The sequence below is a fragment of the Falco peregrinus genome, chromosome 7, assembly GCF_023634155.1.
Source record: "Falco peregrinus isolate bFalPer1 chromosome 7, bFalPer1.pri, whole genome shotgun sequence".
In the NCBI taxonomy this organism is placed as follows: Eukaryota; Metazoa; Chordata; class Aves; order Falconiformes; family Falconidae; genus Falco; species Falco peregrinus.
Window position 1 is genome coordinate 69,960,238 of NC_073727.1, and position 144,179 is coordinate 70,104,416.

Genomic DNA, 144,179 nt, shown 5'->3' on the forward strand with positions numbered 1-144,179 from the left:
TCCAGTTAAAAAAATCCAGTGAAAACCTATGACCAAAGTAAATAAATTTTGAAAACCCCTTCTGAAGGTATTTGATTAATTTTGTCGTTCAGCATTTCAGTATTAACTTCAGAGACCTTGTTGGTCAGACCTTAAACTATCTGTATTTCTGAAATGAAAACAGTATTTAGATGTGTTACTTTGCCAAAAAAAAAAAAAATAAAAAAATTCTTGGTGCAGACATTTCTTTTTATTTGGATCATATCTCAGGGAAACAATAGAAAAAATAAATATGTGGAAACAAAGAGCTCCGAAAACCTCCTAAGCTAGTTTTTCTTTACTCCGTTGTTAATTTACAGGAACATGTATATTAAGAAACACAAAGACCTTTATAAGCAAACAAGCTTTTCTGTCTTATTCTTTTCCTCCTGGAAAAGGTTTATAGACCTACTGTAACACAATTAATAGATACTTTGTTAGACCAAATATAAGACAATGAACACCTAGTTTGTTCTCTGAATGACTGGCAGGTTTTGGAGAACAAAGTTGTGAGAATGCACTAGAAATAAAAATAAAAAGACTAATAATTCTGATATTGAGCTATGCAATTTTTTCACAGGTAATAGATAACAGGGTGAGGAGGGAGTTTATCTAACTGATTTATGAATTAGATTTATTTCAAGAAATGAAACCTAGAATTTTTACATTGCTTAATTTACTAAACTCATTAAAATTCCAATTCTGAATTAGTAGGTTGCAAAAATAATGTTTTAGCTAGCACTATACATTTATTTTGGTACATCATTGCATAATATGGTAAATTACTGTTTTGCTTTAACATTTTACAGAGTGGTTTCATCTTCAGTTCTCCCCTTACATCTTCTTAAGCATATGCATGACTGAGAGACAAACATTAGTTAAATGAGATACACATCAAATCAATGACTTCTCCAACGTCAAAATCCAATAGTTCTGTTAAGACTTCTGCTCATTTGCTTGTTGTGTGTACAATTATTAGTTTCTAACCAATATGGTTTTCTGCTTTAATAGACACTCAGCTTCATATTCCACATGTAATAATACTAGTATCTTACCTTGATCTTACTAGGATCTTACCTTGCTTTTAAAGCTGCTATGTAATACAGTTTCAAAACATTACCAACGTTCAGATGTAATAGACATGGCAGAGGAAAGGCATCTCTGTGGAGTACTTCTTTCATAACCTTACAGTCTATGGCTCTCTTGTATAACAGCGATTTAATGTGATCCATTCCTGAGATTTTTGTGTTCCCTTATGGTCATCTCATCGTTATTGTTCAAATGTTTATTAATAACTCCTCTGACTCTTCTTGTCGCATATCTTAATAACAAAAGCTGTCTGGTTTATAATTGCCTGCAGCCTTTTTTCCCTACTTCTAAAGACAGATATAATGTCTCCCTTTCTCCAATCATAGGTACTTAATTCATTGGCTACTTAGATAGCTCAGACATAGCAGTATTGCACTTAGATATATGCTCAATAAATTAATTTTTTTCATGACCAGATCAACAGATCTGCTTTCTCACTGGAGATTCTTGAATTTTTTGCTAACATATGTAACATAGATACCATTTTCATGAATGTGTCCACTAACTCTTTAAAGATCTTGCTACAGTAAAAAGGCGTTAATGCTGCCCTTAATTTCTTTTAGCTGTATTTTCAGTTTAGTAGCATTTATCTGTTTCTGGGATATTTACTTTTTTGTCTTATTACTGATTTTTCTAAAACCTCTGTTGTACATTCACCAGTCTTACTTTCATCCTGTTCTTAATAAGAACATTTCATTCCTGTCTATATTTCATTCTCTGAACTTGATAACATAATTACTGTTGAGCTTTTCCCAGTTTAATATCTGTAATCATTAAGGAAAAAAGAAAATGAGCATTAATACTTTCTACATTTTACAATATTCCCTTTCCTGTAAAGCACACTGGCTCTATTAGTAGTTAATTGCCTGCATGTCTGAACCTCACAGCACTTACTTTCCTATTTTCAGAAATTTGAGAATAGGTGTATTGTTTTCCTTTCCTGATAGTGAACATGCTCATGTTTTTTTTAACTTTTTTTTTTTAATAAGAAGTAATTTTATTTAAGAAAAAGATTATTGCAGTACAGTCAATATATTTTTTATTGTTTGCTTTTGCCCAGTGACATTTTACTATATTAGGGAGCTATTATTTCATGCACAAAAATATCACTTTGTTCTTACTGTTTCTTTCCTTGTCTTTCCTGAGCTGTCAGTACTCTTACTCTGGAGAGTATAATTTCCATAGGACTTAAAGATCTCTTCCCTTTCATACAACAGTTAAGGAATATGAATCAGAAAATCATGTCTGAGCAGCTGCTACAGAGACAAAAAATGCAAGAAGCTGAAATTTGTGGATCAAAATGGCTAACAATTAAGAACAAACTGGTATTTCCTTCACAGGTCTGGCTATCTATTCTGACAAAAAATGGATGACTGGGAAAGCAGAAAGTAATCTCATCTCCTGGGTCACTGAATGCTGTTTAATGCTAAAACAGCAAGTTTACTACCCAACAGTAAAACCCAAAGAGTAGATATATGGAGAAGCAAGTGCCAAGGGTGTTTGAAAGTCTCAGGTGACAGTGAACAATTCATTAGCTGTAGAGTCCTGTACCCTGACACAGCTGTTCCAGTTCCTGTATCCTGTTCCAGCTGACACAGACTGGAAATACAAAAAGTAGCTAACATGGTAAGAGAAGGTAAAAGTAAATTTGACACAAATAAAAGTCTTAGAAAGATAAATGTTAACAATCCTGCATCTGAGTATAGTTTTCATACAGATTTATGACTTGGTAAAAAAAAAAAAAAAAAAAAAAAAATCAATGTCAAATGGCACTCAAAGTAAAAGAAAATCTATGTGGGCTTATCCAAGAAATTTCCAGTAGATGGAAAACTGATGAAGCTGACATTTAGACATAGGTTGAAAGAAAAGTTTCCAAGATCAAAAAATTTCCATTATCTTTTGAGGATTATGTATAAAATACTTGATATACTTATCATGCATGGTATTGACATCCTATCTTTTGACTCACAGCATAGAGTGTGCCTAGTTACTTTCAACATCATGTTATTTAGAATCTTTGTATGAGTTTTGCTTAATTTTAAAAGTAACAATGTAAAATCTACTCACGATGAAATAGCCTAAAATAACTCTCTCTGTTAAAGTCTGTATTAAAAAATATCTAACTCTGTCAATGTTTACAGCATGATCCTTAAAAAAAGAAAATAAAATTAACTTGAAAATCACAAAAAAACCACTACTGCATCATTTTTAGCCTTTGCAAAAAATCTACTAACAGCACAAGTAAACATTACTGCATGTAACTGCTAAAATATATACTGACAGATTTTTAAGCAATATTAATAATCTGTACATGACCATTGCCAACAATTAATCTTTAAAAGCAGCAAAGTAACTTACAGTTGCGTGGAGGACAAACACTGAGTAAAAATTACTGTGGATGACGTTAGATATCAGCATGTACAACTATAACATATTGAGTGGGATAATTTCCTAAGTGAAGTCTCTGTTTCACTGTGTTTAACGGTGGCTGTCAACTCTTAACAGCCTTCTTTAGTAGAATTTCCTCATTTCACAACAGGAAAATATTCTGCATATACCTAACTGATACAAATACAACTTTATTCATTTCTGTTGTTAACTACTTAGTAGGTATAGAGAGACATGGTGTCAACCAAAGATAGGACAGGATGAAAAGTAAAAAGATCAAGATGAAAAGTAAAAATCTGTTGTTCTTGTCCATTTAATAGAATCATAGTATGGTTTGGGTTGGAAGGGACCTTAAATTTCATCTAGTTCCAACCCCCAGGTAGGTTCCAGCAAGGCCGTGTTGCTCAAAGCCCCATCCAGCCTGGCCTGGAACACTTCCAGGGGTGGGCCATCCACAGTTTCTCTGGCCAGCCTGTGCCAGTGCCTCACCACCCTCACATTTATTTTAGTAGAGAGCAAAAGACATAACAGTAACAAGAATTAGCAGCAGATACACGGATTAAGTCAATAAAACAGTTCAAAGACAACACTGATTTATTTCATAGTTACTGAAAATGTGAAAATATTATTAAGTTAAAATAAATGAGAATCAGTTGCTACTATTGATTTCTGATATGAGTATAAATTTTTGAAACCTCTGTCTGTTTACAAGCTTTGCTAGTTCCTGCATAGTGGAACTAGAAGCCAGAGAAGCCAAAGATAGCCTGTCAGTGAAATTTAACTCAGCTAGAGAAATGCAAAACATGAATGAATGCTACTAATCCACAGAGGTAAAAAATATTATTCTGTTACACATCAGCCGAAGTATATGGTTCAAAGTATATGGAAGATGCATTTAATGATAAATGAAAAGCCACTCAAGAATTTGTACTGTGTCTTAATTTCTAGAAGGACAAGAAAGGCTTCATTACTACTATATTTCGTCCTTTCCAGAAGCAGGATTTCAAACCTTTGCACTGAATCTTAACTGAAATCCCTCTAGTTTTTTTTATTTTGACACATACAAAAAGGTTCATTTTTTTTTTTTTTTTCATTTCTGAGATAGAATTTGTTTGCATTTACATCTGAAATGCTTTATTCTGAAAGATGGTATTTAGAGTCATAAAATTGTCTGTATGGATTCTTCCATTAGTCTTTCAAAAAAAGTGCAAATATTAGATCTTCTGTAAGGACATTTTATGCATGTGTTACTTACATGTGTACAGATGAACATGTTTATATGCTATGACTTGAAGAAGTCAAGAAAAAGTAAGAGTAATGTAATAGGTGTATGAAGATTCATTGCAGCTAATATTATAAAAAAAGATATCCTTTTATGGGCCCATCAGAAAGGCCAAGAGGTCAGTTATATTTTTTTCCAGAATTCAGCTGTGAATTGTTTTTGAAAATGAAGTTATTAAACAGTTTAGTAGGAATCCTGCTAGTGATAGCCTTCTTATTAAAGACAAGGAACTTGCATGAAATGAAATGGAGTTCAACATTTTTGGCTGGAAATCAGTGGCTGCATACTTTATAAACAGCTGGAAGACTTCTTTAGTATGTATCAACTTCAATGTTATTGCAAAGGTAGCAACTTCACATAAGTTATAAATATAGCCAGTCAGTGTTAACACCGAGTGGAACAATTCAAACCAACAGAGAATAAGATCATAGAATTCCCTGTAAAAGGAGACCATATATGAAATATAGAAATATATATTATTATAATATAATGAAAATAAGAATATCCGCTATTCCATACATATATATTTAATTAATATATATATATAAACTAATATATAGACTAAATACAATACTCTGTATAACATAAAAGAACTTTCTGACATTGTAAAAATTGCAAGTACCAACACTACAGCAACTGGAGGCTTATTTTTTTTAGCAAGGGGAGTTCTCTGTATTATTAGTTTACTACTTCCCAAATTCTGTTAGCTTTTATAAAGTAATACATAGCAAGAATGAGAGTTACATCACGTTTAAAATAGTGGATCTCATTATATGGTCATGTCCTTTCACAAGCTGATATAATTGGAATTCACCCAATATTTTAACAATCTTATGTTGTGTATTTGGGGTCCTCACTAAAGTCTGCTATAAACTTGTTTACATTTCTAAGAATCTGATTTCTTCAGGGGGCCATAAATAGTGATTTTTGTTATTGCTTTGGGAGGTGTGTGTGCAGAGCTTTCATCCTTAAGTATTTACGATTGTGATGCTGTTATTGAGGACAAATTTCACAATGCTGACTGGAACAACAATTTTACATTTAGTTTGTGCAGAAGATTTATTCAGTATTAGATATAGCAGGAAGGAAGCCAGTCAAATCAAAATCAAAAGATTGCTTTAAAAAGACAACTGGATGCATTTGTCTGAGAAGGAAAGTGACTAGTGGTTTTCCTTTTCTTTCAATCTGATTTTTTCTTCAACAAACAAAAGAAGGGAAAACCAAATTACATGTGATACAGTTCATGAAGGACTGTATCCCATGGGAGGGACCCCACACTGGAGCAGGGGAACAGCATGAGGAAAGAGCAGCATAGAAGAGGCATTATGAACTGACCACAACCACCATTCCCCATCCCCCTGAGCCACTCTGCAGGGGGAGGAGGTAGAAAAATCAGGAATGAAGGACTGAAGTTGAGCTTGGGGAAAAGTGGGGAGTAGGGGGAAAGTACTTTTAGTTTTGTCTTTGTTTCTTGCTATCCTATTCAGTTATTAATTGGAAATAAATGAAACTCATCTTCCCCAAGTTGAGTCTGTTTTGCTCATGATCTTAATTGATAAGTGATCTCCATGGTTTGATCTCAGCCCAAGAGATTTTCCTCCATCTTCTTGAGGAGAGAGAGTGAGAGAGTACCTGGGTTAGCCAACCAAGGTTAACTGCTCACAGCTCCCCTTGGTTCCTCCAGCAGCCAACTCAGCCCTGCTGATCTCCCTGGTACCCAGCCAAGTTTATGGCCTCCCAAGTACTTGGCTCACAAAGCTCTTATTCTACTCACTGGTGAGCCTGACTTGCTCCCAGTGATTGCCCACACCGATCTACACAACTACAGCATATGCATGCTCTACTGAGTGTATAAGTAGACACTTAAAACTACTCAGGTTTCAGTAGATCTATGCAAGGACTTTAGTGATCTAAGGGAATTCATGCATCAGATTCAATTATATAAGATATTTTTGAGGTGACACTAATAACATTCTTAGTATTATGCATTTTGTGTATTTTTAATCAGTATTTGTCTTTTTTATTTTTATCAGTTAGTTTACCATGACTCCATTTAGGCAGCATTATAATCCTTATTTCCCTCTAAAAAATAAACTTGCTGATAGATTTGGAGAGGTGTACAAAATATTACAGCCTAACTCCCTGATGGTTGCTGAAAGAATAAAATTGTAGGGGGTTTTATTCTGTATGATCTATAACATATCTATATGTTTTTAAAAGTTATAATAGTTTAATATGCTAATTGCAGTTATATTATTTCAATAAAATTATTTTCATCAGCAGAACAACATTGAACGAGAAATAGCTTGTTATAAAATGCATAAATATGGTTGTTAAAATATGAACTCCCTAACAAAAAGCATTACAACTTTTCTTTTCCCTATAGCATTTGACTGCTTTAGAACTTACCTTTTAAAATAACTTCAACATTTCTGACCTGGATTTAGAAGTCAGATAATGGTGATTAGAAGTCACAGTTACATAATGCTCTATCCAGAAATCTTAAAACATTCAACAGCCTTACAAACCAATTTACCAGTTCTTAAGAAATCTTAAGAAATACAGTGTTTGCCTCTTGAAATATGTGCAATGGGCTTTTTATGTATTTTCCATAACTTCCATATCAAATGCAATCGGTTTAAAAGTGTTAAGATTAAGGTTCTTGATAGCCATATTCAACTATATTGAATTAGCTGCAGAGATTCTTGAACTTAACCCTTAAAAATGAGAAAAAGCTTAATGTTACCCACACTCCAGTAACAAGGAAATACTTGAATCAGAAAACTGGTACATGTGATATATGGTACAAATACTTTACAAATAAATATTACATATCACTCATAGTTATCCTAAGCTCAGCTTCTTTGAGTATCTTGTTTCTGCACATAGAACCTTAATCTGAACTGACTAGCTTGCACTGTGATAAATGACTCTGACTAGAATTTGTTTAATAATCTTATGATGCTATGCAGCCTTGAAGTAAATACAAAGTATTGATCTCACAGTTGCAAATGCAAAGAAATAAAACAAAATAAACAGCTTCCTGTTTTCACTCACATAAGCAAATGCAATGAACCTTGCATAAAGAATATGAAAAAAGGTTGACATTGCATAACCACCACATCTTCACATCTCACTTCAGCCTAGATCTAGAAATTTTCCTCCAGTTTCTCTAAACAGTGATGATTTAATCCACGAATAAAATCATAAAAATAAATTAATGAAAAAAATAATGAGTGTTCCATTATTTCAGTCTAAGTCAAACATTTGGAATCATTTTGATTTTCTTAAGAGCTCTTCCTTTGGGACTAACCATTATATTAATCAGAATATTAGTGAAATTGATGATGTGAGAAACATTGACACTTAAGAACAAATCTGGAAAGATAGAAAACCTGGCAGAGAAAATTTTCAGTAAGAATATTTAGCAAATTTCTACATGGCTTTAAATATCTGTGGTCAGTCTATGTACAGCTGTTTTTTTCATCTTGGCTAGTACTAGCATGTCTAGAACTACCAAAAAAATGAGCAGTTGGGCTCTACCTGGACTTTCAAACCTGTACTTCAAGCTTATAAAAGGCCCTTCCCAAATTTTATGCTGTCAGATGTCAGAGATGTCTTTTTAATGCCCTTTTTCTTACATGTCTTCAACTTTTAAATTTTTGGTTTGGTTTGTTGGTGTTTTGGGGTTTTTTTGTGTTACAGTACAGGTGTATGAATGAAAGTCAGGGCAATTTATCTCTGTCACATTAGCTTCACTCTCCATAATATTATTCACATTGAAGCTGTCTTTTGTTTCTATGTCTTTTAAAAGCTATTCACCTGATTCTGCATTGCATGGCATTTTGAGTAGTCATTTATATCTGTGCAATGTGAATGCAAACTGAATATAATTTGATTAGGTTCTGATTAAAGCATTGTTTTGTTCAGAACTCCCTAAAGAAAGAGCCCAACTGTGAATTATCATGACAATCATCTTTATGAGAAGGGTAGAAAAGGTGAATGAACTTGTAATGGGATTATCATAATGTCCTGTTTTTTAAACATTTTTCTCAAAATCTCAGTTTCAAATGGTTTTAGCCATCTGATTTCCATTAAAGTCAGTTGGAGTCATGTGGCTTAAATACCACATGGCACTATGCAATGCAGGGGAAATAATTATGGGTAGTATAATTGCATAAGACTAAACTCATATTGCTTCCAGAAGATGTCCCAGCTGTGTTATCTGTGTAGATTTCTGTGCATTTAAAATCTGAGTTGTCCCTGGTATGACACAAATTTAAAATAGCAAGTTTTTGAAACACTTTTATAGCAAGTGTGGACAGTTTTTTGACGCTGGAAGGCTAGTAGTTACAGAGGAAGTCTAATAAAACTACAATAAACAGGTACACTAGAATGCCTGGTTTCCTAATTAAGTGATAATAGTACTATTGTGCTATTTTATGGGGTTATAATCCTGTTCCCATACTGAGGCTGAAGGATGAACACTTTTTTCCAAGACTGGAACTACATTATTGACTCATAAAACAGTGCAGCGGCACATTGTGGGTATGATGTTACTAGCATTAGTGCTACTGTAGCCTTTTGTACTTTTTAACTGTTTAGACAGTCTAATAAAAATCTGATTAGAGTTATGTGCTGTTTATGAATACATAGGGTGAGATGATACTGAGCTTGGAACTGGATAAGTAAGTAAAACCACAGATTGCATGAAACAGTTCTGCCAATTACTACTTTGCAAATATATTCATACCACTTCGAAAGGAAAGTAAAAAACATGCGAGTAATAATGCTGGTTTTCTGTTTGCATACAACTGTGGGACTATTGACTTACACTATGCCTTTAGTCAACTCAGTGAAGTAAACTGCATAATGCAGAAAATGCTGCCTTAAGGTTGACCTACAAACATCTATATTTTGCATTACTTGTGTGAATAGCCATAATGAATCAATGTAGCTACTCAGATATGTAAATTTACCTACATATATTAGAAGATTCAGGGTCAGAATCATAATTCCTTCCAGTCTTACTTTCCACATTTTGGTATTAGAAAGTAAGAATAAGCCTTTCTCATTACTAATGTAAACCAAAAAGCATATATGTGGAAGGCAGCCACTGGCTGCAGATTATCCACTGAAGCAGGGGAGTTGCCTAGCTAACGGTCAATGGACAAAGCACACCACATATGTGGAATGATGCAACACACATTGTCTGACAGCTGTAGGCAGGCTAAACTTCATTCTTAGTTCAAGACTTTTCTAGTTCCTTATTTAGAATCTGACAAAACTCTCATTCCTTTCTATGCTAGAAAGCTTAATTGCTATATCTGATATGTGCTGACACCTTCATTGCTACCCTTTCAATCAGATGCTTTCATTTGTCCAGTGGAATGTCTTTGGCAATTAAGTGTCCTAGAAATTTCCAGTTTCTTCTCTAGCTACTTTTTGAAAAGTGATGAATACCTAACTGGTTGAAGACGAATGGTAAAAATCTATCCCAAGCTACAGTGAAATATAAATTAAAACTCAATGGAACACAAAATGAGTAGTACAATCCAGTAAATGAAGCTGGAAATGAAACTAGGGAGACACACGTTCTGTTCTTTGTTTGGGTGTGACTTTGTCCAGTTACAATGTGGTTCAACTAATAAATCAACGAACCAAGTCACCTTACATTTTTAAATATCTCATTCCTGGGATTCCAACTGTCCCTGAAGTATGGCTTTCATCCTTTCAGAAGACTATACATGATGATGAATGAAATAAATTTTGTGTATTTGTTAAACAGATTTATGTGTTTGCACAGAGTAGAGGCACTATTAAAAACTAAGTAACTTTAATCAATTTTGTTTAATATTTTAGGTGTTAGAACTACTAGCAATGATCTTCCTACAGTTTAACTCAAGAGCACATTGGCTGCCTATTGCAGTATTGCAGTCCTGTTTTTAACCAAATTTTCAACACCAGTCTTAATGTTAAAACAATTTGTTTGTTTTTCTTTCTAATACCACATTTTTTCTTCCAAAACACAGAAATATCCAAATAGTGCTAAAGGGAAAAATGAAAAAAAGAGAAAGGAAAAAAAATGGTTAGAAATTCTATAACTAAAAATAATCCCCACTATTTAACTTATGATTATATTGTAAAATTTATAATTTAAAATGAAAAAAAGTTTTGAAAGATGAGGATACAAGACACCTTTGTAATCATCACATGAAGTGCAGAGCAGGACCTTTATTCTACCGCTACAAAGAAACTGGAATGGATGCTTGGCTACCATATTTATCAGATAGTGAAAGCATCTTGCTCAACATGCCATTTTCTCACGGATATGCTTAGCTATATATTATTCAATTATCAGAGTATATGCAAAAATATATAATCAGTGACTGTCTCATCTTTTTACAGAGTTTACCTCATTACTTCCTTTTTCTGCTTTACAGACTTTATTGCGAAATGAATTATTACAATTTAGTACTCCAATCAATTTAGAATTTGAAAATTTGATGCTTGTTGATGTTAAAAATCAGTATGTGCTAATATACTTTGCATTGTGTAAGGTAGCAATGCCATTTTGACTTTGGCAAAATGGCTAACATTAAAAGTTGCTTAGAACAAGTTGCTTTGAAGAATGTATTGTTTTCTTCAATAGTTCTAGTGTTCAAACGATGGAGGTTCAAAAGATTATAGTATTTTACAGGACAGCACTTAAAAAATTCTCTCACTGCTGCCAGTATGAATATTAACCGTCAGTACCTCATTTACCAGAAGAAAACCAGTAAGTTCCTGAACTTAAATATGTATCTTCTGCATATTGTCCTATTCCAGAAATATTTCACTACAGAAAAGATTTCAGTCTAAAAATTATTGAAGGAAAAGCTTCATTTTAGGACTTTTTTCAATATTTCGATTTAGTGGAGAAAAATTAGACAATGATTTGACCAACTAGCATATCTTTGTTGTATGTCTGCCACAGAAATGTCTCATTGTCTGAGAACAATGACAAATCTGTGAGTCTCCCAATTTTATTTTTTTTTCTTGTGTATGACCTGCACTGCTCTCCTGAGCTCCTATTTTACATTCTTCAGTTTTATTCCCATGACCAACTTAATCAAATTGCATGTACGGTATAAAATTTGCTTAGAAGTGGAGCTATGCTACTGCTGTGGAAGCCTTTTTTTTTTTTTTTTTCAGCAAACACAAAATGCTGCAGTTATTCATTTGTGTTACTGCTGACACAATAGACGTTGTCTCTTTCCACGTTCAACTACATACAACAAGCTGACAGTGTAATATTTCAGTATTTGTGAAGGCAATAGAATGCTTTGCCTTTTATATTACTGCATAACTATTAAATAATTAATCCTATACCGTCCCTGTAAGGTTGATAAGTATTATCCCTCTCTTCTAGATGAGGCAGTAAACACCAAAGACTAAATTCTATTTACATCAGCAGAGGGTTATTAAGGATTTTCTAGAACATTACAAAGTTAAAGAGCCTCTAGCTCCTAATTCTGTGGCCAGTCCAATGGTCTAAACTATCTAATAATAAACACATTTTAGTGCTTCTCTTACAGAACCACAGATCATCCCCAAATGTAATGGATACAAAAGGGTATAATTTATCCACTACATCTGATGTTCTCCAGGAGGCTATAAAGACATGAACTGCAGAATAATTTCCTCCCTTGCAGTTATATTTTCTAGTTCCTTCCTTTTGCCACTAAAAGAAAAAGCAATGCAGCCTCAAGTCCATTTATTATTTAAGAAAAGTGAGAAGCTATTTTAATCTCATTCTGGTGAATCTTTTTTAGGATCTATCATTCAATTACTTTTGTGTTATGCAGCATTTGCCTATGGTAAGATGTAATACATGCAGCTTGGCACAGAGTAAATGCAGGAAAACAATAGAAATCTTAGTATTTTCACGTTATTAAAAAATCAGCACTGCAAGCTGAATGCTAGCTGCTAAACATACCATAAAAGCCAATAAGACAATAATAGGTAGGAGCAGGGTGATGCAGATCTGTAGAAATCTGATTCAACATGTAATGATTTTAATGAGTCATCATTCTAATAGAACACTGACTAAAAAGAAGCTGAACTATCCTCTTCTTCACCATGTACTTCCAGAATATTTCTATTCCCTTGCTACCTCTAGCAAACACTTCTTGCTAGAAAATCTGACTCTACTAGCAAATCAAACAAAGCAGAGTACTAAGGCCAGCTGACACAGGGCTTTCAGGTAAATTCTTAGCCTCCTAAATAAAGGGGCCACACAGAAACTCCTTACTGGGAATTGTCTCTGGCCTAGAATTATTTGGGAGATTTCTAATCGGCAGAGATCAAAAGATGCCAGAGTCAATTCTGAACAGTTTTAGAATAATCAGTTGAAGCCCAGCACCCAACAATGTACCCAATAACTTTAACCTACTGGCATAAACACAGCCAAAGAAACTAGTGACAGATGTCACCATGCTGTCAGATAAGATTCTGTCCTCATTTTCAGCTTAACTGCAGGAATAAATGTAAGATGAGACAGGAAGATCTCCAGTTGAAAGATGTTACAGCAGGTGGTGAATGGTTTCGCATCCCTGAATGTTTGCTGTGCATCAAGTTAACAAAGTGTCTTATTATCATAAAACAAAACCACTGATAATTACTCAGGTGATTACTAGGTTTTGGGTGCCATTTTCTTACATTTACTGACCACTATTATATCTTAAGTTTTGAACATAAGAGTGGGTGTTTCATCCCACATCACTCTTGATGTTTACAGCCATAATATCCATACTGGTCATCTAGACTCCCTGGAGAAAAAAAAAAAAAAAAAAAAAAAAAAAAAAAAAAAAAAAAAAAAAAAAGGGCGGGGGAGAGGAAAAAACAAACAACAAAAAGCAATTTTTAGACTACAAGTCATTTTGTCCTCCAGTGACTGCTAAAATCAGGCAATATCAGCCATGCCTGGAAGTGCCTGTTTGTCTCCAATGACTATAGAGAAGGTCTTTATAGGATAATTAGACTGTTGTAGATATCTAAAGGTAAGTGAAATTATTTTGCTCAAGGAGTCTAGGCTGCTAGACATGATTAGCAGAGTACTTTGGACATTAAAGGGCATTGCTCTGACAGGGAAATGAGTTAACTCCTTCCCCTACCCCTTCCTTTACAGTTGTTGGTTTTTTTTTTCTTTTTTTTTAAAAAGAAGTATTTGGCTCATGCTTTCAAGAATTGCAACCAGACTCATTTTCAATAAAACATTGTAGCAAGATATTTGCAGACTTAAGACAATTTATTTGTCCAGTTTATAAAGCTACTAAAAGTAGCCATGCCTTTCAGCAGAGTGCTTTCATCAGGGTTTTCTGCTTTACCCAGTGTTAACAGTCAATCTAGCAAATGATATTACCTTTCCTTGGTTTGTCTCATATACATTAACACTTGTACTATGGAATCTGTTTTGTTTGATTTTCCCATTATCAGATGTTATATTTCCTTACAATTATTTCTGAGAATTTTTTAACTTCGAGATTTTGATTTATTGTCAATACAAGTGTGCATATTCTGTAGATAATAAGGGAAAAGTCAGTCCATTGAAGCACATAAAATATTCTAGTGTGCAGGAAACCATGCTGAGATTCACAAACAGCAAATTTACTTTTGGACTTTAGGCAAGTCAGCTGATCTACCCTGCAGGGGAAAGTAGGGGGAAAAATAAATTCAGTACCTTGAGGTACTCAGGGTAAAAATCTTTGTAAGTGTATTCATGATTATTAATTGAAAGACCATTTTCCAAATAATCTTAGTCACCTAGATAAACATTTTGAGGGTTACAGTAGATGACCCTTAAAGATCCCTTCCAACCCAAACTATTCTATTATTCTGTGATGTGGAGTCCACATCATCAGTTACGGCATTCTGCAGGGCACCCAGAAAATTGGAAAATGGAATTTACTGGAGCATACCCCAGATCCTTTTCTGCTATGTGGATTGATCAGTTATGGAACAAAACCAAAATCACATCGGTTGATCTACTGTGAGACTGGGATCAGGAGCAAGGACTGAGGGCAGACTATGACCAGCCAGAAGATTATGTCTACATTCCATTTTCTGGTACAGTTTAAATGTAACTGCTTACTAGGGAATGAATATTTCTTACAGTTCAGGTACATGATTGAGTTGCTCATACTTGAGGTGTTACCCCATGTGAACATAGCCATTGTGACAGTGTGTGAACTCACCTCACGGCAAATTGTCATGGTTTAACCCCAGCTGGCAACCAAGCACCACACATCCTCTTGCTTACTCCCCCTCACTCAGGGGGATGGGGAGGAGAATCAGAAATGAATGTAAAACTCAAGGTTTGAGATAAGAACAGTTTGCTAGGTAAAGCGAAAGCTGTGCACACAAGCAAAGCAAAGCAAAGAATTCATTCACCACTTCCCATGGGCAGGCAGGTGTTCGGCCATCTCCAGTCAAGCAGGGCTCTGTCATGTGTAATGGTTACTTGGGAAGACAAATGCCATAATGCCAAATGTCCCCACCTTCCTCCTTCTTCCCCCAGTTTATATTCTCAGCATGATGTCATATGGTATGGAATACCTCTTTGGCCAGTTTGGGTCACCTGTCTTGGTTGTGTCCCCTCCCCATTCCTGTGCTCCTCCAGCCCTCTTGTTGGCAGGGCCTGAGAAACTGAGAAGTCCTTTACTCAGTATAAACATTCCCAAGCAACAACCAAACCCATCCATGTGCTACCAACATTGTTCTCACACCAAACCCAAACCACAGCACTGCACCAGCTACTAAGAAGAAAATTAACTCTATCCCAGATGAAACCAGGACAGAAATATAGGTGCAAAATGAAGTTCTTCAGTCTCAGTAAAATGTTTTAACCAGCTTTTTTTCTATGGGCTTCTGCAGTTAGGAAGATACACACGGTTAAGTTACTGAAGCTGTATGGATACACAATAAATTTTTAAACTGCAGTAACTGTGTTGCACATCTATGGCTCCAGACACTTAATTGCAAGAGAGATAATCTTTACTGCTTTGTAAATTGGGAGATGAGATCCTGAGTATAGGCTTCCACAAAATGAATATATTTACAGGATTTGATTTTAGAAAGTACTGGATCCCTCATCATGGAAAAAAAAAAAAACAAACACAAAACCAACAAAACAACACAGACACACACAAAGTATTGCTTAATACATATAAGGAAGAGCTCTATGGCATGGATAGTACATATATTTATATTCTACAAACTTGTCCATAAGTTACTTTGATCTAGCTTACAGTGGACATCAATTACCATTTTAGGAAATATTTATCATGCATGCTGTACCCCATATATAAATAATTTTTTAATGTTGCTCACCAAATCATGACCAAAATACTAGGAAGGATATCAACATATAGAGTATCTGAGGGAAGAAGCTAGTATTATGAAGTTAATGCAAGAAGACAAAAAACAAATGCAACTTTGACTGAAGCACTAAGTGAAGAACTAATAGGTAGGAGGGAGGACACCCCTTCAGATCTGGTACATTTTAAAGACTTAATATAACAACCATTACTTGAATTACAGTGGGTTGGGATTCAGACTACAAATATGCAGGCTAAAAGGCTGAAGTCTCATTCTTTTTAACACCAATCTAGTCATTACAGTCAATGGAACCCAGGGAGAGATTCAGTTTACCTTAAAGTAGATACTCTTATACCTGGGGAACTGAATCCTGCTGCAGGCATTCTTCTATTTATTGATCAGATTTTCATGGTGGAAATACACTTAGTTCCACTGTAAACATCCCAAAAGAACCTATCAGTCTCATGAACTCCACCCTGTCATGCAGAGAGGCAACATTTACACCAAGATCCCATCCAGATCAAGGCACTTACTAATACTCATTCTGGCCCAATTCTTCCCTAGACTCCTGCTGTGCATTCATAGGATGTCAAGGGATGTTAAGGGATGGCACACACTCAACGTACAGGACTGTGGGACATCCCAGAGAAGACACCTGTCCCGAAGTCTGCTACAACTGCAGGACTGAAAAGCTTCTGCTTCATCTAAAGAAAAGACAGTGATGAAGTAGGAGGGTCAATAATGGGACCAAGTCACCACAGAATTTCTACAGATATACTTAATCTCATATCTGGGAAAAAAGAATACAGTCTTGTTCCCCCTTTGCCCCAAGGTTGCTGGCTACTGAAACAGGCAGTGCTGCAGACACAGGCAGGCTGTAATGTAGTAGTCCTGATGCAACCCTCAGCACAGGAAAACACCACAACTACGGAGAAAAAATATAAAGCTGAAGTATTGGTAGATAGAAATAAATTGTTGAATGGTTTAATTAAAATCTGTAGAGTTACTTCATATTTAACCGCTGGATGGCAATGACTTACGTTCACTTTGTCCTGATCCATTCTTTAATTTAGAAATTTCTTCATGAGGACTCTGAAAGTTAACTGAAAATACTAGGCAACTATTTTTAACAATGAAAGACTTCTCAAACGTGTGCACAAGAGTAGTGTCAAGATCCAATTTGAATAGAATTTACATGATCTTTCAGATCTTTGAGGTTTTGTTTCCATGTTTGCTCCAAAACTATATGAATAACAGGGCTCCCCTCCCCACCCCCCCACCCCCATTTATTATCACAATCCAAACAGCATAAAGCAGGGTTGAGAAGCTTCAAAAATGTTTAAAGAAAATAGTATCAACAAGGACCAGATCAATAGCTACAACCATTTAAAAACAACCTCACTTAACAATTTTTGCTTATTAATGACATTTTAAGAAGGAAAGATAAATTACTGGTAAAATACTGAATTATATATTTAAATATAAGTAAATTAAAAATGTGTTTTCATATAACTTAGTAATTTTACTGATTTTATTTATCTATTATCCTTTAACTCTATATTTTTTCCAGTTCTAGTAATTTCTTCTGAAAATAAGGTTTAGTTCTAGAAAAGTCACAGATGAGCCATACCTTAATCATTATTTGTGCTATATTATTCAATTTTCTGATTGCTCTGATGGTTTAACCCAGCCAGCAGCTAAGCACCACACAACCACTCCATCAATTCCCCACGGTGGGATGGGGGAAAAGAATCAGAAGGTGTAAAAGTGAAAAATCTCTTGGATCAAGATAAGAACAGTTTAACAATTGAATAACAATAATGATAACATCAACAACAATAATTGCAATGAGAAGGAAAATAACAAAGACAGACCAGAAAAATCCCAAGACAGACAAATGATGCAAATGAAAACAATTGCTTGCCACCAACCAACTGATGCTCAGCCAGTCCCCAAGTAGCGTCGCCCCTCCACCAACCTCCCCCCTAGTTTTATTGCTGAGCATGATGTCAAATGGTATGGAATATTCTTTTGGTCCATTGGGGTCTTCCATCCTGGCTGTGCCCCCTCTCTAGGTATTTATACACCCCCCACCCTACTTGCTGGTGGGGTGGGGTGTGAAGCAGCAAAGGCCTTGACTCTGTGTTAGCGCTGCTCAGTGATAAAGGAACATCCATGTGTTATTAACACTGTTTTCAGCACAAATCTAAAACAGCCCCATATTAGCTAATGCAAAGAAAATTAACTCTATTGCAATGAAAACAAGCACACTTACTTAGGAGCTGGTATTTGGAACAATAGAAGGAGGGGTAATCCTGGGGACAAAAAAAGAAACTTCAAAATGCTTGGAAGGTGTTAAGTTTATGCCTGCTTAGGAAATAGAGGTGGTGTGAATATTGCCTCAGTCATAAAGCTTGTGAAACTGAGAAACAGCATATTTCTTTTGGTCAGACAAGGACAATTCCATCATAGGTTTCCACTATTTCTATTTTTAAATTACAAGGTGATGAAAACTTGTGCAGATATATTAAATTAATTCATAAAAAAACATCAGCCAAATGGTTTAATCACAGGGAAAAGTCCCAGACTTCAGGCTCATCGCACCATCTGTCTAAAAGTTTCATTTTTTTGTTACAATTTTTTAAAGGCTATTTATAGGTAAGTAAAAATATCTGGCATCTTGAAGGGATTCTGCATAATTATTAGTAATCCATTTGTGGGTTTAATCACTTTTTGATCAAACACATGGCCTAGGACTGGCCAGACGGTGTTAAATCAAAAACATTTTAAAAAGGAGGGAGGTGGTCGTTTGGCCAAACAGGAATGGATGACAGAGGAATGGATGAAAGAGGATTGGGTTTGGCTGAGCCCTAATGCAGACTTCAATTCAAATTATTCTGTGTCTTTGTGTTTATATGCACAGAGTCACAGGCAACATCTCAAGCTTCTCTGTAGTTACAGAATTAAGAAGAGAGGTAGTGATCTGTAACTAATAGAAACGTTAAGGGGAAAAGCTTGTTTCTCAAATTGTCTCTTTCTTGGGACTAGAGAGTGCTTCAGATGGAGCTGCAAGAAGGTTCTTCTTGAGCTGCAGTCCTCTGGATTACTTTCAGAGTCTAGGGTTTTTTTGTTGGTTTTTTTTTTTTCTTTTTAATTGCCCAAACATTGTTTTTAATCCAACATGGATTAGTCCAGAGCTTCATTTAACCCAGTGTCCTTTCCTTGTTGTGGTCAGCAACAGTTGTTTAAGAAATATCAAAACTAGAAAACTGCCTGATGACACTTCCCAGGAACATTTTCTCGCTGTTGAACTTTCTGTGGTTCAGGTTCACCCAAGTATTGAAATTCATTATCACAGATTTACTTTGAACTCAACATCAGGTTTTGGTAATGATTTAGGAATGGGCCAAGACACATCAGTGTTTTTATTGTAATAATGTAGATTAATTAGATATTAAGAAGGACATAGATATCACACACCACAAGTCTAAGTCACTCAGTAGGTATTCTGAGTTCCAGCACATGTGGAAATCACTAGATCACTGTCTTAGATTCAGTAATATGAATCCTAATCTCTGCTCCTCACAGTGAGCACTCACTAAATGGTATCTTCTTCTTCTGAACTCATACGTGTCCTCAACTCCTGTAGAAGTTCAACTCATAAACAATGGATAAATAAATTAATAAAAATATTTCAGAAAAAAGTGATCTTCATGATAAGAGAATCCTCTACAACAAAATATGAGGTTTTCTATTAGGAAACTAAACCATCAATATTGTAGTAAATTAGCCTTTTCTTATAACACAGAACATGCAAACTCTGTTGTTCCTGATATTGTGACTTTTTAAAAATAGTAAATAAGAGTGGGAGAATAAGAAAAAAAAGAAAAGGTACATTTTTCCCTAGAAGTAATTTTAAAATGTTTCTGTGTTTGTTAATGTATCATTAAAAAAAAAAAAGCCTTTTTTTCTAGTGATCTAATTAGTAAATTACGTAATTGTTGTTTCTCTTATATAAACAGTATAAGGCAGAAGATTTCTATATAAAACCAAAAAGATGAGTAAATCAAAAGCAAGACATATTAAGATCATTCTTATATTAAGTATTTGACATATCCCTATCAAAAAAATAGAATTCTAAATAATTTCATTTAAGCTTTTCAAGGTTATCAAAAGTGAAAATAATCAATGTCATGCATGATAAATAGGACATCCTTAAATTTGTATGGTGACCTTCTAAAATCAAGGAGAATGGTAAACTGAACAAAAGAAATCATAGAATCAAAGAATGATTTGGGTTGGAAGGGACTTTAAAGATCATCTAGTTCTAACCCCCTGCCATGGGCAGGGACACATTCCACTAGACCAGGTCGCTCAAAGCCCCATCCAACCTGGCCTTGAACACTTCCAGGGATGGTGCAGCCACAGCTTCTTTGGGCAACCTGTTCCAGTGCATCACAACCCTCACAGTACAGAATTTCTTCCTAATATCCAATCTAAATTTACCCTTTTTCAATTTAAAACCACTCTTCCTTGTCCTATCACTCCATGCCCTTGTAAAAAGTCCTCCAGCTTTCATTTAGGCCCCTTTTGGGTGCTGGAAGGCTGTCTTCATAAGACAGGTGCTCTATCCCTCTGATCATCTTCACGGGCCTCCTCTGGATTGTCCTTTTCATGCCGGGGGGCCCAGAACTGAACACAGTACTACAGGTGGGGTCTCATAAGAGTAAAGTAGAGGGGGAGAGCCACCTCCCTTGACCTGCTGATCATGCTTCTTTTGATGCAGCCCAGGATTTTGTTGAGTATCTGGGCTGCAAGCACACATTGTCATGTCATGTTTAGCTTCTCGTCCACCATGTCCTGCTTTCAGCTGGGATAGAGTTAATTTTCTTCTTAGTGGCTGGTAAAGTACTGTGTTTTGGATTTAGTATGGGAATAATGTTGACTACACACTGATGTTTTAGTTGTTATTGAGTAGGGCTTACTCTAAATCTAGGACTCAAGCCAGGAGGGAGAATAGCCAGGACAGCTGACCTGAACTAACCAAAGATCATCATGCTGAGTATATGAACTGGGGGGACTTGGCTGGGGCCTGTGGGTTGCTGCTTGGGGACTGGATGGGCACTAGTCAGTGAGTGGCGAGCAGTTGTATTGTCCATCACTGGATTTTTGGATTTTTTTTTTTTTTTTGCCTTAGATTTTATTAATCTCTCTCCCTCTCCTCTTTATTTCAAATATTATTGTTGATATTATTTTTTTTTAACTTGGTTTCAATTATTAAACTGTTCTTATCTCAGCCCATGGGTTTTACCTTTTTCCCACCAGTGGGGAGTGAGCAAGCAGCTGCGTGGTACTGAGTTGCTGGCTGGGGTTAAACCACGGCACACCAACACCCTGAAGTCTTTCTTCTCAGGGCTGCTCTCACATATTATTAGCATTGAAAATGAGAGTAGTCACTTGAAGTACTGGTATATTTTTACTTAACATTTTAACTGGTGTGTCCCTCATCTCAGCAGTAATTATTTTAATTCAAGAGAATTGTGGGGTTCTGGAGGGACAAAGTAGGGGTATTTGTATTGTTGTTGTTGCACAAAGAATATGAAAGACATATAAATGGGGGAAAAATATTTACTGATTAGAAATCAATTAAAAGCAGGAAATAGGCATAGAAAAAATTGTAATGTGATTACAGTGTTACACATGCTATCACTTATGATCTTGTTTTTCTGTGTTTCCAGTTCCATATGTGGAGACAAAACATTCTAAAGTACCAACATTGTCAATAAGCCAGAAGTCAACAAAGTCAGTCAATAAAGCTATATTATTAGCATCAAAGGAGTCTGAATCCCTGGGATATGAACATTTTGAGATGTTTTGATGTGTGAGGAGAATGTTTTCAGTCACGGAACATTAGTAATAGAAAGGATATTAGCCAGCAATCCATAGTTTGAATGCTAACATGCTTTAGCTCTGAACCACACATACAAACTCCTACTTAAAAATGAATATAGTTATACTTAACAATGAAGTACATTCACTCACAGCCTTGTTGAAATGTGGAAATAAATTTACTAAACTTGCCTGTGCTGGATGAGGGAATTAATACAAATAACAAGACACACAGAGAGATTTAGAGAAAGAAGTATTTTGTTACTGAAAAGGTTAGATGCTCTAGGAAATTAAAAAACAAATAACTCTGAATTCCACTTCTCTAAATAATTAAAGATTAAATTATTTTGTATTTTAAACATTATTTCTAAGTTTCTTAAAATATACATATATTTTAGTATTTAAACATATTTTGTTAGTTAGTTATTATATATAAAAAACATAGTTCCAATTCATTAAATACATTCCTTCCTACCAAGAAAAATACTCTGAGAATGTAAAATTATTAATAAACCATATTTTCACAAGATTTTCATTTTTGTTTATCATTTGTATTTATATGAATATGAAACCCCCTGGGTTTAGTTTTGAATGTAATTACAATCTAGACTAAACTAAATGTTTTGCAGAGTGATCAGTTCTTTCTTTAAAGGTGTACTATAAGGAACTATATTTTTTTATTCCCCATAAATTACAATTAGAGTTCATAATTCCACTATGATTAGCCTTTGATTACCACAGTGCTTTGTGAATAACAAAATAATGACTTCACTTAATTGGTAATAGAAAACCATAGATAAAAGCATCACTTTTTTAAACATGCAAAATATGTAGAATAATAAATTAAAAAACAAATCATGCTTTATATGCCCTTTTACTTTCACTCAGTAAAGTTTGAATATGCTTTCATTTGCATCAAAATTCCCTTCTGGAAAAAAAGTCTAGTTACATTTGACCCTAATCACTGTCACAAAGTTTATGTGGAACTGTACTTTATGTCTTAATATCATTGGCAATATGATTTCAAATTCATCTATAAAAATTATCAACACACTTTTCATTTAGTTATGAACATTCTGTTTAGAGGATTGTTAGAGGGAACTCTTGCTACTGTACCTGCTAGTGCTACTTTAGCTGTAAACTCCACAGAAATCAACAAGTTTCACAGAGACAGACAAAGCTACATGGACCGTTGTGAACAGACAGGTATTCCACATCTTTGGGATTTCTGGTGTTCAGTGCAAGACATCCTTTCTTTCTCCATAATAATAATAATAATGGTTATCCAGCTATTTAAAGGCTGTTTTTGTGATTGTCTTAAGAACAAAACTTGGTTTTCGAAGAACATACATACAAGCGGTCATTCTCTAAACCAGATTGCATAAAATCAAAGAACCATAGAACAGTTTGGGTTAGAAGGGATCTTCAAAGATCATCTAGCCCATTCTCCTGCCATGGACAAGGACATCTTTTACTAAGTCAGGTGTGCAAAGTCCCATCCAGCCTGACTTTGAACAGTGCCAATGATGGGACACCCACAGCTTCTCTGGGCAACCTTTTCCAGTGTCTCATTATCCTCATCATAATTTTTTTTTCCTTCTTACGCCCAATCTAAACCTACCCTTTTTCAGTTTAAAATCATTGCTCCTTGTTCTGCCACTACAGGCCTTGGCAAAAAGCCTCTCTCAATCTTTTTTTTAAGCCCCCTTTAAGTATTGAGAGGCCACAATAAGGTCTCCCTGGAGCCTTATCTTCTTCGGGCTGAACACCACCAACTCTCCCAGCCTGTCTTCATAAGACAGGTGCTCCATCAGCAGTCTGAGCACTTTTGTGCCCCTCCTCTCTACCCACTCTTACAGGTCCATGCCCTTCTTGCACTGGGAGACCCAGAGCTGGATGCAATACTCCAGATGAGGTCTTAGGAGAGTGGAGAGGGAGAACCACCTCCCCTGACCTACTGTCCACACTTATTTTTATGCAGCCCAGGGCTTTCTGGGCTGCAAGCACACATTTCCAGCTCACGTCTAATTTTTTCATCCTTTAGTGTCTCCAAGTGCTTCCTTGCAGAGCTCCACGGGCTGCAGGTGGATATTTGCTCCACCGTTAACCTTCATAGTCTGCAGGGGGACAGCCTGCCTCATCATAGGCTTCACTACAGGCTGAAAGGTGCCTTCACTCTCGATCCTGAGGTAACTCCTCCCCCTTCTTCCTCACTGACCTTGGTGTCTGCAGAGTTGTTGCACTCACATATTCTCACTCCTCTGTTCAGCTGCAGTTTGCTCTGCAGTATTTTTCCCCCTTCTTAAATATGTTATCACAGAGATGTTACCTCTGTCACAGATGGTCTCAGCCTTGGCTGGCCTGCTGTTAAGATAGGAGGTACTTGGTTTCCCCAGTCCCTGCCTGATGTTCAGGAACCTGAGAGATCTGGGAAGAGTGATTACCAGTAAAAACAGAGGTAAAAAAAAAAAATAAAATGTTAAGTGCTTCAGCCTTCTCTATGTTGGTTCTTACTCATCTCCATGTCTGTTGTCACTAGTTGTCCTGTTGTGTGTCTCAGGAAGGGTACACGTTATTTAATCATTCTTTCTGACCAATGTAGATGCCTTTATTATTCTTGAATTTTCTCTTCAAATTCAGCTCCAACTATGCCTTAGTTTTCCTGATGTCATCCCTAAACATATGGGCAACACCTACTTATTCTTCCTATGATACATGGCCCTGGTTCCACTGTCTATGCATTTTCTTCCTACAGTTCGACCAGGAGGTGCTTCCTCAGCCATGCTGGTCTCCTGCCTGCCTTGCCTGATTTCTTACATGATAATCAAGAGCTCGTGTGCTCTAAGAAAGATTTCCTTAAAGAACTGCCAGCTCTGTTCAGGTCCTTTAACCCTGAGACTCCCACCCACAAATTCCCTTCAGAACTGGAAGTTTGTTGTAAAATTCAGGGTCTTGACTCTCCTCTTCCCCTGGCCCAAATCCCTTGAGATCATGAACTCCAGCAGGGCATGATCACTATAACCCAGGCTGCCAGCAGTCTTGACATCTCTAATTAGTTTATCTGTGTTGGTAAGCTACAGGTCCAGTAAAACTTCTCTGGTTGGGTTTTCTATCACCTGGATTAAGAAATTATCGTTGACATACTCCAGAAATCTTCTGGACTGCTTATAACTTGTTGTTCTGCTTTTCCATTAGATGTCAGGGTGATTAATGTCCCCCAGCAGGTTCAGATTCTGTAAGAATGATGCTTCTTGTAGCTGAAGTAAGAATGCTTCATCAGCATCCTCCTCTTGATCAGGTAGCCTGAAGTAAATACCAGCCACAAAGTTTCCTTTGTTGGCTTGGCCTCTGATTTTCACCCATAAGCGCTCCACCTGTTCGTCACTATTTTTTGAAGACAACTGATTGCGATCAATCCATCCATTTACCCACACAGAAGGCAACATCTCCTCCTTTCCTTCCTTGCCTGTCCCTTCTGCACAGTTTTTATAACCATTGATTGCAGCACTCCAGGTTTCAGTGGAAGTGATTAGATCATAGCTTCCTAGCTGCACAGTAGCTTCCAGATATTTGTGTTGGTTACCCGTTCTGTGTGCATTGGTATAGAGTCACTTCCATTAGGCTATTGACTGTGTCGCATTTTAAGAGGAACATTCACTAACTCCTTTGAGGCATTTCAGAGCTGTTCCCTGTTGGTTCCTACTACACCAGAAGCCCCTGGCTCTTCTCTGTTACTCAGAACTCCATCCCCTTCCCTGGTAAGCGTAGTTTGAAGCTCCCCTTATAAATCTGTTCTGCTTGTTGGTGACCACCCTCTTGCTCTACTTGGTCGTGTGAATCCTATCCATTCCCAAAAGACTCAGCTTCTCAAAGGCAGATCCATGACTGTAGAAGCCAAAACCTTAAGTATGGCATCAGTCATGCAGCCAGGCATTTACCTGTTTGATTAATCTCCTCTTTCCTGAACCCCTTCCTCTGACTGAGAGGATAGAAAAGGCTACCAGATATGCTTCAGATCCCTTTGACACTGGTCTGAGGGAAATGCAAGGGGGGTTTTTTGATGGTTTTAGGTTGGCTTGTTGCTTATCATTAGACCCTACATGGAATAACAGGAGTGGACAATAATCTGTAGCATTCACCAGGCTGTGATCTCCTGGTGGGCAGAAAACTTCTCTAGAAAACTTGTATGGATGGCAAAGCCTCTCAATTTAATGCACTGCCATTTATTTCTATAGAGAAATTTATCTATGTGGTACTTGATATGGCCTGACAACTACAGAAACTAAAATGACATATCTGGGAACAGATATTAGTTGTCTGCCATACTTTAGAAGTACTTCTGTTTTACGTACATAAATGTTCTGTATTGCAACACAGTCACGAAACTCATCAAATATTTGGATGTTCCGTCGCCCAACTGGAGGTGAAGTGGTGCTGTCCGTGGTGCTGACGGGCTCCTGCCAAGAATCCTGCACGGAGTCTGGCATAAACTGTCAAGAGGCTGAGCTTAACCTGTAACATTTAAAAAATAAATTGATCAAGGTGTAGAGAGGTTTTCTTAAAAGAGATGACTAAAGAGACGTTTGTTTATTTTCCTTAATAAAATGAAAGGTAAGAAGTGATAGAATTACTTTTTGTAATTACCACAGTGGAAAAGAGGGAAAAACTACTCAAGAAAATGAACAATATTGTTATGGAAAGAAATTATAGCCATAAATAAAGTTGGTATGAGAATTAGAGGTTCATAAATACAAGACTAACAAATTCTAGAATAACATAACAAAAGGAATGTTTTTTGTGTATGTAGAAGCACTTTAATTGCTTTCAGTAAGATCTAATATTTTACTATTAGATCTGTTGTCACTTTCCATTTCATGTTAAAAATTACATGTCCTTCCTTCTTCAGTTGTTTTTTTGTTTTTTGTTTTTTTTTTTTACACTTAGGCCCTTTACTGCCCCCTTATTCCTCCTCCTTCTCCAACTGTCTTATTTACACATCCTTACTTAATCACACCAGCTAACCTTTGTCTTTCCATATATGCACATGCTTATTGTGCAACCAATTGGAAGCTTTTTTTGATTCTATTTTTCTGACCAAGTATATCCTTGTCACAGATCTCTTATTGCCCACTTTACACAGAGTCACCTTATGGTTAGAATTGGAAGAGACCTCTGGAGATCATCTAGTCCAACCCCCTGCTAAAGCAGGGTCACCCAGAGCAGGTTGCACAGGATTGTGTCCAGGCAGGTTTTGAATGTCCCCAGAGAAGGAGACTCCAAAGCCTCTCTGGGCAGCCTGTGCCAGGGCTCTGGCACCCTCAAAGGAAAGATGTTTTTCCTCATATTCAGGTGGAACTTGCTGTGTTGCAGTTTGTGCCCATTGCCCCTTTTCCTGTTGCTGGGCAGCACTGAAAAGAGTCTGCTCCTATCCTCCTGACACATGCCATTAAAATATTTGTAGGCATTGGTAAGATCCCCTCTCAGTCTTCCCCAGGCTAAACAGGCCCAGCTCTCTCAGCCTTCCCTCACAAGGGAGATGCTCCAGTCGCCTCGCCATCCTTGTAGACCTCCGCTGGGCCCCCTCCAGTAGTTCCCTGTCTCTCTTGAACTGGGGAGCCCAGCACTGGACACAGCACCCCAGACGCAGCTTCACCAGGGCAGAGTAGAGGGGCAGGATCACCTCCCTCCACCTGTTGGCCACGTTCCTCCTAATGCACCCCAGGACACCATTGGCCTTCTCGTTCACCAGGGCACACTGCTGGCCCATGGGCACCTTGCTGCCCACCAGCACTGCCAGGCCCTTCCCCGCAGAGCTGCCTCCCAGCAGGCCAGCCCCAGCCTGTACTGGTGCGTGGGGTTATTCCTGCCCAGGGGCAGGACCCTACACTTGCCTTTGCTGAACTCCATGAGGTCCCTCTCCGCCCAGCTCCCCAGCCTGCCCAGGCAGGTCTCACTGAATGGCAGCGCAGCCTGCTGGGGTCTCAGCCACTCCTCCCAGTGCTGTGTCACCAGCAAACATGCTGAGGGTACTTTCTGTCCCTTCATCCATGGCATTGATGAACAAGTTGAAGAGGACTGGACCCAGTACTGACCCCTGGGGAACACAGAGAGTTACAGGCTTCCAGCCAGACTCTGCACCACTGATCACAATCCCCTGAGCTCTGCCACTCAGCCGGTTCTCAGCCCACCCATCTCACCCACACTGCCTGAGCTTACCTATGAGGGTGTTATAGGAGACAGTATTAACAGTCTTCACATTTTTCTTTGTTTCATCTCTACTTTATGCTCATTTTCTCCTTACATACTAACAAGTTCATCCCAGAACAGAAAGTGGAGGTTCAGATTGTGACTGCTTGTGTTAATGCTTTCTGAGACAATTTCATAGGTACTCTAGTTCTTCATTTTACGAGACAGAACGTAGTCACTGCCCTGCTATTTTTCTATTTCTTAACTGAACTCTGTGCTATAGTTCAATATTGTTTTCCTCACTAGCTAGAGAGATGGAAAGAAATTAGTTTTGCCAAAAATATTTACTGGAAGAAAAAAGGGATTAACTGCTACTGTGCAATATTGTTAACATGTCCTTTAAGGGCACCATCCTCAGTGCAAGTACATGTCTTCACTATGTAACTCCTTTGGCTTGCTATATAGTGCTGTAAGGTACCTAAATTTTACATAATGTTATTTTAAAGGCTTTTATGTTATCATATTTATCACTTAACTAAAATCTCTTATTACAATCTGACCTCAAATCCCCAAATTAGTTTATTTTAAATTCTCCTTTTAAATTAATCTTTTACCAAAGATGTCAGGATATGCCTTAAATGAACAGTCATTTAAATGGTTTTATGAATGGTGTTGCAATCAGTTCCTTAGCTGACTAAAATCCTATGTCAGAGATTTTACTGTGTGTGTTGATATGTAAAAAAACTTTCTTGAACTTATTTGATTTCACAAAGAAAATGACAGATAATTTTTTCTTTTCAAAGAGAAATTAATAAAATTTTCTAGTAGAGCCAGAACTAGGTTTCAATATTTCCAGGTACTAACAGATTACAGCCAGATAGTAAATACTTGTAAATTCTAGTTTGGGAGGTGTGCTGTTTCAGTTTCAGGTACAGCTTTCTTTGCCTGTTTATTTTGCAGTTTCTTCTACTAGCATGCACAGAAACACAACATATTAATCTTAATGTGTTCTGTTTATCAGTCTTACTGCCTTTGTTATGATGAAAGGTTCACAGATTCACATACCCTGATGTGATCAGTATGATTGTTCCAGTTTATCTTTAATCTCCTGTTTCATAACTGAAGTTCTTTTGCTGCAGAACTATAAATTAAACCACCGTTACAGTGAAAGATAAAAGAAACAAATCAGTGAAGACTGCCTTCTTGTAAAATCTCCATTCTTAAGCAATAGATAAATGATAAAGATCTTGAATCTACGTACAGAAAACAAGTTGAACATTTGGAATGGATAGTTTGCAGTTATAGTCCAGTGCTGGATATAAAAATACTACCCTTCCTCTGTTTCACACAAATACAGCTATGTTGACACACTGAGACTACAAGTTTGTAAATTCTGAGCTGGGAACAGTAAGTTCTAAACAAGGAAATGTATTTATGTAGCATGTGATTAGACTGTAAACCTTAACATCACAAAATCATTGAGGTTAAGGATGTAGTCAGATTCAGATAGATATTTAGAATGATAAAAATAGTAGAGATTGAAATATTGAATAAAAATGAAAATTTTCACAAATTGAAACATTTTGGAATAAAATTATACTTCCTACTTTAGTTATGGTATTTTCTAATCACAGTAAATGCAGGAAAAAGGAAAAGGATGAGGAAAGAGCTGGCTCACATCTGCTTGTTTAAGGATTCTCACTATAAGGATAACAGTTGTCAGACATTAATGGACTAGCAGCATTTTTGATTTAAAGCAATAGCTATTCCTCTGCTTTGTATTTTATTTGATCACCAGTGGGTTAACTTTTGGTGCATACATCAGTTTTGATTAACATCAGTGGAGGGTTGATACTTTCAGTGTTTCTACAAGCACTGTTGAGGGAATATCAAAAATTCAATTAACACACAACTGACTTTATGTAACTTGCATACACCCAGGCACAGTAATTTCAGACATGGTCCTTGTATTCTGTATTTTAGTTCAGTCACAGGAAAACATGGAATAATAAGTTCCTCACAAGACTTCACTGATGATTGTGGAGTGAGCTAGAAGTCTTTGATTACTATTCACAGAAGACTGAAAGATATGAATATGTATCTAGAGAGAGATGTTAAAGATTAACTCAGTGTTGTATTATCAATGTAATGCACATTAAGGCTAATTCAATAATTTTTTTTTCCTCCATAAATGTAAAGACATTTCCTGTAGGCCATACAGGATAGATTTTACTCAGTTCTGATAATTTTAATTGTGCATGTTTACATTAGAATAAATGCCCTAAAATAGTCTTAACTATGTACCCGTGTTAGAATTTGCCAATCTAACCTCAGACAAAAATCAGTATTGATTACAATTTTTTCAAAGGTTAGAATTTAAGCATCATCTTACAGAATTCTTTAAAATTTGTGACATTTTTTGTTACTTGCAAAAGCTATCAATCTACCTGGAGTATGTTCCAGATGTTACAGAACATGAAAAGTCTGCTTGTAATGTGGTGTTGAGTCTTCCATTCATGTTTTCTGTTCTTCACTGCTCCTATGTGATTGTTTTTTCCTTTTGTTACTTTTTTGATGTTTAGTTTCACCATTTCAAACATGTTATCCAATAATTAGTATTATTGCATAAGACCATAGAACTGGAGAGGTGTAACATAAGAGACTCAGTGTTTCTCTAACGGCTAGCAGATGACCTTGCGGTCTGATTATGTGTAAGCTAATGTAACCTAATTAAGCCCTAGAACAGTATCTTTTAGTAACCTCTAGGTATTGACAAAGTGAACAAGCTGTTGTACCCTCTCCAGTCCTCCATTATTTGATGAGAGAGGTGCTAGGTGATTGCCCTTTGGAACCTGGCAATTTTCTTAGACAGAAGGATGAATCCTGTAATGAATATTCTCAGTGATTTCCAGTGAGAAAGGTCTTCCTAACCTTCCAGGAAGGGACACGTTAATTGTGAAGTGTCAGAAATACTCATCTTAGTGAAAATTATCATTACTAAAGATTATCAATTATAAATATTATCGATTTAAAGAAAACTGATGAGCTGTGTGTGCCAATAATCCTATTTTTACCAGTATTTTCTTCATTAGTGGCAAAAAACTTGATTTGTTTTCTATATTGATACTGCCCAGCAACTCTACATCTGTCATCACAAATCCATATTTGAAAGACTGATAAAAATATTTGGTATATACTTACACTACAGGGTAAAATCAGCACCACCTGGATCATCAAAATGACAACCAAGTTTTTCAGCAACTTCCAAAATTCTGTTTTTAATTTCCTAAGTGATGTATCAACCTTCATTCAGTTGCCTGAATAACAAGATATCAATAGTATGTCAGCTGATAAAATCAATAATGGTATGTCCTTTAATGAAATCCGAGAAGCATCTGTGTTTAAGCAAGTAATCAGTCTAACCAGCATACATTTGCACACAGCTCCATAAGATGTTTGTCTACTGCAGTATTGTTTTCTGATATGCATTGTGAATGCATTACTGAATACATTACTGCATTATTTTGTCAAAATAACTGAGAATCAGCTTGTCATATGTCTAAAGAATCCCATAAAGGGAATTAGAAAAAATGGAGAGAATTTAGAAGGATGTACACCAATCTAACAAGATTGTAAATACATCATTGTGGAATGTGGGCAAACAATTTTATTTTCTTTTGTACGAACATAAATATCCAATAAAATGGAATCTTTGCAATGGATGTAAAATGTCAGGATTAGAGTTTCATCATTTCAATTGTCATCATTCCTCTAGTGACCCAGATATGTCTAAACAGCATCTAAACACAGGACTGAACTGTGGAGTTTCCAAAAAACAATTTTCTTCAAAGCTTCAGAATGAAAATGGTATAAGCACTTTTTAGAACTGTCTATCATGACAAAACTAGATACATAAGAAAGGATATATTTTTAAGAGTGAAAACTGAAGTCTATAAGAAAGAAAACTTTGAAATAACTTTTCTTTTGCTGAAGGAAAGCTGCCATTTTAAAAAGCAATATAAACTGCTTTATGCAATGGATAAAACCAGTAGAAAAAATATCAAACAAAGCTTAATCAATGCTCTGAGTAGTACACTGCCCATGTTCCTAGTGAATTAAAGCTTCTCCTGTTTAGAATAGCCTAATAATCACTTGTGCCTAACTTATGTGCCCCTAATCTGCTGCTGATTCATGAAACATAAATTGAGAATACTGTTTTTCATTACTGTGTCATTATTTGCTTAGGAGCAAGAGTTTTCCTATTTAACCAGATCTTTAGTATATATATTGAATACAGAAAATCCAAAAAATGTCTTTAATTTAGCAGTGCATCATGGCTTAACCCCAGTCAGAAACCAAGTACCACACAGATGCTCGCTTACTCCCCCCTCCTCACCCCAGATGGATTGGGAGAGCTGGAAAGGAATGTAAAATTTGAGGGCTGAGATGAAAGCAATTTAATAATTAAAAATGAATAGGAGAAAAAGCTCAAAACAATAATAATTACAACAATTACAATGAAGGAGGGAGAAGGAGAAAGGAGTGAAATTCAAAGGGAAGGGAGAAAAAACAGGTGATGCTGACCAATGCCCAGCCAGTCCCTGAGCAACAATTGGCAGGCCCTCACCAACTGCCCCCAGTTTATATACTGAGCATGACATTCTATGGTATGGAATATTTCTTTGACCAGTTTGGGTCACCTGTCCTGGCTGCATCCCCTCCCAATTTCCCATGCCCATCCAGCCCTCTCACTGGCAGGCCCAAGAAACTGAAAAGCCCTTGACTCAGGATGAACATCACCCAGCAACAACCAAAACCATCCATGTGCTGTCAGCATTGATCTCACACCACATCCAAAACACAGCACTACAGCAGCTACTAAGAAAAAATTAACTCTGTCCCAGCTGAAATTAGGACACAGAGTTACAAACTGAGAGGATGGAATCAAAACAGATGCTCAGTATGATACACAGATCTTCATTAATTGCACCAGCCTTTATTATTCACCTGTCCTAGTTCTAAGTGTGCTCAGAAGATTATATCAATGTTATAAACACCTGGATATGTATTGACATTATATTTCATTTGCATAGCAATTTCCACAACAACAACTTGATCTTTACTGATCTAATACATATCATAAAATCATAGAATGGTTTAGGTTGGAAGGGACCTTAAAGATCATCAAGTTCTAAGCTCCCTGTCATGAGCGGGGACCTCTTCCACTGGACCAATATGTCTATATATTCTTCCAAACTGCATTTCTGCTTGGTATACCTGTATATAATTAAGGACGAAAGCTGAGAAGACCAAACTCCAGATGTCCCAAAACAAAAGGTGAATAAAAAGAACTTTAATAATTAAAAGGGTTAGAGCTGGGGGTTTTGTTTTGTTTTTGATTTGTTTGCTTTTTTAATCTAAGTCAAATGCTTAATGAACAAAATTCTGTGTTTTCTCTATCTTGTCTAATGATCATGGTAAGTCATATAAACATATGTTTATATTCCAGCTCTGTGTAGATATGGTTTCACCGTAAGAGTCAATTGTCAAATTGAAAATATTGACTGCAAATCGATTAAGGATATGCCTCAGCAATGTGATGAGACCAACAGCTATCACTTTCTAGAAAAAAAATATCAGCTAAAGGCTCACATGTTTTCTATAGCAATGTTATAAGGCATTTAAATTATTGACAAGAGACTAATCAATGTTCATGTACATTAAATCATTCCCTCCAGATATCACTCAAATTTCATATTATCCCAATTCACAATTATTTTAGCTAGTCTCAATAGTGAGGCAGCTCGAATTACTTTTAAAACTTTCACACATTTTCTTCAACTATCTGATGGAAAATGCTCTTAACAGAATCTTAGGTACTGCAAATTTCAGCACAACACAGGATAATCAAAATCCTTTCTATTAATAATGGTATTGCTCAAAACCACATTCTCATTGCACTTCAGTGCAGCCTGTACTGAAATTCACTAATGTTACCCAGAGGTCAACATGTTTTTCATACTAAATCATAATTAAGTTTTATAAAATATTAATACCCAAAGCGTGAGGAAAACATTTATTTTCCATTTAGTGCTTTCAAAAAATTAAGAAATTCTATATAAATTATGAATCTGTATCTCTCAGGAGTTCACTTTGATTTCCAGATAAAAAGACCAGCAAAGGTCTTTCAGCTAATGGGTTAATTTTAAACACACATGGCAGTTTATACAAAAAGAAGAAAAAACGTCAAACACCCCAAACCTTTCACTCACTGTAAAGAATATTTCAAAGTCTACCATGTTTCAGCTAGCATCCTTATCCTTAACAATTTTTTTCCTAGGACAAACATGGTGGGTTGACCCTGGCTAGATGCCAGGTACCCACCAAAACCACTCTATCACTCCCCTCCTCAACTGGACAGGGGAGAAAAAATATTACAGAAAGCTCATGGATTGAGATAAGGACAGGGAGAGATTGCTCACCGGTTACTGTCATGGGCAAAACAGACCCAACTTGGGGAAATTAGTTTAATTGATTACCAGTCAAATCAAAGTAGGGTAACGAGAAATAAACCAAAATCTTAAACCACCTTCCCCTCACCCCTCCTTTGTTCCTGGGCTTAACTTTACTCCTGACTTTCTCCATCTCCTCCCCTCCAGCAGCACAGGGGGATGGGGAATGGGGGTTGCAGTCAGTTCATCACGCGTTGTCTTTGCCGCTCCTTCCTCTGCAGGGGGAGGCTCCTCACACTCTCCCCCTGTTCCAGCGGGGGGTCAGTCCTATGGGAGACAGCCCTCCATGAACTTCTCCAGTGTGGGTCCTGCTCCTTCCCTTGGGCTGCAGTTCTTCACAACCTGCTCCAGCATGGGTTCCTTCCACACTGTGCCATCCATCAGAAGGAAGAGGCTGCTCCAGCGTGAGACTGCCACAGAGTCACAAGTCCTGCCAGCAAACCTGCTCCAGCCTGGGCTCCTCTCTCCATGGGTCCACAGGTCCTGCGAGGACCCTGTTCCAGCATTGGCTTCCTACAGGGTCACGCCCTCCTTCAGGTGCTGGAGCATCCAACTGCTCCAGTCTGGTGTCCTCTAGGGGCTTCAGATGGATATCTGCTCCACCATGGACTGCAGGGGGAACAGCCTGCCTCACCGTGGTCTTCACCACGGGCTGCAGGGGAATCTCTGCTCTGGAGACTGGAGCACCTCCTCCCCTCCTTCACTGACCTTTGTGTATGTAGAGTTGTTGTTCTCACATATTCTCAATCCTTTCTCTGGCTGCAATTGCTGTTGCACAGCAACTTCTTTTCTTTCTTAAATATGCTGTCTCAGAGGTGCTACCACCATCACTGATGGGCTTGGCCTTGGGCAGTGCCAGCCTGTCTTGGATGCAGCTGGCATTGGTTCTATCAGACATAGGGGAAGCTTCTAGCTGGTAACCCTGCTGGTACCAAAAGATTACCAAACACACACAATACATTCTACCACTCACCTCTGCAAATCACATACTAAAGAATTATCATAGAAATCCACTTTCATAACAGAATCTTAATGAAATTCACCAACATCAACAAAATCCCTCACACCAAAATCAAAATAACGTCATTGTAACACCTAACAGAAGTGGACAACTTATGCACAATCCATCCCTTGTCCCTTCACTAGAATCACAAGAGAAATTTTCCATGATCATTCTGCTCTCTAATATTGTTCGGTTCATTTTTTGTCCATTACCTCTCCCAGTTACTATTCCTATCTTGAATTTCTTGTGCCCCATGTTGAATGCCAAAGATGACTCTGGTGGGTTGACCCTAGCTGTGTGCCAGGTGCCCACAAGCCACTTTATCACTCCCCTCCTCAGCAGGGGCAAGAAAATAAAATGGAAGAAACTCATGGGTCAAGATAAAGGCAGTTTAATAGAGGAAAAGGCCATGCATGGAAGCAAAGGAAAACAAAAGATTTGTTCTATTACTACATGATGACCACCTACTTCCCAGGAGGTAGGTGTTCAGTATGTGTAGCAGTTGATCCAGAAGACAGATGTTGTAGTAATGAATGCTCTCCATCCTACTCTTTCTCTTAGCTTTTATTGCTGAGCAGATGTTATATGGTATGGGCCATCCCTTTTGTCAGTTTGAATCAGGTGTCCTGGCTATGTCACCTCCCAGCCCACTGGTCAGGAAAGAATGTTGGAGAGAACTCTGGTGCTGTGAGAGCACTGCTCGGCAGCAGCCACAACACTGGTGTGTTATCACCCCCTTTCCAGCTACCAATACAAAACACAGCACTGTGAGGGCTGCTGTGGGGAAGTTAACTCCATTTCAGGTAGATTTAATACAACAGGATGAAAGTCAGCACAAGTTTTGAAGCTGACACTACAAAATCAGATGTCTCAAATATGTTATTTGCAAAGGCAAAAAGCAGTAAAACAGTGAATTATAAGCATCAGTAAACCAGAAATTGACATGTAATCAATAAATGAAAAATAATCAAATTGTTTCCAGAAGTGGCCCTTGTTAAATCTTTCTTCTTCATATATGATGCATATTTTAATTTCCATTATTTTAGGAAAAAAAACCCTGAAACCACATCAAAACTGTATGAATAAAATCAATATTTCACTGTGACTTCAGTATTGCAAGGCCTACAAGTTTTTCTTCATTTTTCTTTTGTATCATTTCTTATTGCTTTATTTTTATAATCTTGGGCAAATCACACTAACATATAGCTTGAGCTTCCCTGCAAAAATCATTACAATTGTGCTAAAAGTTGCAATAAAAGTTATTATGAATATTACTTAACAAGTGATTTTGTTTAGAAGGAAAAAGATAGATGTGTAGTTTCCTTCCTTTGTGTATTTTCATACACACAAATTTGGTTTTCATTAATAAGTGTCTACCCTGTGAGGCAAAAGGACATTAGCAGTGAGGAAAACTCAATTTCATAAAATCATTGAATCATAGAATGATTGGGGTTGGAAGGGACCTTAAAGATCATCTAGTTCCAATCCCCTGCCATGGGCAGGGACAGCTTCCACTAGACCAGGGGTCCTCAAACTTTTTAAACAGGGGGCCAGCACATGGATGAAGTGGCAGGCAGTCATCTGCAGCTGTTTGGTCGTGCCCCTCCCCCCCCGCCCCCCCAACACCCAGAAGAGGGGGGCAGATTGAGGACCCTGGCTAGCCATACCTGGCCCTCGGGCCGTAGTTTGAGGACCCCTGCACTAGACCAAGCTGCTCAAAGCCCCAGCCAACCTGGCCTTGAACACTGCCAGGGATGGGGCAACCACAGCTTCTCTGGGCAACCTGTGCCACTGCCTCAAAACCTTCACAGTAAAGAATTTCTTCCCAATCTAAACCTACCCTCTTTCAGTTTAAAGCCATTCCCCTTTGTCCTCTCACTCCATGCCCTTGTAAAAGGTCCCTCTCCAGCTTTCTTGTAGGCCCCCTTTATGTACTGGAAGGCTGTTATAGGGCCATCCCAGAGCCATTTCTTCTCCAGGTTAAACAACCCCAACTCTCTCAGCCTGTCTTCACATGAAAGGTGCTCGAGAGGACCTCTTCACGGTCTTCATGGACCACCTATGGATTTACTCCAACTGGTCTGTGTCCTTCTTATGCTGGGGGCCCCAGAGCTGAACACAGTACTGCAGGTGGGGTCTCATGAGAGTGGAGTAGAGGGTGGGAATCATCCCCCTTGACCTCCTGGCCATGCTTCTTTTGATGCAAATCAGAAAGCCAATGGAATCCTGGGCTGCAAGCACACATTGCCATGACACATTGAGCTTCTCATCCACCAGCACTCTCAAGTCCTTCCAACAACAGTTCTGCCAGGCCTATGTTAATTCTCTATACGGCTAATTCAGAAGTCTATGCAGTGTTCCAGATCAACAGCTTTGAAGAGCAGGGACAAATACTTGAATATCCTGAGACAGAGGCAGGCAAGTCTAGCCTCACTTGCTAGCTCAGTATCAGTGCCTGTAGGAGAACTGATAGGGAGCAAGGAGGCAATAGGATCTGTGATGAAAGGTAAGGAGCTATGCAGCTAAACTTCATGAATCATGGATATCACCTTTAAAAATGTTGAGAGTCACCATGGGTAAGATTAAAGTTGGTATGACAACCCAAAGTGAACATAGGCAAACGTAAATTATAGTAAGCTAATTTTAGTATAAGCTAATTGCATGACACTGAGGTTGCTTGAATGCAGACTTTTTAGTGCATACAGCATTCATCTAGGAAGGGAAATGCACCCCCCAAATTGGTTGAAGAAATTTGGATCTGCTTGTGATTCTAAACCATACACTGCCATTTATTTTGGGAAATGTGTAGTCTATTTTTTTCATTGAAGCTGTATACATGGATACAAGAATTTCTGGCCATGAGAAGAGCAAGAAAGATGAAACATAACCAAAAATATGTTCCTATGTAACAATGAACCATTTTGTATGAAAAATTCATTTGGGGTGGGAAGGGATGTGGGTGGAGGGGCACCACAAAGAATCCTCAAGGTCATATCCTATGTCTTTTCTTTCACTGGAATCTTTCTAGAGCTTTGAAGCTATGTTCACATGAAGTAATAAAAAACTGAAGTAATACAATATTATCTTTCTCATAGAATTATTTCTGAGTTAGTTTCATGCAGCTTTAACTCAGGGTTCTCTGCATAGTATTCTGATGTACCTTATTGCTAAAGAATTGGAACCACCTGTTTCTGGGACCTTGCTCCTCCAAGGCTGGGGACTTGGTCTCTTATTGAAGTCTTTCTCACCATTGATCTTTTAACAAGCCCTCTAAGGCTGGCATTCAGTGAAACATTTCTGTTTTACAAATTATATTTGCACACAATATCTATGTCAATCAATGTTTATGAAAGGTTCTTCCTTTGTTAGTATGGAAGAAGTTAAGCTTGCACTCTCCTTAGTGCTGGCAATACTACCTTCCAGTGTAAGTACATTATTATGTTCACCACTGTTACCAACTAATGGCAATAGACCAACCTCACTGTATTTATATGACTACATTTGGTCTCTATGTACAACCCAGAATGTCCAGCTGGGGAAGGAGGCCATAAAACAGAAGAAATCAAATCATAATTGATTGTAATAGAATATTTCAGATTTAGTTTGCATTCTTTGCCATAACAATATGTAAGATAATGTATGGTGATGCAAGTCAAGACAGAATGAAAAAAACATATCACCGTGGATGGGTTCAGACAAAATGGCTCTTTATTGCTTTGTCATATTGCTTATATATCTTAGATAGTATATGTGTCAGATGCTGATAGGCTTTCTCTTTTCTTCTTGCTTGCTATTTGCTGCTGCTGTGTGTGCCTCTATGTTGCAGTTTTAAGTTCCAGGTTTTCACATCCTGTTTACATGCTTGGCATTTTGTGGCTGTCTCAAGGGTACACAACTAATTCTTCAAGGTCAACTAACTCATCTGCAGACACCTACAATAATGACTAATGGTTACACTACCTCAGGATATTTCCTCTCTGATGTTTCATGCTATTTGTTTTAATGATTGGAATTACATTTAGTTTTCAATAAATCCATTTACTGTATTGTCTAGTATTACTTCAACTCAGATTTTTCCATGAGCCCATAGCAATTGAGCATAACTATATTTATCAGTTTTCATTCTCTTTTAGGTTCTGAAAAAAATTGAAACAGGTACCAGAAGCAGCACTGAAAAACATTTATCCCCATAAATTGTCTTCTTTATCAAGTTAAAATAATTCAACTAATATGGTGCTGAAGTTAATATAAGAAATCAGGAAGCATCTCAGTAAAGCTGGACTTCAGTCCCATTTTTTTTTCTCTGCTAAGTATTTCCCTCAAGTGGGTCTTTTTCCACAAGATGCTACAGCTACATGTCTAACTAGAAATAATTACTGAGACAAGAAGATTGCACTGAAAAACTGGGTCAGAAATGAGATGACTGCAAATATAGTCACACTGATTTCTACATGTTGGTTATTTAATTGAAATGCTTTTGGAAAGATTCACAGACAAACTGGAAGAAACTACTTCAGGCAGGGACCAAAACCCCAGCTGTAGAAAAGATGAAAACACCAAGTATCTGCAAGTTAGAAACCTAAGCTGGTGTTGGTTGTGGATATATCCAACCGCCAAATTTGGGCTTAATAAATGATGTATGCAAATAGCCTTCTAAGAACATGCGCATGCATGTCACAGCACTATCAAAACTAGACAGATGCAACAAGGCTTTCACCATCACATACCAGGTTAACTTCAATAAGTAGTTCCCACACTTTGCCACGGCACAGCCACCCATCCCCCACAAGGTTTCAAAAGTTCACCTACTGTCCATGCTGTTTCTCGATTCTCTTCAGGCCAGTTCACCCTGCTTCTTGCTTCTGCTGCATCAGGATTCTCTCTTCATGCAGGGCTCCTCTCCCAACCAGCCTCTCCTAACCCAAGCCCCCTTCTCCTGGGGCCTCTCCTTGTCTCTCCTACATCCAGAGCATTCTCTCCCTCTCTCTCTCTCTCTCTCTCTCTCTCTCTCTCTGCCTTCATTTCTCTATAATTCCTCTACACATACATACACATACAAAGACTTGTAGAGAAGATTTTCTGGGAAAGAGAGGTTTGGATCACTTACAAGAGTGTGGAAAGGAAAATAGCAGGGATTATTTTCATAGGGAGGCAGGAATTGGAAATTTTTCCAGAGTGTAAGGAGAAAAGGACAAAATTCTGCATCTTCTGAAGCCTTAACCTCTCATTTCTTTGTTTGTTATACAAGAGTACATGTATTGTTTGAACCATATACTCTGAAACAGGTGCTTGGCTGAAGGACAAAGAGGTTTCTGCAACAGGATTGAAGAAGATGGAACAAGGACAATATTTAATACCTTCAGGAATTAATTGCTGAATAATTTGCAGTATAAATGATTTCCTGTTATGTTGGTCCTTTGATCTTTCCCTATCCACTACAAATTAAGGCTCAATAAATTTCAGTTTGTAGGAATATGACTACCCTCTGTCATTCATCCTATTTTCCCTCTACTTCCATCCATACAGAAAAAGTAAAATGTGTCTCCAGAGACGTTCACTCTCTGGATGAGTTCTCACCCAATGCCTCTTTGGCCATACCAGCATGTAAGTTTGCTTGGGCACAGAAACATAGAGATGAAGATATATATGATATAAACCAGTTAGCACAGTTACCTAATGTTGGTCTGAAAGCTTCTCAGCTTCAGTGAGTAGAGTTTTATACTGTATTGTGCATTGTGAAACATTTATTACTTCACATCCAAAAGGCACAAAAAGTCAACTTGTGAATTTTAAACAAGTTGTATAAAGTACATACTGAGAATGTGATTTACACACTATCAGGTAGCAAAGAAAATCTGGCTATTAGTACGCAATAACTTCACAGTAAGGATGGAAGTGTATCAGTGTTTACTGAGAAATGGCTGTTATAACCTGTGTTTTTACTGATGCTCCTCACAGTTAAGCAACAGGACATCAAGTACACTGCTAAGTGATGTGTGAAGGGCCACAGCCTGATTGCACTGGCCTCAGTAAATGACTGGGTAATCAATTTCAAATCCCAATGGCTCATGCAGGCATCGTAAGTCAGGAATTGCTGATCTCCTGTATTATACTACAGCCTTAAAGGATATTATCAAATGTAGTTTTGAAAACAGATCATACATGCTTTGCAATGTAAATAACACACTTCTGATTTGACAGAATAACACTTCGTAACTAAACACACCAAGAACTCAATACATAGTATAGAGGTTTACCTTAACATTTTTCCTTCATACGGTAAATAATTCAGTGGTAATGAACCCTCAGAATTTTAGAGCTGCCAATGATTAGAAAATCATTTGGCCTCAATTTGGCAGTAAGGCAAAGCTTTGTGCTGATTTTAAAATTTTAAATTTTAAATTTAATTTTATAAATTTAGAATCACAGAAAATTAAACTACATAGGTCCATTTTTGCTCAGCTTTTGGCAACACATTTATTGAGCATCTGATGCCTAGTAATCACTTTTTAGACTTGGTTTATTTAGGCATATACCAACAAATTCCATATCATAATGCATTAATTAAGGAACCTGCAGCTGTAAAGAATTTAGCAATTTGTGTGTAAGTACTTTTGTGATGGAAGGCTTTGGTAAAAAACAGAAGAGAAAGGGAAAACTAATATTGTATATATTTTGGATTGGAAGTAGCAGATATAACTTACAGAAGCCATAAAACACTCATACTCTATACTTCATGGTCTAGGAATGGTGTGAGTTATTTTCAATTGCTGTATCAATATAAGCAGCAGAACACCTTGGAAATGTGTTAATATCTGTCACTCACCCTTGTTTTATTTAGAGACTGGTCTTAAGCCAGTCCTAAAAATTTATGTCTTTCATAAGACCCATCAGTTTTAACCACCTCTTGCACTGATTCATGTAATGCTTGCTTTCTGCTATTCTTTTAAAGAATAAAATGATTTTGACTTACTCCTTGTTTACTCTGTGTCTTTCCTCAGTGTAATTCCTATACGAATTGCAGATAGGTAAAGCCAGAAAAACATAGTGCAGGACTTAGTTCACCATATTGACTAAATGGACATGTTACATTTGAGAAACCAGAGTAATTCTGATGTAAATTTCTAGACTTGGCACTGGGAATAAGACTGTACAGGCAAGAAGACTATCATATATTCATCTTTCTCACTGAAAAAATCAGGCAAGAAGTATGTTACAGGAATAATACCACTAGCTGCTTGAGACTCCTAAATTCTATGTGGAAAAATAAACCCATCCAGAATGCTAATAGCTTCAAAAATATGGTTTTAGCCACTAAGAATATCAACTTTTTCAATCTAACCACTCCAGCTGAGCTATAGTTGTTCTTAATAAGTCAGTTGTGAAAGTTTTAGGAACCAAATTTATAGCAGAAAACAAAAAAAAAAAAAAAAGAAGGTTATAATAAAAAAATGATGCATCTATTTGTAGATATTTTTTTAAAGTTTTAGTGTCTTACGTTAAGATTTAGAGTGCAATGCTACATAAAAATATCCAGCAAAATGAATTGTCACTTCCTGAGCCCTCCCTACTCCCCTAAGTCAAATTAACTTGATCTTTTGTAACTTTTCTAACACTCAGGAGATGTGGTATCAGACTCAGTTGAGACAGAAGTCTAATTCAGGAAGCTATGCCTGGGTTTTTTTGTTTTGTTTTTTTTTTTAAGTTAGGCCTCAGCTTTGAGAAAAAGCAATAGTTTGTTCATATTTTTCAGATCTGTACGTACTGCTTAAAGAAGCTATATCAACATAAGTAGTGTAATTAAATATGTTCTGATAAGTATTTCTGAAATGGTATCTTTGGAATTAAAATACTAATTAATGTAAAAGTTTACCTTAGAAAAATTTAGCTAAAGTACCAAATTTGATATTTACCTAATATTCTATTTAAACTTTGCAGAAAAAAATAGAATCTGCTACTTATCATTGTACTGTGCTATTTTAAAACTTTAATATTTTCTTACAAAAATGAAGCTGACCCTCTTTAATAAGCTTCTTTTCAAAGTTCAAATAAATCTGTAATATTTTCTCAATTTCTCTGATTCTACTACCTGTGCTTAAGTATGTATGAATATCAAATTCTGTTTATTTTAAATTTATTTTGACACCGAAAAAGCCTCACGTTCTTTATCTTTCCTTATCTTTCTCTTGAAACATGTAAACATCATTAAAATATATTTATGGGTAAGGGTCAAGGGGAAGGCCAACAAGTAGTTGTCCTGGTGGGAGTCTGTTAAAGACCACCCAACCAGGATGAAGAGGCAGGTGAATCATTCTACAAGCAGCTGGGAGAAGTCTCACGATCACCAGCCCTTGTTCTCATGGCGGACTTCAATCTACTGGATAGCCCCTGGAAACATAACACAGCAGAGAGGAAACAATCTAGGAGGTTCCTGCAGTGTGTGGAAGACAGCTTGCTGACACAGCTGGTCAGTGAGCCAGCCAGGGGAGATGCCCTGCTGGACCTGCTGTTTACAAACAGGGAAGGACTGGGGGGTGATGTGGTGGTCAGCAGATGCCTTGGGCATAGCGATCATGAGATGACAGAGTTTTCGACTCTTAGAGAAGTAAGGAGCAGATCAGCAGAACTGCTACCTTGGACTTCCAGAGGACTGACTGGGCCTGTTTAAGAGCCTGGTAGATGGAGTCCCTTGAGGGGGGATACTTCTGAAGGGCCAAAGGGGCCAGGAAGGCCAGGCATTCTTCAGGAAAGAAGTCTTAAAGTCACAGAACAGGCTGTCCCCATGTGCGGAAGGATGAGCCAGTGGGGGAGAAGACCAGCCTGGCTGAACAGAGAGCTTTGGTTGGAACTCAGGGGGAAAAGGAGAGTTTAGCATCTTTGGAAGAAGGGGCACACAACTCTGGAGGGCTATGAGGATGTTGCAAGGTTATGCAGGACAAGATCAGAGAGGTGAAAGCCCAGCTAGAACTCGGGCTGGCCACTGTCATGGAAGATAATGAAAAATGTTTTTACAAATACATTGAAAACAAAAGGAGGGCCAAGGGTAATCTGCATCCTTTATTGCAAGTGGCAGGGAACTACCACAAAGGATGAAGAAAAGGCTGAGGTACTCAATGCTTTCTCTGCCTCAGTCTTTAATAATAAGATCAGCTTCCCTCTAGGTACTCAGCCTCCTGAGCTGGAAGACAGGGATGAGGAGGAGCAGAATGAAGTCCCCATAGTCCAGGAGGAAATGGTTAATGACCTGCTTCTCCATTTAGACACACACAAGTCTATGGGGCCAGATGGGATCCAATCGAGGGTACTGATGGAGCTGGCAGAAGAGATTACCAAGCTGCTCTCCACCATTTATCAACAGTCATGGCAAACTGGAGAGGTCCCAAAAGACTGGAGGTTATCCAATGTGACACCCATCTACAAGAAGGGCAGGAAGGAGCATCCAGGGAACTACAGGCCTGTCAGCCTGACCTCAGTGCTGGGGAGGGTTCTGGAGCAGATCAGCCTGAGCACCATCCTCAGGATGTGCGGGGCAACCAGGGGATCAGGCCCAGCCAACATGGGTTTCTGAAAGACAGGTCCTGCTTGATGGACCTGATCTCCTCCTACAACAAGACGACCTGCCTAGTGGATGAGGGAAAGGCTGTGGGTGTTATCTACCCAGATGTCTACCTGGACCTTAGTAATGTTCTGACACCATCTCTCACAGCATTCTCCTGGATAAACTGCCTGCTCAGGGCTTGGATGGGTGCACTCTATGCTGGGTTAAAAGCTGGCTGGCTCGCCAAGCCCAACAAGTGGTAGTAAATGAGGTTATATCCAGTTGGTAGCCAGTCACAAGTGGTGTTCGCCAGCGCTCATTACTGCGACCAGTTCTGTTTAATATCTTTATTGATGATCTGGACAAGGGGATCAAGTGCACCACCAGTAAGTTTGCAGATGACACCAAGTTGGGTGGGAGTGTTGATCTGCTTGAGAGTAGGAAGGTTCTGCAGAGGGATCTGGCCAGGCTGGATTGATGGGCCAAGGCCAATTATATGAGTTTCAACAAGGCTCAGTGCCAGGTCCTGCACTTGGGCCACAACAACCCCACACAACACTACTGGTTTGGGGAAGAGTGGCTGGAAAGCTGCCTGGCAGGAAAGGACCTGGGGTTGCTGGTCGACAGCTGGCTGAACATGAGCCAGCAGTGTGCCCAGGTGGCCAAGAAGGCCAACAGCATCCTGGATTATATCCAAACCAGTGTGGACAGCAGGAGAAAGGAAGTGATTGTCCCCTTGTACTTGGCACTGAGGAGACTACACCTTGAATCCTGTGTTCAGCTTTGGGCCCCTCACTACAAGAGGGATGTAGAGGTGCTGGAACATGTCCAGAGAAGGGCAACAAAGCTAGTGAAGGGTCTGGAGCACAAGCCTGATGAAAAGCAGCTGAGGGAGCTAGGGTTGTTTAGTCTGGAGAAGAGGACACTCAGGAGTGACGTGTTTACACTCCACAACTACCTGAAAGAAGATTGTAGGCAGGTGGGGGTAGGTCTCTTCTCCCAGATAACAAGCAACAGGACAGGAGGAAGTGGCCTGGAATTATGCAAGGGGAGGTTTTAGGTTGGATATTAGGAAAAATTTCTTCACTGAAAGGGTGGTCAAGCATTGGAAGAGGCTGTCCAGGGAAGTGGTAGAATCATCATCCCTGAAGATGTTTAAAAAACATATAGATAGGGTGCTTAGAGACATGGTTTAGTGATGCACTTGGCAATCCTGGATTATCACTTAGACTTGATGATCTGAAAGGTCTTTTCCAACCTAAATGATTCTATGCAGAAAGCTTTACTTATGTTTCTCCCAATATGTACAGCTGCCTTATTTCAGTAGTACAATATTTTCAGGCTGATCATGATATTCAGTTTAGACATGTTCTATCTTGTATAAATCCTTCTCTTTAGTTTGCTTAGAGGCAGACAAGAAAATAAAACTATGCTGCTTTATCAATTTCCTTTTAACTCTGATGCCATAGAAAAAATAGCTATAATCTTAGAGCTTTTTAAGGACTACTAGTCTACTAATTTATTCTCATTTCACATATAGGTCATCAACTGCAATTATCCATACTTAATATACTGTAATTCATTCCAAGCTCTCTTCTATTTTATTTTGTAATGAACTAAGTAATTCTTTTAAAAAAGGAAAACGAGGCATGGGGTATGGAATAGTGTACATGGTGGTGTTGTTTTCCCATCACATACTATCAACTTGACTTGCAACCTACCCATCTTGTGGATCATTGTGGATGCTTCAGACACAGCTTTCTAGTATCCAGGCTTTACCAGGGGTGACAGCAACACCATGTTGCCAGCTGGATCCTGGGGAAAGCAAAGCAGAGGTAGAAGAGCTATGCCATGTGTGTCTCTTGTCACATTTGCTGAAGTGTGGATGAGGCAGATGAGCCAAGATGTTTGTACAGAGCCGAAGTGCAAAGCATTCTGGGATAGCTTTCATGCTGTGATGTATTCCTTCTGATATGCAGAATGGATATGACTCATTTACCCCAACAGAGTCAAAGCTTTCCAGAACAGAGATTGAGTTATCTGGTCCCAGAAATGCAGAGTACTTTCAGGTCACCTCCTGAAAGATACATAAATGTTATCTTAAATAACAAACAAGCAAAATATCCCAAATCTGGCAGATTTCCTGCTACCCCTTCCCAAGGACAGATTTTTTTTAACCTGCTTGAGGTACAAAGCCATGTACAGTAGTTGTGGTAGGGATTTTGAATGCCAGCTAGGAAATTTATTTCACAAAGCTTATTGACTTCTGCAGACAAATCTCTTGAAATACCTTAGTCTCCACAAATCATACTGGCTCTGGGACTTTCTGTCTCCAGGTTATACTACCATGCAATCTAAAAATCATAGTCCTGTTTAAGAGAGATTCTCCAACAAAACACGTTAAATCAATTTAAAATTAACAGAGGTAATTTTAAATCCCTTAACTGAAATGAAACCATTCCTGATTTAGACCAGCACACATGAAATAAGAATCAAACTTTAAATAATGGCATTACAGGAGGCTATTGTCCAGCAGAGAATTAAGGAAGATACTGAAAATAGAATAATCCAGCCATGTGAACCATATATGGCAACTTGTGGAAAAATAATCTGCCACTGAATGTAGTCCTTGTGTGCTTGGAAAGAGTATTATTATGTCTCTCAATCTTGCTCTGACATATCGATTTCAGAAGTTTTATGTTCTCACTCTTTCTGGAGGTGTTACACACTACATATATGTTTACAAAACTACAATTCATTGTAAAGAGATAGTTTTAAAATAAATTCATCACTGTTCAGCCCTTAGTCACAGGTCATCCACTTTCATGCTTTGTTATCCATATAATTATAATTCTAAATTGAATTTAATTAATGGTGGTAAAGTGAAAAAAATTATATTGCAATAGTAATGATGATATAGGGCTTTAACTTATAAGAAGGACTGTCTTAAAAGAAGGTAAAGACTTCTATTTGTTGTACATATGATGTAACTGTGGATTTCAACTTCTTTGTCTAAACCTATCTGAATGGAACATGAGGGTGTACAACACCAAATGTACCTCACATATGGATTTTCTGCGATTTGCCACTATGCACTGACAAGCTTTGACTGAGGGCAAAACTGGCAGATGGTAAGGGACAAGTGAAGATTTCTGTGAAATAGAAAGAGTCAGAAAAAGTGAGAATATTTATTTGCTTTTTCCGTATTATTCAAAAAAATAATGTTTTAACTTCATCAGAACATCTGTGAATTAGAAATATACTGTTACAAGAGAAGTCAAATGAGTTCCCTAAATACTGAAAACAATTATGTCTCTTTTAGTGAAATATTCCTCAGTGGGTATAAGTACTACTTCAGGAACTCATCTTTAACCCCCTAGCATAATACCTTTGAGGCTTTATATTGACCTGCAGGAACACTGGAAACATTTATTTAAATACACAAGTACTGATTCCTGATATAAAGAGGGTTTCAAATTAAATATTATGGTATACAAAAATAACTTGCAAACAAAGATCATTTCTGTTGATCAGTAGATGGCAAGCTTGCTGCACCCAACGTTTTCTGAAAGTGTTCTGCTAGCATTTACAGTACAACTGTTATGTTGTGTTATTATTTCTGATATTTATAAATTCTAATATTTAATTTGTTGAATAAATGATTTGTGTATGATACTTTATATAAATGATATGTCTTCTAAAAGTCTAAAGAAATAAATTATAATTAATATTATATATGCTGACTTCAGTGAGCTTTTATTTTAAATGACTACATGCTTTAAGTATTTAAGGTTATTATTTTTATTTTCAAAAATACCTACTTTATTAATGTTAAGGTATTCTTTGGTGTTTCTATAGTTTTTGTATTTTAGCATTTGTCTTCCCATCAGAAGCTTTGCCTATAGCTCTTTATGAAGATTACAACGCACAGCTAATAATCAGGATTATGTTTAATACTTACGACTATAAACCACAAAATAGCAATAGGAATATGTTTGGTTTATTATGTATCTGTAATTATTCCTTGATGTTCTGGACATCTATTTTATCTAATAGCATACTTATCATATTTTTATAGTCAGGGATTGTTAGGTAGATGTAATGTGGCTAAAGGGAGAAAAGTAAGTAAATAAAGTAGATAATATGAGTATGAGAGAGTGCAAGGAGAATTAAATTCTTAGAGAAATGAATAAACAGGATAAAGGGAGATGATAGGCAGACTGAGAAAGCATGATTTTTAATTGTCTGGGGCCAAATCACACATCGAGTTAGTTCTTCCCATGCTCTTCAAGTAGTTAGTCTTGTTTGCTATCTTGAATATTCCAGAATGACTGTGAAGAACCTATATTGACTGTAAGTAATAAAAATTGTTTTCTAATGTTAGCAGGAGGTTGTTGCAAGATTGGCACTGAAGTTCATTTACACAGCTTTAGGACCAGAGCCACACAATGCTACAACCTGACCTTGGGACTTCATGTAGCTCTGCAGGAGGACACTAAACTGGGGGTTTTTTGGATTTGAAGGTTTTCTTTTGTTTGGTGTATGTGTGTACGTGTGTCTGTGTGTCTGTGTTTCTGTGTTTCTATGTGTGTTTTTGTTAGATTTTTTAAAAAGGATAAATTTCATTAAATATTTAACATTAAAAAATTAAACAATTCTTTAAGGTGATAAGAAAACACAGTAAGAATGTTACTGTAATAGTATAATCTAAGTCATAAAGGCTAATTTCAGGTGTGTATTATGTACAGGGGTGGAAAATGGAAAACATATGGAATTAAAGGGCTAAATATCTCAGTGGCCGTGAGGGGAAAGTGGGTTTCCTGCAGTTTTTCTTACTAGGTCCTGCAAATCAGTGGAAGTCCTCCGTGTAGATTTGGTGATAGGAATAACTGAGCCTAAAAGGGAGACCATATCGTTCTGACTAACAAGCTTATTTACAAGCAATGGAGCTGGTTCACAAAAGTTTTTTAAAAACAAGACAGACACTTCTGCATTGAAAATATGGGATGAATTTTAATATATTATGTTGATCCTTTGGCTGAAGGAATCTGAGGCTGTTAACTATATTGTTGCAAAACTGACTGCATTCTCTTTGACTACAAGGTGCCTCTGCTAGTCCATCTTTTGTTGTTAACACAAGCTGAGACCTTGGAATCTCTCTCTTTTTTTTTTTTTTTCTTTTTTTTATAGGTACCTCATCAAAGAGGTGGACATCAACCACACATCTGATCTATGCACACAATAAGTGGGCAAATATATATATATAGTTTTCATATAGTATGAAATAGTTTTATTATATTATTAAAAAGTTAGTGAACTGAAAATTTGTAAAGTATAAGGAAAACAAAGGAATATACGTATACACATGAAAACAAGTCTGAAATTCTGTAAGGTTTGAACATAGAAGAGAGCTCCAAGTTACAGCTTGTTAATATGCCTTCAACAAGACCATAATAGGTCTGATTTTTATTTCCCCAAGTGTGCTCTTTTCCAGTGTAGCATAAACTAAACTTCCATTGTATTGTAGCTGTACCATAGCAGTAATCAGTATATCAGAGAGAAATTGTCACTTCTACTGCAGAATTGAAATAGAGTAATAGCCTTAGTGACCTTTTGTGGCTCTTTCTTGCTACTTTCTTGTTACTTTTCTCTTCTACAACAGGATTATCTATTCTGGCTTTATTTTACATACAACAAATATAAACAGAAATGTAAAGACTTTGGTTTCCTGTCAGTATTTACTCCATATCATGCAATGCACAAAAATACTGTTTAACAATCATCTATTTTTTTTTTTCCTTATGAAATGCAAATTCTTAAAAGTAAAATTCCATACCTGTTATACAAACAAGTTGCAAAAGCCACAGATGTTTTCTGTCAAAGCCTTCTGCTAAACATAAACAACCTTTCACATAAAGGTCATAACAATCATGATATTTTTTTGAAAAATTAAAAAAACCAACAAACCAACAACGAACTGATTTTTTCTTAGAAAAGGATTAACAAATTTGTTCACATACACGCACAAACACATAGAGCTTCTAGGATTTTTAATTCTATGTGGTTTTTTCCATGCCCTAGTACATGTAAGGTCCACTGGGAACATATGGCTAATTGGTTTATATTTGTTAACCTCCAGTAATTTTATGTAGTTTCAGACTTTTTCTGACCCATACTAATAAATGAAATCTATATTGTATAACACAATCAGGCAAAACTGGAAAATGTTTCATAGCATAAATTTAGAAAAAATAGTAATTTTGAGATATATTTTTGAATTTTGGTTGCTATAGTAACAGCACATTTCTTTGCTGTACATTTCTTCACTGTATACACAGAGCTCTACGGGACTAAACAACAATTTTACAGTCTACAATTTAAGCTCAAGAAAAAGATTCTCCCCCTCTGGGAGAACATGGCTACACTGGAGCTTACAGTGCTTCTAAAAGTTTGGGGTGTGTCAGCATTTCTGACTTAATTTCAAGGGTTTATGACCTACTTATAAAACTTCTTTATGGAAGGAAGCTTAGCACATTTGTCTTCTTTTGGAAACATTCTTTAGTGTTTTTAATCAAAAATTTAAAAATCCATTTCACAGCTTAATTTATAGGCAGATTAAAAAAACAGTAGGCTAGAGTAGTGACTTCTGATATCAGTTATGCTAGCTCATAACTTAATTTTTTGTGTGTCTATGAATGAGATAAAAAGCTGATGGAGTGAACAAGAAGCACAGCATCAATAAAATGAAGTAATTGATCTAACTGGCCTGGTAAAAACTTGGTAACTTCCTCCGAGCCTCATAAATCTTTTCAAATCTTTATGTACCTATTACAGTACACCTGCCTATTCAAGTAAAAATGTTAACAGTACATGGCAATATATATATATATATATATATATATATATATATATATATAAAATATATATAACATTAAGATGTAAGAGTTTAAGATTTGTTTTAAAAGAAAATCAGAGATTTAATTCTTTCTCAGGTGATCAGGCTCTAGACTGCCATTCAGAATATTAGGGGTTTAGTGCTAAAATATGAAGATTTGGGCTGAACAACACTTAAACACTTAACAATACACACAAAAGTTCAGAATTTCCACTGACACCTATGACAGCCTGTGTGATCTTATCCGGTTTGGTGCTTCTGAAATTTTAACCCTATGTCTATTTGCATCTTTAAGGGTACAGATCTTTTCTGAATCCATTCTAATAGTCAGCCAATAGTACATAACTTGATGTCTGAAAGTTTTTAGCAGGAATTTATCATTTAAATACAGGAAATCAAACTAGATAAACCATGCTCTGGGAGCTTTCCAAAGTTAACATGACATTTCCAGGTTTGAAGCACAAGCACGGGTGCTCCTGCATGATCAGCTGTACTCTTTTGGGAATAGCCCAACATTTTGGGCAGCAATGAGCAACAGGCTGCTACAAGTGATGTGTTTCCTAAAGCAGTAAAGGTTATCTACTATAATGTGAGCATATTTTAGGTTCTTAAATCACTTCTAAGCCCTGGAAAATATACTTTTCATTCTCAAGGCTTATTTTCCATATAAAGTGAAAGGATATGCTTACATAAACAGACTTACTCTGGTGGTTAATTTTTCAATTTAAGAATTATGTCATTAAGAGATTAAGTGTTTTTCAATAAAACCTCAGGACCTTTAAACAGTCAGCTTATATAGATTTCTTACTATGGACTCTTCTTCACCAACAGTGAGAATTCAAAAGGGAGAAAACCTTCTTATTCTGTAACTTGTTTTACACAATATCTTTTTCTATATATAGAAAAGAAAATCTTTTTCTATACACTGCTAAATCCAAAGCAGTTTCTGTCTGACAAGACTTTACACAAACTAGCTGAAGGTAGAATATGATCTCTACCTCTAAAATCTGGGATACAGGCAGTCTTCTTCATTTTTATCAGAAAACAAAAGCAGGAGCCTGTGTAATGCAGCATCTCAGGCGATTACCATTTTGGAGCAGATATGTAATCACACTTATTGAGGATTCATGTACATCAAGAGTGGCAAGGTCTGACAGAAAAAAGTTGGGACATTAGTCAGAGATGGCAGTACAAGATCAGTCAGAGGCATTTATCTTCACAGCTGCACATTAGATAACTTGGTGAGTCTTTTACCTGGATCGTGGCTCCTAGGCACAATAATAGCACAACTTGTTCTCAGATATAAGAATATGCATAGTTGTATAGTGAAGAAAAAAACACAAACAACCATTGAAAACCAGAAAATTGAAAAATTTGTCACACAGGAATTATTCTGTGTGACATTCCAGCTATTTCATTCACTGAAATGTTCTGTTCTCTACGAGGTTTTGGAGTTCACACTTCAGTGAAGTGAAAGGGATGTAGGAGATATGAGTTTCCTGCTTTGCTGCTGTTGTTTGAATAGGATGCTATTCATTAGTGCTTTACTAGTGGTTGGAATGGCTGTGTCTTTGCAGTGGAAAAGGTCATCCTATTATAAAAACAGCAGGCACAGCATTTTCTGAACAGTATTTCACACAGCCAAATCCACCATCAGATGACTCACCACTTTTTTCCACCTGCTATTTTTGTCTCTTTTTTTTATGAAATCATGGTTTTTTTGCATTATTGTATTAGAAGTATTAACCAGCCATTTAAAAACACTAGTCTTGTTCCTGTTGAGATCCCTGATCAGATCAGTAGAAGGAACATGCAGGAATTTCACAATAATAAACATTTGATCTGAGTGCTGATGGACACTATCAGCTGTTTACGATGATTTCTGATTGATGCAAGTGCTGCTTGGTTAGCACAGTTTCAAGCATCCTTGTGCTGTTTTGGTATGCCAAGGAAGAGACAGGGTCAAGACACGGTAATTTGAACTCTAGCTTGATTAACGGGTTGCAGAGACATCACTTCATCTGATACAGCTCAGGAACATTCTGATACCCCAGCACTCTCACAGGAGAGAGAAAGGCACAAACCTACTTCCTCTCCATCATCACGAATAATACAAGTTGCATTCTTCCTAAACATATTTCCACATAAAGGCTATCACAAGGTAGTTCTTTGAAAGCACCATAATATAGATAGGATATCAGCATTTAAATGTTGTTTAAGTTATGCGGAAACCTTCTTGATTCAATGTTTCTCTATTCCTTTCTTACAGATTTGAGACTTTTTTCTAGTTTGATCGAGAAATGAAATTTACAATAGGAAGAAAACAGTAGAAGAGAAACACTAGGCTAATCACAGAGAATCAAAGACAGAAAGGAAAATATTTTTCCTTATTCCCAGAAGACAGCTTGGTTATTGACTGTTCCCTTAAGGCAGTGTTATGGTCTGGAATGTGACTGTAAACCGAACATTTTGTGGTTCTCTGTCACTGACTTCAGTCTTTCAACATCACATTTGCTCAGCTTTCCTTGTTCTTTTCTATACACACATACCACCCCACCACACACACACTCTCCCACTTCTCGGCCTCTTGTGAATGCCATTTTCAGGAACTAAATTGCCCTTATGCTTCTACAGACAATGTAGGGGTTTATCTGGTCACAGATTAACACCAGCAGTGGAAATTTTGCGGTCCAAGGAGTAGCCTTGATTACAGTCAGGTAGTCTCACCAGAGGCTGATATCAATAGCTAGGCTGAATAAATGTACATGAGGTCACTATTTTGCCTGAAGGATTTCAAACCCTAGTGTAACACTCCAATAGCATAAATCAGAAATCATCAAATAATATTGCACTGTTAGAAAACTTCAGTAAGCAGACATTCTGTTCTTACATGCCTGACAGGTGGTATGAGAAGAAAAGAACCTGACCCTAGGCTATATTTGCTGAAATGACAGTTAGGAAAAACAGTAATGTACTTTTTAGGGGGAATGGGGGGTGTGGGGGTGGGGAGTGGGATGTCATAATAAATTGTAATTCCAACTAATGGCATCCAGCATCTTTTTTGAGTAAAGCACTTCACTTTTGAAGTCACTCACAGAATGTCTGTTTCACTCACCTCAGGCTGAGGGAATGACCTTCCTTCACTTGACCAGTACCTTGCAGTCTGCAACATAGCCATCCACATTATACTTTTTGTTCTTCAAGGAGCGGTTCTCATAGCTATTAGTGGGGACCAGGTAGTGGTAATGAGATGTACAGGATAAGAAATCAAGATTGTTGAATTGTGGACTTGTTCCAGGCAGATTTCTTGCAATTGAAGTTATCTGTAGTATAAAAAGTCCCCGGGTTTTTGAAGGACCATGGTGGGATGCTTTACATGGCACAAATCTAGTCCGATGCTGGTAGATTTTCTATCCTTAAAAAAGCTCCTATAACTGACTTAAAACAAACTTGTAAAGAAAGCAATGCCTCTTGAATTGTGCAGAACCATCATCGTGGCCATTTCCTCAAGTTATCATTTCCTTTATTAAAAGTACTTTGCTGAGAGCTCTAAATGCATAAGTTTAATCCAAGTCATACCCTGAAGAATTTTTAGTACTGAAAAATAACATTGAAGATCATTACAAAATTGATCTTACATTAATTCTATCAAGCATGTCTAAACCAATGTGCTCTAATGGTAGGTGCACTGCACAAGTGCTTGGAGGAAAATGTTCTGTAGCTAGCTGTGATACCAGCTCATGACGAGGCAGTGACTTTTTCTTTCTGTGCTCCAATAATTTCAATAAAATGAAAATAGTTATGCTGGTGAGACCACAACATGGTGACAAATATCTTCTGATCTGATCAGGTTTTTTTTTAACAAAGGATCATATGTAATGAGGAAAATGATTAATCCTGCAGTCTGTCACAGTTTGCAGATGGTCCAGATTCACCTATCAGACAATAACACAGACAGCTGCAGAAAATGATTCTCAATCACTATGGACAAAGAAATTACAGAGAATATTTTTCTTTTTGTTGTTTGTCAGTAGCAAGACATTTATATTTACAGGAGTAATTCGGAAGATACAACGATACTCCTAATGTTTCATCTTTTACCATTATTCTGTCTTCCAAGCTATTTGATTTCCTGCAGTACTCAGTACTTCCTTGGTCTGTTTAAATAAACTTTCTAGTCTCTACAAGAACTAGGAAAGAGCTTGCTTTCCTCCAACAGAAATAGACCTTTTGTGGTAGAACACACCCACACCCCCCTCCCCACACACACCCAGCCTATTTCTTACAAAGGCTAGAGAACCTGAGTTTAAAAATTCTATCACTCCCACTTCTGTGAAGGTCAGAATTCATCTCTTACTTTGGGTTGTATTTGCTTTCCCTGTGTTGTGGAGTTACACAACAGTTTGCTGCAGAGTTCTTACTTAGGGAGTCAGATGTCTCGTCTAGGTCTTCCCATCTGCCGGCACTGCCCTATGTGTTGCCCAGTACTTCTTAAGTGGGCAACATATGGGCAGTCCTTTGAATATAGGATTTCTTTTACCACTAGCTAGCAAAATTACATACCTTTTATTTATTCTTTTGTTGTATCATAACTTTTCATTCTTGCCTATACTGCAGCTCCTGTAAAACAAAGGAGTGTAAATCAGCCATATACCTTAATTTTTTTTTAGTCTTAAGAGATAAGAACTTGCAAATAGGAACAGAATTTATATAGCACCTCACACCGACCTGGTCACACAATTCACTCTTCTGTTTTCAAAGCATTTAACAAATAGCTGTCTGCTATTATAAAGCTCAGTTCCAACTTCCCAGTAGCAGTTTCATTAATTATTTTTTTATATTCTTAATAAAAGTAAACATGCTCATGATGCTTTTGATGAATATATTTCATTTGAGACTGACCATAATTAATGTACCAGTTTCCCCACAGAACTTAGACAGAAGCTGAGTTACTGTCTTCAATGTGAACCACCATAGAGCACTGGTACAATCTAGACATTGAACTGATCACACCACCCTGCATTTAAGGTTCCTCATAACTATCATTTAGAGTGCAGGGAATTAATGAAATAAAAGTATCAAACGATTTTTGGGTTTGATGTCTCAAAGGTAAACATCTCTTCTGCTTGACTACGTAAACAGCTGTATGTTTTCTTCCAGCTAAATTTAAACTGATATAGAATCTAAGAAATCCATCTTAATCCATTAATTTAAAACATTATGCACCTCTAAAAGGTAGGCATACAGTAACAGCTTGAATTAGCAAACTCGTGAAGGCTAAATTCCATGTTTTACCATTACATAATGCATAGCTATAAAAATCTATGTTGTTCTGTAATGAAATTTGTGTACCTAAAGAAAAATCCATCAAAGAAACTGATATGAATTCTACTAGAATGAATCTAACATAAAGTATACAACTTTTAAAGAGTGTTGAAAGAATACAACCTGAAGAGTGACATTTCTAAATATGTAAACAAAAAGATGTCTAAACCCTATTATTGTTATTATTATTATTTTCTAATTATTATTATCATCATCATCATCAAATAGAGGAATGCTGCAGGAAATAAAAAAACAACAAAGAAAATACTTCTAAAAATCAGGGGAAAGCAATATCTCATTCTGTATGACAGTGTTTTCTTACTCTTTTTTAAGAAATTATCTATAGTAACACGATACTTGTTGTAGTAGAGCTTACTAATATTTAGCAAATAATGGACCTTAACAAAATGAAAATAATGTAGAAAATAAGAGTAATTTTCAGTTAATGGTTTAGGAGAGGGAAGAGAGTAATGTGGTAGTACCATAAACCATGTTTCATAGTACAGTTCCAACAGATTATTATCAAGTAAATGGTTATTTATCACAAAACAAGAGTCCACCTGGCTAATGCATACACTGAGGAGTTAGTATGTCACTAATATGGAACTAGCCAATAAGCTAAAGCCATGGCATTTAATTTGATGTCAGACTTTTAGGCTCAGATATTTAGGGAAAAGTTCTATATTCCTTTCTATAAAAATGAGCTGGTGTCCTGTTTTTGCTGCTGTTTCCTCATAGCACTTTATCCTTATCTACATTAACCCAGTATATATCTGTGATGTGAGAGTAATGTAGCAGTATGATAATTAGCTATAGTAATTAAAATTCAGCATTTCACAGAAATGGTTGACTGTGTTTTGCATACTGTACATTTTATTCTCTCATTTCAGCCAGCTATTTGACACACACTAAATTTCTCTGCAAAAGCATTTTCTCTTTGCAGCTTGAAAGAGAGGGATTTATAAAAGGCTGTCAGTGTTGAAAGCTCAGTAGAAGTAGGGAACTGCTAATTGCATAATAGGGTGCTGCAAAGCTAGTTAATTTTCTTAATGAATTCCATAAAGAAGTTATCAAAAAGGATCAAAACAGGAAATCATGTTGAGCGACCTTTATTTGGAAACCACTTCTGAGGCAAACAGGAAATATATGTACAAACCTGGCATCTGAACCTTCAAATGCTGACGTACACCCCCAGTTTTCTGCAAGTCAGAATATCCACAGGGAGGGAAAGAGACATTCCACTGATGGGAGAAACTATGGCGAGGTTACATGCACTGTGTGGTGCAGTCAACATGCTGGAGGAAAGGGATGCCATCCAGAGGGGCCTTGACAGGCTTGAGAGGTGAGCCCATGCAAACCTCATGGAGCTCAATGAGGTCAAGTGCAAGGTCCTGCATGCAGGGCAGGGAAATCCAAAGCACAAATACAGGCTGGGGAAGGAACTGATTGAGAGCAGCCCTGAGAAGGACTTGGGAGTATTGGTGGATGAGAAGCTCAACATGGCCTGGCAGTGTGTTTGCAGCTCAGAAAGCGAACCAAATCCTGGGCTGCTTTAAAAGAAGCATGGCCAGGAGGTCAAGGGGGGTGATTCTCCCCCTCTGCTACACTCTCATGAGACCCCACCTGCAGTACTGTGTTCAGCTCTGGGGCCCCCAACTTAAGAAGGACACAGACCAGTTGGAGTGAATCCAGAGGAGGCCCATGAAAATAACTAAGGGGTGGGATCACCTCTCCTAAGGAGACAGGCTGAGAGTATTGGGGCTGTTCAGCGTGGAGAAGAGAAGGATCTGGGGAGACCTTATAACAGCCTGTCAGTAGCTAAAGGGGGCCTGCAAGAAAGCTGGAGAGGGACATTTCACGAGGGCATGTAGTGATAGGACAAGGGGGAATGGCTTTAAACTGAAAGAGGGTAGGTTTAGATTGCGAGTTATTTTATGACCTTTACTGTGAAGGTTGTGATGCAGTGGCACAGGTTGCCCAGAGAAGCTGTGGCTGCCCCATCCCTGGCAGCATTCAAGGCCAGGTTGGATGGGGCTTTAGCAACCTGGTCTAGTGGAAGGTGTCCCTGCCCATGGCATGGGGGCTGGAACTAGATGATCTTTAAAGTCCCTTCCAACCCAAACCATTCTATGATTCTGTGTTTTATTCAATGACATATCTAAATATGGGTTTTTTATTCTAAGAAGAATAATTTTCTATTTAATTCTATCATACATGTACCCTTTCACAATGGTTACTATTAATATATGTTCATGAAATACGAGGTACCCCTATTGCATTTTTATTGAAAATCATCTGCAAGTAAATTGACAGAGTTGAAAATACTCAGAGTATTACTATGTGTATTTTTTCAAAATACTGGGGTTTTCTGTTTAAGTTAAACTTTAATCTATTAATTAGTGCAACAAATAAATTAGAGCAAAATTGTAAGTTGAAAGTAAAATGCTTTTTATTGCCTTCTGAGTACCCCTACATGTGTGCCTTTTCCCCTGCATAATTATTATGTAGTTTTTTAGTCCATTTCTCTGTCTTCCTCTTGGACAAGCCCCATTGGATTCTAAAATTCATCAGAACCATGACTAGAAGTGGAAGGAAGATGATGGCTCTGGTCAAAGTTCATCAGCAAGTCATAGAGCTTCACTGAGCGGTTGAAATACATACAAAGGTAAATGAAGTTGCATATCAAATACAAAGTTAAATGAAGTTGCATATCAAATACAAAGTTTGCCTTCCTTGTATTGTCAAATAATGGAGAAAAAATCATCAGACAAATCATATAATTTACCTTTTGAGACAACTCAAATGTAATTATTCATCTAGAAAATAAATGCTGCACAAATTTTGTTTGAGGGTAAATCATTAGAGTCACTGAACATAAGGATTCAATTTTTTCTTATGAAAATCACTGTTTATACTAAAAGCAAAAGAATAATTATTTTGTATGGATTATATATAACTCTAGGGAAATCACACTCACAATGTAAGCACTCCTGAGTCTTTTTGTACTTGGTAGGCTCATATGTTTTATTTTATAACCTAACAGCACGCTGACAGTAACCTTTTAAGAAAATTCAAATGTAAGCTTAAGTGTCATTCAACATATTTTTGCCAACATGTCAGAACCACATAAGCATTTTAGCCAGCTTAGTGTCATTGTAAAATCTATGTCTTATGATAACATGTATTTTGAATTCCCTTTCTGTGGTGAAAAATGAAATGAATATGACTCTGTAGTGGTCAGCAGATTTGCTAAAAACCCATTTAGAAAAAGAAATTCAAATGGTCTCATTAGATTATGTCATTAAATGCTATCTAATTATCCAAGTGTTTTCTTTTTAGTATCAACTATTTAATTTTTCTAATATAATCAAAGATGATTCAGAATGTAGGAAGGGATAGGGGAATTTTGTGAGGCAAAATAAAATCTGCTGAAACTCAACTGAAATCAAGATTAATGTCATGTATGAATTTGGATTAGTGGATTGATTGGATAAAGCAACGGAAGCAAAGATCCTTGCAAAATGTAAATATGCCATACAGAAGAGGAGACAGCTAGTGCTTCTGCTTTTGAACCCACATACTCCACAGTAAGAGACAGGTAAAGAATCCTCCTCCCCATTAACTTTTCTCTCATTGCCCTCATTGATGAGAGGTCTCTACATTTACTGTACATCACAAAAGATAAAGTTTAACATCTCTTTTAATAGGTTATTAGTAGTGAATATGATCCCTAAAAATAGCTAACCTTCTTAGATTCTACTGTGTTCAGATTCTGGGGATTTTGAGTGCCAACATAGTCTCTGTAATTAATCATCCTTGATCTACTGTTCTAGTACACAATTCTTTTTTCTTTTTTCTTTTTTTCTTTTTTCTTTTTTTCCTTTTTAAAGCTGTGGCCCATGCAGAGGTCAGAACAATACAGCTCATAGTAGTTGAATCCTTGACTTCACAAAGACAAATGCATCGTGTTCCCCAAAGTGTTCTCTAGTGTCATGTATAAAATTCTTCCATGCAAACTTGTTTTTTTCTGTCTTGGTTACTGCCATTTCAAATGGCCAGGCCAGTAAGCTCTCTACTTCCTTCAGACACAGGTTTTTCAGGACTTTTTTCATCACTGACCTCACCATTTTCTCATATTGTTATGGCATCAGAATTGTGACACATGAATGGTTCATGTTCTTATGCCATTACGACTGCAGATGTTCTTTTCCATATGCTTAAGTACTTCATTTTGGCAACCAGAGTTATTCCTTAAGTTTCTGGAACTCTTATTTATGAATGTTAGCTGTTAGCATAACTAAACTGCAAATAATAAACAAAAGTACATTTGAAGTTACTCAAATGATACGATTATGTGATGGCATGGAATACTCCAGAAAATGGGTAATATGGAAATTGCAAAGCCATGTGTGATAGAATGGTTAGCAGTGTTTGGGTTTTTTTGGCAAATGGGTGGCCTGCAGCTCCTAGAGTATTAGGGAAGTGCAAGTTATATAATCAAGTTTCAGTTCACTATGTCTCAAGGAATTCAAAATTAAACACCACAAAAGCTACAGAACTCAGCTGTGGGGAATTTGATGAAACTGTATTAGACTTCAAGTGGGTTCTGAAGACACTTTTTCATTTGCCTTTGATATTTTTTGCATTTTGCTTGAATATTTTGTGGATGTGATGCAGTATAGGAAGAAAAAGGAGCTTAAAATCAAACTGCGGTATATAAAGCTCCCTCAGTTGTGTAAGAGTTCTTGAGAGATCCTAACAGTTGACATCCCCAGAAGGACTTATTCTACAGTAAGGTTTCACAAGTTCAGTCATGAAACTGATGTCTGAACAAAGTATTTTTAAAAATTACAGAGAGCGAAACCTTTCCTCTGATATTCAATTAAATACCAAAATCTCAGCTGTTTTCACACACAAAACTAGTCTTGTCTCATATAGGTTCTGATTTTATTAAAAAAAAAAACAACAACAAAAAAACAAAAAAAAAAACCCCACAAACGCCTCACAAACCTTTAAAAATAAGTAATTCTTATCTAAGTAAGAGTTACAGGGGGAAACCAATATATGAGGGTTTGGTTTCTCAAAAAACAATGCTTAACAGTTACTGGGGGGAAGGGAGTGCTTGAGGGCAGAGAAAAGAGTAACAAGACAGAAGTAGAATCATTTAGTTCTTTCTTATAATTTTCCCACTCCATATATACTGTATAACTGTTAGGTTAGGTCCTTGTTTGAAAATGTCTTAATTCAAGCATGTCTCATCTCTGGTTGGAAACATCATTATAGATTCTTCAAAATAGAATTTGTAAAAGAAATCAGTTGTTTAATTATAGTGCTTGCATCTTGAATAATAGGTTTTTCTCCAGATTTCTTCATTTGCCTAACAATTTTTGTCCTCCCTTCCTACCCCTTATTGCATCTAATGTAGTTTGGCACTGGAAATACTATGTAGATAGCCCACAGAAACATTTCCTCCTGTTACCCACTTGGGTTATTCAATAAGTACAGTACAACTGACCTTGTCACTCCCATATTCTCAAATGCTCTTTTTATCTGAGCGCGAATCAAAAGACTCTCTGTTCTTCCAAATATAATAAAATATCTTTATCTTAGATTCTGAGCACAATTCAATGGTAAGAGAACAGTATTTTTATTATTTATTCCAGAATCCAATTTCTGAATTCGAACTAGTGCCTACCAAAGACCAGTAAGTTTCAGTGAAGTGCTGCAGCAGAAATTAGATTTAACAATATTTCAGTACAAGCACTTCCGTTTGGTAGTGACAGATGAGTATCTGTCTTAGATAAATTCTCTTAGGAGAAATAGAAAAAAAAAAGTTAATTTGCAGTGAAGTTTGAACAATCTTTATCCTAGACAAAAGGGAAAATTTAACTTAAAAGTAAATAGAGAGCTCTTAAGCTAACCACATACATTTTCTAAGGGAATATAAATATCTGTATCCTATGTATATGATATTACTGATATATTTTTTTTTTTATTAGACTAGCATTCAAAGGAAGCTTAAGTGTGAAAATGTCATTCTACTAGGTGCTCAACAAACTTATAGTAGATGACCCCAAAATTTTGTTTCTTTTCTTCTTGCAGTATGGATAAGTTTTGTTTGAAAAACTTAGATGGACTCCTCCAAAAAATGTAGTAATTGACTAAATGCACACATCTATATCTGAGCAATCTCTATAGACTCTCTTTATGCTCTATAGAGAAAAAACGTTTTCTTAGTGATTCATCTCAGTCTAAAGTTAACACCTAAAATAGGTCTGTTCAAATCTGCCCTGAATATGTCAGTTACTCTCCACTGACTTTGAAACAAACCCAGGCTGAGTAATTCAAAAGCATATGCATACCTTTAAGGCATTTAAGTGAAATGAATCCCTTACCTTGAATCAAATTAAAGGTAATTAGGCAGACAATGTCTCTGGTGCATCAATTGTGCTTAATCTTGCTGTGGTAATCTGAAGTGTTGCCCCTCCTGTGTGTTGCAGGATGTTGCCTTTATGATATAATCCGCAGAAGGGGGATGTTTCCTCGCCCCCAGCCACCTTGTCAGCGGTGCAGGAATAGTTTCTTTGGCCAGTTCCACAGTTCCAAACCACCACAGTCCCTTGACTTGCAACTGCGCAAATAAAAGGATACTTTGCCATTGAAGATTAACAATTAGGTTTTTCTTTATTGTTTCTAAGACTGGAAATCAGCATTCTTTGTGTGATCTAGCAGATTTTATTGTTGTTACCACTGATGCCAGATTACATTTTAAAATTCTAAAACTAAGAGGCTATAAGGAGCTATTTACAAATAAGCACATAATGGTACTGCACCTTGGGCCTTTCTGCTTCCTGTTCAGCAATATTTTACTATGATGTGTGACATTTTTTCCTGAGTATTTTCTGAAGAAATAAGAGCTGAGAGAAATTTAGTGATATGTTTCCAACATTTACATTAATATTTTAATGATGCATTATATCTTATGGCCTGCAGTACTTTAGGTTTAAAACTAATGGAACTGCACTGATAAGGTAGATGTGTTGTCATTGCAAGTGCAGGCCAGGTTCACTGGTACTTGCTAAAGCAATTGCCCCAGCTGATAAACGAATATATGTGTCTGATGAATCGGGATGGTGTTCTTTACTTTCTTTTAGTTAAAGAGTATTTTAAAGTACATTTGAGTAGAAATTGAACTTGGTCTCTAACCAGTGAAATATTGTCGTAATTTCAATAGCTTGGAGTTGTACAAATTATTTGTCCTTTGCTTGAGAATATCTTTTCCCTTTTTCAGTATCTTTTAAATTTCCAGACATGGCCTGTAAGGATGCATCTCACTCAGCTTAAGTATAGACTGTTTAATTATGTTCTATGAACTGTTTTGCAACTTATTTTAGGAAAGTCTTTCATGCCTTCTTCCCTTGTTTATTGGTTGTAGTTCACTTTCATTACAAGACTTTGGCAGTAAACTGTACCTTTCAGGTCCGGTACTCTTTTTTAGGACTCCCTGTAATAGTAATTTAATGTTGGGGGTTTTTTTTATATTGCTTATTAGCATTAATTGAGTACTGACCAATTAAGCCCTTCCAGAAGCACATGGCTGTCACTGTACTAGAAAACGGTTATTAAGTCAAGAGTCTACATGTCTCAATCTTGTCTGTGAAGTTATTTCTACGTAAGTAGGTAAACATGCACACATTTATTTAGGTATGCATCATCTATTTCAACAAGCCCTCTCCACATGAGCACTAGTGTGGTTTGGAAGGATGATACAGCTCATAGCCTTCTCACAGACAGCAAAACAGAAAAAAATCTCTGAGAAGAAAGTATTTAACAGTATGTATAAGGAATCACACTTTCGCAGAGAAAAAACCTTAAGTTTTCATGGAATTGACAAACTCACCTGATGGATATGGATATGGATATGGATATGGATATGGAGAGAGATTTCCACATGATGATGCTATGGGACTGCTGAATGTAAACTGAACCACCTAGGGAACCTGCAGAGCTGCTCTGGGAACATGTTATTCAGATGAAGAGATGTTGTGGTTTAACCCCGGCTGGCAACCAAGCACCACAAAGCCACTTGCTCACTCCCCCTCACCCAGAGAGATGAGGAGGAGAATCAGAAAGGAATGTAAAACTCAAAGGTTGGGATAAGAGCAATTTAATTGGTAAAGCAAAAGCCAAGCACACAAGCAAAACAAACAAGAAATTAATTTGCTACTTCCCATCGGCAGGCAGGTGTTCAGCCATCCCCAGGAAAGCAGTGCTCCAGCATGCGTAACAGTTACTCAGGAAGATAAATGCCCTAGTGCCAAAGATCTCCCCTTCCTTCTTCCTTCCCCCATTTATATACTCAGCATGAAGTTCAATGGTATGGAATATCCCTTTGGCTAGTTTGGGTCACCTTTCCTGGCTGTGTCCCCTCCCCATTTCCTGTGCCCCTCCAGCCCTCCTGCTGGCAGGGCCCAAGAAACTGAAAAATCCTTGATGTAGTATAAACATTACCCAGCAATAATTAAAACCATCCACATGCTATCAACATTGTTCTCACACCAAATCCAAAACAGAGCACTGCACCAGCTACTAAGAAGAAAATTAACTCTGTCCCAGCTGAAACCAGGACAAGAAATGAGTTTGTGTGAAGACAAACAACATCTGATAAAGATTATGTTTCTGGGACTCTATACTACCTTAAAGCAGCATTCAAAGTCATGCTTTGCTAGCTGCTTTGTTGAGTCATACTTCAGCTTGGACCCAAGGTGTCTGTACTTTCTGGCTTGGCTAACTTGTTAAGAGATAATTCACACCTGACTGTACTTCATAGTAATATGTCTGGTTTTAATATTTGGAAAAAAAACACCTCTTCCTTTCCATCTAGCACTACAAGAACAGGGTGTTTAATGAAAAATCAGTGCACATGTGAGTTTGTGTGATTTGTCAGACACACATTTATAACATTTTTACTAATTGAATGTGTTACATTGTCACCTATTTTCAATATAGAGCCATGAGGTAAAGCAGAGGATGATAATTTACCAACTGCTTGTGTCTATGCAATAGCCCTGTCACAACCAGATACATTAAAAAAAAAAAAATCCCCTTTAGAAGGGCATATTTTTCCTGCTGCGTTCTATATTACATTATAATTTCAGGAAGACATACTTCAGTTTACAGGGTTGTACAATGACTACTTTTAATACAGGGTTTATTTACAATATTACAAATGGAATGATGTACTATGAAAAGTACATTCAACCTACGAAGCATATATTCTACATACCTCTGATACAGCTATGGTAAAATAAGATTCATAAGAAAGGATTTGTCTGACCAAACGTGCATATAAGTTATCAAGAGAACTACTCTATGTAAATTGTGTTAACCCCTCTCTGTAATGGATGGAAAAAGTTAGGCATTTCTAGTGTGAGATTTATTTGACCTATACAAGAAGTGTCCTTTAAAGTGTGATGAATTTTACAGAAGTGCTTTGTACTAGCTACAGAGTGCAGAAACAGTTTAGATAACCACTTAAATATAAACAATCAGATTAGAGACCTTTACATTTCAACAGACAAAACCTGCACATTATTTTGTATTTAGTTCTACACCCTGACTCACGTTTAGCTGGCCACAAAACATTAACATCTTTAAGACTTTAAATTCTGCTCAAAGCAATTAAAGACTGTTTTCAAAATATGAATGAAAAGTGAAGAATGTCATGTGATAAAAGTACATTGGGTGGTTACACAAGGCAGGAGAGTGGAGTCTACACAGGTAATAGATGGGAAGGAAAAAGGAAGCATGAAAGAATGTATTTAAGAATTAGTTACTCGACACCATGTTCCATCAAATATGTTTATACCTGCCAGAAAAAGCATTGCATCACAGCTGTAATTTTTAATTCATGTTTAATGTGTGATGATATACAGTGTTGAAGACAGTTCATTATGAAAACATGAACAACTGCTGTAGTTTGAAGATCACTGTTGACAAGCAAATAATTTTAGTAGTCTAAGCTTTTCTTTAGGAATTACAAAAGCATAATCAGAGCTGCTAATCACATTATAAATGAGACAATTTGCCTGAAAAAAGACTTGCAATGATCATTTATTTTATAGGGAAGTATTAGGAAAAAAAAGGTCAAAACACACTTGGGTGATAATCTAGGTATGCGGGCAGAGTGCAAAACTAAATGATATTTAATTCATCTGTGATAATTCCCAGCAGTATATAGTTAAGTGAACTCTTATCTAGTGTTGATTTTAAGACATGCATGATTTCTTTAAGGAGAAAGAAACTTTGTAACATGAGCTAAAATCTGTACAGAAAAAGTCAAACTTTTGATTTTAAATATATCTAAATGAGTATCTAAATGAGGCGTCATGTTCCTACTCCAAAAACTTTCTTTGGCACCTATTTATTGCACATATCACTAACTGATCCAAGGAACTTTGCAACTCTAAAAGATACACAGACCAAAGGATAGATCCAGTGCATAGTTCAAGCAACATAATGTTCATTGTCTAATGGCTGTGACTTGAGCATCTGGCTTGGTACGTTAGGTGCCCACATTAAAAGCAATATATGTGGAGAGTTACATTCCTCAGAATGAGATCCACAATAAAGAGCAACTGATGACTGTAGAGGTAACTAAACTTTATAAAGAGATGCTGAGTACAAATATCTTGATTCTTATACTTTAAATAATTCTTGCATATCTAACTAAGAGCCAGGAGCCACTACTTCCTTCTACTGAAGTAGTGAAAAGCAGAGAGTGATGGTTATATTATTTCCTTTAAATGAAGGCATAAAGGGTAATCCTTGTGTTTTTAAAATAATCTTTTGCAAGTTTCTGTTTTGTACAGCCCACCTTCTCAATCTTTATCCCATCACATAAATACTTTACAGTTCACAATTCTTAGAAGACTGCCTGAATCACAAATCTGTAGACTTTGAGGGCAAAAGCAGACTGAGACGGCAGAATAGAAGGAGATCATCGCTTGTATTTTTCTCCTTTTAAAGCAATTCCGTACTGGAGGAGATGATTAATAACCCACTGGGCCAAAGACAAAGAATAGAAAACTTTAACTTTCTGATTAGGACCTAATGTGGGATTCCAGACAATTTTTTCTTCAGTCATTTTGGTACATTTTGCATCTAATAACTGCTGTATGAAGTGCTCCAGCTGACCTCCAAGGTAAACAACTAATCAAAAATCTTAGTGTAATTAGAATTTCCATATGCAAAATAGAACACTTTTCACAGGGGAGTTGAACAAACCAATAGCAAATGAACCACTTTTTTTTTTTTTTTTTTTTTTTTTTTAATTATGACATTAACTATTCCTGTAAATATGAGAGAAGCAGCAGATACCATATATCTTAATTTTCATAAGAGTTTGACTTTTCAGTTTTGGTAAGCAAGATAGGAATTACATTATCTAGATGCAAATTGTTTGAGTATGGAATGAAGGAACAAGTCAGAATTAACCTGGATTTCCTCCCACCCTTTAAAAAAATTCTTACTAGAACTACAGCTTTACTGATGGCCCTGCCTGTTGCATATTTCTTTTAGTCATACGCCACAAATTCTTCAGAAAGTCAAAGCAAAGAAGTACCTTGAAGAAATGCAGTTTCAAATTGCGGACAGATCTTTCAAATAATCTGTCTTCTAGATTTTTTATTATTCCATTTGAAAACTTCTGTCATGCCACAGGATGACAATATCAGCCCCAGTCATTAACCCAAAACCATTTAAAGTCTTTGATTGTGCTGATCCCCAAACAGAAGTCAGTGAGGATGAAAATGAGACAAAGAATTTAACTAAAAATTCTGGTCCATAAAGTTATCTGACAGCAGGTTTCAGGAATCTGTTGTCTCCCATATTGTCTGAGAAATGCTCTGCTGCATTCCAGCCCAGCTAGGGTTTTTCAAAACATTGTGCAAGGTAAACAACATGAAATACAAATAAGAGTTTGCTACATAAGAACTATTCTGCTACATAAGGCAAAACCAACCATAAGTGCTACTGAGTTGGTTTTAATGCCTTGTCCTAGTGCAAATCTAGATTACATTGTGGCTGGAATACTACCTTTGATTATATAGATATGTAATGTTAACTCTAGCTTAATACTTCATATGCTTTTAAGAAACTAAAAGATTGCTTCTAGGCAGTAGTTGCCTACAGCCAAAATAACCAAGGCAGGTGTCTTCCATTCCATCTGGACTACTGAGTACTTAAAAGAAAATTGTATCCTCTTCTGGGCAGGATAGTGATCCTAGTTATTCATGACTCTCTTATAATAACCAGAAGATCTTTGAGTCAGGCTTGCATCTTTCAGGCTGTGAATCTTGTGAGTGTTCAATATATCTTGATTAATGAATGTTCTGAGCTCTGGAAATGCAGGTGAGTTGTTGCTCACTGGATGTAAATAGAATGGATCCGCGATGTTTGAGAAGATAACAATTCCCATCACATTCAGCCCTCAGTTCTGTTGCAGACTGTAGGCATTCAGGATTGCTGAAGCAATACACACCTCTCTGTAGCTCTCTGGCGCTGGATTTGGCTGTTCTAATGGAAGGGATGAAGAAATTTCTTTTAGTCTGCAGAACAGTTTCAGCATGAACTTTGAGGAATTCATTATAATTCGTATTGTCCTTATTAGCTTTCAAGCTCTTTCTAGCAGTACTTGAACTTTCACTTCTCCCTCTTTTTCCTGCCTACGGTGTCATAATAGTGCATGCTGCTGGGTATGCTATCAACAAAATGTGGTTGATAGAGGCAAAATATGTAAATGGGAAGGCCAGTGCACAATTATAATGGTTGATTGGATGGTCAGCTCTTCCTCTAGTACGTGAAATGTCTGAATCTGAGACCAAATTTTGATGGGACTGAACTATTGCCTTGTTAAGAGTCCTTATGTCATTTAACAAAACTGGTAGAAACTGACAGAGCCATAACTTTGGAGTTGGCTCTGATTTAGCGCTTTTTCTTGAGAGCTCAAGGTTGTGTTATTGGCTCAACAACAGACTATCAAAAAGGTCTTTTTTTTAATCTTGATTTTGAAGCTCAGGATCAGGCTTAGACTACTGGTTTAACCATAAATAATGCCTAGATATCCTAATGAAGTAAAGGAAGAGATGGCGTTGGTGTTTTTCTTCTCATGCCATTGCCACTTTTCTCTTTAGAATAAAAGGGAAAAATTTGCAATATCTCCACACAAGTTTATGACCATCAAGCTGTATATGTGGTTATAATGAATGCAGAATAATGGAAGATACACAATTTAAATTTAGGTAACTTGCATGTTCACTACTACAGCAACTGATAAAATGTCAGTAACAATAAGAAACAAACATAAAAGATAAAACGCCTATCACAAAGATTTTGTCCAATGCCCAATGGAAAGCCATTCAGATATGCTAACTGTAAACCATTGTATGTTTAGTTTGTTTTTTTCATTTAAAGAGACAATGTTGCCAATCCTATAAACGTATACACATTCCTACGCATTAAAAAAGAATATACATATGAAATTATATTTTTCCTGGTTGGCAGTATACAATGCATAATGTATTATCAGCTTAACATTCAATTAATACCATAATTTCCAACCCATTGGGAATAGACAATGCTAATAAGTTAAGTGTTGAAGTAACAATAAACTCCCTGAGGTGTAACTGAAAATGAAACATTGTGTTAAAAAATACTAACTAGCATTCTGTAAATAAGCATTGTGTAGAAAACAGTTGCTTGGAAATGGAAAGTAGTCAACTGAGTCCAAACATTACAGAATTTGGCAAACACTACTATTCCAGAATGTACTGCAAGTTAGTATCCAAGACCAGATCCTTCTTCTAGTATAGCATTATGCCGTCTTTACTGAAGACACTGCTAAAGCACTGTCAGTCCCTAACTGGAAGCATCTTATTGGCTCAGTGATAGACCATGCAAAAGATTCTCTGGGTTTGATGTCCTTGATTTTAAAGGCTGGCATCAGGCTCTACCCACTGGCTTAATAATAAGTGTTGTCTAAAAATCCTAATGAAGCAAAGGAAGACATGGCTTTTGTGGTTTTTTTTCTCATGTCCTTGCCACTAATAGTGTTTTTATTCTCATGTCCTTGCGACTTGTACTGTTTTTTTAACGATTTATTAGACTGTTACCAGAATTAGCCATTATTATAAACCAAAGCCTTAAATAATTTTTATAATGTTGTAGTGGTATTATAGACTGGAATATGTTTAAAGTTTTGTAAGTACATATTGGACATTTCTTGATCAGCTTGGTTTTCTGATGAACAAGATTACATCACTGTGTTTATAATTTCTATACCTTTTTAAAAGTTGCATTTTCAAAGAACTTGCATGCTAATAATATAGTAGACTCCATGCAGCTCTAATCCGTCAACTAATATGCGTGGAAGAAAGAGAAAAGGAGTGAATTGGCAGGCAAGAAAGTACAAGTAATTGTTTAAAAGGAACAAACAAGGTGCTGGCTCAGCCTCAGTCTTGATTGCACAAGATAGAACATATTGGGCAGTCTCCAGAATTGGTTTGGTTGTGTAACTATCTAAGAGCTGAGCTACATAACTATTTAAATCAAGTCAGGAACATAAATAGTTGTAATTAAAGCTCTTATAAATCATTACAAAGAGGATAAAGAGAAAACATAGATCCATTGTGTAATGAGAAAGGTGAAGTAAGGAATCATGATATAGGGAAGACTGCAACAATTGATACTTCTAGCTAAGATGGCTGGGCATAAACCAACAAAAGAATAGAAACACAGGTCCAAATAGGAAACTACTAAATTAAAGAATGCTTACTTCATCTAAACATTCTGAGTCAGTATGACATGTTTAAATATACCTTAAGTGTCCAAGATGTTGCCAAGAGGGTGCTGCAACTTGTCAAGAACACAGACTATAATCTGCTGCTACTCTTTCATGTGAGTGTGAATGACACCACAGGCCAGTATCCAGGCAGAATCAAGAAAGACTATAAAGCCCTGGGGGTGCAAGTGAAAAAATTGTGTGCAGGTTATTTTTTCTTCTGTTTTACCAGTAAGAGGAAATGGTGCAGCCAGAAACAAATGTATAATGCAAAGCAACTTCTGCCTTCATGTCAGGTGCCATCATCAGGGGGTTGGCTTCTATGACAATGGAACATTATTTGACTATAGCCTGTTAGGGAGGTTTCCTGCAAACAAATCTTTGGCAGCAGGCTGGCCAGCTTGGTGAGGTGGGCTTTAAGCAGAAGGACCTGGGGGGAGGGGTCCAATGTGGCGATGCACATGCCATTGCATCCAACTGGGGAATAAGCCAGGCCAACCACAGCAGTGATACATGTTCCTTAGCTGCCTCCAATGATGCATACTAGAAGGCCAGGCACCTCAAGGGTGTGTGTGGCTGTGGCGGATCCTCAAGCACCCCTCCTGGGAAACCTGCATGCTCAATTACCTGTCTGAAATGCCTGTCTGCCAATGCACGCAGCATGGGGAATAAACAGGGAGAATCAGAGATCTGTGTGGTCACAGGGCCATCATCTCACTGCCGTTAACAGACACATGGTGGGGCAGCTCACATGACTGGAATGCTGTCACGGATGGCTATGTGCTTTTTAGGAAGGACAGGGCAGCAAGGAGGGGTGGTGGAGTTGCTCTTTATGTGAGGGAGCAACTGGAATGTATGGAGCTCCCTCTAGCGGTGGGTGCAGAAAGAGTTGAGAGCTTATGAGTAAAGATTAAGGGGCAGGCCCACATGGGGAACAATGTTGTGGTTGTTTACTCAGGCCATCTGATCAGGCCAATGAGGCCTTCTACAAACAATTGGAGATAGCCTCACAATCACAGGACCCGGTTCTCATGGGGAATTTCAACCACCCTGACACCTGCTGGAAAGTTCTGGAGGACAGCAAGTTGATCATGAGCCAGCAGAGCGCCTTTATGGCCAAGAAGATTAATGGTGTCCTGGGGTGCATTAGGAGGAGTGTGGCCAGCAGGTGGAGGGAGGTGATCCTGCCCCTCTGCTCTGCCCTGGTGAAGCGATGTCTGGGGTGCTGTGTCCAGTGCTGGGCTCCCCAGTTCAAGAGAGACTGGGAACTGCTGGAGAGGGCCCAGCGGAGGGCTACACAGATGATGAGGGGACTGGAGCATCTCCCTTGTGAGGGAAGGCTGAGAGAACTGGGCCTGTGTAGCCTGGGGAAGACTGAGAGGGGATCTTATCAATGTTTACAGATACCTTAAGGTCCAGTGCCAAGAGGATGGGGCTGGGCTTTTTTCAGATGTGCCCAGTGACAGGACAAGGGACAAGGGCACAAACTGCAGCACAAGAAGTCCCGCGTGAATATGAGGAAAAACTTCCTTACTTTGAGGGTGTCAGAGCCCTGGCACAGGCTGCCCAGAGAGGTTTGGGGACCCCTTCTCTGGAGATATTCAAAACCTGCCTGAATGTAGTTTGGTGCTACTTGCTTTCGGTGAACCTACTTTAGCAGGGGTTTGGACTAGATAATTTCCAGAGGTCACTCCCAATCCCAAACATTGTGCGGTTCAGTGATTCTGCAAAAGAATTACTTGAAACAATTTGATCTATCAATGATTTCCAAAAATGTGGTGAGAATGTACAAGGTCATAAAATATAGGACAATTTTAAGGAAAAAAAGGCATACAAAAGAAGTATAAATGAGTGGGTTATTTTCAGTATGAGGGAAGATACTGGACCATATTCTTAAATAATGAATTTCTAAGGACTACATAACAAAATCCAAAATGGATTTGCACAGAATAAGTCATATCATATCAATCTAATTTCACTAACTGACAAAGCTGTTAACCTTGTGGATGAGAACGAAGTATTAGATGTGATATGCCTTGACACAGCTTTTGAGACAAACTATTCTCTTATTCTCAAAAGAAAACTAAGAAGCCATGGTCCAGATAGAATTAAAAATAAATTTAAAATTTTACTGAAGATGACTTACTAATATCACAATGTCAAACTGGGACGATACTTTAAGCAAGGTCCCGTTAAGACTTTTCCTGAGTACTGTTCAATAATTTCATTAATGACTTGCATGACGGAATGCACAGTGCACTTCTATAGTCTCGGTACATCATCTTCTTTTGAAGGAAAACTGCATGGGAATTCAGAATGACTTTGAAAAAATGTCTGATATCAATATGAATAAATTCTGTAAAGGCAAGTGTATGTTCTATACTTAAAGAACAAAAGATACAAAGAATAAATACAAAATGCTGCTTAAATGGGTAAGAAGTTGTGCTGTGGTAAAAATCTTCTGAATAGTGGGGCACAAATTAAAGAGATATCAGCAATGTGATGCTAACAAAAAAGGATAGACAGAATTTGGAAATGTATTAGCAAGAATGTCATAAATAAGGCATGAGAGAATTATTCTACTAATTTTGATATTGAAAAGGTCTTAAGGAGAGTCTGGTAACCACTTTGGGGCCGAATACTTTAAGAAAGATGTAAAACAAATTGAAAAGCCCAGGTAGAGTGACAAAAACACCTTATCAATTTAATTTTCAGCAACTGATTTAGGTGTCCTGCAAAATGTTTTAATTCCAAAGACAGTAATGTGTTGGAATATTTTACTTACATAGAAGTTGTAAAATAGCTTTCACTGAAGATTTTTAGTGACATATCTGTGAAACGAGTCAGGAGTCTATTGAATATAGTTTGAAAAGATGATGATGAACAAGAAAACCTCTTGAGGGAACTATATTTCCATAATTCTACAATATTTTTAATTGTTGTCATCTTTCCCCTACTTCTGAAATGTCCATGCTTCTGTGGTGTTCTCTAGTGTTTAAAAACTTTATTGAGAGTTTTTTTCTTAAAACTGCTTTACATTGTCATCATCTTTATGACCTTCTATATAACATAGGACATAAAGCTACCCAGTAATTCCTATATGATATGTCTTTTGTTACTGAAATTTATTTAAACTAAATATTTGAATTCCTCAGTAATGCCATCAGCAGGTTAATTTCATATATTTAGCCAAAACTTTACACTGCTTTTGTTCTATACACTAATGCACCTCCATCAAGACTACCTCCAGCCATACACAGCCCTCTGAGCAACTTCAAGCGTATCCTGTTTATTTAATGAAAAAGTGCAAGATAATGCCACATTGTAGATTGGTCAAAAACTCAGGACAGAGAACAAATAATCTCAGGCTAGCGATAAGTTGAAAATACCATCCCAACTAGTTCTGAAATAAAAGCATCACCCTTTAAAGTGTTTCTCATCTTTCTAGTGTGAAATGGACTGTAAGCTTGCTTTGCTTACTCTCCATCTCTGCTATGTTCCGTAAGTAGTCTGCTTCAGAAGGAACACCTAGCAGGAGAAGAAGAAATCTAATAGACTGATTGAGGCAAAATTTGAGATACTGCAGAGTGAGGCAGAAGAATCTATAGCCATGTTAAAGAGGGTTTAGTTTATGCAAGGTTTCAGAGTCTGGTAAGAACTGGGTAGAGTTCACTGCAAATCGAAGAGTTGCCAACTTGGCTGAAACAAACATTGGATGTGAAAACTCACCAGAAAAAGAAAGGGGGTGGGGAGGGTGGGGGGGTGGGGTGGGGGTTGCGGGAAGCAGGGAGCAGGGGAAGGCAGGGGAAGAGAAAAACTGTTTATGAACCTTTTGAACCTTTTCGATTTGTTCTTGTCTGGTCATTTTGAGTTTTCAATCAAGAGATACCTAGGAAAAAATATGGGAATACATGACACATTTCATCCACTGACACCCCGTATTCTCCCAACTGTTTCTAGGTCAGGCAGTTTCCTGACCTGTTGTAATTTGTGTATTCAACAGCCATCACTGGATCTTTCTTCCATGTTCTTATCAAGTCACTCTCTGAATCCTTATTTACAAATATTAATAAAAATCTATTTTAAATTATTTTGTTGATATTCTAATAAAATCTAGGTTTTATGAGCTCAAAGGCCTTTTAGTTTTCTTTTTGGTTGCATAAATTTCACCACCACAAATTATCCTGATATTTTCATGGTCCTGTGCACTAAGCAAAGGAGATGTGGGCAGAGACAGTTAAGTACCAAGTAAGAAAAGTAGACACTCATAATGGTGACAACTGGAAATTCATAGCTATTACAGATGAAGATGGGGTCTTCTAAACTATTTAAACTGTCTTTTCACTAGTGAAAGATTGTTCCTGATATTATATTTTCTATCATTATGTGTGGGGTTGTTCTAGAGAACATGGTATTTCATTTTTCTACCACATCCTCTGACTTTTTCCTTATTGTAATGGACTTCTTAAGAGGTTGTTGATTCCTGGTCCAAAGCTGTATAATATTAATCACGGCTATATTTCTTACATACTTAATCACTGAGAACCCTGAATCTACGAAAATAAATAATCTGGAGAACAGCAGACATAGCACTTTTCTATTTACTTTCCCATAGGATAAAACTGGAGAGAAAAAGTGAAAGAAAAAGGAATTTAAACATCCCAACTTCTTTACCTTGTGGTTTATTTTCATTTACATTGATTTCTGCATAGAAGGAAATAAAAGATATATGAATAATACACTGAATATGAAGTGGCAGCATAGTATATACATTGGAATGCATATCAAAGTATCCCATTTTCAAAACATAGAAATAAATATACTGATTGAATTAGCATCAAAAGACCTCTTATTTTAGCCACGGCACCAGGATAGAGTCCAGGAAAGGCAGTGAGAATAACAGACTTTTGGAAAATATGACTTACAGGGAAGGAGGGAAGCATTGCTTGTGCTGAAAGAACGTCTGCCTGGGTCACAGTCACAGAAAAGTAACTATGAAGAGGAATGAACTAACCTGTTTAATGTGTGCTGCTAACAGTAGGAAAAGGAAGAAGACAAATTCACTTTTTGGTAGTAGGGACAACAAAATTGGTAATTTCCATTAATTGAGGCTTTTAAGAACAGGTTAGACAACTATCTGTGAGTATTGTAAGCATGGTCAATCCTATTGGAAAACTAAAGGATGGGCTAGCTGACCTTTTGAAGTTTTCTGTTCCTTCCAGACATACTTTTCTGTAATTTCTAAGGATGTATCTGCCTCTAAAATTGCATTTATCTGCTTTTGGTTGCAATATTGGTTATCTGGGCCTCTATGCTGATTTAGGTTGTGATAGTTAATTTTCTTCACAGCAGCTAGTATGGGGCTGTGTTTTGGATTTATAATTCAGAGATGTTTTTATTAGTGCTGAGCAGCACTTGGACAGATCCAAGGTCTTTTCTGCTTCTCACCCCGCCCCACCAGTGAGCAGGCTGGGGGTGCACAAGGAGTTGGGAGGGGGCACAGCCGGGACAGCTGACCGCAGCTGACCCCAGGGATATCCCAGACCATATGATGTTATTCTCAGCATATAAAACTGGGGGAAGAAGATGAAAAGGGGGGACGTTTGGCGTCATGGCATTTGTCTTCTCAAGTAACTGTTACTTGTGATGCAGCCCTGCTTCCCTGGGGATGGCTGGACACCTGCCTGCTGATGGGAAGTGGTGAATGAATTCCTTGTTTTGTTTTGGTTGCATGATGTGGCTTTTGCTTTACCTACTAAACTGTCTTTATCTGAGTCTGTTAGATTTCTCATGTTTACCCTTCTGATTCTTTTCAGTATCCCACCAGGGGGAGGGAGGGAGTGGCTGGGTGGTGCTTGGTTGCCAGCTGGGGTTAAACCAAGACAGACTCCTGCTATACACCTGCTAGCAGAAGAGATATTTTCATCTGCTATAGTACCTGGGTCAATAAAAGCAGATTATTCTTTCTATATGTCCCTGAAAACCAAATAAAGGAATGACAATATATTTGTTTGTGCAGTATACTCTAAGATCTTAACAAATCCTAATGGCTTAAGGTATAAGTTTCACTCCTAGGTTTTTTTTCATAGGAGAAATGTCCAACAAAAGTGAATTCCCTAATTCTTCACTTATTTATTATCACATATATGACCTAAATAACATAACTATTTACACACACACCTCAAATTTCCTTATAGCAATAAATATTGTGCTGAAAGTGAATATGTTTCACTAACTGGAGATGAATTCTTCAAAATAAATCACAGTATGTGTTCTTGAGGAGACAGCCCTATGAGGATACCCAGGCAATGCGAGAAAATCCGTTGCAACAAGATGCTTTATTGGTATATTTTAAGTAGCTAGTCTATGATTCTATTCGTTTTAAAAATAAAAATGCCATCCTTTGACCATAGTCTTTTATATTGTCTTTATGCTTTGAATGGAATTCCATTCTGTCTTAGATTTATCACTGCTTGGTAATGATGTTTACTGAGAGCATCTTTTTAATCTTTTGCTGTAATTATTCTAATTTTATTGCCAGTATCTCTGAATGGCAGTGCCTAATATGAGTGTGTTGTGTACGCAACAACAAAAAATTATCCAAATTATGTAGTTTGGATTTTTAATCTGGTTTGAGCACTTTTTCCTTTGGGTTATTATCCTAAATTCCACAAATGCTAAGTAAGATATCATATATTGCTTAAAATTACCTGCAAATAACTCAATCTTGTTCATGAAAAACTGTTGATAGAATTGTTGACATTTCTTAAAGTTAATATGTAGGCAGCACTGTTCAGATTTTTCAGTCATCGCTCATGATATGTAGTGAACATGCATGCACTTACACAAATTTCTATGTCATCTTATCAAGAAGGAAGATGGTTTGGTGCACTGCTAACTTTTCATTATTCAAAGACTGGATAACATATTCTTTCTGACCAGCATACTACTCTTGTTTTACAGCCATTGTGGCCCACTCCTTTTTGTAATGCCAATTGTATTTTTAAATTTGAAGTGAGATATTAGCTGAAACTAGGATAGATGTTTCAGTATTCCTCAGCAATGAATTAGATGAGCAGACTGCATGCCTTCCCTTTCAGAATGACTAACTCTGGTTTGAAGAAGGAAGGGACAGACCAACACGAGAACAGCAAGCTATTTCTGGTGCACAGATAAAAAAGAGAAACAAGCCTGAATGCAAGGGACAGTGTCATTACAGATAGCACAGCATCTTATTCAGCTGTTTTATTGCTGAGAGGTATTAGCATAGTTAGCATGGTTAAAACACAACATCCATAAACCAATATATGGTACAGTACACAGATGAAAAAATGCTCTTATCTGTCCTCCTTCTTTATCAATTTTTCATCACATTATTTAATTATAGGTTTAACTTTTTTTTTTTTTAGACCTTTTCAAAGCAGACTCCATAATGTATGTATTTTCCCAGTGTCATGCAGATGTACACCTAACCGAATTTTCCCTGCAGAGACAGTTTCTTCTCAAATCTTCGAAGTTTTGCATCTAGAGCCTTCTTATAATGAAAGAGTAATGAGCATCATCATTCAAAATAATAAAAACTTTATATAAAATTATTAGTATAATTTCCATCAGAATTACAAAAGCAAAACATAATTACATTATTTATTGTAAAACTTTTACTGAGAGTATATACTTTTCCTTCTTGTCAGTAAAGAGATCTCAATCTTTACAAATATACATAGTATAAGGTTATGTGAAAATGTTTAATGATGTATTTTGATCTACAGGTTAGACACACGCTATTTGTAAGAAAAAAACCTATATGAGACAGCTTCTAAAAACATTTATCTGGAGAAAAGCCACATCAGAAAAAAACCATGGTTTTTTTTGATGCAAACACCTCAGCCAGATTCCATCGCAGTCTCCTATTTGTAGAGACCTGAACCAGGTCCATCAGGTTGTGACTCTCACGAGTCCTGCCTGTCAGAGAAGACAATTAAATGGTGTATCTCTCCAAATACATAACAAATATGTTTTTCACTACTATTAACAAGATAAGAATCGGGTAGAAGAGGTAAGGAGGTAGCCAAGCAAATTATTGGTGCCTGGAAGCTACAAGTACAGAGTGCAGCTGCTGCATCATGGCAGAGGTGGCTTATGTGGGACAGTAGCAAATAGGACTGCAGTTTCTGGTAATTGATGCAATGCAGTTTCTTGAATTTATATTCCAGTAAGAGCTGTGAAGATTTTTTTTAATTAAACTGTAAAAATATGTAAAAAAAAGATAATTCTCAAAATAAGTAAGACCACTCTGTGCAACATAAATTAAAAACAATTGTGAACTGCACAGAAGATGCACTCCATTTGGACAGAAGAGGGGGTGCATTTTCACACAGTTTGAGATGCACCCAGTGCTGGAAGGCACCAACTCCTCTGCACCTTCACAAACCTGAAACAGTGATGAATCAGTGCTGGCCATAGATCAGCTACCCACCCTGTAACTGACACAAATACTCCAGCCTTTCCTGATATGAAACAGATTGCAAAGCAACCATGACTTGCACCAAAGCAATGACTACAGACAAATTCCCAGGCTTATTACCTCTAAGTGTCTACACTAGGACAGGTGCTGTCCTTCAGGTGGTATGACAACAAATGGTAGTACTGCAGTTATGTGAACAGGTTCTGACCACAGGATTTCAATTATTTGAATGTTATTTGAACAAAACAAAACAAGCAAAAAGACTGACTTTTAACAGTGAAATAATTTATTAAATTAAACAGATTAAATGAATTTCACAGCTGTTATTTTGTCCCTGGTAAAAAGTTCCAGTGATTTTGGTTAGAATATTCTTCATTATTTCTAATCTTAACTAGTTCAGCTTCCTTTTCCAACTTTTTTTCCATAGATTAAACTGTGTCTAAGACAGAAGTGAAAGAATGGAGCTGGCAAAAATTACCAGTCCCTGGTAATCTGGCAGATTTCCGGGATGCAAATACACTGGAAGTGAAGACAGCTTAGAAACTGTCTTATGCATTACCATAGGAGAAGCTGCAACACTCACCTCTGCTGCAAATTCTCAGCATAAAATGGGAACTCACATTTACTGTTTCATAAAGGACACATTCAGTTAGAACAAGACTGAAGTCACATTCCAGGCTGCCCTGTACACCAACAAAAGAGCATCAGCTGCAGGCAGCATGAGAAGCTGGCAACTACACTGCTTAAAGCAGCAACCAGGTCTTCTTTACACTCATCTTACCATTTCTTCACCATTTTAAGTTCTTTAAATCCATATGGGCTACAGTTTATCCCTTTGTGCTATACATAAAAAACTAGGTTTATAAAGAGACTCAAGCTAAATCTGACTGAAAATACTCTTTCTTGATCAAAAAATATTAGTTGTCAAAGATAGGATGTAAACGTCATTGTTTATTTGAGCCAAATCCATTTTGACCTGTTTTTCCAGTGTCTGTTGCAACACATTCCTCTGTGTAGCATATTTTTGGTCCTGCATCACATTTCTTCCTAGATATTTTTTTAGGAGAAAAAAAAAATCTACTTTGAAAAACAGAATTCCTCTCTTCAAAAGACTTTAGTTTGCTATCTAATAAAACAGAAATGATTGACAGACTAATAACAGTATAATCCCATCATAATTTACAAAGTAACTGTTCTTGCTAGTCCATTGTATAGCTTTGCTATTCTTGTATGTTTTTTCAACTTTGAAAGTAACTGGTAGACAAAATGTTATAGAATGATAACCTCTACATATACTTGAAAATCCTATTAGAACCAACATGATAGATGACAGTCCTTGAATACTGTGTCTGCCTATTAGTCTATGCTATTGACCCTTTCCTAGTTAGTTCTTTTCATACTTCAGGAAGAAAATCAATATTTATCATGTTCCACATGAAATCTAATGTAAACGAGACCTTGGAGATGATAGTTCTTTGTGCTTTATATATTTCTTAATATGTGAAAACTGCAGCTAAAGAAAAATAGTCTCTGGAGATTCAAACTTACTTGAACAAGTAACTTTAAGGTAGTATGCTCTAGCTTGTGAGTTTATTACCATTAGAGCTATGTGAAGCTTAGTTGGTTATCTTTGCAGATGCTCACACAGAGGTTTTCTTTGATTTAGAGTTAAGTTGATTCATGCAGATCACGGTAATTTGAGCTTAAAGGCTGTTTGAAACCCAGTTCTCCAAGGTCTATGAGAAAAAGTTGTTTTCAGATTTAGTTTCATGAGTTTGTGGAAGGGACTATGTGGTAGAATAATCCAGTTCAAATAGAACTATTGCAGTAAATGCTACTTTGGTTTCTCTAAAAAAAAATTATTTTGTATTTTATCTCTGTGTCTTAGAAGTTTATTCCATTCTCAGTATTTCAGTTAGGTATCAAATGGCTAGGGAAGAACAAAAAATTGTCTTGATCAAATATGTGCTTTTAATTCTTGTTTGTGTTTTTATATTTTTCAGTCTTTTTTCTGACAGAATATAAATGAACAGCTGAAGTTATCAAGTCGGGGAACAGTGTGCTTTCTTAGGGTTAAGCTGATCACTGCCATATCTATGATTAATAAGGAATTCTTTCCTAGATCAAAATGGCAGTATTTTTGCCTTTGGCTTGTTTGATGGCCTTTTCCCTACAGCCTAGGAGCTCATTCACTTCCATTTCCTATTTGTAAATGTCATATCACTAAATCTCTTTTACTGTAGGGACCCTGTGAGATAATTGTAACTTTGATGCCTTTGATCCTTTCTGTTCGGGGCTCATCAAGACAGCTTTAAATGAGATTTGAAAGGGGAAGAGTATAATCCCAAGCTCATTAGAGATGAATGAGCCTGGGGGTGGCATGGCAAGGTTGAAGACAAGAATGATAGCACAGCTGAAGTGCTTCTATGGCAATGCTTGAAGCATGGGTAACAAACAGGACAAGCTGGAAGCCATTGTGCAGCAGGAAGACTATGGCATGATCACCATCATGAATAGTGGGAAAGCTTGCGTGACTGGGGTGCTGCAATGGATCACTACAAATTCTTCAGAAGGGATATACAAGGAAGGAGATGTGGTGGCACAGCTCTGTATAATAAGAAGTGTTTCAATTGCATAGAGGTGAATGATGGTGACAATAGCCTTCAGAGTTTATGGGTAAGAATAGGGGGAGGGCCAACAAGTAGTTGTCCTGGTGGGAGTCTGATATAGACCACCCAACCAGGATGAAGAGGCAGATGAATCATTCTACAAGCAGCTGGGAGAAGTCTCACGATCACCAGCCCTTGTTCTCATGGTGGACTTCAATCTATTGGATAGCCCCTGGAAACATAACACAGCAGAGAGGAAACAATCTAGGAGGTTCCTGCAGTGTGTGGAAGACAGCTTGCTGACACAGCTGGTCAGTGAGCCAGCCAGGGGAGATGCCCCGCTGGACCTGCTGTTTACAAACAGGGAAGGACTGGGGGGTGATGTGGTGGTCAGCAGATGCCTTGGGCATAGCGATCATGAGATGACAGAGTTTGAAGTAAGGAGCAGATCAGCAGAACTGCTACCTTGGACTTCCAGAGGACTGACTGGGCCTGTTTAAGAGCCTGGTAGATGGAGTCCCTTGAGGGGGGATACTTCTGAAGGGCCAAAGGGGCCAGGAAGGCCAGGCATTCTTCAGGAAAGAAGTCTTAAAGTCACAGAACAGGCTGTCCCCATGTGCGGAAGGATGAGCCAGTGGGGGAGAAGACCAGCCTGGCTGAACAGAGAGCTTTGGTTGGAACTCAGGGGAAAAAGGAGAGTTTAGCATCTTTGGAAGAAGGGGCACACAACTCTGGAGGGCTATGAGGATGTTGCAAGGTTATGCAGGACAAGATCAGAGAGGTGAAAGCCCAGCTAGAACTCAGGCTGGCCACTGTCATGGAAGATAATGAAAAATGTTTTTACAAATACATTGAAAACAAAAGGAGGGCCAAGGGTAATCTGCATCCTTTATTGCATGTGGCAGGGAAGTACCACAAAGGATGAAGAAAAGGCTGAGGTACTCAATGCTTTCTCTGCCTCAGTCTTTAATAATAAGATCAGCTTCCCTCTAGGTACTCAGCCTCCTGAGCTGGAAGACAGGGATGAGGAGGAGCAGAATGAAGTCCCCACAGTCCAGGAGGAAATAATGACGTGCTGCTCCACTTAGATGTGCACAAGTCTATGGGGCCAGACCTTATTGGTGTCTAGAACTACATGAAAGGAGGCTGTAGGCGGGTGGGGGTAGGTCTCTTCTCCTAGATAACTAGTGACAGGTCAAGAGGAAATGGCCTGAAGTTAGGCCAGGGGAGATTTAAGTTGGATATTAGGAAAAATTTCTTTCCTGAAAGGGTGGTCAAGAGGTCAAGAGAGGTGGTTGAATCACTGTTCCTGGAGGTGTTTAAAAAATATTAGTAGATGTGATGCTGAGCGGCATCGTTTAGTGATGGACTTGGCAGTGCTGGGCTAACAGTTGGATTTGATGATCTCAAAGGTCTTTTTCAACATAGATGGTCCTATGATATTATAATTCTATGATTCTATGAAATTTGGCACTGCTACTGCACACCACTGTCATGTCTTTAACTGAATCCTACCTCAGGTATTTCTTAATAAAAGTCAGTGGAATTTAGTCTTCCGTATTATTTTTAATAGGAATTACATTTTTAAAGCTTCTAAATACTCATTAATTGTTTTACCTGTAAGAAATTGTAATCCTAGAATTGTATTTTTTAATCCCATCTTCTTAATTGAATCTTGTTTCATTACACATGAAGTGAAAGGATTACCCTTTATTTTGGTATTTATTGAATGATATTATATGTAATTTTATGCATACACATTACTTTATCTGGGTTAAAAATCATAAGTTAGGAAAAAAAAAATGAGGCTTCAGAATTTTTTTTAGATTATAGTAAAGATTATACCTGTTTTGAGATATGACACCTACAAATGCCCCAAAGACAGAGGCAGGTAGCTCAGGAAGACCACAAAATGAGATGAGAAATAGCAACAGTTTGAGAATACCAGTTGCCATGAATTTGAAAATTCCTAATTCCACAAAGGGTATAGAAGACATCAGTCTTTGTTAGATGATAGACAGAAAGGTTCATTTTCTAAAGGTCCAAATCATACTCTGAAGAAGCAAAGACTAAGAAAAAAATAAATTCTAGACAAATACAGAAACTCCTCAAAAGCATATATAAGGAAAGGATTGCTAACAGATAAGCCCCTTATCTAATTATTAAAGTTTACTGTATGAAGGATTTTAAACCTAAGAAAGATTTAGAGGATCTGCTAAAGAAATTCTATGTACATCCTGCTCAGTTTACTTTATACATTGTTCTTCCTTGTTCTTCAACTCCAAATGTTTTGGCTGATAATATCAATGTTAGGAGCATGTACACAACAGTTAAATTGTGGTCTTTTACCTCAATCAGTTGTTGTAGTCAATTTGTTAAATATGATATCTTTTAACATCTACTGCTCAGCATTACATAACCACCTATCTACGTAGCTTATCAGCTGGATTTCCTCTATTTACAACAGTTCAACACTCAAGTCAATGAACCGTTTGGTTTAGTGCATTACTTTATAACATAAGCAAACTTTGTGAATTATTGTGAATAAGGAAGCATCTGAGGGTTTTTAAATTATTATTTTCTGGTTTAACAAACCAAAATTGTCATAATTCAAGGTTTGAACAAGAGTCATGCAATATTTTATGCAAGGGATTCTTGGGATCCATCACAGTCATCATAAACATTCAGAAGTGTTAAAAAAAAAATAATAATGTTTTTCTTTTTTTAAGGTAATGCATCATTTACAGCAATTTCTGGTTTTCTGTAAAACACATTAGATTTCTGTTTGTTACAGGCCAAAATGGATTCCATCAATTTTATGATATGACAAATACATCCTCTTGGTGCATCTCTGTGTTTTGTAATTTCCAACACACGGAACCTGCCCTTCATTTATTTCTTTTTAACTTCTGTTATGGTAACTGTTCTAGTGCCCTGAACTGATTTATAATGTGAACAATGGCATTTAATTTTTACATGTTTGTAAATTAAATAAAAGGTTCAAAGGGTGGTTTCCTTATGGTCTTATTTCAGGGTTAAATGGAATAAGAAATTTGACTTTTGTATCAATTTTTGCTATGATTTTCTCTATCCTTCAACTGTTTCCATTTCTTTACACAATGTATTTTCTTCTTTTTGCATCAGCATTGGAGAAACTTTACAACTATGTTCTCACTGGCACAGATTCTGTCAGGATGATATCACATATTATTAGAAGTGTCAAATTAAATGCAAAATTTAATCTTCTCTAAATTTGTTGTCATATGTATAGTACTTAATTTTCATGTGATGTGCCTCAAAAAAAAGATTACAAGGACTTTCTGACAGCATTTTATTCCCTTCTTTGATAATAACATTTTCTATAGTTTAGTCTTTCAATGAACTATTAAATCATAACACTAAGAAATTTATTTAAGCAGTCCCTGGATGTTCAGTATTAGCTGTGTATATGTATCATCAAAGTCTTCCTGTAGCTTTTTACCACATCTGACAGATAATATTTATGTGTGTTCTGAGTTTGTGTGAACAAGCAAAGCAAAAGGACAAGTTGGACCCCTCTGGAAGCAGGGAGGAGAATGAAGTCTCTCAGGGGCAGGTATTGGGCTGTTTAAGGAGGAAAGCATGCCAGAGGCTGCAAAGAGCCAGAGAGCAGGCAGCTACAGCACAGATGTGTTAGCAATAGGTACATCCTAACCTCCACAAGAGACTATGCAAAGTTCATCATAGATCAGGAGGTCATTGAATTGAATGGAAAAAATGATCAGTCAAGAACAATACAGCAGGCAGGAGGCCGTTTGTTTATGAATAACTTTTATTTCCAACCACGACCTTTTGAATTTTGTCTATTTTTAAATCTAACCTTTCTAATTCATAATCTAAAAGATCGTTTGGTTTTGGGGGAGTTTATTAGGAAGGTCAAGGCAGATCCATCACAGATATTTCACTGACCTAGATTATGTCATAAACTTGTTTTACTCTTTTTGACTCAAAACACTATGACCGAAAGATCTATCTTCAATTGCATTATAATTTTTTTCTTCCAAGAGGATTTCTTGGAAGGAAATTAAATTTGATTGAGACAGCAGTAGAGTTTTCAGGTCTGACATATGTTTCTACTGAGAAAATAAGCATAGTGGTAGCTGAAGATTAACCTCCTATGGCTCAAAGCTGATTGTACTGTCCATGCTGAATGAAGCTTCATCTCTTGGTTCATATCTGCCACAGATTTCAGTTGTTGATTCAGATATCATATAGTGTATCATGAACAATAGTGTTGCAGTCATCACAGCAGCTTGACAACTCATCATTCTATAAAACAAGAAAGGAGTGAAAAATTTGCTTTTCAGGATTAAGACGAGGGAGAGGGATCATTTCCCCTGAAAAGAATCAAGTGCAGGAAGCATCAAGTAATATGCTTGATTCCTATTGTTTTTTCTTGTTAGGTGTATTGCAATTTTTGTGAAGGATTCAAAATCTTGAATAGTTCTAGTATTGTTGGTACAGCCTGTTTCTTCAGATTTTTTCTCCATAAAATTTAGATAGTTCTACCCTTTCCTAGATGACTGTGGTATCAAATTAATTAACACAGATTTCTAAATTACTTATTTTTAAAGAGAATGCTCGTATAAGTTCAACAACCAAAGCTGCAACTGATTATTTTTTGTCTACTGCACCATTTTAATTTTTTTCCTGACTTCCCAAACAATGTTTAGGTTTCAACTTTATTTGATACATTGTATCTATTGACTGTAGGTATTAAAAATCTCCATTCAAGCTAAAAATCAGTACACAGACTTGCTACCTGAAGTAAAGGAATTTCTGTTCTGTCTCTGTGCCCAGTTTGCTTTGTAATCAATGCATAATGAGGGGATCTGCATTACTAGAGTTTCTCATGGACCCTTAGTCTGGCATACACTAACAGTTTCACCTATGAATCAAATGTGTTCTCTCTCCTACAGTCCTTCTGAGGCCTCGGGATTTGTTTCAAGCCCTTCTGGTCCTACAGAATTTGTTTAACAATATTGACTACCAAAGACAGTGAACAGTAAAGGTTTTGAAGTAAGTCTTGTCTATTAAATTTTGGTTTTCCTTATTTTCACTTTGTAAGAGCTGAAGGAAATACTGTGCTTTTCATCTGACGGGACACAGACTGGCTATGGCACCCTGATTATCTGTGGCTTTCCTGACACTGAAAATTCTAAAATCCCTAGTCCCTTGGGGTTTTACGGATAAAAGGACATTTGCAATAACAACATAAATTGCCAAGTTTGCCACAGTGTCCATAATTTGGTCAGGGAGCAACTGGCTATCTTCACCTCTGTGTAGGTACCCAGTGACGAATTTCAGTGTTAAAATGTGCCCCCCTGTAATCTCCTCTCAGTGTTCTTTCCTACAGTTTCCTTCACTTTCTGAATGTATATTCAACTCGGCATAATTTTTTATTTTCTGGTCCAGACTTCTGTCTTTTCCTTAGAAGGTTATTTCATCCACTTCCTTATGTCTTGGAACTGTAGCTGCAACTAGTAGTCATTTTCCTCCGTCTTCTCTTTCATTTCTAGATGCTTTCAAGGGGTTACAAAAGAAACAATACAACAGTTCAGCTGGAAGGGCCTACAATGACCATCTAATCCAACTGCCTGACCACTTCAGGGCTGACCAAAAATTAAAGCATATTATGAAGGGCACTGTCCAAATGCCTCTCGAACACTGACAGGCTTGGGGTGTCAACCACCTCTCTAGGAAGCCTGTTCCAGTGTTGGACCACCTGCTCATTAAAGAAGTGCCTCCTAATGTCAGGTTTAAACCTCCCCTGATGGACCTTTGAACCTTTCCCATGTGGCAGCTAGCAACCTGAAAATTTAATTTCTAGTATTAGCATTATCTGCTACTAACAGCCTTTAAAAAAAACCACACACATATGTGTGACAGTAATTAATAGCAGTATATAATAAACCCAGTTCATCGTATAGTAGTTGTATTGAAAAATAGTTCTTAATATCTCCACTTCTCATAAGTATGAAGGCTCTCAGTCTGCTTTGGCTTCACATTCAGCATACTGGAATAATGTTTTCTCCTTCAGTGATGCAGTCAATTTTTTTATCATATTGTACAGGAAATATTCATTGTCCTTTACCATCCTCATTTTTGTCTCTGCTATTATTGGAAGAAGAAAAGAGGGGGGAAAAAATCGACTTTGGGAATCACCCTTAGGTGATCAACCATTCCTCTTGCTGAATGAGGTGTTTCTTTCTTCAGCATTCATAGGAGATACCTTCCTGTTTTAACCAATTAATTAAATCTGCTTGACTGTTTAACTTACATAATGGTGCAGCTGCTCATATATCCTCTGATTGTTTCTATACCTACTAAGTTTCTGTTCAAATTTCTTTCATTAATTGTTTTGTTTATAGCTGTAAATGAAAAGAAAATAAGAGCTTGCAGCACACTGAAGTTGTTTTCATCTAAAATTTTCTGCAAAACTCCAGTGATGGTACAGTTCCACCTACATCCAGTTGGGATAATGGAACTAGGCTTTTAAAAGAGTTGGACTGTTGATTATTTGCTACTGGACTGATTTAGAAGTATCCCCTACTGTCGCAGCACTCTCAAAACTATCAAGGTGCAGCAAGGTCTTTTACCATCACATACCAAGTTAGCTTCAATAAGTAGCTAGCACACCTTGCCTCAGCACAGCCACCAACCCCCAACAAGGCCTCAAAGGTCCATCTACTGTTTGTGCCATTTTTTTCATAATCTTCTGGCCAGTCCCTCTGTTTTTCACTTCTACTGCCTTCTCCTTGTCTCTCCTCATCCTAGGTGCTGTTTCTCCTCCCTTTCCAGATCTCTCTTCATTGGCTGTTCTTCTTCCATACCCTGTAGAGCTATTTAACCACTTAGCAGGAACCAGCCACAGCTGCACATTATCCACATCAGTCAACCTACCGCCCCTGAAGCCAGCCCACAGCTGTATATTATCAATGTTAATTAACCCAGCTTCACTCCTCTATACCCTACAGGTTTTCTTTCATGTTTTCTGGACTATTTCCCATGAACACCCAAAGCATCTTTGGCTGATTTTCACTGCCAAATAATATATACTTATGTATCTCCTGGTGGTTTCTTCCTACTTCCAATAATATAATATGACACTTTCTTTATTTAAAGTTAATATTGTATCTCACAGTCCTCAACTCAGATGTGCATTTTGAAAAATAAATCTCAGTAAGTCCTCACAAAAAACAGAACTCAGGCTACTGAGTAAGTTTAGACTTGAATTTCATAGGTGAGACAGATACACAAGTTTGCAGAAAGCACACTCCGGTCAGTGGTTATAAATAGCCAAAATTGAGATAATTTATAATTCATCATGATGATATAAATCAACACAGTGATTCATATGCACATCTCCCAGGTTTTCAACATCTGTTGTTTAATATTTCATGATCATTAGTCAGCATGGCTCATCAGCTGGGTTTCCAGCATTTACACTAGTTGATTGATCAAGTCAATGACTTTGTTTACTCCATTCAGTTTGGCACATTGCTTTGATCACTATGAAAAAGCAAATACATGCTTTGTTTTAGTATTCAGTTTAGCATAATGGAATAATTCTTGGTTTGGACAAGATATTTACCAAGTTAACTGAATTCCTTTAAATGGCCTTGAATTCAAATACAGCTGTTTCATCTAGAACTTCATGGCCTAAAATGGGCTTCTGCTGACCGTCTGTGGAAGTTCTCTCTCAAAATCTAATTTAATTAGAGATGGCTTTCCAGCTGGGTAAAATACGTTTCCTTTTGCCATTATAGGAAGCACCTGGAAGCCCTGATGCTCTTGTTAATGTATTTTTTATAACTTTTAAGGTTTTTTTTTTTTGGATTATAATTATATCACCTTCAAGTGAAGCTGGTGGGCAGGTATCTCCATTTCTTGTACCACATTAACAAATGGGACAGGCTTTGAATGTGTGAAACAACCACCCTAAGGCAAGGCAAATGATAAGCTTAACACAGTATTTCAGATCTTGATGTTTCTGTGTAGGTGCATTGAGACAGACAAATGCTCTGAATTGAAAATTACAGAATATGTGATTCCAGATTGAAACTTTTCATTATATTTAGAATCATATAGGTTGGAAAAGACACTGAAGATCAAGTCCAACATATACCTAACACTGTCAAATTCACCACATCTTTAATGATACTTTCTGAACAGTATAGATCAGGCTGGAAAGCTAACATTGAATTAACAGGCTCTTGAGGTTTCCAACCATTTTTCATCCTTCAAAGCCTTTAATGAACTTAATTATCTTCTCTTTAGTTTCAGATATTGTTTATTTTTATTTCTGCCATAGTATGATTGTTCTGATCTTTATCCATAGCAATATTAATCGTAACAGCTACTGCTTTCTTCCAATGAATAAGTATACATTAGATTTCTCTGAAGATCAGTTTGAGGTTGGGTCTGTTTTTCACACTGCACAACTTACTGAATTTCTAATATTAGTGGCTACATTCTTCAAATTTAGCAAAGCTAAATATACCTAAGGTTGTGTTTACTGTAATAGGGAATCCCCACTCAAATCTATTCCTTTATATAATAGAAATACTCTTTGATAATAATGAGGACGGCTAAAAACATCATCCTAAAACCTAAATATGAAAAGAGTGTAGATTTGTAAAGGTTATGAACTGGTTCTTTTAGGAAGCACATATAGTTACTTATCATTTATTCAAAGGCTGAGCTCATGTTTATGATGTGTAAAAGCAAAAGAAAATCAAATAAAAATATGAAGAAAGCAGCTTCTATGTATCTGAAAATGTCAGTAGTGAATTTTAAAGCTTTTATTATTTTAAATGTAGAGCACAGTAAGACTAGTTGGGGGGTGGGGGGCATGTTTCTCATTTGTGACTCCCCATTTCTCAGTAAATGAACAGATACACCTTATACTTGCCAGGTCCTTTGTATTATTTGGACCCTAAAATGAATTGCTTTGATCTCTAAAAAGAAGTAATAAAGTATTGTTATTACTTGATATTTAGAATGAGTCAGAATCTCCTTTGTATTTTATAAAGGTAAATTATTCTCAGCAATGTCAGTTCAATCAATCAGTCACAGAAAACTAAGCACTTGGATGGTTGTCATACAGTGATTTTTGATGGCAGTTACCAGGAAACAAGTTAGTTTGGTAGAAAATGAAACACAGTGTATATCTATTTTAATCTTATATTTAAATTTTAGGTTTGCATTTTTTTAAAAAGAATAAAATTATTTAATATTTTCATCTTTTAAATTACTCTAACACTTATTCTAGTAAAAATACTTACTTTTAATATTGGTATGTTTTTATTCAAAAACCAGACAACTAAAATATAGTATTGTGATATATGTATTTTGTGAGAGAACGTTCAAAAATATTTAATAAACTTCTAGCAATTTTATTGATATATATATACTAGCATGAACTGCACGTATTCATATAGTTTGGTAAGCATATTATGAAAACGTCTTAGTCTTAAGTATGTCCTGTTACTATGACACACCACTTATTTAGTACCTTTTATTTCTAAGGTGTTCTACAGATGTTGGTAAACTAAGCCCAGCGTTTTACTTATCTGCTTTTGATTAACTTTGTGGTCCTGTGTGCAGTTGTACTGAACTTCTTGTGACATGGGGATCCACTTATGCTAATATTACTTACAAGTTGGGCACTGGTTCGCTAATATCCATGAGAAATTTGAAGGTGAATTATGTTTATTTACCCACAGACCCTCTCTCTGTTCAGTTTATCTCCCAACAGAAAGGAATAGTACAGCCACTTTCTCCCCCTCACCAAAGTCCATAATAAAGTCAATACAATCAAGATTATTTAGCAAAATTTTATCCATTTTGCAGTGACACTTCATTTTCTTATACCTTCTAATAAATTTTAAGACATGTTCACATGTGTTGCTTTAGCTGCTACCATCAGAGCCCAAAGACTATCACCATCTCACTATACCTAGTGCCTGTCTGATCTTTTCCCCAAATTAATACTGTACCAAACTGTGGCAAAAATTTATTAAGTGATTGCTCTGAAACCATTGAAGCCAGGATGAACAGAATGGCTTAGCTATAATATCGTGCCTTCACTGCCACATTATTACTCAAATGTTTGAGAAACCTCAGAACTGTAATAGAGATGGCAGAGTGAAAAGGGATGTTGCAACAAGCAGGAAGGGAGTGAAAAAGGCAGAAGTTAAGCCCTTCGCAGCCAACCGAAAACCAAGGCCAACTAGAATTGTTTCTGGAATTGTAAACATCAGTCCCTGATGTACTATGAACTGATACACCAAAAAGGATAAATTGTATACTAACCTTGGAGTCATGTTTAGAAAAGAATGAGGTTTTTTTCCTCATTTGGGCATTTTTACTTTTTACAATTTTAATTCCTTACTTGGACTTCTGATCTAGTTATTGACTTCCAGAGCTGATAGCAAATAAAAATGGACATGTACTCAGTAGGTTGTAATATATGACTATGGAGAAATGTGAGTAATGAAATCCCTGTTCTCAACATCTGACAGGAAAATCTGCTCTATAAACCTTTGTTCCTCAGCCTGCCAGTAGCTGAGACAGTACATAACTGTTCAAAGACAAAGTATCTGAAACTAATTGCACATAACTAAGTCTTTGTTTTCTCTACAGCACATTTAAAATTGTACTTTAAAAACAAAAAAACGTATGTCTCTAACCTTTTCCCCAACCTGTATGTTTTACTGTAAACTAGAAAAGGCATCTTAGAAAATGTCAGTTCTAGTTCTGTAAAACATATGCAAATATACTATCTGATAATACACAAACTTTAGAAATAAAGACCTCCTCTCTTCCAGAAGATATTTAGCTAAAGAAAATACACAGCTGTTGTGAACACAACAATATAACAGCTTTTACTTGAATTTTCCTTTTTTTTTTTTAGTTAAGAAATCTATTTGTTTGGTAAGGAGAGAACTATAGATGCTATTGGATGCTTTCCTCATCCCACAAAAATTGTATTTTTTCTGAATCATATTAATAGTACAAATAGGTCACTGTTACATTGTTCAAATATGAGAGTGTAGTCATACCTATAAGGCAAAAACCTGGTTTGGGAAATTGTAAATCCCATGTTGGACTCAAAGGATTCTGTTCCCTGTTTAAAACAGTAGATAATAGAATGAAGACAGCTCTTGGGCTAGAGAAAACATGAATTTCCAAGTGGAAAAAAGAGAGTTCATTACCTCCAGATGTAAATAGTGAGAACCCTACTCAAAATATGAAATCCAGTTTGTGCTGTCCGTGTTTTAGAAAAACTATTTACAAATCGGAAAGGTTTCATAAAAAGTGTGCAAGAATTATTGAAGTCTAGAAAATCTACTTTATGAAAAAGCTAAAAGGAGTTCAAACCACTCAGCTTAAATAGATACTATTAATTGGTAGTTTAATCACAATCAGTATTAACTGCTTTAGGAAGACTTCTAATACTATACAGAACTGTAACCTGCCACACAAAAGAATAGCAATATAAATGGGATGGAAGTTGGTTAAAAACTCCATCTTGGTTTAAACATAAAGTGTGTATTTTAAACCGTCAAAATATTTAACCATTTGCTAGTAATGGGATACATTCTCCATGACATGAAGTCTTTATATTCAAACACCCATCACCCTTCTAAAAGTTGGGCTGAGGAAGAATTAATGGATGCAGGAATTATTGCTCAGAAAACTTCTGCTTGTGTTACGCCATGAGTCAGCCTCAATGATCCTCTGCTTACTTAGGCTTCAAATATTTCAAGGCTCTAATGTAAAAGAGGGTAAAGTGACATTTCTTTTTTTCACTTTCTAAATTATTACTAAAGGACTGTATTCTAGCACATCCCTTGACCTTTTTTTCCTCCTGTAATTTTTCCTTCTATCTCAGCCATAAAACCTACTTTGTTTTGACAAATAACTGGAAATAGGGATCAGAGAAGGAAATTAGAAGAACCACAAATTACTTCAGTAAATGTGAGTGATTAATTCAATAGAAAGCACATTAAGAAGCTGGAGTGAGACTGTTTTACTCCTTTCTTAATCTACACATATTCCACTTTTCCAAACTGTAAATGAGAATATTGAGTTACCACTATGGCATCATCACAGCAAATATAAAATGGCTTGTAATAACTTTAGCATTAGTATGGCTGCTATCATCTCCCATACCATTAGCTACTCAAAAAAGCTAAAGTTTTATATTTATTAGTAATTCTTTCATGGGTAATACAGATGTTACAAACCCCTTCTACATCTTTCTCCATTAAATTTTGGTAAATGACTGATCATTCTAGCTTTTTTCTGTAATGCAAATACCATGTTACTGCCATTTCCATGGCATTTAGGATGTATTTGTGCTATCATATAAATATCAAATTGACCTTTCCATATGGTATTTCAAATATGTCTCAGATTTCTCTTACGTAGTTTTAGACTTCGTTAGGCACAAGGGCTATACTTATGATTAACCTCATATTACACCATTGTGTTGGTATATATTGCTCACAAATTCAGCTCATATTTTTATTGCTTAGTAGGAGTCCTTATCTAAGAATGTATCTTTAAATATGAACAGGGCTGGTGGATATACTCTTAAGCTCTTTTGATTAAGAGTAGGCATTGAAAGAATAGCTAACCTTCAAGATGAAGCTCAAGTAAGGCTTAAGATAAGCAGCGTGATTGTTCTTCTGTGTATAGAACCACTGAAGAATTGGATGTTTTTTTTTTAAATTGAGCTGTACATCTGTACTAAATAAAATAAGGTTGGAGCAGGCATTCGAGCACTGGGCCACTAGTATCCATGCTGTTTAGCATCACAAAATTAACAGGATATAAACCCAAAACAGATAAACTGTGCAAAATGCTGGCATTAAAAAAAAAAAAAAAAAAAAAAAAAAAGAGAGAGGGTTTTTTTTTTTAAAATGTCTCTCTTTTATTTGATTCCTGCGGTATTGAAGAAATTTCTATTTGGGGAACATTAATGCATAGCTGTGCATAAATAAATTTATTGCATATCTAATTCTTGTCAATATTTTTTTTCTTTTTAATGTAAACAATCTCAATCTTCAATGGAAACAGATTAGTTATTTGGGATATAACAGGAGTTTGGAAGACCAGGCTGTTCCAAAATTAATCTATATCAATAATGTTTTAAAGGCCAAATCTGACTGAGTAGAACACAGTTCATATCTCCTTTGACAGGTAGGATAAACAGTGTTAAAACCACAGAGCAACATAACAAAAGCATATAAGCATAGCAAAGATGTGTGCTCATTTTTGTCCAGAAAAATGATTTTGAAATAACATTGTAAAGACTCAAATGAAAAGATCAAATTTTTGCCTCAATCAACTAAGTCTGTTTAAATGCAAAAGCATCTTAAATATTTAGGTATTAAAAACAGATAAGTCTGACAGATTTTCTGATACTTTCCTGTGTGAAAATAAGCAGGATCAAGTTCAAAGATGGTAGCTTTGTAATAAAACCTCAGATGGATATTAGTTTTGGAAATATCTGCAATTATTGAGCAGGATTTTTTCTTTTCTAACGTAACATAAAAATGTCCCTAGGACTCATAATGGTTATAACACAGGTTTGCTATTTTTGTACTCTATCTACTCTACATTTATATTAGTAGCTTATATTAAATAATTGGTTTTTTTTCTGACCATTGGCCTGTTGACTTCTGTAGTCTTAATACCTCTAAGGATCCTTTTTACTCTTTCTGTCTTTTTGAAGTTTCGGTAAGTGTGTTTTTCACTGAATCTTAAATTCTTTAAACATATCCCTGTTACAAAATAGAAAATGCATCTATAAATAATGGAAGGAGGTAGACCATTGATTTACAACAAAATAAATTACAGTACTAGATGTATATTGACTCCTGGATTTGTAATTGGGTCTATTAATAATAGATGTTAATATTAGATTAAAGATGGGTTACATAAATAATGCAAACATGTATTAGAAGGAAGTGCAATAAAACTTAGGACCGGAATTTCCACATATGTAGAAGTCATGAATCTGCAGAACTGAGGATAAGACTGCCAGGGATTTTGTGGAGTCGCAGAGCAGACGCAGCTGAGAGTCTCATTTTAGAACCTGCGTTCTCTGTGCCTTTCTGCTGATGGCTCTTTGTTTTAAGTCTGTGATAATTCTACTCTAATTTTTATTTTACTCAATTTTTATTTCCTGTTAGATTATTAGGAAACAGTCAACAACATGTGAAAGGTACCTCAAAAGCTCACACTGATGATATCATATGGTGTAAGGATCTCAGTAACTTCCAAAACCTGACCCTTGTGCACAACTTAAAACGCCTGTCATGAAAGCTTTTAGTTGAAACTGTTCTGCCTTGAGCTGGCTCGGGGAGCTCTGTCTAATTCTGGACTATGTTGCAAGGATGTTTTTCCAGCTCATAAGAATTAAAAACCCCCAAATTATCATTGTGTGTTCAATATCCTGTTGTCTTTATCTTCCTGGCCTTCTCTGATTCATATCAGTTCCTCATCTCTGTACAGACATTGCAGATTCTTGCTGTAGCCCTGTGGTATGTAATCCTCACTCTTTGGAGGAAATGTTTCTCTTCCAAGAGTGAGCACTAAAAGAGTGAACAAAGGACTTATGTCCTCCTGCTTCTATGCTGGGCTCCAGTTCTTTATCCTTTAACAGCAAAGATAAGATGTTATTGAAATAAAAGGTGGTTTTTGTTCTTGTTGGGTTTTTGTGGTGTTTTTTTTGTTGTTGGGTTGTGGGTTTTTTTGTTTGTTTTCTGTCTTTGATTGTTTGGGGATCGGGCTTTTTTTTTTTTAATTTTTTTCTGAGGGTAAGAAAATATCTTAACCTTGTATCTGTGCTCCTGCCACTACTTTGATTGTTTTCTCCTTAAATTCTTTTGCCCATTCCTGGACAGGCTGTACTTTGTCATTGAACTTCCTATAAATTCACTACCAGAAAAAGTTGTTGGTTTCTTTGATAATGAAATATGGGATTAAATGTAATAAAGGAGGACTAAAACCTATTTTCCCAAAGTTACGTCTCACCTCCTTCTCATTTTTCTTGTGCTCTAAATATTCAGCAGAACAGCTGGAGGAATTGTTGAAGCTTCTAAATATAATAACTTACATAAATTTGAATTTTTTGTACACAGGGTTATGAATACCATATTAAAGTACATGGTGTCCTCAATAATCCCATAGACAGCAAACACAAAAGAATTACAGGTCACTTGTGTGTTCACTCTGGAAAATTTTGTTTTATACATGAAATGGAGTTTTGGATATAATCTGTGAACTATAATGCACATTGATTGAAACATCTGAAAGGACACTTCAGTTATTTCTTTTGCCTTATTTTACTATTCAGAAAATGAAATGAGCATTTCAAGGTGATGCAATGTATTCTTTATTAGCAGTAAACAACCTCAAAAAGCCTGGAAGGGGACTATTCTAGGCCAGACTTCGGAAAAAAAAATGAGTGTAGAAAGGCATACCAAGTTGCAAACTGGGGAGAAATACCTGAATAAGGAAAATGGAACTTATTTCATAAATTGAGTCCATTTCATGTTATCCTATTTTTTTATTTTTTTCTTTTCCAGAATTTTGGAGTTCTTGAAACTGTTTAAAGGAAAACTCTGTATGGTATGGTGGACTGGATTCCTTTCCTTAATTCTAACTCAGCAGCTGTGTTTTCCCATCATATGTTTCTCAGTACATTTTTGTTTTGGACAACTGCCTCGTCATTCCTTGTTGTCCCTGCCCTTTCCTAAGATTTTTCCCCACTTTTTTTTTTTTTTTTCCTTTATCACTTCCTTTCCCCCCCTCTCTTATCTCTTGCTTATTTCCTCTTCAAGAAGGTGTGCAAAAGACATTTACTATCCCATACTGGTGCCTTTCTGTTACTGATTTTTCATTTACTTTATGTGAACAAAGAGCAAGGAGGTAATCAAGCAGAAAAGTAATTCAAGCGACAGATGCTAAAGGTGGAGGCTGTAGGAACAAAAGAATGAAAACAATCATGTATAATTGGAGTGGGACCTCTTGTTCTTTCCTCACCATTTATTCTACAAATCCAAATCTAGGAACAAAAGTCTGCCCTGACAATTTAATCCACCAGCAAAAAGTTAGATTTCATTGGCAGACACTGAAGTGAGTTGAGAGTCAGAACTTGAATATTTGAAAGGTCATTAAAGAAAACTAATTGTCAACTTTGTAAAAACAGTGAGACTTGACAAAACAATCCTCTAGAAGCAGTGGAAAGGGAAGACACTAGCTGCTAAGAAAATAAACCTGTAGGAGTAAAAAGCACTTAGCAAAAAATTGTGAAATATCTGAACCAGTAAAATCAAGTAATTACTTCTAACAGCTAGTCACCCCGCAAAGGCCAGCATGTGGCCTGAACTTACACGCAGAGCAGGTGGCAGAGAAAACAATGCAGCCCATGTGGTAACTTAAGGGACAAACATAAAAGGGAGCTGTCCTGCAGGTTGTGCCTACAAGATGTATACCATTCACTGATGCAGAGACATCTGAACTAACTGTGAATTATTTAGCTGAGCTACCAGAAACGCATTAACTTTCCATTCAGAATAATTAGCATGGATGGAAAAGAAGGTATGTTCATCTGTGCAGAATAGTAGATAGTGGAATAGTCCCATATATCAGCTTTAAATATAGACTTTTTTTTTCCTTCTCCTTGCATATACACATGTATTTTTATTTATTTAGTGCATGAACATGCTATTGTTTTGCTCACTCCCTAGTGTATTCTGATGAGGAACATAATGTAAGACTCCATCTATACAGCAGGAAAGAACATCAGCCCAATTAATTTAGTTACGAGAAACCTGCACCCAAAACTGCTTCAGAAGCTGGCTTTAGGTTATGAAAGGATGTGGAAAATCAGTCTGTTTTCCCTATTTATTTATATTTTGTGTATATGTATAATATAAATATATATTATATACTATAGATAGATAGATATAATATATATTCCCATATACTAAATTAGGGCTATTAAAAATATAGAAAAATATATCAATATGTATTAGAAGTAACTTAATTTAGGGGGATAATCAAGTGGTATTATTGACACAGAGATTTGTGCCGGGAAAGACAAAAATTATATCACCCAGCAGAAGACATTCACCAAACATTACTGGCATTTTATTCTACTATGACACGAATCAGAAGTAACATACATATACCTGTGCTGTGTTCTCAAAACATAGACTTCATTAGAGGTTAATTGTTTGTTATTTCAGAGGTTCATGTTAAAGTTGTTTAAATTAGTGTGCTAGTTCTTGAAAATAAGTATTACGCTTTCAGATTACAATAAATCATAAACTATGGTATACACTTGGTAAACTCCTGAAATTCAGAATAGTTGCATATTGATGTATTTCCTTTATGCATAATCCTCTTAATAAGAGGGAAGAAAAACACATTTATCTATTTCTTTCCTTCCCAATAATGCAGATATACAACTTTCAGCATAGGAAATACATAATATTGTCCTTAATGAAGCCGCATTGATTCCTGTGCAGTTATTTCCAATTTACACCACTATAAGTGAGATCAGACTCAGATTTTTAGAATATTTATACTTTGCACAAGTATAACAGAGGCAATAATAGTGTCCTCATAATGAAAGCTGCAGTGAGACCAGCACTTTAGGTAGGATATATTTACAAATTCTGAAATATTCATGTTTCTGATTGGAACATGCCAAGATTATAAAGAAATTTAACATAGCACTGAATGATCAGATTAGATAAAGCTGGAGATACCCATAAACATCACTCCCTAATTCAAGACAATGCAAGTAGGAAAGTAAGATTTTAATCACATTTGTTTAGAAGTTTATGTTAAGAGTTAAGATAAGGTTTTTGAATGGCTAGGTCTTCCAGGTGTGAATGATATTCAGCTTTATGTCCTCACACTTATTAAAATATGTCACCAAGCGTCTCAGTAATGCCTGCCAACCTGAAACAGAGTATAACGAGAAGGATATGTAATAAATACTGATGATTATAAACTGTATAAAAATAATTTACTAGATTAATTAAGTGAACATATATTTTGTGACACTCCCTTGCTCCTTCAAGTATTGTAAGTAAAATTTATATTTTTACTTAGGACATGCTTCTTAGTAAAACTGTACTCTCTAGATTAGGAAGTAATTCAGTTCAGTATGAATAGCTCAGGTTTTGTAATTAGTGTAAAAATGGTATCTGTCTATGCTGTGGCATAGATGCCGCTCTCTCAGACAGGGCAGGAAAGAAGATGAGGGCTGATGATAAGGCTTCAAAATAGTTCCCAAGGAACTTCTAGGAATAGGACTACCCACTGTGTTCTTGTGGCTAGTACTGTTACAGCTGGATACAATCTATTCCCTAGAGGGTATGTACAGGCACTAACTGGCTGTTGTGTGAACTTCAAACCTTTACCTGATATTGCATTTCCATCTCTACCTTTTATGCTTTTCTTTTAAATTGTTGTACTAATTTTACAAACAAGAAACCCAGGAATCTAGCCATCTATGCAGGATTTCCAGATGGCTAGTGGTCCAGTTAGGGTGAAAAACCATTGATATTTCAGACCACTCTACTGGTTGTATAGAAATTCAGGTTGTATGGCCCCAACCTACATCAACAGTAATCCATTTGTGAAGATTTATTTTATATGAGTCAAACACTTCCAGAACATACCAACCACCTTTGCTTGATCTGGTCAATTGCAGCAAATCAGGCATCCAGACATCTGAGTTTCTATCTTGGTTCAGGTCCACCAAGCAGCACACACAAAAGAAATCTGATATACCCAGAGACGACAGACTTCAAAATATGGAGCTGAAATCAGTCTGATGTAGCTAGAACCATTACGACAGACTGTGCTTTACCCATATCAATCATTTGATAAAGTCCGCAAAAGCAGCCTTAAGCTTGAGATTTCCCAGATGGTAATATTGGGGTGCCCTGCTCCTTAAGATCAGAATGGTCAGCCACGTGTCCAGAAATCTGTCCTGCTTTTTGAATTTCAAAATCATGACAGGTCTGGGATTACACCTAGTAGGGCCCTGCAGAAGTCTATCCACAGCCAATGTAATGGACTAGGAGTGGTACTAGTCGTTTCTTCATTTGCACATCCTTCTAATCATCTCCAGAGCAGCGAACATTTCTTAGGGTTATATTTTTATGCAAATAACAGTTTAGCTTTAGCAAACTGCATAGCCATAAAGTATGTAAATACTGTCAAATGTTAGTTAATTACCATAGCATATTCATATTTTCCTCTGACCTCTATTTCCTCCAGTCCAATTCAGTAGCAGGTTGCTACTTACTATGAAACTAATTCCATCTATTTCAGTTCTTACCACTGTTTTTCATGTTGTATTTTCAGTTGAAGGTTCAGTATTTCATGTGTGTTCATATATCCTCCAGATACAGTGTGCATTTCACTCCCTGTCTCTCTCTTCAATTGTTTATTTCTTCTGAGTTCTCACTGTTTGTCTTTGGTTATGCTTTTTCCGCTTTCTGGATAATGAGCCTAAAAGCACATTAAGGTAATGTGTCAGGCAAATCATACCTGACTAATCTGGTGTCCTTCTATAGTGGGGTAACTCAATCAGTAAATAAAGAAAGAGCAAGTGATGTTATCTTCTGAAATTCAGTGAGATCTTTTATATGGTACCCCACAACATTCTTGCTGCTAAACTGGAGATATACAGGTTTGATAGGTGAACTGTTAGAAGGATATAGAATTGGCTGGATGGTAGCATCCAAAGAGTTATAGTTAGCAGCTCAATGTCCAAATGGAAACCAGTAAAGAGTGGTGTCCTTCAAGGTTCTGTACTGGGACCAATACTATTTAAGATCTTCATTAATGACATATGTAGTGGGATTGAGTGCACCCTCAGCAAGTCTGCAGGTGTCACCAAGCTGAGTGGTAGGGTTGATATGCTGGAGGGAAAGGATGCCATCCAGAGGAACCTTGACAGGTTTGAAAAGTGGGCCATGCAAACTTCATGAAGTTCAACAAGACCAAGTGCATTGTCCTGCACCTGTTTTGGGGCAATCCTCAATTCCAATACAGACTGGAACAGATTGAGAACAGCTCTGTGGAAAAGGACTTGGAGATACTGATGGAGGAATAATATAACCTGTGCACTTGCAGCTCATGAAAGCCAATAGCATCTTGGGCTGCATATAAAGAAGTATGGACAGCAGACTGATGGAGGTGATTCTCCCCCTCTACATCACTTTCATAAGATCCTGCTTGGAGTACTACATCTGGCTATGGGGGCACCAGCACAAGAAAGACATGGAGTAGTAAGCGTGGGTCCACAGGAGGGACACAAAAATGATTAGAGGGGTGGAACACCGCTTCTCTGAAGAAAGGCTGAGAGAGTTAGGGTTTTTCAGCCTGGAGAAGAAAAGGCTTCATGGAGACCTTATTTTTATGGCTATTCAATATATGAAGGGGGTTATGAAAAAGTCCAAGAAAGACTTTTTCAAAGGTCTGTAGTGACAGGACGAGGGACAAGGGTTTTAAACTAAAGGAGGGTAGATTTTGACTAGACTTAGGGAAGAATTTTTTTTATGATGAGGGTGGTGAGACAATGAAACATGTTGCCCAGCGAAGTTGTGGATGCTCCATCATTGGCAGTGTTCAAAGTCAGGCTGGATGGGGTTTTAAGCACCTGATTTACTGAAAGATGTCCTTGTCTATGGCAGGGGGATGGACTAGATGATCTTTTAAGATCCCTTCCAACCCAAACTGTTCTATGGTTCTTTGATTCTATGAAATTTTAATACAATGTTTTTATTTTGATTAATATAAAATCTCTCTCAATCTTGTGTGTTATAATCATTTATTAAAGGGATCTCCACCCTCACAGTTATCTAATTATAACCACAGCAATGCATTCCATCTAAGTTCACCAATAAATAATCCTTGAAGTTTCAGAGTAGCCCAGAGGCATTAGGCACCTAAATAATATTCAGTTTAATGAGATAAGCATGCCTAAAATCTTCAAGGTTTTTGAAAATCAGTTCCTGAGAAAAAATTTGGGTTTTCTTAAAACCACAGTTCACCAGGTTCAGCCCTTGAAAATATCTCAGAGAACTAGATGCTGAGCAGATTTTATCTCTATGAAGAACTGCTGTCATGAGACCCTTGTATAATCAGATCACATATACAGGTCACATTCTCAAGGCTATTGAAGTTCAGATGATAAAACTGAGGAAAAAAGTTACAAGGCAACTAAAACTTAAGACTTAATTATGGCTGCCTAAGGTCATAGAGGAACAGAACCAGAACTCATGAATTTCACTCAATGTTATTACTAACAGGACTACCAAATATGCACTCAAGCCTTTTCCTGTAAGATACATAGAAAATACGCAGCTACAGGACATACTTAAATTATTCACACGAAATAAGTGTATATTGTTCCTATTGAGTTAAATGGCAATTGTGCCTTTGACTAGAACAAGAAGGTATCACTACTTTTGCATGATACACCTTGAACATGTACACAGATATGAAGCATTAGTATGAAAGGAGCTGAATAAAATAAATTTAGTAGCCCAAGCAATCAAAAAATGTGAAATTGCAAACTAAAAGTTCAGTGTCTACAGCCTTCTACCTGTAGCTGAGAATGCCAAGTTTTGATGCACATTTTCAGCTTTAACAAATGAATGATAGTGTGAAGCTGATTATTATTCTAGTCACCGATGTCCTTGTTGATTTTAGTTAGAACTCTCTTCTGCTGTCAAGATCAGTTTATATTCAAGTGTGTCATAGTATCTAGTGACAAATGTAGACAGCATTGAGAAATGGTCAGTATAATTTGCAAGCAGTGACCTTGATTAAAGATTTGTCACACTGTCTACTTATTAATTTCCTTCTCTAGTGCCACTTGAAGTTAAAATAATACCAGTAATGGTTAATCCAACCACTAACATTGTTATCAGTAAATATATGCCCTTAGAATAGATTGATTTTAGTTTACATAGTACTGTGGATTTCTCTTCCTAAATCTGTAGCAAAATAGCCTGGAGTGAAATGTTCTAGGTCTTCCCTACAGCCTTCTTATTCAAGTACCCTGTATGTTTATGAAAGATGCAGGATTGACACTTGTGAAATTAAATCTGCTATTTGTTTTGTAGACGGAAAATACAAGTTGGGCAATGACAAAGTCTCTGCACAGAAGCCAGACACTGTCTTAACTTTCTTTCCGAGGGGCCAGCTCTGCATCTGCAAGAGTGTTGGTCCTTTATTTAATCTTCAGGTCTTTTTGTGGAAATTGCCAACTAGGTTGTCAGTTCTCTAGTCTCTCTCTGTAATGTTGACACCTCTCTATCAAACAAGGCATGACCGATTCATTTACTATGTTAATTTACAAGTATAATTTGTCTGATCTGCAACACCTGTATTCCAAGTTATGTTTAATCTGTCTATAATGAAATAGTTACAGCACCTTTATTAAACTTTGCATTGTATTTTGAATAGAAATGCATATACATAATCACATACATACATAATGCATATAGACATACATATATCCATAACATATATCTAATGTATGTATACATATATCTAAAATACACAGCCAAGTAGTGTAAACAGAAATGAATGCTATTTGTTTGTAAAGAAAATTCCTTGTGCAAAACGGAGCGTAAATAATATAGTACACAGAGCAGCCATCACATTTTCATAGTGGTTTATGTGGGCTTGTACCAGATGCTTTATTTGTGAATTTATTAATTCCCAGGAGAATGCAGAGCAAGCAAATAGATAAGGGTATGGTCTTGGATATGTATCATGTTACATTTTAACTGCAAATTTGCACTGCTCTATGTGTCATATTTTAAAAATTAATTCTACTACACAAAAAAATGTTATTCAAGGTTTACAAATACTAGGTCAGATCCTGAGATGTATAATTAGTGAATCAACGATGGAGCTCCAATGATTTTGCCAGCCATTACTCATACTAGATAATTTACCTACAGTCTATAACTTGCTAAATCTAAAAGCCAGAATGATTGTGCTATATGCATCCACTTAAATAAACATGGTTCAGCTAACATAATAATATATGTTCTTGTTACCCTTTCATTTTATATCAGTTTGCTGACAATAATAGATCAAAGGATGATTATAGAGAAAGTCACTAGACCAAATTACTCCCAAATGCCATGAATAATGATCAAGTGTTTAATTTAAAAGTTAGAGTCCTTTCACAAAAAAAAAAAAAAATAGGGGAAAGAAATGTTCTTCAGGGAATTGACTGGTGAAATACAGTACTCTGTATAATATCTTTAGTAAAGCCTACATTCCAGACAAGGAGCCAAAATCACTTCAGACAGGCATGACATTAAGAATGCGAGAAGGAGGGAGAAATTAAGATGCAGAAGCAAAGGAGAAAATATTTTTACTGTGGCTTCTTAAAGGTGAACTGTTGGTAGGATTGATAGTTAAAGACAGGCTCATAGAAGTGAGAAACTATTTAACATAACTGAAAAGGAGAAAAGGTCTAATATATCATGCAACAAATGAGTATCATCACAAGAGAAACACATATCCAAATTGTTTTATAATTTATGGCCCTTGTCTTTAGTAAGATGGAATTTGTTCCTCCCTTCCTTACATATGTTAAAGCAGTTAACACTGGAGATACCTATGAGTTACTTAGGTAACTCATATCATCAAAGAGAACTGATCAATCAGTTTTGTAGAGCTCTTCATAGCGTCAAGAGAGAAGTTAGAGATAACAAAAATGCTATCGGAATAGATCTGTCAAAGACTATGAAAACACTAAATGTGGGTTCCATTTTTATCAGGATAACTATGCAAAGTTCTCTTTCATCTAAACGTTAAAAGGTGACTTCACCACCTCCACAATGCCTGTTAATCTCCTCTTCACTTAACTCCACATGATGTAGGATTTACACAGAAGACTGCAATCTGAAGGACACAGGGAACATAACCATCCTCATCCTTGCTCTAGTCTTACAAATTCTTCTCAGTCACAGTCATGCAGCCTATATGCACAGCTGTTTTGCTGATTTTTATTTTTAAATCTCTCTCTTAGAAGAGCTAAACAATAGCAGCCAGTGCAACTCTTTAGAAATTCTGGAAATTTAGAAATTTAGAAATTCTGCCTTCAATCAGTCTTGGCTTCTCCTGGATACTTTGTGAATAAAAAAGTTAGTGGATGATACATTCAAACATTAATAAGTATACCTAGAGAGCCTAACTCTAGTAAGATCTAGAGAGCATTCACTGCAACTTTTTCTGAGAACTGCTTCCTTCACTAATGTGGTAGGAACTCTGTGTTCAGGTCATTCCAGTAATACTTTTTTGGCAAACTGCAATGATTACAGATACCTTTAAGTGTGAAATTGTGTCTTACAGTCTTCCAGTTTGACATGTCTAGTTTCCCTACAGCTTAGACACCCAATGAATATAATGAAATATATCTAAACTGAGATTCAATGAAAATTACTCTATAAGGGTGCTGGGCCTAAAATATTGCCTTTCACTTTGTAAAGGTATTAGGTGTACATATCATGGTGTCTTTTCCCAGAATTTGTATTTCACTGCATTTCTGTTCATTGCTTTAGATAGTATGTGCACAGAGGGACACTGCCTTTTCAGGGAAGATGAAGGGGATCCTGCATGAAGTACAAATGCATTACTTTCATTTTAGTTTGGTAGAGTCTATGGAGATTCAGGATATTGTCTATAATGGATATATATAAAGAAATAATTTGCAGATACGGTAGTGTATAAAAAGCCATGATCTAGGAGAAAAACTAACCCAAAATTCCTCACTAGCTTAAATGAAGTCTAGCAAAAAGAAAGAAAGAAGTTCCAGTTCAGAATAATGACAAATGCCATTACTTCTTGAGACAATGTGATGGCAGAATATTCCTTGGCATTACCTTTAAAATTTTACTACTTTTGACTGCTGCTGTGTCATATGGAGATACACACAGAGTCTTCCATGGAAAAATGAAAATACATAGTTTTGTTTATTTTCTTCATCTGATAAATAAATACGACTTTAAAAAGATATTGTTACATATTTCAAATTATTTTAAAATAATGTAGCTAATGGCTGATATTTTTTGTCATGTATCAGTAGAAATCAAAATGAAGAAAAAAATGGCTTTCACTCTTCCTTATATTTTAAAAGGTTTTAAATCTGAAGGCTGCCTTTCCAATTGTAGACTCTTTATTTTGCCTAATTCTTATTACGTAAGCAAAGTACAATGAATGCACATTGATTTTAGTGAGTATTGTAGCAGTCCCATAAACATTTCTGAGCCATTCAAGATATGTTTAGGAGAACAAAAACACACACAGATTGCTCCAGACAAAATGGTGTGAAAAGGATTAAAATTAAGATTATGGAGTTTGGAGCTAAAACATGCTAAAACAGGTAAAACCCGAGAGACCTTGCACAAACCTGCCTGCTGCTGCTAGAAGCAGTCAGACTTTATAATCCCATGGAACTCTTAGGTTAACACCCTTTGCACTGCTGTGAGGGTCCAGGCTTTCAAACACCCCCGAGGGGCTGGGCTGCCTGTGTTTGAGGCCAGCTCTGATGCAGGGCAGCCGTGCAACGTGTAACCAAGCTGCTGTGAACAGAGCTGTGAGAAGCTGTGCCAGCCCCTCCTTCACCCAATGACTGCACTTAAACTCAGTTCCTCAGCCCTGGTCTCTCTCTGCCTGTGCTATGTTGCACTCATGCCTGTGCTTCACTGTACACCTCACTGGTCCTCATCCTGACCCACTGGCTTGAATTCCTGGCTTTATCTTGTACCTGTTTCTTCTCTGTGGACTTGCCTGACAATCACTGGACTGTGGCTGATCCATGATACTGCCATCTCTGCTCTGTTCTCCCTGCTCCTGTGCCAGGGGGCTGCTGAATTGGCAAGGCCATGGGCCCTGCCAGCCTTGCTGCTGCACTTTCCTCTTTGCTCACCTTCCCTGAAGTGTCACTCCAGTCCTGCTGCGGTTGGACACTCAGCGCCTGACACCATCAGCCACAACTGAATTAACTTTTCACCGCTCATTATTATTGGCATCTGTCATTTACAGGTAACGTACCAGCCCAGCTCTATTTGTCAGAAAAGAAAAGTTTGGGTAATATGTTGGCAATGCAGATTTTCAGATGTCTTTCAATCAATGAGACTGTTAGGAATACATAAGGAAAACCTCTTATCTCTGCCACTGTGAACATTTTTAGCTCTGTATGGCAGCAATTATGTGAAGATGGGCTATATACTGTTTTATTTTGTTTTTCTTCACCATCAGAACAAATACACCTTATTCCCACACTGTGAAATTGCTCTGGTGATATATGTGTCACATTTCATTGCTGGAATCTCATCTACCAGGCTAGTTTCAGCTGGTACATTGCATTGGCCTCACATTTCTGGAACAGTATTTTTGATAGCTATAAGCAGAAATTATACTTGGATATCAAAAGGTCAGCAGCATGTCTAATTGTATGTGTGTGCGGATATGCCTGCATTATGGACTGCTTAATGAAAAAAGTTTAAGAAGACTTCATTTGGACTTTGGACCATGTATGTATCAATAGTAACCAGGAGAACCTGCATGTTTTGGGTTTTGCTTTTTAGTGCTCCTTGATCAGTATAATTCATGACATCTGAGTAGATGGAGACTGCGCTGTATGCTTAGGTGGTTAAAAAGTTCTGTGCCTGCCCACTTGACATGTTAGATCATGTTTCATATGAAACTTTATGAGTTATAAATTTAAGATCTCAGAGGTCTGGACAGTTAGACAAGCTAAGAATGCTTATATATTTGTCAATATCAGATCGACCCCTCCAACCCCTAAGCTTGTCCATCACACTCTGCTAAGGGGTTGGTTTTTTACTATTTATTTTTCTTCTAATATATTTATGTTTTGCTACTTATCTATTTTGTGTACCTACCATGTTCATCAGTCAGATAACATAATGAGAAAGATGCATTTAAGAATAAATTTCTTTTCAAACATTGATGTATAATCTTTTCAAGGTATTCTCCTTAAAATGACTTTACTGTTATGAAACAGTCAGTAACAGGCAAATGGCCACATTTCCATAGGATATTGCTGTTTTGAAAGTAGCTATCATCTTCCTCTATGCATTTTTATGTAGACTGTCTGCTTAGCTCCTAGGATATGTCACTATTATATCAAGACCCAGATATTATGTATCTCTCCTTACAGTGGATTTTAGAGAGGTTTTTATCTTCTTTAAAAAGTTTTAGGGATAAAAAGACATCTGGCCAAATTATAATTGTTATATAATTTTCTAACTTGTACACATCTCAGACCTTTGTTGGACAGCTGCCCAGATGCAACCAAGCAAGCAAACAAAAAACTTCATTATATTAGCTATAAAAATCTTGTAATTTCTTTAATAATTCAAAAAAGCAGAGCTCGTATGAATAGAGTGCATTATTTACTTACCATAATTCCTTATTTCTAATAATTCTGCAAAGGCTTTAATAAAACAGCATGAGCAGATGGCATTAAGTATTAACCCTGAAAAACACTGTCTGCAGCTATAAACCAACAACAGCTTTTACTGAACTTTTTTTTCTCAGAAGCAATAGCTGAAGTTATGTAGAAGAAATAGTATATGTCATGTTTTGTCATGCGTAATTAAACTGTCTTTAGACACAGAGTCATTACGTGTACACTTTTCTGGATTAAAAAAAATAATGAAAAATGATCAAATTAGCTGCTTTTTACAGTCAGATGTTGAAGCTACGTTGTTACATTTTATTTTTGAAATATAACAAGCAAGAGTTATTATGTCTTTCCCTCACTGTGTAACAAGCAGCTTTTCTCAGTCAAAGCTGGTGTCATTTTGAAAAAAGTAACACAACTGAATCTAGGAAACCAAAAAGCAAGTAGTTTTTTAGAACTAACAGGAGATATCACCTACTGGCCTTGAAGTTCCAGTTTTTCAGAAGATAAACAGTACTACCAAATTAGCTGAGATGTATTGATTGGAATTGGTTCAATGTCTTCTCATTAGTCTACCAAAGAATGGAAATAGCCTTCTCTGTACGGGAAACTGCACAATGGTTTAAATGTAACCCAATATTAAACTATTGTATTCTTCAGCTAGCACTGCAAATAAGGCTGGAAAAGAGAAAAAATCCCTTATAATACTGAAATCTAGGCTTCTCAAGTTACACCAAATTTATCTGAGATTCAAACACTCCCGTGTTCCATTTTAGCTTGAATAGGAGATGAAATGGAGAGTTGGAGCAAAGTCTTTGTAGTTACGTTTAAGGAATACGAGTGGGAAAATAATCAAGCATCAGGCAATGAAACCAACATCTGGAAAAGTTACTGGTAAATGTGGTCTATGGGCCAGGACCAAAGGTCAGATATTCTTATTCATAAAGCTGAATCTTCTTGCAGCATGTAAATGTAAATGATTTTAGAATTTTCCTGTCTTGCTTTATAGATATGGGAGTTATTACATTTATTTTGACTGTAATGTTGCACTCCAGGTGTATTCCAAATATAAAATACTTAAAGCTTGACAGCCTATGGATGTTGCTGTCTAATACATTACCTTCTATTCTGCTCTGCCTCACAGGAAAGATACTGCTTTCAACACAGATTTCTTCCCTATGCCTTTCATTATAATTTGAAATAACCTTCTTCTGGCTGAATTTGTTCTTTGTACTAGAGCACTTAGCTACATGTAGGTCCCTGTTGTCCCCACGGTGACTCAGGAGTTTCTCAAAACAACCCTCTCATTTCTTCAGATCACTGAAGCTCAGCTCTAAAAAAAAAAAAAAAACCAAAAACCAAACCCCCAAAAAACCCCCACAAATAAACCTTTTAAAACACCTTCTTTCCTTCCCCTCCTTCTAACTCCCTCCACCCCCCACCCCCCCTTAATAGTATTTGAAATGGCAGGTTAAGGGCTGAGGATAATGCAAAGAGAATGAGGAACTCTCTGTGTCTCAAAAGGAGATCCATAAAATCCATCCGAGTGGGAGATGCCCTCTCTTCAGGCATAAGGTGTTCAGCAAAAAGGGCTAAGCAAAATTTTATTACTTTCACAGAATCTGTATGTATCTACAGCCTGGAAACATGTTAATGGGGATTCTCAATTTTAAAACACCTTCACTCTGTGTACTCAGCAGACTGTATTAGCACACCTATCAGCTGGCTCAGTTTGTTATATTGAAGAAACAGAACCAGACAGAAAAATTGAGAAAGCAGTTGACATGGTTGAACTCTGGAGAAATCCTAGGGGATGAAGAAGTCTCTACTGGTCTTGACTTCATGGAATTTTTATATATTCTGCATTAAAAAGGGGACTGGATAAAATGCATAAATAAAGCTGGGGATGAAGACGACCTAGAAAGCAGATTGTCTGGTCCCAGTGCTGTGTTGTAACTACTGGGTTACTAGTCCAAAAGTAGGTATGATTGGGCTGGATGATTTTCAGTGATAAATGTGATTACTCTGCTTTCTGCTCAGAACAGTGTAGCTAGGCTGTCTGGCAAGCATTACAGCTGTGTCATAATCCAGGTACTGGAGGTGAGGGAGAGTGAACAACGTTAAGTTGTCCTAGGCATCCGTTAAACTCACAGCAATCTGGATAGCCATGATTGAGTAAACTTAGATGTCAAGGCAATTCCACTGGCAGTATTTTAGGTATCTGTGTCCTTTCGGATCAATAAGCAGACAAGTGAAAGGGAAGAAGAAGAAAGTGTGTATGTAAAAGTTTAAATAGTAATATTAGGATCTATTAAGAATTATTAGGGTCTACAATATAATGTAGGTTGTAATTTAGTTACTACTGTGGCTTTCTATAACTGCTTAAACATCTTTAAAACAGTAGTGTAAATGTAGTGTAAGATAACATTATCATGATGTAGTAGGACAGGAATGTTTTATCCAGCTGAAATAACTCCCAATTAAGTCTGTATAAGTGGTGCCTGGAACTTCAGAGGGATGGCAGCATCTTTGTTGCAGCAATACCTTTTAAAAAGGTAAATTCACAGTTTCATAACTATATGATTAAAAATTATTACAAACTATTGCAAACTAATGCATTTTGGGGACATTATTTTGTCTAGAACTAGCTGAAAGGAGGTTGTAGGCAGGTGGGGGTAGGTCTTTTCTCCCAGATAACTAGTGACAGGACAAGAGGTAACCTCAAGTTATGCCAGGGGAGGTTTGCATTAGATATGAGGAAAAATTTCTTCCCTTTGAAAGGGTGGTCAAGCATTGGAACAGGCTGCACAAGGAGGTAGTGGAATCACCATGCTTTGGGACACAGTTTAGTGACAGACTTGGCAGTCCTGGATTAAGGGCTGGACTTGATGATCTCAAAGGTCTTTTTCAACCTAAATGATTCTATGATCTTACGATATCATAAATGTTTCTTCCTATTCTGGAGCTCAGACACGATTCCATAAGATGGAGCTGAGTACATCAAACGGAATACATTATCAATAGCAAAAGGGATTATTCAATATGATCAGTATTTTGACATGCAGCTTTGGGGCAGAGAATTTGGAACTTAATACCGTAGTTTTTTCTCCTGCAAAACACGCATTAACATCAAAAGTGGCTTTGCTTGAGTAAGGACTGCTAAAAACCAAGCTCTTGAAAAGTCAATACAAATTACACAGAATTCAACATGTAATTATTTTTTTTTCCTTTTTAAGGTTCAGAAAAGAGAAATGGTAATGGTGCTAACCAACACTATAGGATAGGTTGCACTTCTGTTACTATACGTATTATGGGAGGGCAGAGGAAATCATGTTTATATTAAAATTCTAGTATAGTATCTGCAATAATATTCTGTAACACAAGTTTAATTCCCATCCTACTAAGATTATGCATACGTATAAGGGGGCATCAAAAGAAATATGTGCTTGTAGTTTAACAGATTGAAGTCTTGCACTTTGTTCATAACATTGCTGCAGATAATTTCATATGCAATTGTGTTAGGTATGTTTGAATCAGTATGAAGAAAGATATTAAAGCTACACTGTGAATAAATATTGGTGGTAAAAAAACCCTTCAATTAAAATACTTTTCAATTAATTGGTCTTCTACAGAATCAGGTAAAGGTTATTATAAATGCAATTGTTGAAAGGGCAGCTTATAGGTAATGAAAAAAGTTTAAATACTGATATTGGCAGACATTCATTTATTGTTTGACTGCTTGTATGAGAACAGCTCTTGAAGGGTCTCCTCAAATTCCCATGGCTTCTGACTACACTTATAAGATGCACTCATGCTTGCACATATTCAGTGCTCTAAGTGGAACAGTGGGAGACAAGCCTGAATCTTATCCTTTATTTAATTTGAAGCAGGAACTGACAGTAACATTATATATATATCCTTGTAAGAAGCAAGAACTGAAGCCTAAAAGTTCTTTTAGCCTCTAGTGACAGCTTTTTTGGTATGTCTTCACAATGCCCCTCACACTATGTTAACACATAGTTTGATAAAGGGTCTACAGCTTAAATGTGATGGTTTTAGTCTTGTTGGTACAGTTTTTTAATTTGCCAACTGAACAGTGGAATTCTGCTAAAATTTATTCTCCTGTTGTCCAGAACTGCTACAGACTATTTCAGATGCTGACATTTCCTTCAAGATGCTGGCAGATTGGTGGCAGTTTTCATTAGTGTCCCAAAGGAAAACACAAGTGTTACAGACATGTAAATTCATTAAGATTTTCTTTTTGATTACTTGCAATTATAAGCCACAAACTTTACTGTGCTCCTAAAAGATAGGAACTCTAGAAGTTCTTGAAGTGACATGAAATGAACTGGAAACATAGGCAAAATGAAATGGTACTATTACACCAAAAATAGTATTTTTTTCCACTAGGTAACAACACAAAATATTAATTCCCTGCATTTCTCTTTTGAGGTGAGATTAACCACCACTGTTAGACAAAATATAGGTCTCCTCAAATTAAAAATGTAGTATTGTTCAGCCAAAAATATTGCGAAGAAAATATGTAAATACTTAGAAATAAACCAGATATAAGACTTTCACATTCTATTCAATTATTTTTCCTTTCTAATAGTTCTGGTAATCTTCCTCCCCTTTCTCTTAAAGAATGAATTTGTACCCAACATTTTTGAAGCTATTATATTGTTCTGGGTTCTTCATTGCCTAATCTTATAACAATAGGCAATGAACAGGCTATTGTGACTCATTAGAAAAGTACAGAAATATCTTTAATAGAGTACAAGAGCAAGTATGTTTAGAAATTGTGCTTGTGAATAATAGTCTGAATAATCTGCTTTAAGAATTCACTATCATTTTATGTTGCTTCTGTTTCAACTATATGCCCTGTGCCAAAACCAGCAAAAAACCCAAAACAAAACAAAACTGAAAAGTTTAGTTATTCACTGTCTTCAGCAATGCTGTGGACAATGGGATGGACAGCACCCTCCCCACATTTAAGGATAAGCCCAAATGGGCCTGAGTGGTTGCTATGCTGGAACCAGGCTGACATCCACAGGTAACTCAACAGTCTGTAGAAATGGAGCAACAAGAACTTAATGCAGTTCAACAAAGACAGGTATGAATCCTTAGACCATGGACCTCATGCAACAGCATAGGCTGGAAAAAGACCGATTAGGCAGTAGCTCTGCAGGAGGGGTCCTGATGGAGAATAAGCTGAACATCAGTCTTAATGCACCCTTGCTCTGAAGGCTCATGACGTACCACCCATATTAATAAAAGCATAGCCAAAGGAAGTGTTTATCCCCTGTACTGCACTCATTATGCTGGATGTGGAATGCTTTGTCTAATTTGAAGACTCTTAGTACAAGAAAGACTAGTAATCTGGATTAAGTCCAGTGGAGAGCTGCCAGAGTGTTCATGGTCCTGGATCACCTGACACGTGAGGAAAGGCTGAGGGAAATGGACTTGATCAACCTGCAGAAAGCTAAAGAGAAATCTAATTACAGTCTTCAACTATATAATTGATAATAAGGGAGAAGGTGAAGCCAGACTTTTTTCAGTGATGGAAATAAGTGAAGGAAAATAAGGAGGTATAATGGTCACAAATTGCAACAAATGAAATTCCTTTGTAAAGTGTAAATTGAGGCACTGGAACCAAGTGCTGAGATGTTGAATCTCCACTCCTGAAGATTTTCAAACCTTGGCTAGGCATGTTCTTGAGCTACCCTATTCTACTTTGAAGGTAACCGTGCTCTAAGTATTTGGACCAGGTGGCCCCCAGAGCTTCCTTTCAAATAACTATTCTATGATTCTGTTATTTGGAAAACCATTTAATGCTAGATAGATTGTAAAAGAATGAACAAATTGGGAAAAGAAACTTCATAAATTTATTAAGACTGGAAGAATCGTTCAATCAGCTTGTCTGACTGCCTGTTCATATATACTGTAGTGAAATATATTTCACTCTGTTACAGTCACAGTACCAACAACTTGTCTTTAACTAAAGTGTATTCTGTGCTTGGTAGTGGCATAAGTTTGTGATGAATACAAAAGAGACATTTCAGGGAAAAGGCTTGGTGAGTAGAAGCACTAGAAACATTTGGTAAATTCTGCAGCATAAAAAAATCTAAAAAAATGGAGGGAATATTTAACCCATTAATTTGCTTTCTACTTTGATCTTTTCAAATATTTTTTCCATTTCACCTTTTACATTAGATTGAAAAAAAGGAGTGTGTTTCAATTGTATTGCAATAATCAAAAAGAGCAAAACATTGGAACCTGGGATAATTCAGGCATCTAGAGTACAGTGTAGTATCTGTGTTATGTAATTCATTCTATCTGTTATAATTCTATTTTCTCATGTATTTTGCAATAGCCTCAGTTCTGTAAGACAGCAGGTATCTATTCCCTCCATATCTTCATAATTATTGCAGTGTTCTTCACATTTTATGTCAAGGAAAAGGAGTTGTGTTACATCAAAGTGCACATAAAATTTTTAAGCAAAATATTATTTTCCAAAGTCTTTCTTCCTTTCCTACTAATATTTAAAAAACACAGTGCATATATGTTGATTTATTCATACTTTTCGAACATTACATCATCTTTTACTGTCTTTCAAAACATTTTCTATATAATATTATTTGCAGAAATCAACATTAATATTACCAATAATAATGATTGTTTCTATGTCTACTGGATAAGAATCTAAGGGATTAACAGGGCTGACATCACTGTTTTATTAAAAAGTTTAAGAAACACAAAAAGTGAGCTGTAACATATAATCAAGATGAAATCTGTTCTGTTATGATATCATTACATGTACTAAGAAGCAAAATTATATTTGGAAGGAAAATAGAAAAGAAAAGGCAAAAAGTTAAGTAGATCAGAAAAGAAATTTAATTTCTAAGTTTCCTGACACTAGGCAGTTTATATGTAAAAATCTATGTTCTGTAAACAATATTTTGCACTGTAATGTCTTATGCTGGTTTATAGTTATGAAAGAGAGAGAATGACAGAATGAGCACAGCCAAGTTTAGCCTATATAACAGTATTTCTTCTCTGACAGTATTACTTTTCTCCATTACTTCTAGCAGCTTAAACTGTGTTTGAACTCTTGAGGGTGGACAGGTAAGGGAATGGGTTTTTAAATTTAGGATTTAAATCATAAACTACAAAATATATAATTTAAATGAACTAATGATGTAAGCACAATTAATCAAATGAAATCTCCTGAGCTGGTTTGTGAAGACTGAATCAAAAGGAGTGTTTGAACTGTATGATTTATATTGGAGGTACAATTGTCCTTGTTTGACTTATTGTTGGTGATTAGTGAGAGGAAGTCATTAGTGACTGGAAAAGGCAAAGGTTTTTTATGGTATGTGGTAGGTATTTCCTGCCTATTCTGTTTCCACCTCTCCACCTTGCATAATGTTTTATGGTCATGGTCTATTTTTAATTATATAATCATACTAAATTGCTAGAAAATGCTACACAAGTGGAAGAGAGATCTCGCTCTATTGCTATGGTGGTACACAGATGCCTTTATTCATATCAAGTTTAGGTCCTACTTTGATGAATTTAGACTGCATTAAAACATCCATTAAAATATTAATTAAATGCACAGTGGGAAGTCTTGGCTTGACTTTAGGCATAAGCAAGTATAATTCCTTATGGTTAACTCCCAGTCTTTATCAGTTATGATAAATGAAACCCACAGTAACAGGTCAGCAAAAGGCAGTCCAATACATAAGCTATGGGACAAATTTGCTTTTGCCTTCCCTTGAGCTACAGCTCATGAGAGATATAGGTTGGCAAGTGAGGAGGTTCTTGGCGATTACTACAGCTGTCAGAGAGCAGGTTACAGAGATGAAGGATCTGTAACCCAGGCTTAATTTTCTAGGGTGTGAGATATCAAGAAAACTCTACACTATCACTTTCCAATATAGCATTTCATTTAATGTACATGAAGCTTTTGTGGCACAATATTCTTTTTATAGTTGATTGGATCAAGGTTTGTGTGTTCATCAACAAATATATTAGTTACATAATTTACTTAAATTATTCATGACGTATCTCTTCTATGGTAGTGAATGTGTTTTTGACCAGTGTTAACAAGAAAGAGACAGAATAGGATGTAAGCTCTCATCAGCTGGCAGTCATCTAACAGAAATACTCATTTCACAAGGGGCTGATTTAAAATAAATTAACATTGGAAGATCTTCCTCAGATAAAATCTACGGGAAAGTCCTGAAACTCTAACACAGGGAAGAAGGTGCCCTCTTTTGTTTCCTTTATCATGTATGGTTGGAGAACTGTGACTTTCCACTAGAGGCTGGGACCAGCTGTGGCAGGACAAAGGACTGAGGTAAGCCACTGAATCTTGTGGGACAAAACCAAATAGCTGATCTGGCAGAAAAAACAGGTTTCTAACAAACCTTTACATGACAGCTGTTCTAAACTATCAAGGAAGCTTACACCCCAAGGAAAGCATAACTTGTGAAGAAGGATCATGAAAATTAGATGAAATGCAGACTTGTTACATGGAGGTTTCAGGTAAGTATGTGCCCGTACAGATGATGTCATGATGGATGTGGGCCTCAATTGAGGTAACTGGTTGAAGAAGTAATTGGGAGCTGCTGTCAAGAAACATCCACTGAGTTAATAAAGCTGTTAATAAAAACTATTTTTGTCTCTCTTTACATATATCTAGAAAGTTGCGTACTATGGAGTGAGATTGGCATTAAACTACATTTATACAGTACCTTTAAATTTTTACAGTCTGTTTATACGTACTAGACCAATACCCAGATTTTTTCCATAAGAATGTAGACATACACATATGTACTTAAATGTATATATGCATATTTACCTGACTATGAAAATTTAAGAATGACAATTTTCTATTCTGATCACGTTGCACAGAAGTATTCTTATAAACTGTCCACAGTGTTTACAGCTTGCAGATTAAAGAGAAACATCTATTTCTTATATATCTTTAATATCTTCTTATTCCTAAAAAACATTCATAGATACAAGTCATGACTTCATGGAGGAAGTTTACACAGATCTATGAATTCCACATAAAACACTGTTCTGCTTTTTGCTTTGATTACTTCTGACATACAACTTCAATAAATTGTTTCTCAACATAGAGAGGATAAAAATTATCTTTCTCAAAGCTTGTGTTATTATGCTTTTTCTCTGTCACTAACAACCTAGAGAGTCCAGGAGGTTAAGAATCTCAGATTATTTTTTCCTCATCTTCCCAGGCCCTTTCATCAGTTTAGCTTCCGAGAATTTTACTTGCTTAGCTTAATCAGGCATTCAGTTAAATCTTTCATGTGAAGACTTAAGTTTCTTCTTCCAGGAAAGACTGGGATTTTTAGAAACAGATTTTGGATTTCCCCTTTACGGCACTTGTTAATTCGACTATTGGGTAACTATTGCCTTGAGCTTTTTCAGGTCTGCCACATTGCTGATATTATGATTTGCTCTTATCTACTGTTCCTGCCTGTGACTGATACCCTGTTACAGCTAACATCTTGGCTTGGTACACAACAGCAATATGTCTCTTATGAACTCCTATTTCTTCCTCAATGTATATATTTATTTTTATTATTATTATTCCTTTGAACATGCATTTAAACTTCAAAAGTTTCTGCTCAACTGTTAGGCAGAATCCCACTGCTTACTGCTGAATTTTTCTTTACCTATATATGTTTATTGCCACAGCATGGTTTGTTCTTTCATTATGTGATTTGATTCTGCCTTGTGATTTGGCATGTTCTGCCATTAATATAAGCCCAGGTCTGAGTTCCAACTGCTCATCACTCAATATGAGTACCAGTAGACCAGCTGGGTGGATGACTTTCTTGATTCTACATAGCTTAAAGTATGAGATATACTCTCTCACTAGGTGAGAATCAACAGTTGATTTGGCAGGCGAAGGAGATCTCTAGCAATAAAATTTTACTTGACAGCTGTTCAGAAGCTATCAAAGAATCTTACACTGCAGGATAAAGAAATATTTTTTGAAGCAGAAACATTACAACTAGATGAAATGCAGCTATGCTACATGGACTTCTCAGATGAGTTTTTATTTACTGCCAACAAAAATTTATTTACAGAATGACATCAGGAGCCTAAATAGCCCCTCTTTACAACGGGACACTATGTGGCTGTGTGAATGCATGGTGCAACACAGAATCCAAGGCATTTGAGAAGGAAAGTGTTACTACCCCCATTGTTCTTCAAGAAACTGCAGACATTTCGTTATAAACATTTAAACTACAAGCTAAACCTCTTGTCTTTTCATAAGTAATTCTATAGCAGTTATGTACTGTGTTACAGCCTCAGCAGGGTATCATCTCAACAGCAAACCTAACCCAGATGTTAATCTACAGACTAGCACAAATTAAGCTTTCAGACCCTCCAAGTCTCATTTAAATACTTGTTCAAAGCATGACATGTACATATGCTTGTACAATCCATTACCTTCCTTTCTCCCTCTCTCTCTTCCTTCCTGCCTGAAAGCCATTGCTGACCAAAATATTTACCCACACTCTGCAGACCAGTAAAACCTGTACAGATGCTCAGTTTCCTTGCTGGACAGCAATTCCTGTGACCAGTGTAGTTGATTTTAGCCAGCGATGGCAGCCTCTTCTCCTTTGTCATAAAGAGTGTGATAGTGCATGGGGGAAATTATGTCTGCGGTCTGTCTTTGCCTAATACTTTGCAAAACTTCAAAACCTTTTTCAGCTCTGGGGCATGATCCAGAATTCAGTAAAAACAGTACTAGATTGGATTGAAATTCTAGTTATTCTGGTGCCCGTAGGGTTGACAAGCTTTGATCCTTTTCTCTACTAAAAGGAAGAAATCTTATCTTGGGTGTGGTTCTGCTGAATTAATTTGTACTCTCAGATGAAAAAACGGTGTGTTGTTTGCCAATGAAATAATGAAAATTGTATTAGACATAATACAGTAAAAGACGTACCCCCTCATACCTCAAAATCTTCAATTTATCATTTGTGCTTTGATTCATTGTTTCCAGCCACACATTTCTAAGCCAAAATCTGTATCAGTATGTTTAATATCAGCTGTACTACGCTATTCACAGTTCAGATGTAAGATATAGTATGCATGTTCAGACACAGCGATGATGAAGATAAAGCTTTGCTAAAATAAGATGTTAGACAAAAAAGATCGAATTTTTGACGTCTTGCACATTAATGCAAATTCCAAATATTTTCATTAATTGGAACAGATATAAATCCACAGAGAGGAACATTAAAATCTGTTGCTTGATCCATGCAGTGAAACTGTGTGTTTGTGATTTCTGCTTATGCCTACATGTCTAAAACACATGGAGTAATCCTACAGACTCTGCAGCCTTCATTTGTTGAAGGAAAGCCTGAAGTTTTCCATTGGGAAATCTAGTGATATATTTCAAAATTGCAGATGATTTATGACATAAATATATGAGCCTTCTCACTTCAGAATCAGTTTTTTCTGCAGGGTTCCTGAGAGACTTTTCAATCTCAAAAGTAAGAAGTAGGAATTGAATAGGACTATATGTCACTGACAGAACCAGATAGAAGGTAGTGTTAAGACAAACAGCATTTTAATTTTTACCAGGCTGAAATTGAAACCGTCCATTTGTTGCATTTCAAAATCTATGATCAGGAGAAGCACACTTGAAAACAGGAATTTATATTATGCCCTACAGAATTCAGCTTAAAAAACCCTAATTAAATACAATTACATTATTATTTTTGGTGATATTTAATTACAAGAATCACACTGTTATTGGTCATTAATATCACAAGCCTTACAGAGTTCAAATACCATGTTGTTGAAGTTTTTACTTATTTTTAGTATTGATTCCTTGAATAGATAATTACACCTTTGGACACTAGAAAAAAATTTATTTTGCCAGTTTGTCTAAGTATTAAATAATATCACATAATAATTTGTAAAGGTATGCCATTATTTCTCCTCTTATTTCCAATGGCAACCGGCAAACAACGAGAATTTTGGCATGGAAATCCAAAAAGGTCATCTAACCCATCCTCTTCCCTTAAGTTAGGTTAGCCATTACCATTTGGACTCTGTCTAAACTGATCCTACAAATCCACAGAGAGATCCACAGCCTACTTAGAAGACTTTTCTTCTTCATGACTGACTTTCTCTTTAGAAAAGTTCTCCTAAAGTCTCACCTTAATATTTTTTTTAGAGTGTAAGTCCATTAATTTTGCCCTCCTCTCCCACAAGAACATTACGAGCTTTAATTTGAAGCCATTTCTTGCCTCTCCTCCACTGGTCAATGTCTCTACCATTTTCTTCTGCTTAAAATACTGACAGAAACTTAGGGCTCCATTCAGTAGTTTAGACATATATAGCTCATGCTAAGCACCCTAGATTATATTGAACAGCCTCCAGCTACAGCTCCAGAAAAGCGCACAGCCTCTGTAACATCTGCCAGACCATGTGCATGATGTTTGGCTACCACAAAACATTCAAATGGCATTAGCTGTCAAGGTATGGGCAACTGGAGTGGCTCCTTACATAGCCTAGCAATGTGCCTTTCCTTCCGTTTGACATTTTTGTTAACAACACTAATGAAGCACTACCTTGTACCTTCCCCTCACACTGACTGTATGCCGCAGGACTTTGCACTGCCACAAGAGAGCAGTCAAGCTCATTTTATTTGTCAGATGGGTTTAATATACTTTCTCATCAAGAACACTGCATCCTATGGGAAGATTCCAGCACCAGGCAAGAACATAACCTGAAAGAAACCGGTTTCCTTTGTATGATACCTAGTTGCACTAAACAAAGTTTTTCAGAAGGCTCAAAAGCACAAGGTTGATTTAAGTTGGGCTACAAGAAGTGGAGAAAAGGGTCCAAGTTGTAATTTCTGTGTTCAGTTCTAATAATCAGAGGATTTTAGTCCTATCTCTCTTTCAGAAATTATTCCACACTTACAAGTACATCATGCCATACCTGTTGCTTTGTCACAAACAGTAAATATTGTTGTGAATTTCCAGTGTGAGCATTTCTTTAAAGTGAGAAAAGATCAGACTGCTGATAAAGCTGACACTTTTGTAGATGGCTTTTAGAGCACATAATTTAATTCAGCATGTAATTTCTTATTCACTAGTAAACAGAGAAAAGCAATTTTAAAGGGATGATAAAGCTCTATAAATTATTTTTCAAATTTTAAATACAAGTTATTATTGGAATTAAATTATTTTCCCTCATATATTCAGAGGTAATCTGTATTTATTTTTTTTCTTGAAAGTATTTATTAAAATTCTTAGTACTGCTTCTTTAGCTCTGTAGTATTAAAAATATCATACAGGATTTTCTTTGTTTTAAAGCTGAAAGGAAAACATCTAATGAGAAAGAAGCTGCAGAACATGGCCAAATAACAAACATCTTTAGTTCAAAGGAATATACATATATATGCACATATACATATTTATCTTTATACAGTGCATTTGTGTTTCTATAACGTATTAATGACCACATTTTGAACATTTATGACTGCCGAGGTTAATGTATTTAGTTTAAGCTAAAACTTAATTTTCATATTAGAATATGACTATTCAGTCACATCTTTTGTTCATTTTACATTTGTTTTAGTGTATCTGAAGTTTTTAGCATAGCTTCTGAAAGTTAATATGTCTGCTCTCTATTACAGAGTGGAGAGTAATTGATTACAAAAAGGTAAGAAAAAATAAAATATAAAGTAATTCTTTAAATGACTAACTGAATTTTCTTAAACTACATTCCATCATTCTGCTGGAATAATACAAACTCAACCTTAACGGCCAAGGTTCAGGCTGAAATTAATTTAATACATTGCTTGAAGAGGAACTGAGGGTTGTGGGGTTTTCCCACAAAACTTAGTAGCTCAAATTTTGTTTCAGAAGGGGTAACATGGAGGCTGAAAGCACACATTTCCAAAACCATGGTAGTTTCTGCCCTGAAACAAGCTGAAGGGAGGGGTTGGAAGTCTTTGTTATCTGTCATAAGTAGCGTTTGCACCATGTTTTGAAGAGGGAAAAATACAACACAAGGTATTAAGATTGCTTTTGCCAAAAGTGTTTTTTGGTGAGATTTGTGTTATACCACATTTCCTTGTTATTGAGCTCATAACTCAACTGACTAGAATTTTGGCCAGGCCACTGGATTCTGATCTCTGCTAGAACTCAGATGCAGGCACCCTTTTAAAAGCAACCAGTGTGAGACTTCTCCACAACATAAGCAGCAACCCACATCCCTACAGCCCAGAAACCTACAATCACCTAAAGCTTTTTGTTGTCATGCATGTGCTATATGAACAGCTTTAAAGGAGGCATTAGTGGAATTAATTAGTTTCAATGACTATTCAAAAAGTGTAGTCTTTTCAACAATAATGCAAAATGAACAGCAACTAAGCACATTCTAAACTCATTTGATAATACCTGCTAGTTTTCTTTCTAAGAACTAAGCTTTTTGTTGACAAAATAAAATGAGAAAGTCACACATGGATAATTTTTTTATTGAAAACTGAAAAGAAACTTTTAATTCTTTAGGGCCAGGTGCTAACACCCATACTTACATTGAATATTTCTTTAAACTGTAAATAATCTCAGCAGGAGATTTAAGCCCCCATTTAATCTTAAAATAAATACTTATGTACATTTTAAAAGCAATTAGCTACCAGCAGTTTGTGATTGATTATTAAAATGTAAGAAAAAAGAAAGTAGAAAATAATTCTTTAAATTACTATCTGAATTTTGTTAAACTGCAGTCTTCACCCATCATAAGACTTTCTTCCCCTTGCAGAAGAAAAGAAAAACATTAAAGTGCTACTCCTTTGCCATCTCAGAGAATCAGAAAATTAGGGAAACAAAAAACTGACAATAAACATAAGGAAAAAAGGAAGAAGGTAAAGAGAGAGATAGAAAGAAACTTAGTTTTAAGTAATGTTAGTTCCTTACCTGTACAAATAAAGGAAGAATTATTAATGTATATGTATAACGTGAGCTACCAATTTAAGCACAGGATTAGAACTAACAAGTTATAAGTTTCTGAGCTATAGCACCATTTACAGGCTTGATTTACACCTTCAGATTAAGCAGACATCTTCAGTGAAATTCATTCTCTTTGAAGAAAGCCTGAACATTTGACCTGAATGTGAACAGGCTACATAGACATTTAGGTATATAAACATCTCTAGATCTCACTTCTTTGTAACTTCAGTTTATAACTGAAATAGTGTCATGTAATACTGCTACTGCTTTTCTGAACTCCTTCCACATTATCCTTTCCTTCTAATCTATGTAAGATTATTAGTATTACCTTTCTTGTGCTTAATTGGAGTATTTATACAACATGGCACAACTACCACACCACTTTTCTCACATAGCATATAGGTGAACTCCAGCTTATATGGGAGCCTGTTTCTCCTAATTTTTTCTCAATCTGTAAAACAGGATTGACTGCCTAAAATCCATGTCACATCAATTATTTAAGGAGACAAGACAGGATCTGAAGGACCTAAAAATAAAATATATTATCTTACCTTTTTTCATGTCTTTAAAGTTTAAGGAGTTTAGCTTTTACTACTACTTTATCAGTTCAGCTCCTCCACCTTTGAAGTAACACTAACACTACAATTACCTTTCTATGCCTTGAACTCCTTATCACACCCTATCCTGCTCTTACCATCCATTATTTGTCTTCAAAGCCATGAAGCTTTGGCTAGCAGAGCTCTAAATGCAACAACAGTCTGCTACTTCTTTCCTCCCTTCCCAGGAGTTTATTCTGAGCTTCAGGACTGCTTGATGCAACACAGCTGTGTAACCAGACTGTGGTGGAGACAGCTGCGTCAGACACATGTGATAAACCTTTTCTAGGGCTTCCTTACCTCCCTTGGGACATGCAGTTAAGCTCAGTCAGTCCCCTTACTCTTTTGCTGAGCTACAGGCTGTAGTGTTTGTGGCCATGTTCCTTGCTGATTTTGTAATTTTGACTTGCCGATTTGACTTCCCAGCTTGATCTCAGACCTGTCTTACCACCGTGGACTTGCCTGGTTATTACTGAGCAGAATATTGAACAGAAATGCTGGTTTTGCTCAGGTGCTGTGAGACTGCATCCGTTGGTGGTGAGGACCCTGCTTCTCTCTGCCTCATTGTGACCCTTTGCTCCCAGCTGGCCTTCCTTTGAGGAGCAGTCTGTCCTTGCTGCTCCCTGATGCCACCACGCCTACCATCTGCAGCATGATGTGTTAATTCTCCACTCTGCTGTTGTAAAAGTCAACAGCATCTCAATCCGTGGTTTCTGCTATCATTTTGTCATTGCTTTGTTATCAACTTCTCTTTATCTTGCACTTTCACCCCATGCTAATGCTGCCCTGTACTTCATTGCCCAGTTTGAGATTTACCTGTGATGAGTATGACATAGACATGCTTCACTACTCCTAGCTGTACAGCTGGACTTACAAGTCTGATTCCAAATCTGAAGATGCGTTTGAAGACAAAAAATATATTGGTGCACAATTTTGTTAATTTGTAACTTCTTAATGCAAAGTTTTTGTAATCCACGTGAATCTGAGTGTAATGAGATTCTTGATGATATTAACAGAGCATTATTATGATACCTGCTAATAGGCAAACTATAGTAATTGGGATCTACACTAATGGGAGTAGCTCTGCAAAGTCCTAACTAGCAAAGGATGTCTACAGAAAGCCTAGGTTCATAGCTTTGTGAAAGATTACTTTGCAATGTATTTGACTTCCAAAAATGTTTCCAATGTGAAGTAGAAATTAGCTGCAATGGATAGTTGTGTGTTTTCTTCGTTTTTCCTTTTTAAGGATATGTGTTCCAAAATTTAAAAGATTCAAGTATTTTTACAGGAAATAAAAGAATGGGGAAAAAACCCAACCAAACAACTTGTAAAGAAAGCACAGCTTTTTCTGTAACTAGTAAGGATTTTTATTTAGTGTATAACTAGATACAACCAAATATCCTAGGCAGATACTTAGCCACATATTTGCTCAAAGCCTTAGTGTTTTCTGCGTGCATCCAAAAATCAAATGTTGCAGTGATGAATGCTAAAAAGACTAATTTTTAGGTAGCAGACCCCCCATAGTGAAAATCAAGACTTTAATTAAATGCCTAGACTGCATGGAAGAAATTGTCTGACTCAGAACCTGCACAGGCAAAAATGTACATCTTGCCCCTTGAATATTGATTTGATGTACTATGATTTCAGGAGACACTGAGATTCAAATTGAAGAAAACTCTTTAAGATGGCACTAAAATTCTGTTTTATATATCCAGCATGCTATCTTTAAAGGTCTTTTTTTTTTTTTTTTAATGGAGATAATGAAGTTTTAAAAACCACAGTCTCATTTTTCCACCCACCCAACCCCCCTCTTTAGGTTACATATTATAGAAATGATACAGATTTTGACTGAAATTGTTCTACTTTGTATAAAAGAACTGAAAACTGATTTGGCCAGAGAAGAAGAACAAGGCTGAACCTGAGAGTGTCTAGTTGCTACAGTAATCCTCTGAAAGACAGGGACAAGATTGTCAAATTTTTGTTCCACAGCCTGATCACCAATTTTGTGTGAATAGGTGTGTATGCAAAACACCTCTCCAGTTTTTGACACAGGGGTCAGAATCCATTATGCAGTCCAGTCCACCCTCTGGCCACTAGGATAGGGAGTGACAGAGTCAATCCATCCAGCTTTAGTCATGAACTCTTGCTAAGGTGTTCAGCCTATAAGATCTGTAGATGCACCTTGATGTTTTGGAGAATTCAGCAGCAAAACTACCTTATCATTTACATCTGTAACGCAACGCAGCATTTTCTCAGTTGTGTCAATGTGATTCTGAAGCCACAGTGGAAATCACCTCTGGGTGATTCACATCTAAAGGGGCAATAGGCTGTGCAGAAACAAGTGACTAGTCCTTATAGGAGGCTGGGGAATGCAACATTGTGAGGTTCTTTTGCTGCTGAACTCCTATCTATCATTATATCATGGCTTGAGATGCTTCAGGTACAAGCACAAGTAAAATTTCAGGTTCCTGGGGAACTTTAATGACAAAAGATAAGATGATGATGAAAGACAAGAAAATTTGCCCCTTTCATGTTGCACAAAGTGAGATTTTGAAGACCTGAGTCTTGGTTTTAGGGTCTGTGTTTTAATTCATCAGAAATTCAATTTAACTCAAAAAACTAGAACTGTTCAAAAGCTTAATATACCAAGCCTAGCTTGATTTAGGCTTTCCTTTAGTGTGAAGTACTTATTAGAAATCAGAGAATGGACAAGATTTTGCTAAGGATTATATTTGGAAACTTTTGTTAGTTGCAGTAACACCAAATCTCATTAACGGGTCTTGAAATTTGGTAATTACCATAGGTTTCAAAAATAGAAAATTAATTTTCTTCTTTTTTGTAAACTCCTCATTGTTCTGCACTTCTTTTCTTCAGTTCTCCTGCAATCCCTTATTCAGAAAGCAAACCCACATAGATGGTGGAGAATTGTGGCTGGAAAGCTGCATGGTGGGAAAGGACCTCGGGGTGCTGGCTGACACCCAGCCAAACATGAGGCAGCTGTGTACCCAGGTGACCAAGAAGCAAATATCATCCTGATATCTGAAAACAGTGTGACCAGCAGGACAAGGGAAGGGATTGTCCACTTGTACTCAGCACTGGTGAGGCCGTGTCTTAATTTTTAAGTTCAGTTTTGGGCCCCTTGCTACAAGAAAGCCATTGAGGTGCTGGAGTGTGTCCAGAGAAGGACAATGAAGCTGGTGAAGGGTCTGGAGCACAAGTCCTATGAGGAGCAGCTGAGGGAACTGGGGTTGTTACATCTGGAGAAAAGGAGGCTGAGGGGAGACTTTATCATTCTTCACAACTACCTGAAATGAGGCTGTAGTGAGGTAGGTGTTGGTCTCTTCTCCCAAGTAATAAGTGACAGGACAAGAGTAAATGGGCTCTAGTTGCACGAGGGGAGGTTTAAATTGGATATTAGGAAAAATGTCTTCACTGAAGGAGTTGTCAAGGATTGGAACAGGATAGGGAAGTAGTTTAAGGTCCCCTGGAGGTATTAGAAGTCATGTAGGATGTGACGCTTAGGGACATGGCTTAGTGTGCACTTGGCAGTGCTAGGTTATCAGGTGGGCTTGATGATCTCAAAGGTCTTTTCCAACCTAAATTATTCTATGATCAAATAGTGGCAGATGGAGCTGTCCTCCATAACTTTATGTAATCACCCTTGAATCCATATGTAGTATTAATTTCCTTAGGTTCCTGAGACAGTGAGTTCCACAATCTAAATGGGGCAGAGGGGGAGAACCTATTTCTTGGTTTTAAACTTGCTACTCATTCATTTCACTGGACACCCTGTAGCTTTTATAGACAGCTGTCATATTTCCCCTCGCTCACATATTTGCTAGGCTAGACTGAGTAACATATTTGCTGGGCTAAGTAATAATAGTTTTACACTCTTTCTTGACATTTCTGACCATTTTTAGTACCCATACTTAATTTCTCTCTCTTTTTTTGCAGAGTAAGAACTGAACTACACAAAATATTGCATAAGTGCTTTAAGAGTTGATGCACTGGTTTAATGATGTTTTCTGTTTTATGTCTCACCTTTGTCCAGGTCAGGAGAGCAATTTGGTTTCTGCACTGTTTTTACAACAGCTATGTTTTAAGGCAATCAAAGTGGAATCTGATACAATAAATTTCCTCATGGTAACACAAATAGTTGAACAGACATTCACCAATTTTATTTCATATATGTCATAAATCATTTGGATAAAGTTCACACTTACCTTCTTACACTTATGTTTGGGAATATTAGATAGCTGAAACTCTTTTGTCTGTGTTATGAATAGCAGCAGACTCAATGACAACTGACAGCACTGCCTTTGAATCCCTAAATTTCTAGGAGAAAATGATTCAACTTCTTTTGAACTTGTGTCTCCACTGGTGTAGTGGACAGATATTCATAATTAATATTTTTGTATTGTTTGTGCTTTTATTCTTATTTGTAATATAGAGCATATACATCATCCACGATATTCTCCATACAGTTATTATTTTAAACACGTATATATTGTATTATATTAACATATAGCTATAATTATATGTAGTACTGTATATACAGGTATACTTTTTTCAACATTTTGCAGTTGACATGTATGACATAACATGCATTAGAAAAAGATACATTTTTAATAATAAAACAAAATCCATATGTGTCATTTTTTCAGAGCTACAGTGGCTTTGTTTAATCAGTTTACAAGTGTCTGTACTAAGCAGTGGTTACTATGGAAACCTGAAAAGATTTGAACTCAAATATATGTGTTGCTTAATGGTATGATGCTGAAGACTGGTATTCAAAGTGAGAAACCTGGTTTCCAGTGTTCAAGAGAACCACCTAAATTAAAGGAAAAACAATCAGAAAAAAAGAATCTTCTTAGCACACACCCCATTAAAAACAAACAAACAAAAAAAAAAAAACCAAAACCCCAAAAAACCAGAAGGGCTAAAGAAATAAATGAAAAGCAGAGTTTTATAGGGAGGTATAATATTGTGGTTTCAGTAAAGAGAAGCAAACTGTTAACAATATCTCTTAGGGTATTTGGACATTAGGGAGCTGTGAGAAAAGAAATGTTCATTGTGCAAAATGTAGGCAGAACTCTTGGGGAAGAGTTGCAATGACAGTATGGTATGAATGGAGAGAGACTTTAATGTGTCTATATGTTCACTAGAAGAGATACTGAAATTGTTTTTTAGTGCTGGATGTTCACTAATGGCACTTGACTCTGTGGCTCTATTTCAGTTGACACGGAGTATGCAGCTGTTTGATTTCTTCCATGATTAGATAAGGCCGAGGTTTAAAGGGGGCTGTCTGTCTGAAACACCATCCAGAGAGAGTGATGGCAGGTTGCAGTGAATGCGCAAGGCGATTTGAAGAAGTGACACAGACTCACTTGACTGAAGGAGCAGAATGATATTTTTACCTGCATGTGTCATCTAGGACTCTTTTATGCCTTTCACTATTTTGTGTGCCTGTTGCAATAATAAAAAGGTGTACTCTAAAAATAAAACAACCCAAAACTTAAGCAACCTATTTTATTCCTTTATCTAGTGAGGTTCTGGAGTCTTGAACGTCCTAAATATTTTCATATTCTGTTGGTTTTGTTTCTAAATACTATTGCCCACTTTCTCCTATGTAGGACAAAATCTTGTTGAACAGAAAACAAACAAACAAACAAAAAAAAACCCCAACAAAAAACCCCAACCAAAATCAAACCTACTTAAATTCTTCTACCTCTAAAGGAAAATGCTGGGGATTCTGCTTTCTTTAAGATATAAATGTCAGAAATCCTCTAGGAAAAACTGAGAGAATTATCTAGCATGCATAAGTTTCCAAAGCCACAATAATTTGATAAGAATTTCATAAAGAGATTTAACCCTTAGGATCCCAGGGACAAAGTGCTGTTTCAGAATTGTTTGGTTTATAACTCACTTGATGTACATCTTGAACACCCTTTGGTGCTAGATTTCTTTTTTCTGTTGATACTCTTGCAGCTCTTCAATGAGATATCCTTTCTGCCTTGGACTAATGGATTTCTGCCTGGTGCATTGTTTTAATTATTTAAGGTCTAAATGTTACGACATAATGGCTTTATTCTGATCCTTCACCAGAAATGATCTCTCTCTCTTTTTCTCCTCTATTTTATCATGTCAAATCATTCTGGCTGGAAATGCAAATGGTTTTCCAATGTTAAAAAGAAAACACTTTCAGATAGGCAAACAGGGAAATATATTTTTATAGCTTATGATTTTGATGCTAGTTCATAATTTCATTGCAAATAACCCTAGCAAGGCACAATTGGTTTGTGAATAATAGAGTGAGGGATGTTAAAAAGAGGAATCCTACTCACTGATCTTAATATGGCGTTTCAAATCTATAAAGGTGACTCCTTAAAACTGTCATCTTTGACAGATGAGGGATATAGTTTAGGAAAATTTCACCTTTCAATTGTGTATGAAATTAAATTTACACTCAAATTAATCTGCATGGGTATCCATTATCTGCCGTCATTTTCCGTTTAGCCTTCTTTTAACTTTGACATGAGAAACAGTCCTGCATTGTAATTTATCATTGTTGGGACAGAATCTGCAGCTTTGTTCTCCATCTGTATTAAACTTGAAAGCTGAAGATCTAATCTATTCGGGTTCAATTTTACTCTGTTTTCTACTTTCTTTATCTTTTAAATGTCCATATTGATATCATATCACCTAAACAAGCTAAGATTTAAGGTGGTAATCTGCCAAAAACTCGGAGCAGGCACTGATTTATACATGCTGTAGGCCTCATCCAGTATATTTAACATATTTATTATGCTGTCCTATTGTGATAAAAAACTGAGTATGTTTTATTGTATCTTGTAATCCACCTTCAATGACTCACCATTGATCCACTGTTAAAACTTCCTGTCTTGTCTATTGTAAGTAGCAAGTAGGAGGGAAAATACATGAGTGTGAAAAGAAAAATAAAAAGGATATTACTTATATAACTGATCCCTTATCACCTCATAGGACATTTTCCTTTATACACTTGGTTTGTGACGACATATATCAAATCTTTGCAAAAATAACAGATAATTCCCATTACTTGCGATTATTAATTCAGCTAAACATGAAAACCTTTTTGGTTCTACATATTTTATTCTGACCCACTGGCTCTTACGCTTGGTTATATTTTCTTCTGATCATTGGATCAAGCTGTCCATCAAGAATGGTAAATAATTCTAATAATAAATCTAGGCAGAAGGAAGGATTATTTTTTTTCTTCTGTTGCAAATATTCCTTTCTAAAACAGGTGAACTGAAGACATTGTGTTACTGAAATGAGTCAAACACATCATGTTATTAGGCTGTTATGAGATCATATTTTTTATTAGAATGAGATAACATTTCTTAAATTATATTTTTGTGAATAATTTTGTTCTTGAACAGTACTGACTTTTTGCCAAACTTCTGGCATATGTGTCATGAAAATAATATTCTTAGGCATTAACTAATGCAGAAATCAAAAACTTTCATTTCTTAAAATAATGAGGTAAAGAATGATGCTGTCAATTCTTCCAGCCTATCATTTTGAAAAAACTCATAAAATCCTTTTACCTGAATCTGTACAAAAAATGTAAAATTGCATGAATTAATAAAAAATGAAAATTTATCTTCTAAAAAAAAGAACATTGACATTTATTAAGTTTCTTTTAATAAAAATTCACTTTTGGGTCAATAAAGGTGAAATAACAGAACTATGACATTTAAACATCTGACAGCAGAGCATGTTCGTTCAAAATGTTTTACATAAAATAACAATATGTTTCAATTAAACGGTTAATATGATTGTAGAAACCACACATTTTTTTGTTGGACTGCAGTAGGCAGGATAAATAAAGCAAAAACCCAAATTATGAGGGAATAAATTAGTATTCACATTTCATACATTTTGAAACCACAAAAGAATCTAAGAGAAATGAGAGGAGGAGGAGTGGCCTCCATTTTTAGGAAGGAAAATAAGAGAAGAATCATGATATAACCCTGCTATGAGTCTCTCGATATCAAATTTGACAGAAAATGAAATTTTAAAATCCAAACAAAAATATATTTACAGATGCATTTTCAAAAGCACTGAAAAAAAGAAAGATTTTTTGCAAGTACTCAGAGAAGAAGACAGAAGTAACTTCTGGACAATACAGGTTAATTTTCAAATATCTTAACCAGCATGCAGGGTAGATGATTTTAAAAAAAAAAAAAAAAAAAAAAAAGTAAGAATAAAAGAGATACTGCCTCAACAGCCTGAACCTAACAATTAAACTAGAATAATTTTTCAAAATTAAACTAGAATAATTTTTCAAAACTAAAGGAGAAAGAAGTATCTTGAGAAGAAATGTATGTGTGTATTGTAGCAAGAAAAAACACTATACCAACCCACACAATTTGAATGAAGTTGACAAATAAATTTAAACATATTTTAAGAAAAGAAACACAGTATAAAAGCTGAGGTTCAACTGAGAAGTTTCCATCTAAGTTTTCTTTTTTCATAATTTCAAAATTATAAACAGAAAATTTGTATCATAAACTTTTTTGAGTATCCATTCATACAGAGATTTTCTAGCCATACTAGTGGACAGAAATGTGAAATAGTTTGCTGGAAAATATCACAGATTCCAATCCAAGACCACAGGGTTTATACAGAAAGCCAAGGATCTCTTGGAAAACATCTGTTTCTGTGGTATAGGACACAGATGAAATAACACAACTGCAGATCTCTAGGGTTAATCTTTTATTGGGCCCCTTGAGCTTGTCATGTCATTCTGGGTGAGAAAAAATTTCTTACAAAAAAACCCCGTTGTACTGTTCAATGTGTGAATGAGCAAAACAGAATTGAAATCTACTCATCCTTATTCAAAAAAGTAGAAAATAAATATTAGAAATTATGTTATACCAACCAAATTATCTAATCTTATACTGTACATGCAGTGTTCAAAATTTTGCCACTTCTGGTAGCCTGTACTCAGTGAGACACCAAAGTTAAATTAAGTCGTGCTTTTTCAAATGTCCATATTCATGCATTTTCCAAGAATTAAAGGTTTATGTCTTGTAAAACCAGATATAACAGAAAATTTTATATCAGTAGTAAATACATTTTAAGTTTTATGTACTATATTATTAAACCATCATTGTGAGAATGAGCAACAGGAATATTTTAATACTGAGAATTTGTATTAATGGTGTCATCAGTTTCAGCAGTGCTTTCCTAAAGCTGGTTTTAACATTTCATTTTTATTGAAAATTAGATAGTTTTATAGTTACTAATTAAGCTTTTAAAATAATAATTAAAATATAAAGATGCTGCAGATAAGCCATATTTAAACATTCTCTCTCTATGCAGATTCTTCAGTACAATTATGTTTAATTTCAGCTTTTCTTTTTAAAAGATCGTGGTAGTTACTTTGCAGGTGTGATATATGATCTCCCAGTCACACCAACAGTAAGAACTGCTAAAGGTGTTTTTTACATTCACATGTGCAATTCTTGGGTGTATTTAGGGAGATATCTTGCAGATTTGCAACAAGGACCTCAAAATACAAGTCAAATTTAATTCCTGCATTGAATGCAAGTGAATATGGCTGAGTCGACACTGAAGCTCATTCATACGCATCCAGAAGCAATGGTATTGCCCAGGCAATACCCACCCCACTTCTCTTCCTTATTTTCTCCATAAATAAACTCAGTAAGCATTCCCTATGCCAAGGACATTTGCACAGAAATTTCAACACAGCAATGACCTAATGAGTCTCTGCATTGTACAGATAAGAAATATGAAATTATTCACACACATAGTTTCTAGAGTAATTTTTTGGGGGTAAGCAACTATCTTTATTCTGTTAGCTGCTTATCCTTCCTTACAACACTTCCTTCTGTTCTCTCACATTTAATTTAACAGTCAATTAATACTTAAGTTTTAATGCCATTGCTTAATTCACTGACTGTCTGACATACATGTGACATACGTAAGCATGGGAATTCTGTTCCTCCCATTGTCTCTTCTCTAAAGCTGTATTTTCTCAGAAATAACCAAATGAATTACATTATCTGAAAAAGTATTTTGTTTAGAAAAAAAGATAATCAAAATATCAAACATAAAATCAAAGAATCACATTATCAAGAAAGTGAAAATGTCACTGTAAAAAATACAAGAATGTGCAAACTCACATCTAGTCTGATTCTCAAAATAAATTGAATTTTTTTCTGTAACATCCAATTATGAAAATGGTGCTTCTCATTCTGGCTTTTTAATATCTTCATTCAAGGCTGATGAAATTCTGATACATTTTCTATTTAAATATGGAAAAAAAATCAGAGAAACAAACAAAAAAATATTACTTATAATTTTATTTTAATGCTTTAAAATTTATATTGTTCACCACTTCATTGGACAACAGTAGTCCAAAAGTAGTCTAAGTAGCATTGTAATCTAGAAGCAATTGCTCTTCTAGTGTTAGCAAAAGTCTTAATCATAATTTAGTCTGGAAAATGGAACTTAGATGTTCTTAAGAGTGAACAGTGAAAACACTGTCTTCAAGAGTAAAGGGTCATAGGAGAAATACACTATTTCATTTTGATCTCACTAAAAGAAAATTCACTGATTTTAGTTCTGGGTACATTAATTTTGTACAAGATAGCAAAATGGTCAGTAATATGCTAGATGTAGGTCTGGATGCTATTTTTATGTTTTATATATATATATATATATATTACAAGCACTCTCAGGGTAATAGCTATGACAGAACGAGTGTCTGAGCCATGTATGATCTATCTGTGGTGTGGAAAAGCACAACTTTTGTGGAACAATGTGACTTTGCATAGCTCAGCCCTTAAGTACAAATTCTGACTGGGAGCTGATCAGAAGAGTACTTTGAGGAGTTATGTCCTAGGAGCAGTCACCTTGCCTAGCTTCCTTCAGCAAAGGCTAGAAATAGTATTATTATTATACAAATACATAATGGAAATAAACTGAGAGGGAAAAGAGTGCTAGTGTTGCTGGAAGACTAAATGAGACCAAAGAAGAATTAATATAAACTGACATGGAAGGTGGAAATGGAAAGTTTTGAATCATGTTTGAAAGCAATGAACCCTGCCTGGAGCCATAAGATTTAGAAGTAAAACAAAACCAAGAAAACCATAGAAAAATCTTAAATAACCTTTATATAGAGCTTCATCCTATGAAAGGGACCAATCTAGTTTTCTGTGACAGCAAAGGACCAGAGTTGATGAGCTTAGAGGATTTTTATAATCCTTTTTTTTTTTTCTAAAATACAACGTAAATCCCAACACAAAGTGGGAGAGAGATCAAACCCTAAGTACCTCAAAAACATGGGACTTCACTTCCCTAGAAGGTACCTTCCATAGCTATGTACCTTTATGCAATGAGAGTGTCTAAATCACATAGTTTGAGTCTGTTAAATCACTTGAAAGAGGAAAAGTTAGTGAGAATGAAACATAAGGTGTGCTGTGGGAAGATCCAGAAGGTCTGACTTGCTGATTCATGTCTCCTCTACAGTGCACATGAAAATTTAAGTGCTAGTGTATAGTAGAGTGAGGAGCCATTGGAATGATAATTCTCCAAGATCTCTTTAGGGATGGCAAAGAAAAATCATAGGAAAAGGCTGAAGAAAAGGGCATATTTTCAATCACACTAAGTTCTGGTACTTTTGTGGCTCTGCTGAGAGAGGATTCACAGCTCTGAATCCTCTGAAGTAGTTATCTATCCTGTTCCATTAAACTAGTCTGTCTCTCCATTTTTGCAAAGGCAGTACATTAGAGCCTCTGACCCAAGAGTAAGAGAGACATGCTCTGGGATTCAGTTGCTTAAATATAAGCATTTTTTGCCATCTGAGTTATCTCACCAGCTCCTCAGCTCCAGAAAGGTATGCATCTCCTATAAAGCTTGTGACATAGGTATATGAATAAAGCCTGACAGAGGTATGTGAGTAGCTCAGCCTGCAGCATCTCCAAGGGCTCTAGATGCCTGCTTTAGGCACCTGAAATCCCATACATAGAATTTCCTGCCCTCTCCAAGGAAATTTAAGCCAGCGTCTCTCAACTCCAGTAGCATGGCCTTGAAATCAATTTAGAAGTTTCATGAACAGCAAGAGCGGGGATGCTTCCACAGGGAAAATGAGACAGAATGGAGACTGACCACAGCACAGGAAGAACCTGCCCAGACAACCTGAACTATGCTTTGTTGGTGACAGTAGCAGGCTCCAGTGACCATCAGAGAAGGCAAGGTAGTAACTCAGATCTGGTTCTCTGCAGCAAGCCTAGCCAGGAACAGCAGGAGCTGGGACCAGACACCCCACACACTGCCCCCATGCCCCACCCCCACCCCACCACACACCCCCCCTACAACACAGCTCAGGCAGGGATCGAGGGCTGCAGGCTGGGCTAAATGAGGCTCCAGAATTCCAGAAATGGGCAAGGGGCAACTGGAGGCCCGAGGGGAGGTTGGTAGGGGACATTACAGTTTATTAGTGTCCTAAATGGGCACTAGTTGAGGTCCTCTATGTACACAGACACAGAGAGAGACTCTCCACTGTCTTGTAGCTGTGCCTGTGTACACGAAGAAATCAGGTTTGGTTAGACCACCAATGGAGGCGTAGCTCTGGAGTTTTAAGACATACAGTGGAGGAAGAAAGGATTAAATTCTACTTCTAGAACAGTTCAGGAACAGAAGAATCTTTCATGTAAAGGTGGTTCGCTGGTTCGTATTTCATTTTTTGGTAGTATCTAATTGTTCATCTAAACTGTAGTTTGCCACTTATGCCCATGCTCTCCTTTTTTCCCTCTCACACAGACATACAAACTTCAAAAAGCACATAGTATTTATACATGTATATATGTATTTGAATATATACATTCACAGCAGCTCTTATATTATCTGAAGAGCAATTTGAAATAAGTTTTCACTTCAAGGAATATATGTATATACTATAGAGATGGATCTTACCTCACACTACTCTGGGAAGATAAATTTCCTGAACCTAATGAATTTCACTTGTAGGATGATCACTGAACACAAAACATACAGCCTTTTAGATATAGATATTGTTATATTCACTATGAAAAGCAGTCATTCAGGTGGACCAGGAAAAACAGTAGTGATGACAAGCTGATTTAAACATTTTTTTAAGTTTAAAAATGAACACAATTTGGTGTTGAAACTAATACATCAAGTGAGTATAGAATTAGCCCACACCAGCACTTCTGCATTTGTTGAAATATTTGGAATTAGAGCAAGTTCAGATGGCAAGGAAAGAAAAGAGTAAGATTAAATATAGTTCTTTTTTTTTTCTTTTTCTCTCTCTCAATAAAGTAAAAGGATAGCAAAGAAGAAATATGTTCAAAAATAGCTCAAAAGAAATATGGCATGAATATTTTCTTACTGAATGAGGCATGACAGGATAATGGAGCTAGAATATCATCAAGCCCAGGATTCGCTGTCAACTAGAGCTCATTGTAACTTACAAAATTTCACTTTGCTGTGACTGTCGGGAATAAGTTTGCCTGATCTTATGAGAACACAGAACTTTGCAGACAGCTCGGTAAAAACACATCCCTTATTTACTATCAATATATGAAAATATACATGGGGACTTAACCAGAAGTTTGGGTTTCTTATTATTGACAGGAGGATAGCTTTTCAAAGGAAAATGGTATTTAAAGGGATTTTTTGTTGATTTCCACAACAGCTGGACATATTAATGTTAAACTGCCTTTAACATTCTAAGGTAATTGGAAATTTCTCAATTTTGATCGTTTAGGGTTGGATTTGCACATTTCTGTATTGCTTGTTAATACCACTGTGAACCAGTTCACGCATGGGTAGGCAATCGCATTTGAAAAGAGCACCTGCAAATTAAGAAAAGCCCACTAGAACTGACTTTCTGACCATGGTACCATAAACATATTGTCTTGTATCCCTTGTATGACTGCATGACTCTCAGGCAATTGCTTGCTAAAATGGCATACCTGGGGAGTGACAGGTTAGTAAAAATACTGTTATATTTTTCATAGATCTGTTGGGAAAGACCAGCCTTTGTACTTGAGATTAGCCACTGCCCCAAGGAATGGCCTTATAAGAACTGCCATGGGACACCATGGTCCATGTCACAATTTATATCTCAGAACTGTAAGAACAATTTATTATTTCCATTTTCCTTCTGTGTATCAACGACAGTGGTATGAAATTCCAATGGCACATGTATACCAGAGCTATATTTGGCAGAAGAAAACATTTTTTTAAGTATGGACTATAGTGGCAAGTACATACAGATATGGAGTCAAAAAGGCTTAGCTGGTGTGTTAAGAATTTTTGTAATGATTATAGGGAATAGCCAAGCATGGTATACAATGATAGATACCTGAAAAGTCTAATGACTTGGACAACTTAATCTTCCAATAATGTGTAAAGAAGGGAATAGAGAACTGGGGAGGCAACACTGATGGAGACACTATAGAAGTGTCAAAATGAGAGTCCCAAGTAACACTGAGATGCAGGTACATGAAAGAGCCAATACTTTTACTTCTACTACAGAGCTGCCAGTTGGTTCAGGGCTGAAAAGATCAAAATTGCCTTGAAAACCATACTCAACATTTCAACATTAGTAAGCTACCAAAACCATGCTTTACTCCTGATGGTGGAAGTTTATGTGGTAAAATTGGGTTTTGTTAATGAAGACTGTGTCTGCATTAATAAAATCAAACAGTCAAGGACTGTTGTGTTGCCTTGAGACCCAAGTTGCGTGGCACGGCTTGTGGACACACACCTGAACTCTCCCACTGTGCAGAGCAGGGAATCTGCATCCACATCGACAGCTGGAGATGGGCTCTGGCACATGCTTCTTCTTGAACCATGCCTGGATAAGGGCCAGAAAATTTAGCTGGACCAATCCAAAAGGGAATGTGCTAACACTTGTTATCACTGCTGAGATACATACCCTGATCTGTTTCATTAACCAGTATAACTGTAGGTATGAAAACAGAACATAGTTTAGGATTAGCTTTCAATGGAGATTTGATCTGACAGAGTCAAATATATTTGGAGAATACAGTCCATTTAAAATAGACTCACTGAACCTTTAAAACCTGGCTCACTGAAACTGGTGAGCCAAATTTTTTAAGAGGAATGCTGTATTCCTTTCTGGTAGTTATCAAAAGCAATGCAGTTTTCAGTTCTCTCTAATGCCTGCTAGCAAATATAGTATTAATTCATAGTGATATGTTGCTGTCTATTTTGTAAATATATGGCACAACTCTCACGATGCTCAGGTGAATTCAGATTTTTTTCTCTGACCAGAGAGGATTATGGTTCACTCTGCAGTATTAAACAAGTTTCCAATACAATATATAGCACAGCTTGGTAAATCAGTATGCTAGGCACTATAAATATCCTGGTCACAGGGCAAGATTTCACTTGTTTATTTTCTCTTTCATGCCCTTTATGTGACTGTTAATACTCAGGCAAATGGCTCATCCAGCAGCAGACATATTCCTGAATTAGAACCAGGCAGAGCCTGCAATCACTCAGTACAGTGCAAAACCTCTTCTTGTTTTGCTTCCTTTCTAAAAGGGCCTCATCTGTAGCAAACCTGGCCGATTCTATGTATTCCCAGTGGGAGCAATTAAGATATTTCATCATCAAAAGTTGACTTCATTGGAACTGGGTTTAGTGGGATGATACTGAGCTCCCAAATCTTCTTGAAAGTTTTGTGGCATACGGAACATTACTTTGTTATATTTGGCTGTTTGCTACTCAGCAGCTGCAGCTGTTTTCTGTGGTGTTCATTACTGTCATTTCTGATTCCTCTTTTCATGTTCATCACATTGCCGATGAGTGTCTACCAAATTTTGCCTAGCAGAGTGCATATTAGTATTCTGGTGGTCTAAGCTATCCAGGTGATGAATAGTAAAATACTAATCCTGTAGATGTGACAAGTCTTTTCCAATGTGACCCTCAGGACTACAAAATTGAAAGCATAGCATGATTTAGAACAGTAAACTCTTGTGTATAAGTATTGTAGCAAAGATGAAAAGCATGGATTATGACCATGCCTTAGGTGATACAGTATCTTCTTTCAGATAGTTACTGCTTGTTGTAAATATCAGTAATAGATTATTTGCTGTTTCCATCTAAAATTACACTGCAATGTTATTATAAATGAGGGGAATCTAATAATTTCAGGTCACAAAATCTGCCTTGGATCTGAAACACTGAAGCAGCTTTAATAACCACCACATTATAATAATACACAGGTGGGATGTAGGCTTTTTATATGATAGTAGTGCGCTAAAGGAAAAGCATTCACAGTAGTCTGTCCCTGGAGAAGCCATTATCAGGCATCAAAAACAATCCAAACATAACAGTGACAATCCCATAGCTATAATTGCGGCATTCTTGAAGAATAAAGTAAATGCTTAAAGTGAAAGATTCTTTCCAATTCCTTTGCAGGCAGGAAAGGTAGGAGCATCACTCGACAGGTAATCTTTCTCTAAAGGTTATGAAGACATACAGTGTTTGTTTGTATCCAGGGAAAGTTAGTGAGATGACACAGGGTGATAGTAGCTTTTGTAGTACTAATTTTGATACAGTGCATATTATTTGAAGTTAAATTCAAATCATATATGATATTTTAATATGAAATTCAGCAATTTTAATATATAAATTAAAGTAAAAATAGTACAAATATTCATCTTGAGACAAATACTAGGGATATTTGCTGTTTAAGGATAACCATTTTCCTTCTCTCTCTGTTTTAAGAATCATCCCATATCTCATCTGTGTGTCACATGAGTAAGGACAACTTTGAAACAGATAACATCCAGACAAAGATTGGGTTTTTTGTTTTGTTGGTTTTGGTTGGGTTTTGGGGTTTTTTTTTAGGAATGGAATCTTGATGGAGAGACCTAATCTTTGGCTATTCTGACAGTTTCTTTCAGAAGCAAATTCCATATTTACCCATTCTACATCAAAAACAAGGGTTGTGTTCAACCCAAATTAGCTCAACACTCTGGTTCAGTATGGGACAAATGATTTTACCAACATGGAAAATATGGTGCAGAGGTATGAATGGGCAGTCAGGGTTTCCAGAATGAGGGGAAAGAATACCAGTGTAAGCCAGCTTTCTAGATGAGAGAAATATCTGCGAAATCACAGCCCTAGAAACTAGCTACAAGGCTCAAAATATTTTCATTTCAGGCTGCCTTGAGACTAGAGTGAATTCCGCAGTTAAAATAAACATCTTGAATGTTTGAGACTTTCTGTGTAAAACTGGGAAGCAAATCAAAGCTACTGTTGTTTGCATTTGCAAGCTGGGTGAGTGTTAAACACAGGAAGAAATTAAACATACTTCACAGGGTACACAGAATGATTGCCATATATTGTCACTAAGTTTTACTTCCAAGGACTTCTAAGTACTATTTACAGGATAGGGGTTTGAAACAAGGTAGTCATCAGTGTCTCACATTTCTCCCAAGAAGACTTATTAAAGCTTTCTGAAAACTTTTATCCAGGCTTAAGACTCAGAAAATAGATGACTGTTGTCCTTAGGAACTTGCCGTGTTTTCTGTTTGTCGTGGTCTGTGGAA